General features: G+C 39.7%; 2 protein-coding genes across 6 annotated transcripts; one reads left to right on the top strand and one right to left on the bottom strand.

Annotated features, from left to right (window-relative positions):
• The first annotated feature begins 2,732 nt into the window (after positions 1-2,732).
• On the top strand, positions 2,733-59,233 carry LOC148031083 (nuclear poly(A) polymerase 4-like). Of its 5 annotated transcripts, none has more exons than XM_087684611.1 (13): positions 2,734-2,976; positions 3,458-3,890; positions 4,021-4,082; positions 4,308-4,415; positions 56,074-56,136; positions 56,221-56,382; positions 56,575-56,688; positions 56,777-56,839; positions 56,935-57,264; positions 57,378-57,548; positions 57,667-58,401; positions 58,501-58,607; positions 58,756-59,233. In XM_087684611.1, exons 4-13 carry the CDS (start codon positions 4,338-4,340, stop codon positions 58,784-58,786), a joined length of 1,854 nt encoding a protein of 617 aa, XP_087540737.1. In that variant the 5' UTR covers positions 2,734-2,976; positions 3,458-3,890; positions 4,021-4,082; positions 4,308-4,337; the 3' UTR covers positions 58,787-59,233. The 5 variants fall into 5 exon arrangements, with proteins under 5 accessions (XP_087540736.1, XP_087540737.1, XP_087540735.1 ...); XM_087684609.1 differs by having other exon boundaries at positions 4,005-4,082; positions 57,384-57,548; XM_087684607.1 differs by having other exon boundaries at positions 4,005-4,082.
• A 39,557-nt stretch (positions 59,234-98,790) lies between these two features.
• On the bottom strand, positions 98,791-101,118 carry TFIIS (transcript elongation factor IIS). The gene is made up of 2 exons (XM_087684606.1): positions 100,643-101,118; positions 98,791-100,066 (listed from the first exon to the last, which is right to left on the bottom strand). The coding sequence occupies exons 1-2, from the start codon at positions 100,808-100,810 to the stop codon at positions 99,176-99,178; spliced, it is 1,059 nt and encodes a 352-aa protein (XP_087540732.1). The 5' UTR covers positions 100,811-101,118; the 3' UTR covers positions 98,791-99,175.
• Positions 101,119-105,455: the final 4,337 nt, after the last annotated feature.

Genomic DNA, 105,455 nt, shown 5'->3' with positions numbered 1-105,455 from the left:
TCTTACAAACTTACAACTTTGTTATTGCCAAGGGTATGACGATGGCTACATGCACAAAGCAAGCAAAACAACCCACCAAATGATTTGAGATAATTATTTTTCTTATTATATCGAGTGTGCTTGTTCATCAAGTTTTGTTGCCAATCTCGAGGGCTCTTGGTCTCATAGAAGAATGCAAAAGCTACTTCACACAATGGTCACAAAAGCAACTAAAATTTTGAAGTGACATTTGGGCAATGAGTCCAAGGGGGTGCATATGGATGCAAACTAAGTACGGTGTCAAATATATGCATTATGAAGATTAATGGAATTTAGTTTTGCATTATGGCTTTGAAGAACTTAGGGTCCAAGTTGAGTCTTATTGCCCCCTTAGTGCTAGCTTGGTAGCAATGAGATATATATTGCCAAATGACTTAGTAGTTGCACCCTAAGCCCTCGTGTGGCCATAGACGCATGCATGGGGTGTTGGGGGTTATGGAGATGTACATGCCATCCATTGTGGGCATTACGTTCTTCATGGCCTCTTACATGATGTAGACATTGTTCTTTTATGTATCATTGAGCTGCATGTTCAATGTGGACCAAGGGTTGATATATCTTGCATCACCTCATTGCATGATTGTGTTAGGGCCAACATATGATGCCATTCGAAATGTGATTTGCCACTCCTTGAATTTTCATAATTGGGATGAAGTCATTCAATCCTTCCATGGTAGGTATTTGTGGTCAACGTAAACCAATGCTTTGATATCAAGCACAATTTGTGGCCCTCACAAGCTCCACATTCTTGAACTTTGTGTTTAGTAAGTCTTTTTCGTATAGATTATAGTTGCCCTCAAAGGAGCATCACACCTCGAGCATTGGAGGCACACTAGTGTAGATGGGACCCATCCCCTTCTAGACATCCTAGGTGCAGTGGACTTGCTATGCCCTATGGGGGCATTCCATTTGTAGAGACCTTGGCTTGCACAATAGATTGTGTCTTAGATCATGGCTAGGTTATGACATGGGAATTTTCTTGGATTGACATTGAGGGCGAGAATGGCAAATGGGGGGTGCAACACGTTGCATTGGGGTCTCGTAGGCCCTTTGTAGCTTGTGTAATAGCACATATCATGCTTGTTAGGAAGGGAGATGTTAGAGGAGATAGCTTTGCTTCTTCTTCATCTTCACACAATAGGTTAGTTTGTAACGATGCATTAAATGAAGAGCATATGCATCATGATCGCTTCTACATAGAGAGAGAGAGAGAGAGAGAGAGAGAGAGAGAGAGAGAGAGAGAGAGAGAGAGAGAGAGAGAGAGAGAGAGAGAGAGAGAGAGAGAGAGAGAGAGAGAGAGAGAGAGAGAGAGAGAGAGAGAGAGAGAGAGAGAGAGAGAGAGAGAGAGAGAGAGAGAGAGAGAGAGAGAGAGATGAACACGAAGTTGGGAGCTCATCACAAAAAGCGAAGAAAGGATTTTCCTTTCTTTTCAAACTATTTTTATACAAATTTTAGGTTTGTGACATGTAAGATTGGTTTGCTATTTCTAGGCTTTGTGTTAGGCTTGGTAGATCTCCCAATAAGAGACAACAAGAGATTATGGTAGTATACAAATGTGTTCACATCATATTAAAGTTCTTAATTTTTCACTTTAAAGTTTGATTGTAAAGCTTTTGGTATCAAAGCTTCAGATTTTTATTGCTTTGATGTATAAACTAGTCTACTAGCTTCATTAAGGAATTATAAACTCATAAACTTTGGTTTTACATTGGATATTATAATATCATAAGTTTTACTATGACAAGGTTTAAGAAATTGCAATGCCTCAAAGAAATGAAGCTTACAAGTTATCCAACCTTATATTAGCATTAAGGTTTAAGGTGGCCTTTTAAAGTTGATCTTGTAAGGTGTAGAGTATAGATTTTTGTTTAGTGAGGTTTTGGTCACAATTTATAAGGCTTTTTGACCTCAATTTGTGTTGATTTCAGTCTTTTAGATATTAGTAATCATAAGAATGATTGCAACAATATTATTATGTGTAGAAAGCACCATTTGTTGTGCATGAAGCACATTGCCCATTGTTTTTTGTGAGCAAAGGGAGGTAGCTTGTGAGCTTCAACCTTGCAAGCTATGCGTTGGGCAGTTAATATGTTTGGTTGGCCAATACATCTACTAGTACATCGACAACATTAATGAAAAACTCATTGGCAAGTTTACAAATGCAAATAGGATAGCCTATCACATGTGAAGTCGGTCAAGGGTAAGGGACTCGTAGAGTGATAGCCCCTAAAATAGTGACATTTTTTGGTCATAGCTCTTCCGCCAATTTAAGAACGTTGAAAGATGCTCTTTTGGGAAGAAAAGACAATGTGCCCAACAATGATTGGAAGGAGATGTAACTTAGATAGACCACGACCATGGATACCTTCTTTTCTTTTCAAGGCTCCTCACTATCACGATTTTGCAAGACTATTTTACAAGAAGTAAAATGACTTTAGCAGGCATTGTGAAGTATGCAAAGCAAGACTAGGATGCAAAATCTCCATCAAACAAGATTGTAGTGAGATTAAAGGGAGAGAGAGTTAGTGGCTGCCATGGAACCAGCCCCCTTACCCTAATAAGAAACGTGAAAATTAGGAAGGGCATGGCATGGTGAGTGGCTTGTGTCCCATTTGTTGGTGATGCGAGTAAATATTATTTCCTTAGAAATACAAGCTTACTCTTTATTTTACCGGGAGCCCAGGCAAGTTTGTGAAGGTTTTGGTTAAATTTTTGCACACGTGGAGGTAGCGGTGCCTGGACACGCTCACTCGTCGCCTGTCTCGGAGTTCATTGCAGGTGGACGCACAACACAGAAGCAGCAGCACTCTGAAGCAAGAAAACACGCAGCAGCAAAGGAGAAGCACCCACCACCTGCCATTCCACCTCCCCGCCTTCTTCCTCTCGACGTAGACGAGAGCAGAAAACGGACGCGCCTTGCCTCCCTCTCTTGTCCAGGTCTGATTCTTATTCCCCCCTCTAAACTCTCATATTCCCCCATTCCTTCATGTTCGACTGTGTACAACCCTAGAAATCACTTATTCGTCAATCGGAGCTCTGGGCCAACGTCGCCCAAAGACTGCATGGCGCTTCGTATTGGGAGCTGATTCTCACATTGTGGAACTTTACGCACTCGATTGGTTGACGGATTGTCACATGGAAAGGACAAGAAATGAACATTAGTTTGCGTTATACGGATTGATGAAGAGCTTAAGGTGCACTGCTTATTGTAAACGCGTCTGATAAATATCACACCTGTCTCAATTTCTCAGAACTTTATCATCCAGGAAACTGGTCCTTAACTGGGGAATTCGCTTATCCTTCTTGTCCTGAACACTTGTTTTGTTGTTATCGTATCAGTTATATGTCGATGGATGCATTGCTTGTGCTGTTTGCGTTTTCCATCATGTTAACTTCATCTTATCATGTATGTGTCCAGATTGTCATGCGAGAGCGTCCTGTAGTTGCAACTGGAAGTTCTTCCTGATTTTTTGATTGGAGATGGAAGGTATTATAGAGAGTATCTCCTCTGGCAGATTGATTTGGAGAACTTGTATTCTCCAGTTCCTCAGTGATTATTCGTCATGGCTGGTTGGGTACTGATCAGTTTGTTTGATGCAAAAAGGGCTCCATTACAGTCACAGGGACAGCTTACTTCTGGAAATCATCATTCTGATTCAGAACACATGTCTATAAGTTGCAGCTTTCACTAAAGCAGATCAGGAGAATGTCAATTCCAAACTGAGACGTGCAAAGGCAGTCACCTGTGTGACTCCATGGCATTAGAGAGACGCCAATTTGGTGTTACAGAGCCTTTATCAACTGCAGGGCCAACTGAAGTTGATCTCATAAGAAACCGAGAACTTGAGAAGGTGGTTTACAAAATCCATAGTTTGCTCCCATTCATTCACCCTATTTCTGTTTTCTTTGAAGGCTTGATTCTGAGCCAGAAGAACATTTCTATTCTGTCTTCTGGACTCTTTCAGTTTTTAGTTAGTGCAGGGTTGTACGAAAGTCAAGAAGAGTCAGTGCTTCGGGAGGAAGTACTGGGACGCCTTGATGAGGTATCATCTTTATTTGAAGTTCAATAAGGAATTAAAGCAACATGTTGCCATATGTTGGGCGTGTCTTTAGCAGCTTTTCAGTCAACAGTTAAATGCAACTCTGCCAAAGCACAGTTGATCAAAGAGCTTATTGTCTGCTGCTACAATTGTGTATCTTAGAAATGCAACTGACATTTGTTATTTTCTTTCTTCATTGGTTAACGTTGTCAGTTTTTGGTTCCATAGATCGTCAAAGCTTGGGTCAAGAAAGTGAGCATGAACAGGGGGTACAGTGATCAGATTGTGCAAGAGGCGAATGCAAAGATTTTCACATTTGGTTCTTATCGCCTTGGGGTAAGTAGATCTTGAGTAGTCTTGTTGATGGGATTTTGTTCCTGTTTTTATGATGTTTACAGGGGTGTTGAAGGTGCCTGTAAGAGTAGTCATCTCATAGCTATGAATTTTTTTGAGCTCAAGGGTTATTATCTATCATAGATTATGAGAGGTTAATGTGAATCTGCCACTCTTTAAAATAGAGAACAAACTAACTGCGTCATTGAATCATGCCTATGTGCATTAAACATGCGAGTAAGAGAGCTTGTTTTACCAGGGTTGTCTCCTGGTCAAAAGATGCAGATCTGGATTCTATAGGTGGATGTACTTGGCCAAAATGCAGAATAGAGCTGTCCTGAGATAGGTTGGATACTAGATGTGGGGTTTGGATAGAGAGCTGGTTCACATAGGGTGGGGTCAATAAGCTGTCTTATACGTGTTAGCATGCTATCTGACAGTTCTTGATTTGGCAAGTGTGCGAAGAGTTATTCTGATGATGGGAAGCAAACTCTTGAGCTGTGACATATCATTTCAAACAGCTTTAACGGCGAGTAATGTGCCAAATAATTGCACCAAGGAAGGAAAGCTGTCCGATATTCTAAAAATGTGAAGCTTGTTGAGGTGAATGTTGGGAAAGGGAAATTGCAAAATTGGAAAAAGCTAGGATCGAAGCATCAAACATGAAGGTTCATTTTTTTAAAAAAGTGCCATGAATTTAGGTTGGAACTTGGAAGCCATTCCTTTCTAGTTAGGGAAATTTAGGTTTTATGAACCATGATCTATGATGATGTCTTTACTTTAGTTTGGAACATGGAAGATGCTATTGCTACCTTTTTGGCTATGTGTGTTAAGGGAGTAGCTCTAGTGAAATGGGTATTTATAATTGGGATTCTTTATCTAGCTTGGTTAGGGATAGTCCTAGTAGATGATGTAGATTTTTAGACGAGTCAGTATTTCAATATGCATCTCCACTTTGGTGTCAATTAATTGATTGACATCCAAGGTAAAGCCATTGTAACTCAAAGTAAGTGGGTAAAGTTAATGCTATCTGCAACTAGACACTACACATATTTGTTTGCTTAATAGAGAATGATTGTGCAATACACGTTCTTTGTGCTTGGAGTTTGCATGTCTGTGTGGGGCTTATTAGGGCTACAAGGCTCTTAGTAGGGTCTAAGGTTGGTAGCACATTATTAATGCGGGCATAATGCTTGGGATAGGATTGCCAAGGGATAGCTAAGGACCAAGTGTCATAGATCTTAAGGTTGGGTGAGACCTAGAGCACAAGCAAAGCCTAGAGTGGTAACATTGTCCAAGGTAATGTGTGAAGAGGCATTTGCCAATGAGAGATGGTACTTTAGACTTTTATTTATAAGATAACTCACATTTTGAATGATACCATTGGGAAGTTTTTGACTCTCCTTGAAACTTGATCATTAGATATATTGTCTTCTATCAATTCAATTTGCATCGACATCATTAGTAGAATGTAGTCTCATTTGCTAAAAAGAGATGATAATTTAGGTTTATTAATTAAAATGACCCACATTTAGAGGGATACCATGGACTACAAATACTTAGCTTGCTTGGAGAAGCATAATACACCATTTGTTCTGTTTATTGAGAAGGTATTCACAGTAGCCACAAAATTATGTAAGTGTGATGACATTAGGCATTCCGTGTTTTTATGTGGTCTTGGTTACTAAATTTAGTGGATAGAGTTGAGTTGTCTCATTATGAGTGCCTCATTAGAGGAATACTAGAAGCACTCTATAGAGTAGCATACATCTTAAACTACCCTTGTGAAGACAAGCTAGGGTTTGCATTGAGGAAGCATGACATGTACGACCAAGATTGAAACACAAAGACTCAGATAGAGATGAGTAAAACTCAAACCCTAAACGCAAAATGCAAAAACTCAAAATTCAAACATAGAGACAAACACACAGACTAGAAACTTTGAAGTGAACGAATGTTGTAAATGAATGTAAGAGTGTGTAGAATGCCCAAGGGTAGAACAATGCAGTGTCAAAGTGACGTCCACAGGATGGTCCTTGAGGAGTGGGGACCGCAGGATGGTCCGCGGCGCTCCCGGAGGCGCCAGGCACATTCTATGGAGCTTGTTATCTCTAACTATTGTTTGATGACCCGTGTTATACAGGAGCGAGAGCCCACCTCCGTGAAGGAGGCTTTACAGTCCGCACCATGGAAGAAAGCTATGGAAGTTGAGTTGGAGGCTATTGAGAGGAATGGCACTTGGTACCTCGTGCCTCGTCCCTCTCATAAGAAGGTGATTGGCGTCAAATGGGTCTTCAAGACCAAGTACCTTAGCGATGGTTCTTTGGACAAGCACAAGGCTCGCCTTGTTGCTAAAGGTTTTGCACAGCGCCCTAGGATTGACTGTTATGATACTTTTGCCCCCACTGCTCGTATGGCGACTAATTCGAGCTGTTCTTGCTTTGGCTGGCCATAGGAGATGGCCTATCTACCAGTTGGATGTGAAGTCGGCCTTCCTCAATGGTGATTTGAAGGAGGAGATCTATGTAGAGCAGCCTCCTCGCTTTGGATCTTCAGATGGGCAAGTCTACAGGTTAAAGAAGGCCTTGTATGGCCTCAAGCAGGCTTCGTGTGCATGGAACGAGAAGATTGACTCGTTTCTTCAGTCACAGTTGGAATATCGGCGCTCCAAGGCCGATCCGCAGCTTTATGTACACACTTCCGAGGCTGGTTATGTGCTTTTTGTGTTGTATGTTGACGATTTGATTGTCACAGGTGATCATGCACAGAAGGTCAACAAGACGAAGGCAGCTTTACATCAGACGTTCGAGATGACAGACTTGGGTCTACTCCACTTCTTCTTGGGCCATGAGATTTATCAGTCTCAGAGGGGGATTTTCATGTCTCAGCAGAGATATGTACAGGAGCTCTTGGTTTCTTTGCGATGGAGGATTGTCGGACCATTTCTACTCCTATGGATCCGAACTGGAAGGCCACTTCACATTTCGATTCTCCCTTGGCGGATGCTTCCCGCTACCGTTAGTCGATTGGATCATTGATTTGGCTCCTCAACACTCGTGTTGATCTTTGTTTTGCTGTAGGTCTCTTGGCGGGGTTCATGAGTGAACCTCAGACGGTGCATTGGCAGGCTGCCCAGAGGATACTTCGGTATTTGAGGGGGACCTCTGACTTAGGGATTCATTATCCAGCAGGCACAGGTGGTTCAGATCTTGTACTTGCAGGTTGGAGCGACTCGGATTGGACTGGCGATGTGGACCATAGGCGGTCTACTACAGGCTACTATTTTACCTTGGGTGTAGGTGTTATCTCATGGAGTAGCAAGAAGCAGCCCACGGTAGCCATTTCTTTTACTGAGGCGGAGTATCGGGCTGCGTCTTCCACCACATGTGAGGTTGTGTGGCTTTGGAGATTGTTGGAGGAGCTTGGATGCCCCCAGACTCGTCCTACTTTTTTGCGATGCGACAATGAGAGTTGCATTGCCTTGGCTCGGAATCCTGTTTTCCATGGCCGGCCGAAGCACATAGAGATCCAGTACCACTTCATCAGGGAGAAGCTTCTGGATGAGACCATAGTTGTGGAGTACTGCAAGATAGAGGACAATCTTGCAGATTTGTTTACAAAGGCGCTTCCCCAGGCTCTACTTTGGAGACATGCCATATCCCTCAGGCTTTTGCCCTGTCCAGGCACTGAGAGGGGGTGTTAGCGATTGTCATCTCCTGGCAGAGCAGGCAGCCACGTCACCAGTGCCAGTGCCACATGCTACGTGGCAGCCTGGTGCAGGTGGGACAGATTTGTACCAAATGCAGTCGACTTGCCATATTTTATTGCCTATTCCCAAGCTATTTATAGCCGGCAGTTAGCACATTATTCCCCACTTGTGATTGCAGATTTCAGGTAGGAGATCGTGCAGATTGCAACGTACTTTGAGGTGAACAGCAGGTTGCATCATCGAGGTGGAGACACGCAGTCACGCGCATTGCGCCTGTGTATATATCTGCATATCTTTGTATACAGCACACCTTATACAGCAGATCTTCATTTTCCACTGTCTCTCTCCTCTCTGTGTTCACTCTCTCTCTTATAAGAGTCTTGGTCCCACACTTCCGCATCGCTGCACTCTGACACATGTAGACGGTTTGTTGGATAGCAAAAACGTAGGCACTGCAGTTGTCGCCTGGTTGGAGAGATGGCAACAGCCTGTCACCTAGCACTAGATATTGAAAATGCAAGCTAATTAGGTGGTATGATGACATAGAAAATGGAGACCTCCAAATAGCAGGGCGATGTTTGAAAAGAGGCCGCCTAGGGCTCGATAGTGATGGGCTACAGCTAGTGATGGTTGGACAGTAGATGGTAGGTAGGGTTCTGGGGGACCATTGAAACTCACTTGAATTGTGCACCAAATTTGCATTTTTCATCAATTAAGCGCATTTTGGGGCTGTTTAAAAATGCAAATCAGCTATAAAGCATGTTCTAGCTCAATATCCCCCCTCAGCCCCAAAATTGAGCCTAATAGGAAAGGTTTGCAATGCTTACCCCAAGGTGTCCCACCCCAAAGTAGCCAGGGCATCAGACAAAGGGTGCATATTGACTGCCTAGTGGCCTATCAAGACTATAGAGGCAATGGTTATCTTACCAAGGGAGTCCAAGTAGTCACCCCAAAGAGGAATGGGCATTGGACAAATGGTGCTCATCGGTTGCCCAATGGCGTACCGAGCCTTACAAAGGCTAATGGAACCACATTGAATCTTTTTTTTTTTTGGGTAATAGTCACCCAGAAGATGGGAGTAGGGATGGTATACCCAACACATCACAAAATGGTACAAGCTTACCCAACCACTCAAGGATGTCGAAGAGAGGGAAAGGTGATGAAGTATCATGAGAAGAAGAATAGTGGTGGAATCTGCTGGTGGAAGCAGCTTAGGATCCATCCAATGGTGCTCTACACAATGGGATGGATAGTATGCTATATGCTGAAGAATGCTCATGGAGTAAGTGCCGCTTGGATAGTGTCCCTCGTGGGAAAATTTTTCACTTGCCCAAGCGCCCTAGTACAAAGATGATGAATTCATGCAAAGCATAGGAGAAGGTACAATAGGGGGGGGAAGGCTGATGTCGAGGACAAGTGCTGAAACCTATAGAATACCAAGAAGGGTAGGAACCCTCTCTTAGCGTGGATGTTGATGCTGAAGAAGGAAGAAGAGCCTGAGGATGGCAATCTTCATGTGGTGCTAAGATCTACGTGGATGAAGATGATGAAGCATCCCTATTGAAAGAGTAAGTATAGAAGTCATCGCTATGATAGCATCAAGAGAGATGTTGTATGATCTGCCTCAGGAGAGGAAGCCTCCATGCTGGTAGAAGAGCAATGCTCGAAGGAGATGGAACCATGAAAGGAATAGAGCGCAACTCCTTTCTCAAACTCAAAAAGGATAAGTGCAAGGTTGCATGTGAGCCCTAAACCGAAATACAAAACCTTGCAAAAGAGATCAAAATCTACAAGCACAAAGGTGAATGGTGAGATGCTCTAAAAACAAAATTGGAAATGAAAGAAACCAAAGCTAAGTGCAATGCAATGAGTATGCAAATATGTAGTAGAAGTCTAAAAAGGGAAAGGCTAAGTGTGTGGTCACCATCGCGTATGGCAAGGTGGGAAAGTGGTCCTAGTAGGTACAATGCATGTCCTAGGAATGGATATGTAAAGTGCAATAGGTGAGTTACTAGCATACCAGTCAGTCAATCCTTCAGGAGTAGTGAAGGAGATTAGTTGTAGAGGTTGTTGGTGTGCCACATATCCAATAGCCATAGGGACAGATTGAGCAGATGGTGCAACAACGGGAGGTGTAGCCCCACTAGACTTGTTAGTTGGAGTGGAGGCAGTTGTAGTAGATTGCTGTGGTTTTCTAGGTGGAAGACCTTGGGCCTTGGTATGACACTCCTCGTTCACATGGCCAACCTATTTTTCTTAGGTATTTGTTGCCAAAGGAGTCGTGTTTCTTTGGTTTCATCGAAGTAAGTGGTGTCACCCTTGTTTGGGCTTGCCTTCTTATCTTGTGAGTTCTTGCCATTGGTGGTTTTTCTACCCAAAGAAGAGGCACTCAACCCTCGTCCCTTTGAATGGATGTGTGTGGAGGACCTTCTTGTGGACTTGATCGTGCAACCTTGCGTAATGTAAGAATTGGCACTCAAACTCGAAGGTTGGAAATCTAGGTAGTGAGATAATGTGTTGGTAAAATGGAAGTTTTTGTCGAGCAACTTGTTCAAGAAGAATGTGACTTGATCGTTGTTTGACTTTGGGGAGCTGGTAGTGGCAAACTTGGCAAGCAACCGCCTATATTGTGAGAGTGTGCAACGGACGAAGGAACACGCACACACACACACATCTCCTAGAAGGTATTTGTTTACATTGTAAAAAGCCCATTGAAAATACTAGTGTTTCCTTAGTAAATGCCATACAAGAAATTGAAAATGAGAGTAATCTTTGTAAGGCTGCCCCATATCTACAGCCCCAAGGCTTTGCTCAATTGCGTGTTGAGACTCAATCTCTCAATTAGGCTCATTTAGCTTTGACAGGGTTAATAGAGAAATTGGATAGATTATACGAGCAAGTTGAATCTCTGATTCAACTTGTTTAGAAGCTTGACTTGAAAGCCAAACCTACAGTCTCTTTAGTCACTCAAGGTTCTTCATTTGCAACAACCTCTTAGTCCCTCATATTGATAGTATCTAATGTAGATTGGACTGTTTTCTCCGATAGAAGGTTGAAAAAAGGATGGGCAACACTCTTTTCTTTTCCATGACATGGCACTTTGAATGTGCACTCAATTATTGAAAATAATCTAAAGGGCAAAGCCATACTAGACGAACAAGAAGAACAAACTATGGACTCTATCCTCTATGATATTCAAAAGATCTATGCGCCATTGATGTTTCATGAAGAAGAAAATGTGTGGAAACCGTAGTTTGCTTAGACTTTCATTGGACATGAAGCAGGCCCAAGTACTTCCTAGGCAAGTCCATCACAAGCAGCTGAACTTTTGACCGCACCAACCCAACAACCACTAACTTGACTCTTGAGTTAGCTGAATATTTAGAAATGCTCTTCCCTGAATGGTCAGACAAAGAGTATGCTGCTGCATTTGATGAAATTGATTAAATGGTTTTTGACAGAATTCATCGTCAACAAGAAGCCCAAAAGGTTTTGGATCAAATGCCTCTGTGTATTCATACAAAAGAATAACAAAATGATGATCTCACTAGATACATTCATAATAAATATACTTCAAGAGTTATGGATGAGATTATGGAACAAAATCAATCGGATTATCTTCTTGCGTGGTATATAATTGATACTTATGCTTAGCATCAGTTGATTTACAATATTTCTTCCTCAGATGAGGACGGAGATAGTGTAATTGATGAGACCTTTGTACCCATCAATCCACACCAAACTAGTCTTGCTCATGAAGAATACTTGAATGCTCATGACACTCACAAGGATACCTCTTTACATAGAAAATTCTATAGTAAAATAGGTGTCCCAGAAAAGGTTGGGAGATTCCCAATTTGGTCCATAGATGGGAAAACCCCTAAAGAAATAAAAAAGCTAATCTATATGATGTAAGCCTACGTAGGACATAATATGTTGGAAAAACTTACTACTAATAGGGTTGATATCTTAAATGTCATGACTTACGGTTTTGTCGGTGGGCTTTGACAATGGTGGATCTCCATACATCCCTAGGTAAAGTTAGCTATGTTGAGCTAAAACATGCATTACTTGTTGATTAGCCTCTTAAACAGCCCCAAAACACACTAAAAAATACTCTTTTAGAGTAAAACCCTAAAACGGGAAGTGGTTAGAGAGAGTTCAGTGGAAACCCTAAAACGGGGAGCGGTTCGAGAGAGTTTAGTGGAAACCCTAATTTTTGGGGCGTCCTTCCACATCTATAAATAGAGGGGCTGCCCCCATTCAGCCTCATTCTGTCTGTGCAGGTTTCACACTCTCCAATGCAGATTTCAGCCATCAGTCTACCTCCATTTGGCTGTCCAGCCCTCGCGACTGCTGCCACCTCTTCCTCCAGCCTTGTAGTGCCATGGCGCCTTCTTCCAGCTGTCGCCCACTATTAGGCGCCATATCCCAGGCTGTGTTTGGCCTCCAACTGCCATCGCCAGCATCTCCAACATCAAGTGACATCCTACAGCTTGCGTTTGCATCCTTCTGAAATTGCCTAGTGTCATCTCCCCACTTTGCAGCTGTCGCCTTTGTCTCTGGCAGCCCTTGGTGTCAGCGTTTTGCAGTTTCCTCTCTCTTCACTCTGCGACTGGTGGTCATAGACTTGGGATCTGTCTCCAGTGGACGTCACACTCTGACATTGCTTTGCCCATGAGCACACTGTAGACTCTTACATTCATTTACAGCATTCATTCACTTTAGAGTTGTGTTCTTTCTCTCCCTTCTGTTTGTATTTGAGTTTCTGTGTTTGAGTTTTAAGTTTTGCGTTTAGGGTTTGAGTTTTGCCCTCTGTGTTTGTGTGTCTCTTTGTGTTTCTGTCATGGTCGTACACTCTATGTGTCCTCAGTGCAAAACCTAGTAGTTTTCTTCACATTTGCACAATGACGTGACTGAGTATAAATTTTCTTTGAATTCTTACTAGGAGAATCAATAAGTAAGAAGTTGGACGATGTGGTTGAAGCCAGAGAAGCCTTTTTTAAGTCCAAATTATGTGATCCTAGAAAGTACAGAGAATACTTAATCTACATGCGTGACCTCCTTTATGAAGGTCTGGGAGCACATGATAACATCATGAAAGACACTCAGTTTGTTCTTTCCCTAAGCCTATTCCCTTCTATTGCAAACAGAAAATGAAGCAAGAAAAAAGGGATTTCATTGAAAGTGTAGGGTGCATGATGCAAACTATTGAACAAATTGTGAAGGAAGTTTGCCAATAGCAAAAACTGTGTCTTACAAAAGAAATTTCCTACTACTATATGTAAAGCTACTACCAAATATGAAGAAGATTTTGGATGTGAGAAATGCCAGTGCAGTCCAAATAATGCTAATATGGAGATCTTCCTTCTACAGATCTCTGAATCATAGATCACACAGAAATCACCACTGCCAACACAAAGATTGCAAGGAGTACATGCGCTCTAAACAACATCATCTACACTCCAAGTATCAATGGTCGCACGGCAAGTCTTCTCGCTTTGACAAAAGCAATAAAAATGGCTTAAAATGTTATATTTATGGAAGCTCAAGGCATCTAGCCAATAAATGTCCAAAAAAGGGTAAAGGCCAGCCAGCCAACAATGCTGGCAAAGAGAAAGCTAAAGCCAATGTTCACTATTTACTGATTGAGGACTCTCTTTCTGAGTCTGATAGTCATAGTTCATATACTACAGAGACTGACTCAGAAATCAGAGTGGTTTCTTCTTCTCACTATTCTAGTTCTGAAGAATCTACTGCTACTTCAAGCTCTCTGTCAGATTGGAATGACTTGTGATTCTGATGAGGAAAGTTTTCATAGTTCATCAGACCTTGCTGATTTTGATTATGAAACTATCCTAGAAGAAGCAGAAACACCAACAATATTCACTCCTGTGAATGCTCATTTAATTCCACCCTATTATTCTCATAAAGGAAAGGAGAAATATATGCCTTTCACTTCTTTCTATTCCAAATATAAAGGCAAAAAGAAATAATCTCCCTTCGAAGATGTAGATCAACATTCTGAGAAAAGTGCAAGTTCAAGTATCGATACATCTTCTAACAAGAAGAACAAGAAGGAGAAGATTTGAGAAGAATCTTTTAAAAATCCACATGACTTGCCAAAACAAGGTATGCTCAGTTCTGAAATCATGAAAAAAGAAAATTTATTTGTTCCCTATAATTTGGAACAAATTCATTGTCCTAGGACGGTGACATAGTTCTTACAAGAATTGTACAAGACTTCTGAAGATACACACACTGAAAGTGATGCTATGACATATGCTTTTCACCAAATGCAACTGGAGTTATACACATTGTGTAAAACTCTCAAAAGAACCCTCCGTGCTTAAAAGTAGATAGCTACTACTATGACAACCATCTTAGCCAAGCTATATTCTACACTACCAATATCACCCAAAGAAAGTCTCCCAAAACCTATCAACCAAATCAGGATGAGTACAAGCAAGCATAAAGTCAATGCTGTGACTTCTGATGGACCCATTCCAACTATATGGGTCAAGATAAAAAATACAAAACACTTTAATATGTAGGCTACTAATCCAATTGTAGTGGAACTCTCCAACAACAAAAGCGTGACTTTAATACATTTAGTACAAGCATAGTTATATCTTGGTCAAATCAAGGTGACCATTGAAATACAGTTAATGAAAGAGATGCGGTATGGGGATGGGTATTCTCCAATATCTAGTACCCTATACTTTTTGGCAAGATTAGTTTACAACATCTTATCTAGGAGTCAAAGCTAATATACCTATGCTAACTCAAATCGGCTGAAGTATCTATTTAGTGATGGAAACAGATCCACATCAAAAGAATCAAGACACAAACCTCTCGCTCAATCAAGAGATGACAAAGCATGTTGGTTAGATTGTCCAAGTCAAAGCCAAACTTCATGCCTTTATGCATGAGGATCCCCTCATGTTCAAGAAGAAGCGTACTCAATTTGCCATTGGTTTACCTTTAAAAGATGATGCAATCTCAACAAAGGCAGTACATACTAGAATGAGAGAGGATGACATGGAATTAAAGCAAGAGATTTAATCTTTATTAGAAAAAGGCCTCATTGAAATTTCTTCACACAAGAGAACACCCCAGCCAGTGTTAGAGGCATTGGTCAAAAGGACCAGAGGTAGATCAGTAGGAAGATGTAAAGGTAGCAAATGCTGAATAAGGTTTTTAATTTATTGGAGTGCAAGGTTATGCAATGGTTTCCAAGTAAATTGTCCTTTTCGGAGGAGAGGGTAAAGGTCTTTGGTGTACATAGCCAAATTGGGTGTTGATGAGTTAATCCAATTTAGGCAGTGCGACAATTGTTGTAATTGGTGTTGAGGAGTTAATTCGGAAGGAAATTTCATAATTTTCTTGAGAACATAATCTTGAAGATCAATCATAGCACGATGAATTTTAAGACCAAGGAATTCCACTTTAGTAGTGAAGAGGATAGATTTTGTTGGGGAGAGTACCATACTTGCTTGCTTTACTGCTTCAGCAAATTGATAAAGATGAGAAATATGTTCCATGATTGTTTCAGAGAAGACAAGAATGCCATCAATATAGACAAGGTAGAAAGGAAATTTGGCTAAGACCAAATCAGTCCATCCTTCGATGTAGGTAGGGGCTGTTTAGATACTGAAAGGTAGTACAATCCATTGATAATGTCCATGAGATACACAAAAAGTAGACTTGTAGCGATCTTCTAGCTTTAGAGGGAGTTGCTAGAAACCAAACTTGAGATCAAACTTGCTAAAGATTTTAGCTTTTTTAATGCATTTGATCAACACATCTATGAGAGGAATGGGATGTCCATGCCCAATAAGATATTTATTTAAGGGCTTATAATTAATGACTAATCTTTTTTTATCACGCTTTTGCTTGGAATGCTTGTTGACATAGAAAGCTTGGCATGACCAAGGAGAGGTGGTAGGTTCAATGAGGCCTTTTTCTAACAAAGACGGAATCTCTTGCTTGCATAATTCCTTGTCATCCTCTCTCATTCCAGTATGTATTGCCTTTGTGGGGGCTACATTATCTTTTAAAGGTAAATAAATGGCATATTGAGTTCGCTTCTTCTTGAACATGAGGGGATCCTCATGCATAAAGGCTTGAAGTTTGGCTTTGACTTGGACAACCTGATTAGCATGCTTTGTCATCTCTTGTTTGAGTGAGGTGTTTGTTTGGGCGTGTTTCCATCACAAAATAGATACTTCTGCCGATTTGAGTTAGTAGAGGTATATCAGCTTTGACTCCTAGATAAGATGTTGTGAAATGATCTTGCCAAAAAGTATAGGGTACTAGATGTTGGAGAATATCCGTCCCCAATAAAAGATCATACCGCATCTGTTTCATTAAGTGTATTTCAATGGGCACCTTAGTTTGACCAAGATATAAATATGCTTGCATTAAATGTATTAAAGTCACGCTTTTGTTGTTGGAGAGTTCCACCACAATTGGATTGGTAGCCTGCATACAATCTGGGGCAAATAATGTTAGAGTGTAGCAATGCGGAAGCGTAGGACAAAGACCGAGAGAGTGAATGCAGAGAGGAGAGAGAGAGAGGAGACAGGGAAACACAGAAAGTTTGTAGTGTAGTATGCTGTATAGAAGTGCAGAAATATACACGGGTGCAGAGAAAATATCTACGTTTGTCTCCGCCTTGAGGACCTCGATCTCCGTCAGCCCAAGTGCTGTCAGTCCCAGCAGGCTGTCTTTGTCAGATCCAGGATCCAAGATATGTCCAATTGCTGGACCAGTTTGCTATAAATAGCAGAAAATAACATGAAAAAATAGGCAGAATCAGGTCGGATGCATTTAATGCAGCCAGCTGCATATAAAAACTGGCCGACTGCTGCTGTGCCACGTGGCACCTGTCCGACTACTGCTGACGTGGCTCCTCCTGCTGTCCGTACTGCTGATGTGGCACTCTGCTGTCCAGGAAATGACTTGCTAACACCCCCTCTTAGATCCTGGACAGGGCAAAAGGCTGAGGGATTTGGCATGTCTCTGAAGAAGAACCTGGGGAAGCGCCTTCGTGAACAAATTTGCAAGATTATCCTCTGTCTTGCAATACTCCACATCAATGGTCCTATCCAAAAGCTTCTCCCAAATGAAGTGATACTGGATCTCAATGTGCTCGTTTGAGCATGGAATACAGGATTCCGTACCAAGGCAATGCAACCCTCATTGTAGCATCACAGAAGAGTAAGACGAGGCTTGGGGTAGCCAAGCTCCTCCCATAATCTCTGAAGCCACACAACCTCACACGGTGGAAGACGCAGCCTAATACTCCGTCTCAGTAGAAGAAAGGGCTACCGTGGGTTGCTTCTTGCTACTCCAAGAGATAACACCTGTACCCAAGGTAAAACAATAGCCTGTAGTAGAGTGCCAGTGGTCCACATCGCCAGCCCAATCTGAGTTGCTCCAACCTGTAAGAACAAGATCTGAAGTATCTGTACTTGCTGGATAAGAAATCCCTAAGTCAGAGACCCCCCTCAAATACAGAAGAATCCATAGGGTAGCCTGCCAATGCACCTGTTTGGGTTCACTCATGAACCTTGCCAAAAGACCCACATTAAAACAAAGATCAACACGAGTGTTGAGGAGCCAAATCAATGATCCAATCAATTGACGGTAGTGGGAAAGATCCATCAAGGGAGAATTTGAGTGTGAAGTGGCCTTCCAGTTCGGATCAATAGGAGTAGAAATGGTCCAACAAGTCTCCATCTCAAAAGTCACCAAGAGCTCCTGAATGTATCTTTGCTGAGAGATGAAAATCCCTCTCTGAGATTGACAAATCTCGTAATCCAAGAAGAAATGAAGAAGCCTCAAATCCATCATCTCGAATGTTTGATGTAAAGTTGTCTTGGTCTCTTGGACCTTCTGTGTATGATCCCTTGTCAGAATCAAATCATCAACATACAACACAAACAACACACGACCAGCCTTGGAAGTGTGCACATAAAGTTGCGGATCGGCCTTGGAGCGCCGATATCCCAACTTTGACTGAAGAAACGAGTTAATCTTCTTGTTTCATGCACGAAGAGCCTGCTTGAGGGCATATAAGGCCTTCTTCAACCTGTAAACTTTCCCATCCGAGGATCCAAAGCCAGGAGGCTGCTCTACATAGATCTCCTCCTGCAAGTCACCATTGAGAAAGGCGGACTTTACATCCAATTGATAGACAGGCCATCTCCTATGGCCAGCCAAGGCAAGAACAGCTCGAATAGTCGCCATACGATCAGTGGGGGAAAAAGTATCATGGAAGTCAATGCTTGAGCGCTGAGCAAAACCTTTAGCAACAAGGCGAGCCTTGTGTTTGTCCAAAGAACCATCGCTAAGGTACTTGGTCTTGAAGACCCACTTGACACAAATCACCTTCTTGTGAGAGAGACGAGGCACAAGGTACCAAATGCCATTCCTCTCAATAGCCTCCAACTCGGCTTCCATAGCCTTTCGCCAATGGTCAAACTGCAAAGCCTCCTTTACTGAAGTGGGCTCTCAGTTTTGCAAAACATGGGTCATCAAATAATAGTTAGAGCAAACAAGCTTTGTAGAATGTGCCTGATACCTCCATAATCTCCGTGGGCCATCTTGCGGTGCCCACTCCTTAGGGATCCCCTCGATCCTTGAATCTTGGAGTGTGTCACGGGCCCAGCAAGGAGGAGGCCAGACCTCTCCATGTCACTTCCCATCTGTTGAAGACTCGGGTACATCCACCGGCGGAAGCTCCACTAGGGTGGCCAGTGGAAGGAAAAAATCTGAATCAGAAGAAGAAACTCCATCAAGGGGCTCTGGCTCCAAAGGAACTGTCTCGAGAGCCCAACTCTCCCCGAGATCTCCAAGGGCGGGGTGCTCCTCACTCCCCTCTGTGGCCGGAACTTCCAAGAACCGCACATCTCAGCTTGTGTAGACATCTCGCTTGACGGGATCAAACATATGATAACCTTGGGATTGGGAGTTGTAGCCAACAAAAACCTGTCGTCGGGAAGCCGCCTCGAACGTGTCATGTTGCGTCTTCGGGATGTGCACATAGGCGTCACACCCAAAGATCTTGAAATAAGAGACATTAAGCTAGTCCCAAAGGATGCCTCAAAAGGTGTCATCTTGTCAATGGCCGAAGTGGGAGATCGATTGAGGATGTGAATTGTGGTAGCCACTGCCTCGGCCCACAAAAACTGAGGTGTCTGTCGGTGCTCCATCATGGTGCGCGCCATCTTGATCACACTTCGATTCTTTCGTTCCAAAATGCCATTCTCTTGAGGAGTGTTGGTGTTAGCAAACTCCTGGTGAATGCCTCTATTTGCATAAAAACGAGCAAACTCATTAGACACAAATTCACCACCCTTGTCTGAGTGCAAGGTCTTCAGTCGCCGGCTAGATCGGTTCACCTCAAAGAGAAGCCAATCCGTGAAGTGGGAGAAAGCCTCCGACTTCAATGTCAAGAAATAGGCCCATGTTATCTTGTTGTAGTCATCTACGATCAACATGAAGTACAAGCGCCCCTTCAAGGACTCGGTCCTTATTGGGCCACAAAGATCCGTAGATACAAGCTCCATAGGTGAAGTAGACCGCTTCAAAGCCTTGTTGGAAATCGCATCCCGATGTAGTTTCCCATGAATGCAGGAGAGAAATGGCTGATGGCTCACCACTATGTATGGTAAACCTCGGACAAACGATCCTCACGATGTCTTCCTTAGGTACGCATAGTTCAGGTGGCCAAACCGAGCATGCTATAGTTCAGACTGTGTCTGAGAGGTAAGAAGGAGAGAGATAAGAGTTGTAGAAGACTTCAATTTGTAGATGCCATTCTCCTCATATCTTGCAGAGAGAACCTTCCTCGATCCACGATCAAGGGCTCGAACAACATCATTGTCAAACTCCACCAAGAGGCCAAGAGAACAAATCTTATGGACTGAAAGCAAATGATATCCCAAGCTTGGCACATGCAACACCTTAGAAGTGTGGGTACCACGACGTCTATCTGGAATCGGCTGCATCTCACCCCGCACAACAATAGACACAGAAGAGCTGTCTCCAATGAGAATCCGCCCACGCGAAGGCCGCAAATGGGCAACATCAACAGGAGGAGTCGTCGTGTGCCGTGAGGTACCACACTCCATGATCCACTCTTGAGCGGGGGGAGCTGTCATCGCAGCATCAGAAGTCTTCGGTGTAGGGTCCTCAATGACTGCTAAACGTAGAAAAGCAGCTGATGAGGGTGCAGCCATTGCTCTGGAATCCTTTGGGTCCTTCTTCTTGGTGTCCTTTTGTCTTTGTTGGAGCAATCCTTCTTCTAATGACCGGTCTTACCACAAATATGGCAATTCAATTCCTTCTCCTTGTCCTTCTTGGATTTGTTGTTCTCCTTTTTCTTCTTTTGGTTCTTTCCCTTATTTTGAGAGGCTTGACCAACCAAAGCCTCCGATTTGGAAGCATTTTGTCCCTTCAGTTGTTCTTCTTGATCCAAGACCATAGGAACCAACTCTTGCCACGGAAGAGTCGACTCCTGCCATGATGCAATAATAGCGGAATAAAAGGTACCGAATCGTGGCGGCAATTGGGACAATAAAGTGATCGCCATGTCTTTGGAGGAAATAGGCTTCTCCGCATTTTGAACTTGAATCTAAAGCTGCCGAAGCTTGTTAATGTGTTCCTGAAGCGAAGAAGACTTATTCATAGACAAGGTCTACATCTGCACCTCCAAAGAAACCCTCTTCATCAGGGTCATCCGATTATACATCTGGTTGAGCTCTAGCCATATCTCTTGAGCCATCGTCAAGTGCTCGATGTGAGCTATCACGGCTGTAGTATAAGACAGAAAAAGAAAATAACGAATCCTGGCATTCAGTTTGTCCTAATGAGATTGGGCCTTGGTCAACTTTGCTCGAGCATTGGAAGAGAGTTTAGACTCATCTCTCAACGAGGGTTGTTAATCTCCTCCATCACAAGCTCCGCCAAATCATAAGACTCCAAAATGGCCAACATCATCACCCATCTAATGCGGTAATTGTCACCATCAAGCTTCTGATTTGATGGAAGAGCCGGTAGGACATGTACCTTCCTGTCTATGATCGCCTGGAACTCCAAATCAGTCTCTCTAGATACGTTCTCTGCAATGCTTGCACAAATGCAAAATCAGCCCCCTCTGACTGCATAAATGCAGCCTGTTAGGGCTCTTTCCGCCGCTTCCCAAATCTTCTTCAGCCGTCAAAGGCAATGAAAAGGCAAAATCTGTAGTGGAAGGCCTAAAACACAGCCTTCCTCCCCTTCAAACAGCAATAACCTACAGCAAATTCACCAGTTGGATTCCTTTCCCGCACGCCCACACTCGCTTCAGCCTTGTTCCGATGCGCAGCCCTCCCCGCTCGCCCTCGAATGCTGAAAATGCAGCCTTGTGTCACTGTTGGGAATAAAGACCCTCGTGTCTTTAAATGTGCTCGGGTGTGAGCACACCCTTAGCACTTGTACTTACACATATATATCTATCTAAAAACCTAAAGGCACACACTCTTCATTGTACCTAAAAATGTGCACACACTCTGCTCTGCTCTCTCTCACTCTCTTTGTCTCTCCGCGCCTAAGGAACACTTGTTGTCTCGATCTTCGTGTCAGACCCATCACTACAAACTGGTATTAGAGCGGGCAAGAGACAGCTTGTGTTACAGGAGTCGCAGGTGGACTCAATGAGCGTCAGTAGTAGAAAGTCGGGTACGAGCGGCAGTCCCTGGCAGGCAACAGTCGCAGGCAGTGAGAACAGTCGACAGCTGCAGGCATCGTGGGTAGTTGCAGGCAGTGAGGACAATCGACAGGCGCCACGTGAGACTCCAACGAGGAGACAGGATAAGCAAAGCATAGGTCGCGTAAGGTGACAGGCAGCAGCTGATGGGCGACCAGTGGGCGGCCGTTTGGCTGGCGCAATAGGTCACGGACCTAAATGGCCGTTGACCCGTAATTCTTCTTTTTCCTTTTTTCAAAAATTTTGAGTTTGCTTTTGCCTTCTCTCCTCTGAGTGTTTGCGGGTGCAAGCACAGTGTGCAAAACTGTGCAGATTTAGGCCCAGAAATTTGGGGATCTTAACGCAGAACTGGACAATCTGACTCAAAAATTTGCAAAGTCGATGCACATTTGCCCGGGAATTTTGGGGTTTTTCACATTTTAGAGGAATTTTTTCAATTTCACTGAAATTAGTGTACGCAGGACTTGGAAAATTTGGGGATTTGTCCAGATTTGGTGCAAGCAAGATGCAACAGTGATATCTGTCTCGGAAATTGCAGGAATTTGTGACATTTTGTCCCCGACATTTGGGGCTTTTCATGTACATGCACAAATTGGGCTGAAATTTACCCAATTTCTCGACATTGATACACATTGGACTCCGTGCAATTTGGGGCTTTTACTGTTTGGGCAAAATTTGTGCAGCATTTGGTCATTTTATGTACATGTAGGTTGAATTCCATGCAATTTGGTCATCAACACTTGGTAAAATTTGGGGGTTTTGCGGAAATTGCTCTATTTTGGCAAAATTGGCCTGTTCTATGCATGACAGAGAAAATGCTGATGTGTGGTTGATGCTTTGAGCACAAAATTTTGGGGCTTTTGATTGTGTGTGTCAAATTTTATGCCCGTAGGTACATGTACAACAGAAATTGTAGCTAAAATTTTGGGATTTCTCATGTAATGTGATGTATATGCCCTTGGAATAGCTGTAATCAGTTGTGGAATGCTGTAGCACATGGTTTGGTGCTTCTGAAAATTTAATTACAGATCTGAAATCTGTGCTTCTACGTGGTCATTTATTGCTGGTTGGTACTTTTTTGTACCTCGGTCACTTGGGTGACAGTTTGGGCCTGCTTTTGCTGATTTTTTGGTCACATTTGGGCTGAAAATCATGGCTGACAGCAGTGACAACAGTAATCTCATGCACATAAAGAAGCTTGAAGGAGCACATAACTTTGCAGTTTGGCAAAAGCAGTGCTACAATATCTTGTTGCAAAAGAAGCAGGCAAAGCCGATCAAAACACAAGGGGCAAAGCTCGTAGATATGGAATAGGACGATTGGGATGAGTTAAATGAGCTTGCATGCTCAACCATCGAGCTATCGATTTCTGATGCCTTGCTATTTAACATTGAAGGTTTGGATTCTGCATATGCTATATGGAATTGACTGGAAGAACTGTATGCACAGAAGAGTACTGCAAGCAAAGTGTATTGATTGAAAAAGCTTATGGATTTGCGTATGAAAGAGGGTAGAGCAATGTCTATTCACTTGAGTGAGTTTAACTCCATTTTCAGCCAGCTGGTTGCCTTGAAGTTTATGATTGATGAGGAATTTAAGGCTACTTTCTTGCTTTGCACTTTACCCCAAGAAGCGTGGTCAGAAAAGCCACCTTTATATGCTCACCTGAAAGTGTTTGGTTGCGAGGCTTTTGTGCACATTCGTAAAGAAAAACGTAGCAAACTTGAGCCAAAGTCTTGTAAATGCATTTTCCTAGGATATGGTGACGAGGGTGAAATGGGGTATAGATTGTGGGATCCCGAGAAAAGGAAAGTAGTACGCAACAATGATGCTATCTTCTGGGAAGATCGCATGCATAAACAGTCCGAAGAGACTGAGGAGGTCCGTAGCGGTGTATTCTGAGAAGAAATACCTTTTGGACAACAAAATGTGCCCACTGTACAACAACAAATACGTGTTGTAAATGAACCTGTAAATGCAAAAAATAATGTTGGAAATGATCAGCCAACTATTGCCCATGATAATGAGCTACTACATGTGCAGGAACAGCCAGGACAACAAGCTGTTAATGTTGATTTGCAGGCTAAAATGCCAGGATAGCAAGCTAAAAATGCTCAACAACCAGCAAACAATGATCATTGGGTTAGGAGATCGTCTAGGGCTACTAGACAACCTGACAGATTTGTTCGTGGTGCAAACAATATGGCTGATTATGTCATGTTGACAAACTGTGCTGAACCATCTTGCTTCAAGAAAGTAATGGACAGACAGGACAACAAGAAATGGTATAAAGCCATGTTGTCAGAAATGGAATCTCTTGAGAAAAATGGCACTTGGGACTTGGTGCAGCTGCTTAAAGGGAAAAGAACACTTCTATGCTAATGGGTTTACAAGATGAAGGTCACTTTTGGTTCCCCACCAAAGTACAAAGCAAGATTGGTTGCAAAGGGGTACAAGCTGTAGCATGGAATCGACTTTGATGAGATTTTCTCTCCTGTAGTTAAGATGACTACATTGAGAACCATTTTGGGCTTGGTTGCAGGCGAAGATATGGAGCTAATACAGATGGATGTAAAGACTGCGTTTTTACATGGTGATTTGCATGAAGACATATATATGTAGCAACCTGAAGGGTTTGTGGAAAAAGGGAAAGAAAAGATGGTATGTAAACTCAAAAGGAGTCTGTATAGGTTGAAACAAGCACCAAGAGAATGGTATCATAAGTTTGATACATTCATGCAGTCTCAAGGTTTTCATAGAAGTCAAGTGGATCACTGCTTGTACACTAAGAAGGCAGCAGATGGTAGCGTGATTATCTTGGTTCTGTATGTGGATGATATGCTAATTGCTGGCAGGGATACTCATGCCTTGGATTCACTGAACCAAAGTCTTCATGGCAGCTTTGACATGAAGGATCTTGGTGATGCAAATCACATTCTTGGCATGTGAATACTCAGAGATAGATCAAAAGGCTTACTCTATCTAATTCAGTAGGAGTATATCTCCAAGGTTTTGCAACGTTTCAATATAGAGGGGGGGAAAAATGATTGGGGTTCCATTGTTGAGATATCGAGCTTCACTCGTGATATGCTAGGGTGACCGTTGTGCATTTATGTCACCGACTTGCAGTTGCAGATGCGGTTGGTACACCGCCCATGAATAATAGCTAGATGACAGCTATCCTTATCTACTCTAGTTCGTGGCTTAGTTAGTATGCCACTTTAGTTAGTTGAGTTTGGTTTGAGACCCATATATAGGGTTCTTCTATTTTCTATGTACTTGAGTTTTTTTGGCTTACACAACTAAGAAGAGGAAAACTGTTTTCAGCCTCCACCTGTGTGTGTATTCCCCCATTGTGCAAGCACGAAAGCTACAAGTGAGACTCCTTCCTTCTCTCCCACAATCTTGACATCCATTGCCTCCATATGTGAAACTCAGTGCAGAGGACAGCCCTATATTTGATGATGAGAAGGTTGAAATAGCCAAGATACCATATGCTTTAGTTGTTGGCAGTTTGATGTATACTATGGTTGTTACATGTCCTGACATTGCCTTTGCAGTGGGAGTGGTTAGCAAATACATGGAAAACCCTGGCAAGAAGCATTTGGATGCAGTGAAAGGTATTATGAGATACCTCAAAGGTACAAAGGAGTTGTGCATCTGCTTTGGAAAGCAGAATGCATTTGTTGTTGACTTTACGGACGCTGACTATGCTGGTCATGTGGACTGCAGAAAGTTCACTTCTAGGTATGTGTTTACTTTCACACGAGGAGCAGTCTCTTGGATCTCCAGGCTACAAAAGTGTGTTGTATTGTCTACTACAGAGGCAGAGTATGTGGCTGCCGCTGAGGCATGCAAGGAGGCTTTATGGCTTTCATGTCTGGTGGGAGAGCTTGGCATCACAGAGTTACCTGTTCTCCATTGTGATAGTTAGAGTGCTATCATGCTAGCATAGAATCCTGTCTTTCATGCAAAGATAGCACATACAGGTGAAGTACCACTTTATTAGAGATGTACTTGACAACAAGAGCATTGAGCTTGTCAAAGTGCATATAGATGATAATCTTGCAGACCTTCTCATGACCTTCTCACGAAGGGTCTTCTAGCAGAGCGGTTTGCTCATTGCCGATAGATGATGGGAGTTGGATAGATATATGTATTTCAGCTTTGTACTTACCTAGACTTAGTTGATTCTTTTCTCCTCTTAAGGCACATTGCCTTAGGTGGGAGGTTGTTGGGAATAAAGGCTCTCGTGCCTTTAGATGTGCTCGGGTGTGAACACACCCTTAGCACTTGTACTTACACATATATATCTATCTAAAAATCTAAAGGGACACACTCGTCATTGTACCTAAAAATGTGCACTCTTTTTGCTCTGCTCTCTCTTACTCTCTCTGTCTCTCCGCGCCTAAGGAACACTACTTGTCTCGATCTTCATGCGGAACCCGTCACTATAGTCGCGCTGAAATATCCTCTTCAAGTGGGTTCTTCAATCAGCCAGTCTGATTTCACCACTGTGATACCATGCCAGAGTGCAGCGATGTGGAAGCGTAGGACAAAGATTGAGAGCAAGTGAACACAGAGAGGAGAATCAGGTCAGCTGCATTTAATGCAGTTGACTGCACAGAAAAACTGGCCGACTGTTGCTGTGCCACGTGGCACCTGTCTCACCTGTCCAATTGCTTTTGACGTGTGGCTCCTCCTGCTGTCCGTACTGCTGATGTGGCACTCTGCTGTCCAGGAAATGACTCGCTAATAAATAATTCATAGGGTACAATGGTGAGGCTTGAACAAGTATCAATCAGTGCATCAAGATATATATTAAAGTGTTTTGCATTTTTTATCTAGACACATAGTTACTAGATGCTGGAATATATCCGTCTCCAGTAAAAGATCATATCGCATCTGTTTCATTAAGTGTATTTCAATGGGCACCTTAGTTTGATCAAGATATAAATATGCTTGCACTAAATGTATTAAAGTCATGCTTTTGTTGTTGAAGAGCTCACCACAATTGGATTGGTAGCCTACATAAAATCTGGGGCAAATAATTCATAGGGTGCAATGGTGAGGCTTGAACAATTGGAACTGTTGAAATTCTTAGAGTGATGCTTAGCTTCCTCTTCATTTGAACTATTCTTCTTAGATTTTCATTTGTGTTTGCCATAAGATTTGGAAGAATATTTGGAGTTTTGGAAGAACATTTGGAAGACGAGGGCATGTATTTCTCCTTACCCTTTTGAGAGAAATGGGGAGGAATGGAATGTGCATTAACAGGTGTAAACACAATTGGAGACTCAGACTCTGCATGCTCAAAACCTTTTGAAGGAATTGAATTATCAAAACTATGAAAACTTTCTTCATCTGAGTCACACGAATCAGTCTAATTAGATAGGATACTCTCAGTGTCAGAACTAGAGGAGTCCTCAAAGAAAGAGAGAGAAGAAATAGAAGAACTGTCCTCAGAATAGACATCACTTTCACTAGTGTAAGAGCTGAGAGAACTTGCACTTTCAGTGTCAATGGAATCATTTGAGAGAAGGTGATGTGCATTGGCCTTAGCTTTATCTTTTCCTGTATTTGCTTGTTGATCTTTGCCTTTCTTTGGACATTTGTTTGCGAGATGTCCAGTACTACCACATATATAACATTTTAACCCTTTTTTTATTTCTCCCAACAAACTTAGATGACTCAGCTTTGTGAGAGTTGTGGTGTCGGGATCTTTTGTGACGATGCCTTTTGGAATGCTTGTAGGGATCTTTGGAATTTCTTTTGTAGTCTTTGTAATTTGTGTGAGACCTATGCGTGGAAGAAGACTTGGAAGAAGTTCTCCATTTTGGCCAATTAGGATTACATTGACATTTTTCACAGCCAAAGTCTTCATCATATTTGTTTACTGTTTTATAGACCTCACTTGGAAACTTTGTTGTAGCATTGCCAATTTTTGCTGTTGACAAACTTCTTTGATAGTTTGCTCAATTGTCTGAATTATTTGGCCTACAATTTCTGTGATGTCACGTTTTTCTTGCTTCATTCTTTGTTTGCAAAAAAACAGTTTTGTCTCAGGGAAAGAACATACTAGATGTTCCTTCATACTGTTGTTATGCGCTCCTAGCCCTTTATACAACAGGTCACACAAGTAGATCAAGTACTCCTTGTACTTGCGTGGGTCACAAAGCTTGGACTTAAAGAATGCTTCTCTTGCTTCCAAAACATCATCTAATTTATTTCCAACCTGTTCACCTAATAATAGTTCAAAGAATAATTGAATAGGATTTGATTGTTGTGCGATAGCTAGTTTGACTTGGGTGAATAGAAAGCCATCATTGCCTTAATTCACCGACAAAGCCATGTGTCATGGCATTGAGAATGTCAATTCTATTCGAAGTAGGCTTTTCAAGCATTTTTTGACCTACATAAGCATACATCATATTAATAATTTGATTTCCTTTGGAGACTTACCATCTATGGACCAGATTGGGAAGCTCCCAATTGACTCCGGAACACCTATCTTGCTGTAGAATTTTGTATGGGATTTTTCTGTATCAATACCATGAGCATTGATAAAATTTTCTTGGGATGAAGTGCCATTCAGTGTGGATTGATAGGAACAAAAGTGTCATTAATTACACTGTCGCTATCCTCATCAGTGGAGGAGATGCTGTAGATGAGCTGGTTTTGTGCATTGGTATCTATAATATACCATGCTGGGATCTAATCTTCCTGGTTTTGTTCTAGGATTTCTCCCATGACCCTAGAATCATACTTGTTGTACACATATCCTTTTGACTGTCTTCAGGGTCACTACATAAAGGCCTTTGTTGCAAAACTCTGTTAGGTTCCTGCTGTCTCTAAATCTTCTGAAAGACAAGTCTATTGATATCTTCAAAAGCAGCAGCATAGTCTTTTATCAGATCATTCAGGAAACTACATTTCAAGATATCCAGCTAGCTCCAGTTACACAGTCACTGTCTGCACAGATGCCTGTGCTGGAGTGTCAGCTACAGCTTGCTGTGAAGAACTAATGTCAGGGCACTGAGATGTACTTGCTTCATTCTGGGGCATAGCAGATTTCCAGACCTATCCGTTTTCCTTCATTCAACAACTGTGGAACATATATGCATTGTATGTCATGCAGACCATGTAGCGAAACCTTGTGGAAGAAGATAAGGTGCAGCTTTATAGACATTATTGTCATATTCAAATTCTTGGATTGCATTTACCAATCTTTACATTGTTTATATGATCTTCAAGTACCACTTTGATCGAGGCCTTGGAGGTTGGCTGCGACTTGGTGATGAGGCCTTTAAAGTCCTTCCAGCATGGAGTTATGGAGCTAGTGGCTTCTCTCCCGAGGTGGAGTCAGGTTCTCCAATTCATCCTGTCTACTATTCCTTACTACAAGTTACCTTTCAGATGGAAATCTTGGATCTCTGGAATCCTTTACATCTTCTTCTCTCTCTTCGCTCCAAAAGCTCACTAGCTCACTTAGGAAAATCTCTTCGTCAAAAATCATACTTTGTCATTAGTTACTTTATCAAATATCATATCAGAGGGATTAGGGAGGCTTCCCTTGGCTCCAATGAAGAGCACCATATCTTTAAGATTCCAACAAAATGTGTAAGAGTCAAGGTTCGTTTCCATGGAACCTTCCACTAGTGTGATCATGTTATTGGACATCACCATACAAGAACTTTCTATGGAACAATGGCAATGACCCAAGAGCCAATTTGAACTCATGAATTAATTTGCACTCAAAGTTGATTCCCCAGCTAGCAATGACATGCTAACTCATGCCGCACTCAGCAAACCCCTTTGTAACTTATATATATACTTCTTACAAGCCTCATTCGAGGCATGCATTCATTAAGCAATACATCTCTTGGCATTCTCTACTCTTTGGCTTTCTACTCTCTTGTTCTCTAAGCCTATTGCTCCTTGGCTTTCTACTCTCTTTTTTTCTAAGCCTATCACTACGTTCTCTAAGCTTGTGTCATCATCCACTATGCTATCACCCTTCAATATAAAATAGATCCGATGGTCACACACACACACACACACACACACACACACACACACACGGATCTATTCCATTTCTTCTTCCAATGAAGGGTGATAGCATAGTGGATGATGACATAAGCTTAGAGAATGTAACGATAGGCTTAGAGAAAAAAAAACTAGAAAGCCAAGGAGCAATAGGCCCAAAGAACAAGAGAGTAGAAAGCCAAAGAGTAGAGAATGCCAAGAGATGTATTGCTTAATGAATGCTTGCCTCAAATGAGGCTTGTAAGAAGTATATATAGAAGTTACAAAGGGGTCCGCAAAGTGTGGCCTGAGTTAGCATGCCATTGCTAACTAGGGAATCAACTTTGAGTGTAGTGCAAGGTGCATGTGCACCGAATAAAGGTACTTATATGAGTAGCTATAGTGTCTTAGTGGCTACAAGAATGTACAATAAGATGCTTTTCTTTTCGAGGTGGTTGATGTGTTCGAAAGAGCAAGTCGGCAAGGACATTATCTTTTCCAGGGACATGCTCAAATTTGGTGTCTAGCTCATCAAAGAATAAAGACTATCTTAACAATCTTTTATTCCCCATCTTTGTTGGGGATTTTTTGGTGAGGTAGCCATACACATGCTGTAGGTCAGTGTGTACTGTAAAGACTTCAAATTCCAGAAAAATCCAAAAAGCTTTGATAGCTTTGATAATGCCTAATATTTCTCTTTGATATGAAGGGCAATTCTTCTAAGTGGTGGAAAAAACATTTAAAGCAAAGCGGCAAATCTGAAGATCTTTGACTTGTATAGTTGCTTTAGGGACATTGGCAATGTTTTCATAGAGGATCGCATCCCATCCATTGTCAGAGGCATCTGTGTAGATGACAAGTGGGTGTCTTGTCGGTAGGTGTAGAGGGGGTAGCTTTTGGATTAGGCCTTTGATTTGTTGAAGAGTAGTGGTGTGAAGAGGTTTCCACTGAAATCCATTTTTGCGGAGCAAAGGATATAAATCCTAGGTATATAAGGTCTAATTAGGAGTTGAAGTATTAATCCAATTAAGGCATCCCAAGTGTTGTTTCAACATTTTCACATTGGGCAACTCATCTGGGAAATTTAAAATATTTTTTAAAACATGTTCTTGCAACTCTATCATGACATGATGAATATTTAGACCTAAAAAATTCACCTATGTGACAAATAAAATAGACTTAGTGGGAGTTAGCACCATCCCAACAGTTTCCACAGCTAACATGAACTGTGTTAGGAGATCCATATGTTATTTGATGGTTTTAGAGAAGACCAGAATATCATCAATATAGACAAGACGAAATGGAAATTTTGCAAACAATGAGTCAGTCCATCCTTGAAAGTATGTTGGGGTAGTTTTGATTCTGAAAGGGAGCACTATCCATTGGTATTGGCCTTGGGGGACACAGAAAGCAGTTTTGGATCTATCTTTTGGTTTAATAGGGAGTTGCCAAAATCCTGATTTGAGATTAAACTTGCTGAAAATCTTACATTTTTTGATGCATTTGATCAGCACATCTTTTAAGGGAATATGATGACCATGGTCGAGAAGATATTTATTTAATGGCTTATAGTTAATCACTAGCTGTTTTTTACCCCGTTTTTGTTCTGAGTGTTTGTTGACATAAAGTGCTTGACAAGCCCATTATGATGTCATAGGTTTAATAAGCTTTTTTTGGAGAAGCTGTGCTATTTTGTCCTTGCATAGGAATAGGTCTTCTTCCTTCATTCCTTTATGGACAACCTTTGTGGGAGTGACATTTTCCTTTAGAGGCAAGCCAATAGAGAATCTTTGGTGGTTCTCCTAAAACATAAAGGATCATCATACATGAAAGTTTTAAGCTTGGTAGTTAGCTCTTGCGTTTCTTGTTGATATTTCTTCATTTCTTGTTGGATCTAGTCTTCTGTTTCTTGAATCTTGTGGGAAGGAGGAGAAGGGGAAATAGAATAGATACTTCTCCCAACTTTTTCTAATAAGAGAACATGGGTTTTTTGCCCTTGATATGAAAAGATTAAATGATCTCGCCAAAAAGTATAAGGGATAAGATGTTGTAAGATATTAGTTCCAATAAGCAAATCATAGCACATTTGGTGCATTAATTGTATCTCAATGGGCAGTTTGATTTCCCTGAGATAGAGAAAGGCTTTGACAATTTTAGTTAAGGTCAACCTTTTGTTATTAGAGACCTCCACAATAATGGTACTACTATCTTGAATAAGATCAGGATCGAATAACTCATATGGAGCTATTGTAAGACTAGAGTTGGTGTCAATCAAAGCATCAAGGAAAAATTGGAATTTACTAGTGGACTGGAGCTTGACACATACTGTTGGAATGGGTCCACCACCTTCTAGCAGATTCAATACTTGAGCATTAAGAGCGTGTTTGGATCTTGTAGCACGAATAGGATTGATGGGATTGATTGGTCTTGAAGAGGAATCCATGTTGGTGAAGTAGGTAATGATGTGGCTAGTTCTTTTAGCACATCAGTTGTAGCCTGTGCTATGTGCTTTTGGGCTCTTATTGTGTGCTTCAGGCATTTGCACAGGGAGTATAATTGTATGGAACACATTAACCATTTCAACCATTTTCCTTGTAGTAGATTCTGTAGTTTTAGTTAATTCATCAACAAATTGTTGTACTGTCCGGGGATTATGAATCTTTTCCAGCTTATGGGGCACAAAGATGTTGGCTTTCTTCAATGTATCAGTATTGAGTGTTCCATGACAAGGAAAGTCATGGGTGTTAGGGAAAAACTCAGCCTTGATTTTATCCTTTTGTTTTTTGTTGTTACGAGAAGAGGAGTTTCTGAGTCAGAAGACGAGGACTGACCTTGAGATTCTTCATCTTCGGAAGAACCTTTTTTGTGCTTACTTTTGCCTTTATGGGAGACATGTCTTGAAGTAGGAGTAGGAAAATATTTCTCTTTCCCTTTCAGAGAGAAGTGAGATGGGATAGAATGAGCATTAACTGTCTGAACTTGAGACATAGTCATTAGAGTTTACTTTGATTGGATCATCAATCACAGTATCAGTATTTGAGGAATGTGTAAAGGAATAATCATCTGTAGAGAGTGAGTGTTACCAATCACTCAGACTAGTTGCATTGGCTGAGGATATCTCTGAATCGGAGTCAGAGAAGTCAAACTTTGTAGAAGTCAAAGATTCAGCTTCACTTTCTGAGGTATATGACTTAGTTGTAGTAAACTCAGAATCATAAGAATCATAAGAAGTATCTTCATCTTCAGATAAATAATGATGAAGATTAGATACTTTGGGTTTGTTTTCCTTCTTTGACTGTTGTTTGTCTTTTTATGGGCATTTATTTGCTAAATGACCTGTTCTTCCACAAATATAGCATTTTAGCACTCTTGTGAAAAGAAGATTTCTGAGCATACCTTCGAGACTGATATTGGTTTTTGGTTCTGATTGTCTCGATAACCATGTCTATAGGAGTGACCATGCGATCTTCTATATGAACTGTGGTGAGATTTATGGTGGTGCCGATGTTGGGAAGAGAATTTAGAAGATGTCCACCAGCTAGGCTAAGAACTATTCTAGGGGGAACAGTTACATTTCTCACATGGCTGTAACTGTTACATTATTTTGGTGCAACTTCTTTCGAATCTGGGCTTAAACCTACATCACTATCTTTTTGATGCTACTTCTTTTGAATCTGGATATCCTTTTGCTACTTTTGACGACTGCATTCCTTTCGACTCATACACCTCTGACTCCTATATAGCTCTAGCTTATTCTCTGATGACTATTCTGATACAAATATTGAGTCCCTATCTCATACAGACTCAACTCACACTCAGTGATTGGAATGAGACATGCAAGACCTCTACTTATGATTCTACTACAAATGATGAAGATTAAGATGAATAATCTTTGGTACATCTTCAAACTCTCAATGCTCATGCAATTACCCGTCTTTTCTCCAAAAGGAAAGGAAAAATATTTCCCTTCTACTTCTTACTCTAGAAACTCACAACACCATAAATCACATCACAAGGGGAAAAAACAAACAAGAATCCTCAGATGAAGAATCCTCAAAGGTACAGTTCTCATCAGATCCATCCGATACTACTACTTCAAAGCAAAAGAAGCAAAAGAAAAAAAATAAGATAAAAGTAGAATTATTCTCAAATCCTCATGATTTTCCCACACATAGTACATTACGCACAGATACATTGAAAGAAGCTAATATTTTTATACCACATAAGCTGGAGAAAATCCACAAACTTCGAACTCTAGAAGAGTTTGTAGATGATATCTTTAAAACTATTGCAGAAACTTTTGTTGAAATGAATGAGATGGTTGTCCTTTTCAAACCATGCAGTTGGAACTATATAATTTGTGCAAATGTTTCAAAAGGTCAATCAGGTCTCAAAAGCAACTTGCACAAGCAAGAACAAAAAACTCCAAGATCTGTCTACTTTGATACCTTCTTTTTCTATACCAAAATCTTCTCCTAAACCAATCAATCAGATTCATGCTTCCTCTTTTGAGCTACTTAATATTCTGGAAGGTAGAGGATTAATTTCCACAATTTGTCTAAAGCTATATTCCTCTGGTAAATTTACATTGTTTTTTGATGCATTGCTTGACACCAAGCTCAAGTTTAACTATCGCCCCTTATGAGCTCTTTGCAGCTGATTGCATCCAAGACAGTAGTCCAATCATAGTAGAACTCTCCAATAATAAAAGGATAACCTTCTCCAAAATCGTCAAAGCCTTTTTGTATCTTGGAAAATTAAACTTCCAATTGAGATCCGATTCATGCGCCAAATGCGCTATGATCTTCTGATAGATAGTGGTATTCTTCAACATTTCACCCCTCATACTTTTTGGAATGATCATGTCATATTTTCTTACCAAGGGCAAAAAACATAGATTTCATTATTGGAAAAGGTTGGTTGAAGTATCTATTCGATCTCCCAGGTACCTCTTTCAGAAAAGATGTACCAAATTGAACAATGGTTACTACAAGAATTGCAAAAACACCATGAAGAAATCAAGCAAATGGAACTAAGCTCAAAGCTTATATTGCTGATGACCCACTAATGTTTTAGGAGAAAAGACAAAAATATGCTATGGCCTTGCCGTTGAAGGACAATGCTGTTCCTTCCAAAGCTATCCATAAGGGTACGAAAGAAGAAGATCTGGTTTTATTCAAAGCAGAAATTGCTGCCCTATTACAGAAAAACCACTTTTGCTTGCTCTTCCCAAGCTTTTTATGTCAAAAAGCATTTTGAGCAAACGCATGGCAAAAAAGTTTGGTGATCAACAACAAATCTTTCAACAAGTATCTAATTGGACATGGACATCCTATACCTCTCAAGGATGTGTTGATCAAGAGAATTAGGAAAGCAAAAATCTTGAGTAAATTTGACTTGAAATTTGGGTTTTGGCAATCACCAATCAAAAGTGAAGGATCGACATAAAATTGCATTTTGTCTCTCTCAAGGGCACTACCAATGGATTGTTGTCCCTTTTGGTATCAAGATTGCCCCCACATAGCTCCAAGGATGGATAGACTCAGTGTTCTCCCAGTTTCCTTTTTGCTTGGTCTACATTGATGATATTTTCGTTTTCTCAAAGACCATTCAAGAACACCTAAATCATCTGACACAATTTATATTGGCAGTGGAGGAAGCAGGGATGGTTTTATCCCCTACTAAGTCTATCATGTTTGTTACACAGGTGGATTTCTTGGGCTTGAGGCTCCATCGTGGTATGGTGGAATTACAGGATCATGTTTTAAAAACCATTTTAAATTTCCCAGCCAAATTACCAAATGTAGAAATGTTAAAATAACCGTTAGGATGTTTAAATTGGTTTAACTCATCTATCTCCAATCTTGCCTTATATACCCAAGACCTTTACCCTTTGCTAAGAAAAAATAATTTTCATCGGAAATCTATCCATACAACTGCTCTGCAGCAAATTAAAGCTCTTGTACAAAACCTTCCACCATTACATCTTCATACTGGATATCCATTGGTCATTTAGATAGATGCTTTTGACACTGGCCTTGGCATTGTCCTATGTGAAGATATTTCCCAATCTCACCTTTCACATCCTACTTTACATCTTAAAATCTCCACTGAAATTGATGGCCTCTAGATTTGTCGCTATATATTTGGCATATTCTCTCTAACCTAGAGGAACTATCCCTTCTACCAAAGAGATATTCTTGGCATCATCAAAGCTATTAAAGCTTTTTGTATCTTTGTTGAATTTGTCACTTTCACAGTTTAGATAGACTTACAACATGTATGGGGTTACCTCACCAAAAAAGCCCCTACAGAAATAGGGAATAAAAGATTACTCTGGTGGTCTTTATTCTTTGATGAGCTAGACATCAACTTTGAACATGTACTTGGAAAAGACAATGTCCTTGTGGATTTGCTTTCTCGCACTCAAGAGCACAAACCCCCATGAAAAGATACCCACTACACTGTAGCCACTAACCATTGTAGCCGTTAAGAGTGTACTGTAGCCACTACAAACAGCGGATTTTATTCGGGTGCTTTATCCGTCCTCATTTTCAAATATGATAATCTCCACTTTGTTAGTGGATTGTTGACTTAGTCTGCATCTCAGATACTTTGTAACTCTATAAATATCTTTTGTAAATCATAACACGATGGAGGCAATACAACTTTCATTTTATAGCTCTCATTTGCACTTGCTCTCCTTTGGTCTTCTTCTCCATCCGTTGCTCTTCTTTCGCTAGTTTGCTATGCGCGTTGTCTGTGGTATGTGTGTGTGTGTGTGTGTGTGTGTGAGAGAGAGAGAGAGAGAGAGAGAGAGAGAGAGAGAGAGAGAGAGAGAGAGAGAGAGAGAGAGAGAGAGAGAGAGAGAGAGAGAGAGAGAGAGAGAGAGAGAGAGAGAGAGAGAGAGAGAGAGAGAGAGAGAGAAAGCTATATTAACGTCTTCTAAAGACCAAAGCTGGCCTATGAGACAAACTGTGATACAACTGATGAGGTCCAGCTATCCAAAATAAAAGTGCTGAACGAAAAGCTAAAAACTGGAAACTGAAAATACAGTGCTGTGAGTGTGATAAGTGTCATGTATGTGTATGTGCGTATGTAGCTCTGGTACTCCAGATAATGGCTACAAAAGGGGAATAAATGTCGGTTGTGATAGGGGAACAACTGTCGGTTGTGATAAAGTGGTGCGATGTGTATATGTAACAGATGCAGGGAGATATACTATCCTGGGATATAGTAGCAGTCGTCGAAGTCGCTAATAGCAGGTGATCCCTCCTGGATGCAGGATGTGGTACATCGGCGGTGGAGAAAGAGCAAACTGGAGATCTGAGATCCAATGTGTGGAGTGTCGTCGGATCTCAGTCTGCTGTCTATGTAGATCAAGAATCCTCCGGATCTCCTGTCGGTGTGGCTGTGGGGTCCGAAACCCACGGATCCTCGTGCGGCGTTGGGTACGCTGGTCCTTAGTCTGCTGTAGTGTGAGCTCGGAGGTCTGGCTGGAGGCTGGTACAGTAGCTCTCACTCTGTCTGTTTGAAGGAATTGTGTAATAGTCGTCTGGGTGAGCCCCTCTTTGACAGGAACCCGCTGTGTGCTTTGCTCTCTGATGTGCCATGCCTCTCTCAGAAAATGGCCAAATGATCTCTGATCCATATCAGTCATACATCCTTGAAGTGAGTTGCTCAATGTGTATCTAGATCTCAACTCTGAGTATGCCGGGCATCTGAGAACAAAATGCTCCTCACTCTCCACCTCTGATCTGCAAAGGGGGCATATCCTCTCCTCCCGCGGGATGCCACTGGCTCTGCCACTCTCAATCATAAGCTGATGTGATGATACCCTGAGCTGTCCAATAAGAACTCTCAATCGATGTGGCATATAGATCTGCATATATCTCAGAATCTCTATGAATCCTTGCTCTGATATCCTCAAGAACTGTGTATAATAATGTGCCATCTTCGATGGCAGTGGCTGTACAGGGCCCCATGTCCTCTGTATATAAATATGCCATATCTCCTGTCTGATGACTCTGTTCCTCTCAGAGAGAGAGAGGGTGTAAGTGGGAGCCTGAGTATCATATAGAAGAGGTGGGAGTCTATCAATGTCCAGCCCATGTCTGTCAAACCAAGCTCTAGTCTGTGCATACCATGATGTGGTATCCCCCGCTCGAGTCATCTCCTGAGATGCCATATATGCTCTATATGCAATGCGATCTCTGTCCATATCCTGAAATCTGTGTAGGAAGCAGACTGTCTGAAATAATGCCTCGACTAGCATGGGCGGTGTGGCAAGCTCTGCTCGCACAATGTCATGTGGGACCGAGGCCTTGCTGCGAATCAATCTAGATATCATGATCACCTGAAGTCTCTCCATCAATGTCCATACATAATCGGCAAGGCCTGGTCCCCATATAGCTGCTCCATACATCAGTGCTGGAGTGACTAGAGTATCAAAGAGCCATCCCTTGGTGCGGGGCTCCTGGAAATGTGCCTGATGACACTGTCGCTTCATAAGAGCCAATGCTGAGTATCCTCTAGTGAGGCGGTCACGAGCTGCCTGTGTCATCGAGAAAGTCCCTGAAGCTGCTGTAAAGGTGACTCCCAAATATACATATGATCCAGTGACCTCAATACTCCCTCCTGCTGCCATGAAAATACTCTGTCTGCGTATCTGAGCTGATGTATGGAATATAAGAACCTTGGTTTTACCAAGGTTCACTGTCATGCATCTCTGTATGCAAAAATCATCCAATGCTAATAACTGTTACTGTAATCCCTGAGCTGAGTCTGAGACCAACACAATGTCATCTGCATATAGTAAGATATGAACTGTGGCTCCACTGAGGTCTATACCTCCACCGACTCGCTGTTGAATAAACTCTGCTATCTCATCAATGTATAGCCCAAATAGAGTCGGTGAGAGTGGGCATCCTTGCTTCACACCAATGGTGCTCACAAGGGGATCTGATATACCTCCCGGACATCTGACTCTGCCAGTAACCCGCTCATATAGTGCATAAATACCCCACATCATGTCATCATCCACCCCCAGTTCAAGTAGGCGTGTGAAAAGCCTCTCTCTCGGAACCGTGTCAAAGGCTTTGCGGAAATCCACAAAGCAACAGTACAATCTTTGTTTCTTCACTCGTGTCTGGGCGATCAGACAACGGAGAGTGAAGATGTGGTCTATGGTAGAAAATGCCCGTTTGAACCCTGCCTGTCCGGGTGTGCGCATGCACTCTCTCTCTGCCAGCGTGCTGAGCTTCTCCTCCATCACCGTGCCATAAAGTTTGGACAAAACTGGCCCAATCATGATGGTTCTATATGTGTTAGGATCCATAGGATCCCCTGACTTGTGGATAGGTACAATGGTGTGCTCTGTCCACGAGTCAGGAAACCCCTCAGACAATGCACGGTTGAAGAGGTGAGCAATGAGTGGAGCCAATGTGTCTTTGCCATATATAATATGCTCTGCTTGAAGATCAAACTGGTCTCGAGCGCGGCCATGCTGTAACCGTGAGATAGCATGTTTCACCATACTAGTGGTGAAAAAGGATGAAATACCTGGTCTCGGTGTACATGGTGTGGGTATCAGCGGTTGTGCGGGTACATGATATAAACTCTGTGCGTATCATGCCATACTGCACGGTCATGTATCGGTGTGGGTGAGCGTGGTTCTTTGATCTGCCTCCATGCCTCTGCACAATCTCTACTTATAAGAAGGTGGTATATATCCCAATATCTTTCCTCCTCCCATTCCCGCTTTTTACGGTGGGTCAAGCGGTGCATGCGTCTCTGCGCCTGTCTGTGTGTGATCTCTCCTCTGGCCTCCAAATCGCGTAACTGTCGACGTAGATCTTTGCACTCATCATCATACCACCTGTTCTGTGGCATGGTACCGGTCTGAGGGGGGTGCGTGTATGTGTGATGTGGAAAACTGAGTGTAGCAGAATCATGCAGAATGCGTGTGATATCAGTGGTCAGTGTATCAAGGGGTGTGTATGGATCAAGTGACGTCATGTGCTCCTCTAGATGCTGTGAGTAAACATGTGAGAGCTCATGAGTGAAGTGTATGGTAGTATGCATGTGGGGTATGATATCTGCAGGTGGTGATGGTAATGAGGTGAGGAGGAGAAACTGAGAAAGGTGTGATCGGCACCGAGTGGAAGTCTCCCAAGGCCGAAGGACTCGATAGTATGCATCCCATTGATCGGTCCGAGCAGATAATCTACAGTACTCTCGTCCCCCCCATGTGGGAAGCATGTAAGACCTCCTGAATATGGCCATCGTGCTATCCCGTTATAAATAACGAGATGATGTCTACTACCAAGCTCAAGTAAATGCCCTCCATACCCTGTGGCGTCTGGCCCAGTATCTGCTGACTCCCTACTGATCCCCAACTCCTCAGGGTCTAATGCTCTCATGATCTCTGGCTGCTCCATATCAAAACTCTCACATTGTCGGCTCTGTGTGCGCCCGTTGAAGTCCCCCATAAGGAAGACCTCACCCAAACTAGAATACAGAATAATGTCCTCTGAGAGCTGTGAATAAGGGGAGGGGGAATCTTTGGCCTGAATATCACCCTGTGTAGTAGCATATCTGGACCCTCGTGGTGAAAAGTAGCATACTGCCATATAGATCCATCTCTCATCTGATATCTGCACTCTGATCCATATGTAACTGGCCTCCTCATCTCGTCTCACTAATTGGATATGTCTCTGTATCCCCTGACGGAATAGAACTGCCACCCCTCCTGAGCCCCTAGATGTGCTCAGCCTAGTAGTAGCCCGGTATGCAGATACCCACTCAAATCCTGTAATGCGTGGGAGCCCTCTCTCTGGGCTCTCATGTGTCTCTGTGAGGCATATAACATCATGGTCGGGTAAAATCTCCTCAAGTCCGTCCGGTCGTGACCATAGGGAGCTGTTGCAGTTCCAAACTGCCACATGTATCGGGGTCTCCTGTACAGTCCTCTGCGCCGTCTCATAGGCCACGCCCCCCTATTTGGTGGGGTGTCCATCTTTAAAAATCCGGCCATCTCGATAGAAGGCCTTACGGCCTTCTCTACGTGCTTGGACTATCTGTGGCATGCATGCTCATCTGTGTGCAATTTGCATCTGAGTCAGGTCCTCATCCATGAAGATGGGAGCCCCAGTCATCCCTCGGAGCGAAATCCGCTTCCGAAAGAAAGCGGCTCTGTCCTCCGGTGTGCTCATATGTAATATGAGAGCTCTGACCCTGGTAGTATCTCGTCCTGCACGCCATGCTTGAGTAAAGGGCATGCTCGTCTACCCTAGTCGGGTGCATAGCCCGCGTGCGTCCTCCTCCGGAGAGGCCTCTTCGGGGAGCCCGGTAATACGCACGTTCAATCTACGCGCGTTCCTGAGCCTCTCCTTCTCTAAGGTCTCCTGAACCCGGACTACCTCCTTTTTATTTTCTTCTTGGACCTCCTTCTTAATGTTCTTCTTCACTACCTCAATCCACCCCTCCTTATTCCCTTCTAATTCTTCCTTCATGTTTGTATTGATTTTTTCCTCCCATCCCTCTCTCGAAGCCTCAACTTCGGTTTTAATGCATACCTGGAGGTCCTCTCGGCATTCCTTCGTGATAGCCTCTCGGAGGTCTGCTTTGAAATCCGCGTCCTCTCTTGCCTCCCGTAGATGTGACACTTCCGTTTGTAGCTTGTCTAGGTCGGTTTTGAGATCCCTCTTCTCTTCCGTGAGTGTCTTCACCATCTCCTCCAGTTGCCGGATCCTCTCATGGAGCCGGCGGGTTTCTTGGTTCAAGGCATTATCCGCATCCTTCTTGAAATCTTTCTTCGCCTCCTTGATAGCTTGGCTGATTAGAAGCTCCACGTTATGGAGCTCGAGCGGCATGTCGCCTCACGGGGAAAGAGCCCCCTCGATAGACCTGTTGAATGTCAGAGAGACCACCTTTAATGAAGAAAGTTTCCCACTTTTCACCTCCTCCTGAAACTGCACATCCACAAATGCTGTCCCAGCTTGCACATTCCAGGAGCCTTCCTTCTGCAATGCCTCTAAGCTTGACAATGTGTAACCCTTTGGAAGAACAGAAAAATCCTGCACACTACGAATCTGAATGTATGTGACCCCAGGCTGGGCAGGCTGTTTTAGAGCATGAAAAGCGAGAGCAGAAATGCCAGATCCTCCAATGCCCAAAGATGTGAAGTCGTATACATGACCTCTTTCTAAAGACAACTCTATTTGCCCAAGAAGTTCAACTTTCACACCCAAGTGCTCCACTCTCTTGCCTGGCAATGGATCTATCCACACCTCCCCTGCTACTGTCTCTCTACTGTGAAAGACAGGAAATGTTGAGGAGAGACCATTTTCTTTACGAATGGAGGCCTGCTTTCGTGTTTCTGCATCTGTAAACTTGATTGAGACTGTACATGGCTGCTTGAAAGCTCCAACAAGATAATTCTGTCAAAAGGCTGTTCGTTCCCGGATCTCGCAGCGGAGTGTTGAGGTCCGTGCTCTTTCAGCGTCGCAGTTGAGGTCCGTGCTCTAGGCTCAGCCAATGTTGTCTACTGCTGATTCCTCCCTAGTTCAGTCTTTAGCTCCAGGCCGTTGTTCCAACCGCCGGTCGATGCTGCTTTCTGTAAAATTATGCCGTGTCAATGCCCGCGATGCTAGTGTGGACAAGACAACAAACATAGACGAGGTGGTGATCGCCGTGCTCTTTCAGCGTCGCAGTTGAGGTCCGTGCTCTTTCAGCGTCGCAGAAGAAGAGAGAGAGAGAGAGAGTGTGTGAATCTAGAAAGAAGGCATTGGACATCTCCCTCTGAGAAAGAGAGAGAGAGAGAGAGAGTTTCTTGGACGACTTGATGGTCTGATGTAACAGAAAGTAAGAGACATAGAGAGATTGCTGACCTGATGGTCTGATGTAAATATTTACTACTTAATTCAATTATCTTCACGAAAAAGAGAGAGAGAGAGAGAGAGTAGAAGACAAAGGAAGAAATACTACACTAATTGAAGAAGAATGCTGAATACAGTGATGAGGATTGATCAGTCCTTGGACGCAATCCTAAGTGTCAGTGAGGGCACCAAATCATGTTGAGATGATGATGGCAGCACCAATGTCAGAGACTGTCGGAGATGGAGACTGTAAAGCTTCCAAAAGACTTGCGATCAACCTAGTGTAGGTTGTGGAAATAGCCAGACTCCTTGAAGGCTAGCTGATTGCTGTCAGGTTCTCTAAATCCTGCCGACTTGCTCCAGGTGCTGGTACGTTTGCAATAAATGTAGTCCGATTGGATAGAAAAAGAATGGAAGAATGATGACAAAATATGCTAGGCAATTGTTGAGCAAATAGACACTGGTAGGGGGGTGGAATCTAATTGATAGACTAGGAAAATGCTCTAGAAAGGTACGTAAAATGTAAGAAATGCATAGAAATGCACACGAAACTGTCAGAGCTCCAGTGTCTCTGTTAGACTTTGACAGGAGCTCATAACTTATGAGATGACAGACTGTCATGACTAAAGAAGGCAGGCTAACATTGCCTCTCAGATCCTAGGAGAGTTCGAAGATCCAACAATTGCATATGATGAAGCATAGAAGTGTGGGGCAAAGGCTTCGTGAAGAGATCCGTCACATTGTTCTCCATGGGACAGTAGGCCACCGCCAGCCCAGAATCCATGATTGGCTCACAAACATAGTGATATTGAACCTTAATGTGCTTCATGCGAGTATGAAACACAGGGTTCTTGGCCAGAACTAGAGCACTCTAGTTGTCCACATGCAACTCCGTAGGTGTTGGTTGAGGAAAGCCAGGCTCTGCCAACATGTGGTGAAGCCAAACTGCCCCCTTAGCTATGGAATATAAGGTACGATACTTTGCCTCTGTAGAAGAAAGGGCCACAGTAGGCTGCTTCTTACTGCTCCACAAGATAACACAAGATCCAAGGGAGAAGGCATAACCTGTAGTGGATCTTTGTGAATCCACATCACCTACCTAGTCAGAATCACTCCAACCATAGAGTTTCATACATGATCCGGTAGGATCGTGTCCCTTGTAAATAACAAAAAACATGCAAGGCTATGGTCAAATGCTCTTGAGTGGGAGTCTTCATGAAAGAAGACAATAGAGCTACAACAAAAGGATTATCTTGTGGATAAGCTAGATGAGAGAGCCAACAAGTCACTTGTAACGATTATCTGTAAGGGCAATATTAGTTGCCAAAAGCTTGGACTTTGGGTCCATGGGGCATGAAATAGGTCAACAATCAGCTATACCAAACTTTGAGAGAAGCTCAGAAATGTACGTGTGTTGCGAAACAAAAATGCCTTGTGCTATGTGATAAATCTTCAATCCAAGGAAGAAGTGAAGGATTCCTAGATTTGTCGTGTCAAACTCTTGTCTTAAAATCTCTCGAGTACGATCATATTCTTGAGTATGGCTCCCTCTAATGATAAGATTATCCATATATAAGATGAGCAAAATACACTTGGTAGTTGTAACTTGGAAGTATAGGTTGGGATCACGAGCTGATCGATGGATGCCACTTTGAAAGAAAGAAGTGATCAATTCTCTAGTACCACGCTTTGGGAGCTTCCTTCAGGCCGTATAGGGCCTTCTACAATATGTAGACATGGTCCTCTTTCCCCTACAACAAGAAAACTAGGAGGATGGGAAATATATATCTGCTCCTCAGAGACACCATTTAAGAAGGCAGACTTTACATCCATCTGATGAACAAGCCAGCAGTGGTGGGATGCAAGAGCCAAAATAACCCGAATAGTAGATATCCAAGCGGTAGGTGCAAAAGTCTCAAAATAGTCCAACCCTATCCTTTGAGCAAAACCCTTGGCAACAAGCCTAGGCTTTGTGCTTGTCCAAGGAACCATTTGCAAGATACTTGGTCTTATAGACCCACTTCACACCTATCACCTTCGGCTTGGGGGGATGTGAGCTGATCTGCGTGGACTTGTAGAAGTAGGAAAGTGAGAAACACTTAAACCCTGCATGAGCTATAGCATCTGTTTAGAGTAGGGACTCCCCCTCACCAAGGAAAGGTATCTCTGCATCTCAAGAAGGCTCCCCTTTTGATGGTGGCTGAGCATCCCTAGAAGACTTCGGATGGAGGTAGAAGGGGTGGAAGTAGGTGATGAAGTAGAAGAAGTAAAGAAGTAGTTGCATCCGGCAGAGGTGGTAGGGAAGCCAGAGTAGAGGATGGAGGAAGAGGGGGAGGAGCCGAAGACGAAGAAGGGGTGCAAAGAGGCAACCTGGAAGGGAGAAGCAAAACTGAGGGTGGGGGAGCATTAGTTGATGACAAAGAATCACCTACAATAGAACCATCAATAGGATCCTCGGAGGCCGAAGCCTCATTGAAGATCACATCCTTGCTCACCACAAGCTTCCTTGTCATTGGATTGTGGAGTTGTTAGCCATTCGTGGTAGTGCTATAGCCCACGAAGATGAGCTTCTTGGACTTGGAGTCAAGCTTCGTCTTCCTCTTCTTCTTGTCCACATGGACAAATGCATCATAATCAAAGATGCAAAAATGAGATATGGAAGACTTTCGACCAAAGAAAGCCTCATAACAAGTCATGTCCTGTAATGTAGAGGTCATTGGGGATGTGAACCACATTAGCCATTGCCACACCCCAAAGGGTATGAGGAAGACCCCGATGCTTTGACATCGATCGAGCCATCTCTAGCATGGTTCTGATTCGCACGCTTGACCACACCATTCTCTGAAGGTATGTTCGGATGTGTATACTCCACCTGAATGCCACGATCCTTGCAAAACTGAGAACAAAGGTTAGAAGTAAACTTGCCACCATGATTTGCTCGTACTCCACGAACTTTGGAAGTAGTCTATGTCTCCACAAACACCTTCCACTCGTAGAAATGGGAGTATGCAGCGCTCTTGTACTCCAAAAAATAAGGCCATATATAATGATTGAAGTCTTCCCGTTGGAGAGAGGAGCTGGTGTGAGTGCCCACGTAGCGAGTGACTCACCGCTTTGCATGACTGTCTCGTGTTTTGTATATGGATTCCATTTCCTAAGCACATTTCCGAGTTCTTTTTTTTTGCAGTGTTCTTCTGTTTTCTTTCTCTTCTGTCTTGTATTCAGCAGTTTATTTCAGCACTTGTCTATGCTTCCATTGCTGCACCACTTTTGACAAGGGGGAGAGAGAAGTGTAGGGTGAGGCTATGCTTGTTCATTTACTTGGTAGGTGAGGTGGATGATGAAGACGGATGGTTTCCTTGGCCACCATGATCAAATAGGTCCCTTAAATAGCACTTTTGACTCTCTGGACTGGCTAACCTCGAGCCTATTCTTTGTCTAAAAACTTTCATACCTCGTATATAATTCTCTATTTTGTATTCTGATACTTGCAGGATGCTCCAACTACAAAGGTAAGGGATTGTGTGGGACCAATGGACTGTTTAACTGTAGGGATTGATCTGACAGATTCCACATCACACCCCATGCTCTGTGCATGTGATGTAATTGGATTGTGCTTGTAGCACTGATACTAGAATTTGGACTTCACAATCTGGAGACTCGGGTTTTGGCATGTGCAAAATTTGTGGTGGTGTGAGACCTTGCACAGCAGCTATCTCATGAGACCTCTGATACATCTGCCAAAAATTCACAATGTATGCTGCTTTGGCCAAAAGTGCTGGACCGTAACACTGAAGCTGAATGCTCCATTTACACAAGCCCTTGGTTAAACTATGCTGTAAAATAATTCAATTTCATGAGAACGCCATTTATCCCCAGTGGGTTCTGCAAAACATAATGTACATTTGACATTCTATGCATGGGGCATTGCCATTTGAAGTCCAACCATAGGCAGGAGGATATTTCTTCCTTTTTACATCACTGTACCTGAATAGAAGTTGGGGCTATAATTCAGAGCAATTTCACATCATGTTTGTGAAGCCATGACAATGTAGTCTCTTCAGTGTATAGCTGCTTGAAAGAGATTCATTTCTCTATATATGCCTTTGTGGTCAGAGATGTAAAACTGCAGAAGCTTATGATAAAGAGCTGTCTAGACTTTGATGAGGAAGGAACAGATATATCTTCTTTGGAAATATGTCTGTCTGTATACTACACTGGTAGCAATGTTAGTGAATTTTCTTATGTGCTGCCGCCTGCATGATGATAGATCAAGTGCAAAGCATGGTAGTCAAAAGAGTGGAAAATTAGGAGAATGGTTGATTTATCTGGGTACATTAACTCAGATCCTTCTATCCTGTTATTTGCAGAAGGCTTATACCTACTAGCCATACCTTTGCATGGAAAGGAAAATACTTGTGTCATTGAACTTGCATACTAAAGTGTGCATAGCCTTCATAGAGAGTTTTTGACATGCAACTAGCTCCCGAGCAGCTATTAACTACTTGAACCCATGTAATTTGATAGTAGAAGGCATGGTTGCATTGCACATGGTACGTTTCGTATGGTACCATACCGTACATTTGTTTCATAGAGTACCATATGGTTTGTGTGAGACCATTTAAAATGTCCATTGGTGCATTTTTTTGAAAATTCGCCCCTTTTTTTTGGCCTGTTACACATTTAAACTTCTCTACTTTCACACTTCCCCCTCTTTCATGCTTCTTCCTCTTTATCTTCTCCCTTTTGTCTTGTGTTCAGCAGTTTATTTCAGCACTGGTCTATGTCTCCATTGCTGCACCAATTGTGACATGGTATCAGATTGCAAGATCTCGGTTCCTGCTACGATTTTTTTGTTGATTAATGGTCTTTTTTCCCCTTGCTGATTAGGCCTGCGTTTTTCAGACAGCAACTTAGGTTTTCAGCCTGCGCTTGGATTCCAGCCTGTAATCATACGTTTGCTGCATTCAATGCTCCATCAACTTGCGTTTTTGGTTTTCTGCCCCTAAGCATGGCGGGGTGACTGTTTGTACAGGCTGTTTTTTGCTGTTTTTGATTGGTTTTTCCTCATTTTGCAATAGTTGGCCTTTGTTTTTTATCAGATTTTTGGTTACAGTGCATGTGAACTCTCATTTTGTGAAGTCTTTGCTATTGGTTTGGCTGTATTTCCTCTCCGTATACCCTCTCTCCTCTATCTTCTCTTCTTTTCCTCTGCAGATGGCTCCTCCGTGCACTTCTATAGATGATAAGTTACATGGATGTGACTATCTTGTATGGAGTGCTGTGATGAAAGCTTGGTTTGTGCAAAAGCGGATTTGGTATATTGTATGTGGAGCTATTCCTTGGCCTAAGTGTCCTTTTTCTTTTCCCGAAGATTTTGATGAGGACAACCATGATGAAGCTATGCTTATGTGGGACATTGTTGAAAGGCATTGAGATTTATTATGACTCTTTTTTATTTTTAGGCACTATTACGATCGAAATTGACCTCAAGTTCTCTTTGAGGCACCTTGGTAGTTGCTTGATCGTCCACTCCTTGGATATCTATGGTTCTACTCTGGTGGTTCTTTGTTGTATATGATTATCCTTGTATCATTTCAAGTTTCATTCATACATACTGCATCCTCTCCTTTTTCCAAATCCCTCTTCCTCTTCCTCTTCTCCTTTCTTCTCATTCTTATCCAGAATGCATAGGCCCCTTTGTGATCTATCTTTAAGTTGCACATTTTATATGTGTAGGTTGATTTTATATAAAATTCTAAATGTATTTTTTAATGAACGTATGAAACAACGTATTATATTCTCAATTTTTTTTTTGTGTACGTTCTATACCATACATATTTGCGTACTGAATGTATCGCACTAAATGTATGAAATCACTATAATAGAAGGTGTTTGTCTGATGATGAGCTTTAATGTTATATCTAGTGGGAATGTTTTCAAGCCTAATATCATGATGCAAATCAAACTTGTTTATTGAAACTAAATAGAGGAAACTTGATTTGAAAGAGCTCTCCTTTGATAAGGATAGATATGAATTGGAACTGGTAAAAAAAAAAAACAGTAGTTCCTTGTGAATGATACTAGCTTGAGTAGTTGTGATTCACCTGAGGAGAGTAATAGCAAAAAAAGGGCACACTGTAAAGATCCTTTTGTGGCTTGGTATAGTTTTTGTTTTTGTTGCTGTCATCAGATTTGCAATGGTTATGGTTTTTATTTGCTTTCCAACTTGAAAACATCTTAGTGATGCCATCATCTTGTAGTGAGTTTATTGGGGAATGACACATACTTGTTAATGAGATGACGTGTAGTAATCATAGGAGAATGACACATAATTCTTGTCAACAAAATGAGAAATGGACTTAAAAATGATTCAATTAAACTTCACTAAGATTTCGAAATTTAATTGTGGTACCTCTAGCTCTTGGCATGGTGGCCATTGCACCGGTCGGTAGCAAACTATTTGACATTTGGCATGGAGTGGGCAAATATACAGGCTGTGTGGTACAAGAGTACGGTAAAGGAAACAAGGTGTAATGTGAAACTTTCATTAAATTGAAACTTTGTACCTTAGAGTTAAGTTACATTGAAACTTTTGCCCAGTAAGTAGTCACTTAAGTTATAAAGTAGGCATACTGCTTAAGCAACTCACTTACCATTAATCACTGAAGCATTAATTTGTTAGCTTGCCTATTTTAGTTTGCCAGTCTGTCATCGCTTGGTTGTGAGCTCTGTTAGAGTTTGATGGAGACATAGAAGCTTTGACTGAGTTTTGTGTGCATTTCTTTCCCTTATGCACATTTTATTGTGTATTTCTTAGGTTTGTTAGGCATTTTAGAGCCTGTGTCATCCTGTCAATCAATTTCCGGCTCCTATAGGCTGCTAATTTGCAACTGCTCTAAGACTTCCACATCAGTATTTTTTGCAACTTTTTATTGGAGTTGGAGTGCATATTTTGCACTCGGCCTAGTTAGGGCCAGGTTGGTGAGATCAGGTTGCCGGTTTTGGAGTTTTTTGGCTATTTATAGCTAACAAACTTGGCTGGGGCAGATCATTCTCTTTTGCAGGTGGTTGGTGCACACCCCGACTTTGATATCCCTCTCCATCTCTGGTGCTGCCAAAACTGATCAGTCCATTCTCTCTCTCCTTCTATATTCAGCATTCATTTTAGATTTAGTGCAGTTTATCACTTCACATTATCTTCTCTTTTTGCTGTCTCTCTCTTTCCCTTTCTCTATGTTTGTGATTCTCTTTCATTGCGCACTCTCACATGGTATGATCACCTAAGTGAGGACACAAAGTTTGCAGCCAAAGAGGACCACTGTTGCTGAAACACATATTTCGGCCTGCTGTTTATTGCTGCAAATGCAAATTTTTTGATGTGGATGGGTGTGTACTACAAAGGTGGGACACCTGCAACCCTTCTATCTTGTAGGTGTAGCTGGTTTTCTTGTGTTCGGGCTCTCCAACAGTAAAATGCAGTAGCCTTTGTATGTTTGCAGGTTGAAAGAAGATGTCTTAACACCGGTTCAATGTCTTTGACGACTCAAACGAGGAGGTTTTTCATTACTCCTTTTAACAGCGGTGTGATTGTTGGAGCTCATCGAGCCCTTTTTGTAGGGCAAGGTTAGGCACGGAGATTGAGGTAGACAGACCTTACGCGCAGTGAGAGACAGAGAGTGCGAGTGAGTAGAGTAGAGGCTGAACACGTTTTTCGGTACAATGATAAGAGTACCACTTTAGGTTTTAGATAGATATATGTATGAAAGTACAATGTGCTAAGGGTGTGTTCACACCGGTGTACATATAAAAGACAGGATGACCCTTTATTCCCAACAATCTTCCACCTAAAGGCAATGTGCCTTAAGAGGAGAAAATAATCAGCTAAGTCTAAGTATGTACAAAGCTGAAATAAATATATCTATCCAACTTCCATTATCTGTCGGCAATGAGCAAACCGCTTTGCTGGAAAACCCTTCCTGAGAAGGTCTGCAGGATTATCATCCGTATGTACTTTGACAAGCTTAATGCTATTGCTGCCAAGTACATCTCTAATGAAGTGATACTTCACCTGTATGTGCTTTGTCTTTGCATGAAAGACAGGATTCCGTGCTAGCATGATAGCACTCTGACTATCACAATAGAGAACAAGTAACTCTGTGATGCCAAGCTCTCCCACCAGATGTGAAAGCCATAAAGCCTCCTTGTATGCCTCAGTGGTAGCTACATATTCTGCCTCTGTAGTAGACAATGCAACACACTTTTGTAGCCTGGAGATCCAAGAGACTGCTCCTCCTGTGAAAGTAAACACATACCCAAAAGTGGACTTCTTGCAGTCCGCATGACCAGCATAGTCAGCATCCGTAAAGCCAACAACAGATGCCTTTTGCTTTCCAAAGCAAATGCACAACTTCTTTGTGCCTTTGAGGTATCTCATAATAACTTTCACTGCCTCCCAGCGCTTCTTGCCAGGGCTTGCCATATGCTAATCACTTCCACTGCAAAAGCAATGTTAGGACGTGTAGCAACCATAGCATACATCAAATTGCCAATAGCTGAAGCATATGGTATCTTGGCCATTTTAGCCTTCTCATCATCAGATGTAGGACTGTTCTCTGCATTGAGTTTTACATATGGAGGCAATGGAATCGCAATTGTTTTTCCCCCCTTCATATTGAAACGTTGCAAAACTTTGGAGATATACTTGTCTGAGATAGATAGAGTAAGCTTTTAGATCTATCTCTGAGTATTCGCATGTCAAGTATGTGATTTGCATCACCCAGATCCTTCATGTCAAAGCTGCTATGAAGACTTTGCTTCAATGAATCCAAAGCATGAGTATCCCTGCCAGCAATCAGAATGTCATCAACATACAAAACCAAGATAATCAGGCTGCCATCTGCTGTCTTCTTGGTGTACAAATAGTGATCCACTTGACTTCTATGAAAGCCTTGGGACTGCATGAATGTATGAAACTTATGACACCATTCTCTTGGTGCTTGTTTCAGCCCATGCAGACTCCTTTTGAGTTTACATACCATTTTTTCTTTCCCTTGTTCAATAAACCCTTCAGGCTGTTGCATATATATGTCTTCATGCAAATCACCATGTAAAAACGCAGTCTTTACATCCATCTACATGAGCTCCATATCCTCAACTGCAACCAAGCCCAAAATGGTTCTCAATGTAGTCATCTTGATTACAGGAGAGAAAATCTCATCAAAGTCAATTCCATACTCCTGCTTGTACCTCTTTGCAACCAATCTTGCTTTGTACTTTGGTGAGGAAGCTGAAGTGACCTTCATTTTGTAAACCCATTTGCATGGAAGGGTTTTCTGTCCTTTAGGCAACTGCTCCAAGTCCCAAGTGCCGTTTTTTTCAAGAGATTCCATCTTTGACAGCATGGCTTTATACCATTTCTTGCTGTCCTGCCTGTCCATTGCTTCCTTGAAGTTAGACGGTTCACCACAGTCTGTCAACATGACATACTCAGCCACATTAATTGCACCAGGAACATATCTGTCAGGTTGTCTAGTAGCCCTAGACAATTCCTAGTTGTTCTTGCACATGTAATTGCTCATTTTCATAGGCAATAGTTGGCTGATCATTTCCAGCATCATTTACAGCAGATATTTGTTGCTGTAGAGCGGGCACATTTTGCTGTCCAAAAGGTATTTCTTCCCGTAATACAACCCTACGGATCTCCTCAATCTTTTCGGGCTGTTTGTGCATGGGATCTTCCCGGAAGATAACATCATTGATGCATACTATTTTTCTTTTCTCGGGATCCCACAATTTATACCCCATTTCACTCTTGTCACCATATCCTAGGAAAATGCATTTACAGGACTTTGGCTCAAGTTTGCTGCATTTTTCTTTACGAATGTGCATAAAAGCCTTGCAGCCAAAAACTTTCAAATGAGCATATGAAGGTGGCTTGCCCGACCACGCTTCTTTGGGAACTCCCCCCCCCCCCCCCCCAAAGGACTTGTTTGGTGACCGAATTAATCAAGTGAATGGCTGTCATAATAGCCTTTGCCCAAAAGCCATGGGGTAATGCAGCATGAGATAGCATCGTACGGACCTTATTCTGTATGGCCCGATTCATACGCTCTACAACTCCATTTTGGGGTGGATTACGAGGGGCAGTGAGCTTGCTCTTTATCCCTTTGTTGTCACAAAATGACTGAAAGGCTTTGGACACATATTTCCTACCATTGTCAGAACGAAGACACTTAAGTGTCTTATCTGTCTGATTTTCAGCCAATGCCAAGAATTTTTTGAACTTGTCAAGCACCTCATCCTTGCTACGAATAGGCTAAACCCAAACTTTCCGTGTAGCATCATCGACAAAGGTGACAAAATATTTTTTTCCCCCTAAAGATAATCTTGGCATTTGACATACATCCGAATGTACTAACTCTAGAGGAGAAGATTTTAAAGAAAGAGCCTTTTTGTGAGAAGTCTGTGTATGTTTGCTATAAATACAATGATCACAGTGCTCAAAATCAACATAACGAAGACAAGGCAAGTAACCCAAACGAGAAAGCACTTTCATTCATTTTTGACTCATGTGTCTCAACCGGCCATGTCACAAAGAAACACTTGGCTGCTCGGTCACGGCAACAACATGATCAAACACACTAGATACATGAAGTGGATACAACGTATCACTCTTGCAACCTTTGGCAATAACGCTAGATCCCTTATAGATCTTCCATTTTCCATCACCAAAGGTGGTATGAAAACCATCATCATCTAGCTGCCCTGTGCTAATCAAGCTCTTCTTGAGCTTAGGTACATGCCGTACTTGCTGAAGTATAAAGACAGAGCCATGTTGAAACTGTAATTGCACACTGTCAATACCTGTAATCTCACATGCATAGTTGTCCCCAACATGGACAACACCATGTCTACCCCCTGTTTAGGCGGAAAACCACTCACGATGAGGGGTGACATGAAAGGAAGCACCTGAATTGAGAATCTAGGTATATAGGTCATCATCTGTATTTGCAAGTAGAGCATGTGCACCAAAATGTGAAGAGACAAAGAGTACATCACTCCCACTATCACTGTCATGAGTGACTACATTGACCTCTTCAATTTTTACACTGCTCTTCTTAGGCTGACTGTCCTTTTTCTCTTCCTTGCAATCATCTGTCTTCTTGCCTTTTCCTTTCTCTTTCTTCCATTTGTAGCAGGCATGTTTAAAGTGACCTTTCTTGCCACAATGATGGCATTCACCATCTTTGCCACGTGATTTACTGCGTCCCTTGCCATCATATTTGCCCTTTTGCTGTGATTTGCCCCTAGTATGCAAAGCACTGGAAGACTTACTGGATGCATTGTTCTGCCGATTCATCTCTTCCATAAGTAGAGCACTCTCTACATCGGCATACAAAAGGATCACATTAGAATTGCTCATAGCAGTCCTGAATGTATCCCAACTCTTTGGTAGAGTGCAAAGCAAGAAAGTAGCCTAAATTCCTCATCACTTCCATAAGTAGAGCACTCTCTACATTAGCATACAAAAGGACCACATTAGAATTGCTCATAGCAGTCCTGAATGTATCCCAACTCTCTGGTAGAGTGCAAAGCAAGAAAGTAGCCTAAATTCCTCATCAATCAAGAACTTCAAGGCAACCAACTGGCTGAAAATGGAGTTAAACTCACTCAAGTGAGTAGACATTGCTGTACCTTCTTTCATACGCAAATCCATAAGTTTTTCAGCTAATACACTTTGCTTGTAGCACTCTTCTGTGCATACAGTTCTTCCAATCTAGTCCATATAGCATATGCAGAATCCAAACCTTCAATGTTGAACAGCAAGGCAGCAGAAATCGATAGCTCTATGGTTGAGCGTGCAAGCTCATTCAACTCATCCCAATCATCTTGATCCATGTCCGCGGGCTTTACCCTTTTAGTTTTGATTGGCTTTGCTTGCTTCTTTTGTAACAGGATATTGTAGCACTGTTTTTGCCACACTGCAAAATTATGTGCGCCTTCAAGCTTCTTTATATGCATCAAATTACTGCTGTCATTGCTGCTAGCCATGGTTTTCAGCCCAAATGTGACCAAAAAACTATTAAATGCAAGCCCAAATTGTCACCCAAGTGACCAAGGTACAAACAAGTACCAATCAGCAATAAATGACCATGCACAAGTACAGATTTCAGATCTGTAATTAAATTTTTAGAAGTGCCAAAACAAGTGCTACAGCATTATCCAACTGATTACAGCTATTCCAAGGGCATGTGCATCACGTTACATGAGAAAACACAAAATTTCAGCTGTAATTTCTGTTGTACATGTATCCACAGGCATAAAATTTGACACAAACGGGCAAAACCCCAAAATTTTGTGCTCAAAAGCGTCAAACACACATCTGCATTTCCTGTGTCATGCATAGGATTGTCCAATTTTGCCAAAATAAAGCAATTTCAGCAAAACTCCCAAATTTTACCAAGTGTTGATGTCCAAATTGCGCGGAATTCAACCTGCATGTACATAAAATGACCAAATGCTGCACAAATGTTGCCCAAATCGCAAAAGCCCTATCTCTATGGGCACATCAATGTTTTGCATTCTTCTCAGGAGTCTAGAATGCGGCATTGTGTCAAAGGCCTTGTGAAAGTCCACAAAACAGTAGTAGATCTTTTTCTTGAATGCCTTGCATCTTCGATGATTGCCCTCAATGTAAAGATATGGTTTAGAGCTGTATATCCCCTCTTGAAGCCTGCCTGGCCTTTTGATCTCAAGCCATGCATCTTAGCCCATTCACTCAATGCTTGTTCCACAATAGCGCCATATATTTTGGCCAGCATGTGTATGTGTGGATTTTTCTTGATGAGTTTGTTGTTACGCTGAGTGAAGTGTTTGCTAAAATATGGTTTACTGGCTGTAAGGTTTCTAAAGGCCAGTTTCACTTCTTAATGAGGTGGTACATTTATTTGGTGGGTCTGAATATTCCTAATATTATGTGAGTTTCTGTTCTCTTTGTGCTAATGATGGGGATTGATTATACACTTAAAAAGTTCCATATTGTGATAGAAAGTTTTTTTGTCACTAAGCATTTTATAGTTGTATGTTATTGAAGAACATTTGAGTTAGTAATTCATGTGGTTATAAAATTTGAACGATTCTTTGGCTAAAGTTCAGTAAATTTCATTCAAGAGTGGACCTCTGCACTATTATTTCAATAGCTGCCGCTTGCCTTTTCATGATTACTCCTTGAAAGCAGATCTTTGATACATTTCTGTGGCTTTTTTTCCATCTCTTTGAACTTGGTTGTAGGTGCATGGTCCTGGGGCTGATATTGACACTCTTTGCATTGGTCCTCGACATGCCACTAGAGAGGTTAATGACTACCTTGTTTTCCTTCCTTTCTGCTTCCTTGTGCCACTTGTTTAGGTCTCATGGTTATCATGTATGATATTGCAGGAAGACTTTTTCATTGTGCTACATGACATGCTCATGGAAATGCCAGAAGTCACAGAGCTTCATCCTGTTCCAGATGCACATGTTCCTGTGTTGAAGTTCAAGTTCAATGGCATTTCTATAGATCTTGTCTATGCTAGGCTTGCCTTGTGGGTTATACCTGAGGTGAATATTCGAAGTGTTATTTGATGTTTCAACGATGGACATCTAGTGTTTGCATATGGTTCTTGTTTATGATCAGCGTAGTTTTCCCCGCTATGACTGACAAGTAAACTTTTGGTCAGCCCTACTCTCCTGCAAGGCAAATCTGCAGGAGGATTTGCACCATTCTGTAACAGAAAATCCTGTCTGGTGTAGGATCTTGATATCTCTCAGGAGTCTATTCTCTTGAATGTGGATGAGCAAAGTGTGCGTAGTTTAAATGGTTGTAGGGTTACCGATCAGATTCTACGGCTTGTACCAAACATACAGGTTGACTTAAGATAGCTTTTGTATGCAAATGACAGTGCCACTTATTCTAATTCAGATGTTATAGCCTGACATTTGATTTTTTGTTCAGCACTTTCGGACTACTCTGAGATGCTTGAAACTTTGGGCTAGAAGACGGGGAGTTTATTCAAATGTATGCTATATATATATATATAATACACAAATACCGAAGTTCAGTTGCAAGTCAAATGACTTCTATGGTCAGCTTGTGTTATGTAAAATTTTCAGGTCACAGGTTTTCTCGGTGGAGTCAATTGGGCTTTGTTAGTGGCTCGTATCTGCCAGCTGTATCCCAATGCTGTTCCCAGTATGCTTATTTCTCGCTTTTTTCGAGTATACACCCAATGGAGATGGCCAAATCCTGTAATGCTGTGTGAAATAGAAGAAGGATCTTTAGGTCTTCCTGTTTGGGACCCTCGAAGGCATCCTCGCGATCGCACACACTTGATGCCAATAATAACACCTGCATATCCATGTATGAATTCTAGCTACAATGTTTCTACTAGCACACTACGAGTTATGACACAGCAATTTGAGATCGGTAATGATGTGTGCAAGGTATCCATGAATGACACTCTTTTTGCTTTTCATCTCATCTCGTGCGTCTTTGGTTTGTGAGTTGGAAGTCTACTTTCTGCACTTTGTGGACTGGTCTTAATTGACTTTCTTAGTGGCAGGCGGTTGAGTTGAGGCAAGCAGAATGGAGTGCCCTCTTTGAGGTCTACCCATTTTTTGAGGCCTACAAAAATTATTTGCAAATTGATATTACAGCTGCAGATGAGGATGACTTGCGGGCATGGAAAGGTTGGGTGGAGTCGCGCCTTAGACAATTGACATTGAAGGTGCCTTCTACACAACTAATTTGCTGGATGCTGGTCATTTACTACTTTATTGGTAACAGTAGTTGCGGTGCTGCAGAAAACACATTGTAGTGACATATGTAAGTGGCTTGCTGACTAGATTGAACGTGACACCTTTGGTATGCTCCTATGCCATCCGTATCCCTGTGAATATGTGGATACGTCTAGGCAAGTTCAGCACACTGCATTTTTTATGGGCTTACAGCGTAAGCAGGGTGTTCCTGTTCGGGAAGGTCAGCAGTTTGACATTCGTGGAACAGTGGAAGAGTTCCGGCATTCTGTGAATTTATATTATAATTGGAAGCCAGGCATGGAGATATCTGTTTCACATGTTCGGCGCAAGCAGATTCCAGCTTTTGTGTTTCCTGGTGGTATTCGTCCTATTAGGCCACAGAGGGTTCCTGGACCAAGCCAGGCAGGAGAGGAAGTAGATGACTCAGTAGGTGATAAGAGTAAAAGAAAATCTGATGGGTCTTTAGAAAACATAAAAAGATGTAAAGTTGAGGCTGCTGTTACTTCAGAAGTGCACTTAAGCAGCGTTGAAGAAACATCCAGGGGGAGCAACCCATCAGAGTCATTGGTGCAACTTACAAATCAAGACATCTGTCCTAAAGGGGTTGCAAATGGGCAATCTTCAACTGCATTTGATCTGTTACAGAAATGTGGAGTAGGAAGTACGGAAAAATACATCCATCACTTGGAAGTCAGGGATTCTAGAAACCCAAAAATCAAAGGTAATGGGTCAGGGTCAGGCAAAGGAGTAAGCACAGGGTCACTTCCCGTATCTTCTCATGCTTCCGATTGGCAAAGTGGATCTATTGTTGAAGAACTAGAGGTGCGCCTTCTATTTCAACTAGTTGCTGTGGTTTGCTGGCAAGAAATGGTTTACAAAAGTGTCATTTTTAAGATGGTTAGAAATTTTGTTTCCAATCAGTTGTATTGGCTTTGTTGGTTGACTATCAAGTCTACAGTGAAATTGGATATTGCCTCGGGAGGCCATGCTGTTGGGAACACTGCTGCTTCTAGGAAGCCACTTATCAGGTTGCTTCTGGTTTCTTTTCATTAGACTTGCAAAACAAGGATCTTAGTTTTTTCAATTGTTCATGTTCTTCTTTTCCAGGGGTGTTGCTTCATGCAAGAAAAACAGACTAGGCTTGGTTGATTGACTGTTTGGGTTTTTTGTTTGCAGATTGAATTTGCCCCTCGACAGCTTGATGTAATGGGTTACTGGTCAAATTGTGATGTCTGTAAGTGGTTATCCTTTGTTGCATTTCGGCTTCCAAATGTGGGCGGCACAAACTTGGTGCAGATGCATGCTTCAAGTTTAGAAATGTGGAGGTTTTCATTCAACAAGGGGACTTTTAGCAGGCTCTTTTATTACAACTACACTGTTTCACATCCACAACAGGGTGATCACCCTACCAGTAATATTTGATTGCATTGTACAATGAGGTTGGCAGCTGAGAATAATGTTGGACTGCTGGAGATGCCAATGCAGGACCTTCAAGCAATTACTTTGTATGAAAAGAGAGGAATGTTCCGAAACGATCTTCTTGAAGTATTTTGTAGGCCAACCTGTGGCTGAACTTGTACGTTTATGTGCGGTATACATTCATGCCACTCCATGAGGAAGTCATCTCTCCTTCACGTGTTTGGTTTTTTAAGAATTCCTTTGTTGTTAAGTAACAAACATGAAGTAAATGCCTACTAGTCTTAAGTTAGATTGCTACTTTGGACAGTTACACCGGAATAAATCAGAGTGCAGCATATCTAAATTTATTTCAACTGTTAGCTTTTGAGTGGTTATTCAAGTTGCCAATTTTTTGTGAAACCAATATTTGACTAAGCTTATGCACAAAGAGCGTCACCAAGAATGCTTGAAACACTAGGAAAACACATGGAATAGTGTTAGCATTAGCAAGGGAAGTACAATGACGAAGATTGTAGTACGGTCTTGCAAAGAAGGAAATGAAGTGGTTACAAATGCTCTTGTACTTCTAGCTACGTTAGGGTTAAAAATGCTTCAAAAAATGCACTTTTATTAATCACGGGATGCCAAAAAAACCCAAAGAGAATTTGCCACGCGTGTAAGAATATGGTATTTTTGTGTGCTCTCTTTTGTAGATAGTAGAGTTCAGTTCGTGATTCTTTCTTTCTTTTTAGTCAAAATCTCCAAAGTTTGACATGTTTTGGTAGTCTTGGTTTTTATTTCCTTATAAAATTTAACAAAACATGATAAAGATATTGTGAAGTTAATAATGATTTTTTGAAAGTTCATATTTTTGGTGCTCAATATATTTTCATTATTTTTTTAAATATTCATTTACTTCATTCATCTATCTCGGTGAGCTTTTTTCTTTGCGAATTTAATCTGAGTATGATATCTAGAAGATGTCATTGTTTAGTAAACTCTTGTATCCTCTCTAGCTAGGGAGTTGACGCAAAGTGAGAGCACAAAATCTTTAGCATAAATGATTAGATTACCATGTTGTCCTTTTGTAAAGGCTCTCATAAGGTGAAAAAAAAAAACGAGAGATTATAAATCATCATTTGGATTTATCATTGCTTTCAAAATTATGTTTGAAGGGTGGTTTGTAAAAGTGTAACAAGTTTTTCATAGTCAAGGATATGTATTTTTATCTAAAACAAAGGTGTTTTTCATCAAACACATTGTAATTCGAGTTGACAATGTATGTAATATTTTTATATTTAAGCAAGTATCAATAACAAATTCTTGGTTGTAGATATATTTTTGTCAATGAGTATTGAATGACAATTTGTAAGAAGCTCAAGTGAAATGTTTCATTCAATTTATTAGGTATTCGTAGATATTATTTATGTTGATGAGGGTTTTTTTAGTGAGTAAAGGGTTTTTATATATTATGCATGCTATATGGTTTCCTTTAAAGAAGATATATATGGATATATTGAGGATTTATCATTATCAATTTGAATTTGTATTTTTAAATTGAGAGGTTTTTGATAAGATAACGATTGACATTTTTAAATTTAAAATATGTTAGGATATTAAAAAAATTCTTGATAGTTAGAAGGATCTCTAGAAGATTTTTTGTTATTATGGTTTATATCCTTGCATTTCTTTGTGGTGTACTTTAAAATAATACATTTACAAAGGACAAATGTATCTTGGCTAGGTAGAAATTTTGCAAAAGAGGAATTGGATAACTTTATAAAAAGACTGGAAATTTAGAGAGTATGATTATAAGAGCAAGACTATGAGGTATATTGTATGCTTTCAATCCTTGCATTTGCCTTACAACATTGAATGACAAACTCTCACTTTGGGCTTCGATTATATAAGATATAATTTAGGTATTCGTATATTTTTGGATTTTGATACAGATTGTATGTCCTTTAACCTTAAGATGCAAGTTATAGCACATGAAAAAAAAGGAGGCAAATGTCACTTTTGATTAGAGTCTAAAGGACGTAAGGGATATCTTGGAGTTGTTAGGCAGTATATATATCTTGGATATAAATTCAAAGTCTGATAAAATAATTAAAAAATGAGTTGAACGCTATTTCTTTTGTATGAGTTTGTCTCTTGTAATTGTATGTTTTGAGGTATAAGTATGAAAATAATTACTATATTTATATTAAAAAAGATTTTTATTAAATTAAGAGTTATAAAATTGAAGTGAAAATCTACGAGGATGCAAATTAACAAAGGAGATTTTTTCAAGTTTTTATTTGCATCCATTTATCTTTTTTTGTATTTAGTAATTTCTCAATCTTTGTTAGTAGTGTTTTTTTTTTTTTTTTGCTTTCTACAAAGATTTTGTCTCCTCAATGGCTTTTTTTGTTGTTGAAAGAATTTGACTTTGACAGGGATTCTTTTCTCTTCAGACTGAAGAGATGGATGAAACTTTAGAAGGAAAAGTGTCGTCATTTTTTTTTGAAGTTTACGTTGCTAGTCTTTACAAATAACTTGCCATTGCTCTTGCCCTCACTCTTAGTTGAAGATTTTTGTGGAGGAGAGTTGAGATAGATTGGTGTGATTGTCCTCTATACGTTGCTCTCTTATCTACTGCATATATGAGTTAGGGTAATTTTGACACTATGAGAAAATATATTAAGTTGGTGAATTGAAAAAGGGTTCTTAAAAGAATAAACAAAATGAAAGAGAGTTATATTCAATTTATCTATCTTGAGTATCTTTGAATCTAGTCTTGCAGATATTTGAAATCACTCTCTATCCACAAGTATACATATCACTTTACAACGGTGCTTCTTATTAGAGAAAGTTATATGGTTTTTAAAGGTAAAAAATATCCTTATATGTGGTGTCCAAGAAGGTAGTAAATAATTAATCAAAAAGTAAAAAGTATTTTATTTCACACATTTTTACTTGGCCATAGATATCACTTAAGAGAGTTCGTAAGGATAATTTCTTTGGTGAATATATCGATACATATAAGACTCCAATGTCCTCTGCAATGCGATATAATTTCTTTAGTGAGTATATCGATATATATAAGACTCCAATATTCTCTGTAAGTTGAAATATTAGTATGAAATAAATATAATAAAGAAGTATATATTGATTATTTTAAAACATTGCATATTCTTTAATGTAAGGTGAAATATTAGTACAAAATAAATATAATAAAGAAGTATATATTGATTATGTTAAAAAATTGCATATTCTTTAATGTAAGGAAAAAAAATATAGTAGTTTGTGATGGAATCAAAAGCTTTGAAAAATGTTACTTTGTTTGAAATAGATCTCGAAAAGAATTCCATTGATAATAGTTTATCAGCAATAAATATACTTAGAGATTTCTCGGTTAAGAGAAGCAATCAATGTCCCAAAGCTAGTAGCAAAAATAAACGAGTGTTATTTGCAATCAATAGCATAATCATTTTATATACTAAAAATTTTGAGAGTCAAAATGTCTTATCTTATGTAATAATAAACTATAGAATCTGACCATTTAATATTTTTTAAAACTAGTATGTACTTATCCTTAGGAGATATGTTAAGATAGTCCTCTTTCTCAAAAGTGCAAGAAACATTGACAACCATTTGTCTATGTATCTCTTCCATCCTCTTATAATTAAAAGAGCAAAGTACAATGATTTTTCTCTTGTGAGCATCATCCTCACTTTCTATGACCTCTTGTGTCTTTTCTTTATAGTCAAACTCTTGTTGAAATGTGGTTCTTGTTAGGTATAGCTATATCATATCCTCGATCTTTAGCCCTTTTACTTTTCTGGATAATTTTGGGAGAATATAAAGGATTTCAAAGGCTTTTTTATTAGTAGCATGCAAGGGCCTCAATACCTTGTTGAACTTGCATTTGATTTTGTTGACCATCCTAACATCTTTGTTCATCAAGGTGATCCTATGAGCATGAGTAGCAACAATGTTAGCATCATTCATTAAATCAATAATAAAGTCTTCAGCTGCCTCCTGAAGACAAAGAATCACTGCAAACTATCATTTCTTTTGCAGGACAGTTTCAGTCAATACCCTTGATAATCTATTAAAAATATCATTGACAACTTTGATAAAAGTTGTCTTTGAAATAATATGCTGTGTAGCTCTCTAGGCTTTTCTCATCTTACCAAAACACTTTGCATATAGTAAAACCTAGACATTCTCTTTCTCCTTGGCTCGAAAGGCTTACTTGAGCAAAAGAGCGCTTAGGTTGATCCGTTGGCCGATTAGGTGCTTTAGGGGAGGTTGGAACCTTGGCAGTTGTAAGAGAGGACCATCTAGTAAGATCATAGGGTTGGTTATTAATCACATAAATCTTGCCTTAGATAGGAGGAGAAAAAATAATCTCTATACTTGATTTCTTTGATTGCATGGTAGGAGACTGGGGAAAACCAGGGATATGAGGGATCTCAAGGGAGATAGCTTGTGAAATCTCTGATGGCCTTGCCTCTTGTTCACTATCCTTGCTCTTTATATAAGCTTTGATTGCTGTTGCTTTATCCTTGCTATCACTACCTAATAGAAAATGACAGGAAGAGCAATAAAAAACTATTTGCTGGAGGTATCCTCGATACTGTGTGTAAAGGATAAGTTGATACAGCCCAAGAACAGTGAAGCCAAATTTTTGTAGGGTTCTATTCGTGTTGTATTGTGGAGTAGCTAATATGACGTTAGCGCGTAAAGCATAATCTTGACATAATCTTTTTTGCTTTATATCGTGGAGCAGTTGATATGGCATGAGTACAACAAAGCGTTATCTCGGCAATATCCTTTTCGCTCCGTATCGTGGAGGAGCTGATAGGGCGTGACAGTGGCAAAGCGAAATCTCTATAGTGATTCGCGCTCTGTATCATGGAGGAGCAAACAAGCACGTTCAAAGGAGAGCCGATATGACGCGAGAGGCAAGAAGCACGAAGTTGCGAAGGGATCTTCCTCACATCGTATCGTGGATAATCAAGAAGCTCCAGCTTTGTTAGATGACTAAAATGAGTCATGTAAGCTAGGGCCCATCTTATATACTTGGTGTGGCCCATGATACGTGGCATTGTATAATTTACTAGGGTTTTCCACGGCTATCCACGTGGTTGCCACGTGGCAAGACACCCTGGTTTTGTATAAATACAAGTGATAAGGCTTTTGTTTGTTTTTTAACCAAATCTTGCACTCTAATTATTCTAGGATTTTGAAGCTATTTTCCAATTCCTTCTGTTGTTTTAGGTGCTATTTCCTTTCACTTGTTGTTGAAAGGATGATATGAAGTGAGGAGTGCAGTTCGTTAGGGCGTGCGAGTTTGTTTTCGCACATTATTGACATTTTATGATACAAAGCGAGGACACATTTTTTGTGTGGTTGGGTTCTTCTACTCGCACTATATCATGGACTCTGTGATGTTTGATGCAAAAGATATTCAAGGCTCCCCAAGATGTGGTCACTCCAAGGAGAAAAAGAAGAAGGTTGTCTTCAGGGTCAAGGGGTTTAGGTTGTGCTACCTTTTCTCCTAAAATGACCTCTACTTCTTCTCCTTGCTCATGTTTTAGCAAGTGTGGGAATTGACTAAGAAATCTCCAAGAAATGGTAAGTCAACATCGAGGATTCTTAGATTGTCTCAAATCACAGAGGTTTCTCCCTCAGAAAGGCTCCTAGGCTTTCTTCTTTAGGATGGCATGGAGTTATCTTACTATGCCATTACAAATGATATTTTCAGCCCTAATTGGGATATTGACCATGTGGTGAATTTTTGCAAAAGAAATTTTGTGGAGAAGTTTGCAAAGTTTGAGAGTTTAGCATTGCATGTGGTTGAAAAGGATACAAAAAGGAGCATGTTCATATTCCTATTGGGACCTCACCTTCAGAGAAGTAACTATTCACAAGGAAGTGTGAAGCTCATTCTCTTGATAGGTTTTGTTCACCACATGTGTTTTGTTCAGCTCGTTCTAGGAAATGCAGGCTTATGTTAAAAGTGACTGCATTCATTGTATATACTCTTGTTAAATATCTTATCAGATATGACAAACAACAATTGGAGGTAGAAAAATCTTCTAGCTTCTACCTTTTGGATGAGGTGGCAAATGAGAAGGATGTAGAGGAATGTTTGGACCCTCAGCAAGAAGCATATATTGCTGACAAACTAGATGTTGCCCAATTCAAAGTTGAGACCATTATTGAAAAAATCCACGTAAATGTAGATATTGTCTGACTCTCCTTCTTTCTATACTCTTCCTTCTCTTTCAACTTTTCCTATTAGCGACAAGGAATACATACTACTATCATACATCCAAAAGCTCTTTAATGTTAGGGAGGATTATTGTTTAGCAATCATTGTAGAGGCTTATGATGCTGCAAATGGCATAGTTGATGCCGAAAAGGAATTGAAAGAAGAGTTACTTAAAATGGACACTGAAATTGTAGACAACAAATTTATTGATGTAAGGGATGCCCTTTCTCTTTGCTTCAACAAGGTAAAGGATGCTAAGAAAGAGTTGGGGATTATTGATGAGGAGTTCAACTGTCTTCAAAACCGACTTGGAATTTCTAATTTTAGAAGAGAGCAGTTTAAGTATGTTAAAGAATTGCAAGATACCAATGAGACATCATCATTAATTAATATATGGAATCCACTAAGCTGGAACATAATGAAAATCAATCGGTACTATTATCTCCAATTTTGTAAGATACGCTAATATGTTTAATTTCGACTTTTATTTGATATTCATCTTTTTTAAAGTTGGAGATTGAAGATTTTGATAACTTCTTGGGATGGGGGAAAGGGTCGAGAGAGCTGGTGGTAGTTCATTGAAAGATGTTGCACCTGGCCATTACTTGGCAAGGATTGATCCTCATGTTTTCTTAGCATTTCATAACATCTTCTTAGAGGAAGCAACATGGCCTATACTATATATTAAGACACTTACAAGGCTACTTGGTTTCTCTGGGTTGCAGTATAAAATGCACAAGCTGATATTTTTGGAGAAGACAACAACAATTAGGATTTTTGGTTACCGTATTGGTTTCTTTGCTTCTAGAGCAAGATACTTTTTGGTCCTCTCATCTTATGCTTTGGTAGCAAATCAAATTGATATAAAATCCATAATTAGCTACAAGAGAATAAAATTTCTACATTATAGAGGAAAGATCCTTGAGGAGAAGGAAGATGTAAAGGCTATTGAGAGCTAGCTTTATAATTTTCTATCTTGAAAAATACTAGAAATTCTCAAGTTTCATTGTCATCTTTAGTTTTCATTCTTTGAAGCTATTGTAGAAAAAACCAAATGAGTAACTTCTCAAGAGCATTGCTTTTTGTAACTCCTCCTCCATGTCTTGTACCTCTTCGGAAAAAACTTGTACATGCTTGATAATGAGATTTTTCCATGCCTTGGCTACCATAAGCTGATAGGGGGGCCTTGCTCCTCCATAAAGTAAGAACCATGGATATGAAGGATATATTGCAAATACAAGAGATCAATAATTAGTTTACACCATTGGAAACTTTGTCAAAGAGAACTTGGATTGAATATTCTCTCTTACCAAATAAAACGTGATTCTCTTTTCTCCCCATGCCTCCTTTATTGCTTGAAAAAGATTTCTATCTGAACATTTGAACTCTTTTGGATATGTATATATTGTCTTTTGTTACTTTAGAAAGACATCGAGGTGTCTCCAAACCTCCATCCTTGGAAATACAAGTCGCAGTGGTGTGCTTGCAACGTTTGTCGCTATCCCACATAGCTCTCTCTAATACTCCCAAGTAATGTTTTTCTGTATGGTTTTCTTAAAAATGTTTGGCTTTTGAGCCTCCCATTGAGACATCATCCAAGATATCTCTTGTTTTCCCTGAAAGTGTTGGATCTTTGCTTAAGTGAGCTTGACCTCCATGAAAATCCATTTTTGAGAGTAATGCCTCACATTTGTCAATACACTCATATGATAAAGACAAGGGCTTAATCAACTATGCATAGTCGAGATGTAACTTGAGAAGTTTGTCAATTAATCTAATCTTTGCGTGCAAAGAATAACTATGAACATTTCTAAAAGGAATTGAAAGAATGGAATCCCATATGTCTTCTTTGTTTTTAAATTTACTCAAATCTATAGAGTCTCTAGTTGGGGCTCTTCTTGCAAAGCACAAGTTACTTCAATATTTAGACCAAACACTTTCCATGCAATAAACACAATGATATTTTGTGTTTTTCCATTACATATTCAAAGCATACATTTGATAGTTTTGAAGTCAACGCTCATATGCCATTCCACATTAAAATTACCAACCCCATTAACCAGCAACATTTCTCCTTCACTTTGAGATTTAATAATGTTTGAAATACATGTATGAGTAAACAACCATTTTAATGTTTGATGATTCTCAATTGGTACCTGAGGTGCACCAACCACCAAATCTCGATCTCAGACTCGAACTTATGTATTGATGCTTGACTCCCACCATTGCTGTAGTCCAATACCCTGTTCATGATGTAGATGCTGACTCTTTCTATCTTTTGTCCTTTTTGAATTTGTGCTTCATCTAACTTCAAGGAAACTTCAAAGCACCGTGAAATTCATCTATTGTGAGTCTATACATGTGAACCATTGCAATTTGCACTTTTCTTAGATCAATCCATATATTGTTAAGCACATTGTATTCAAAACTAGATTTTCTCGTTGTCTTTTTGTATGGCATAGACCCTTCAATATGAATGCATTCTCCAAAAACATGTGGAATCTTACGATTTATAGTAATCCTTGCAATCGATATTGCAAGGGTCAAAGGTAACCCAAATGCACTTATTCTATTACATTTAAGATTTTTAAACCATAATCTAGAGATAGCATGATAACCTTTTCGGCTAATACCCACAATATCACATGTCTCTATAATTTCATTTGGTTTTACTGTGTCCTTTAAGTCCTTTACGAAATCTTTGAGAGTTGGGCCAATCAAAACCACATTTTGAGGTGACTTAAGAATCCTCAAAATATATATTTTATTCATGGTTTCTTTTAAAAGATTGATTCTTTCCTCACTCTCTTGGATATTAATGCTCAATATGTTAGAGATATATTTCTTTGCAATATTTAGTCTTCTTTTCTTTACTCTCTCATACACGCTAGTTATATTTTTTAATGGTCTCTTTCTCTCTTTGAATCCTATTGGAGTTTCCTTCACGCATGCTAGCTTGTCTTGTAATGACTTATTAGCATTTTCTAGAATGTCAATCTTATTTGTTAGCTTAGAAATGCTTGTCCATGCAATAAATAATGCCTTTCTCATTTCATACATTTGAGCTATGTATGTGCAAGATGTAGAGCATAACCTTGTACAATAGCCAAGCATCCCATTTTAACCTTCCCCAACATATCTTACGTAGTCCTGAATATGTTAAAAAAATTAGGAGGTTTATCTATGGAGGGATCCTTGGGATAAATATTTCCATCCACCCACAAATCTATATATTTCTTTCCTTGTATATTCACAATCTATTAGTCTCTATCTCATCTATTTGTACCACTCAATGATGTATACTTCTCTAAGATGTATAAATTGGATCTAGTTGAATGGTAAGTTTGTACTTGCATGTGCTCACATCTGTATTACTTGAAGAGGTATTGCTAAAGATTTTAGCATATCAATCACAAATGAATCTCATAGTGATAAGAAAGTGAGCGTAAAGAAGAGAATGGCGAAAGAGAATGGTGAAGTAGTAATTGGTGTGTGAAAAGAAGACGCAGGAGTAGACGAACGTGATTTTGGTACATATATCTCAAAAATACAAAATCTCCTAAGTTTCAAGACAAAAACGATAAAAAAGAGACCCTGACATAAATTAAAAGATGAGGGCAGTTAATGACTGACCTCTTCAATGAACCAAATATTCTCTCATTAATCACATTTGAGCAACCAAATTTGGCGGTTTTATTCTTTTGAAGTCTTAACTAATTAGCAACTTAATCATTTTCTTACAAGTGTCTTTTTTGAAGCATTTTTGGCCCTAATGATTTGTAGCCCCAAAACTCTGTTGAGGCATGGAAGCAAGAGAGAGATGAAGCTTGCTTGACAAATCTACTAAAAAGAAGTTGCCACCTATTTTAGTTGTTTGCTTTGTGTCTTGGTCTTTTGTAGCAAACTATGATGTGATTGTGTAGTATTTCATGGTAGTTAGAAGTACTTTTGTTGAGAAAAAGTTGAACTAGGTTGACACGTGCAACCATGTGGTTTGTTTTGGAATTGTAAATCTTCTATAAAAATAACATGAAATCAAGAGAAGGTATTTTACTCATGGATATTGGAAAACATGTAATTTTTATTGAATGCTATTGAATGTGATTAGAGTTCGAGGAACGATGAAGGTAATAAAAAATAAGTTTTTTAAAAGGTAGATATGATGTATAAATTGGAGTAATTGTATTTATTTAGTGTCGAGAAGCATGGAATAGATAGTGTACAATATATTGCTATGTTAAATCAAGTTTTTTCTCTTCAAAAAGGGATATTTTTTACATTGCATTGGGTGACCGTATAGGTGGTTGTAGCTAAAAGTAGTTGCATTCTTTTTGATAAATGTGTCTTACTCCAAGTTCTTAGCATTCTCATGTTATTTAACTTATTTTCTTCAAATAATTGGTAGTTTTTTATGCATTTTTCATGTTTTTGATGGATTCTCTTTTGTGTTGTTGGAGTCTTTTTCGAATGTTCATTGTGTGGCTTACGTAGACCTTTCCATTTTGTTTACGTTTGATGCTATATATAAAAGTGCTTAGTTTGGTTTCTTTCTATTGGTTTTGAATTGACTAGTAGATGTTGCTTGGAGTTGGTATTAGATGATGATACTATGCTTAAGTTGGTAGTAGCATTCATAGTGGCTGGTGTTTTGGTGTTGTTAGAACTTTAATTTCTTATTGTTTTATGGGACTTTGATGTTCTACAAGGAATGTTGCTATTGCTAGAGATAGCTTTTTGTTTTGAGTTAAATATATTATGAGTTTTAAAAAAATTATATTTTAAGTATTTGCTTGGGAGGTATATGATAGCATTTAATAGATTGCTTTGGGTACCATGGATTAGGTTGTAGGCATCTTTGTTGAGTAAGTATGTGACCTTTTCAATGGTAATGGTAGACCTTTTACCGCAATAAGTTTTTGCATTCTTTGCTATGTATGTTTTTAGTATCTTTGCCAAGGCTTCAAGTGAGATATTGAATTCATAATGTAAGATCTCAATTGTGTATATGTGAAGATATTGTTTATTTTGGTGTGCAGTAATTCTTGAGATGACACTTGTTTATAGTGGATCGTTATGCACATTTTTATAGTGGAGTTTAAATATGTGAAATATGTGTTTTAAAAGTCTCACATATGAGATGTGTTTGTGTTTGTAGGGCTAGATTCTAAATTTAAAAAATATCAAAGTTAATAGTAAGGTTTCTATGGTTTGCAATTTTGTTTTGTTCTCAAGGCAAGTTCTTGTTGAGTGTATGCTTGAATGTGCCCAAGTTTTGGAGATTGTTTTAGTTTGTGAAGTCCTCAATATATGTCGATGGTCTTTGGCCAATGACATTTTCCATTTTTATTTGGTTTGTTGTTAGACATCTATGTCATGCGTTACTAGGACAGTACTCGACTTGTTGTTGGGTGTTCTTGTGGTTTTGAATGTATACCTTGAACATTTGCATGCATAGTTCAATGTGATTAGATGAATTTATATTGTTGGTTTTTGAATAGATTCTAGGTAGTATTGTTTGTATTTATTTATTATTTAGAGCTATCTTTGCATTTGCGAATGTTGTTTATTTGTAAAAAAGTGAAAAGTAATTGTGTTAGTATATTCAAAAGAGTTTTAACATAAGTGATAATCTTTGAAAAAAAGTAATCAAATATTTTTCATACTTGTTAGTAGTCTAGGTAATGTTTTTAGAATATATCACGTTATTGTTGGTCTATGTTGAATTTTGATGTAACGTGTCATCTATTGTATGTGTGTGTGTTTGTGAGTATTGTGTATGGTATTGGTGCATGTTGGGGTAAAGGTGCTTGTGCCTAGCTGCTTGCATATTAGTTACACTGACAGTACCGACACACCTATACACTATAGGTCGTGGGCACCCATCACTGTCACTTTATTCTTTATTCTTTCAATCGATAACATTTGAATAAAGGAAATGCTGGTCACACATTGTGACGGTTGGAGTTCCGAAATCTTGTGTCTTTCTCTTTCTTACTCTTGCTCCTTCCACCATAGCTCTTGCTTTCACTCTGTGTTTCCACTTCAAGGCTCACTCCCTTAAACTGGTATTAGAGTCATTGCATTGACATTAAGTAGCTCTTCCCCTTGAGTTTTCTTTAGCGCTAGAAAAGCTTCAGCTTGAAGGTTCTATGATAGTTCAACCCTCTTCTTCTCAAGGTATGAATCTTGCTTCCACTTCTTTCTCGGGTGCTCCCTCCACTTAAGGCTTATTTCCGGAGCTTCAAGACCATTGCCCAAGCTTTAGTAAGTGCTTAGTAGCACTTAGTACCATTAGCAAAGGCAATAGAAGTGGCCAACAATTCAACATGAATTACAATGGAATCTTCCTTGACATCAAAATGTCGTCTTACACCTCATTTGGCACTCTTGAGATCAGTCACCATTGATTCATAATTTGTAATAGTTTGTTGTCATACAGTTCAGGACAACCATTCACTCATTGTTTGGAGGCCACTTATGCTTTCTAAGAGATGACTATTTGATGTTGGATCATCTGGGGATGTTATGCCAATGTATTAGAATGCTATGGGATTGATTTGAGCACTCTTTTATTGAGTTTTATAGATGTTTTTTTACTGTTGTAATCAACATGGCTGAATGCTATTTTATCATTGAAAGCACATGCCTATTGCTCCAAGGTGCTTACCAATTATTCAGGGTGATACACTGATGCTTATCGTTCATGTTACATGCTTTGTCATGCTTCCTGATTTCTTTTTGAGCTAAGATTGGAGCTTTGAATCTTGACATTGATTGTCATTCACTGTTATGTATGGTTATTTGATGCTCTAGTAAGTGCTTTGCAAGTTACTTGGGTTAGATGCTCTCGGATATATGCTACTTGGAACTTGGATGTATGGATGCCTTCCACATAATGTTTTGAGCTTTGTTTGCTCATTTGGCATTCAACTTTTGTTCCAATGGGAGCCACTACTTACTTAACACTTGGATATTACATTTGGCCATACAATTGAGCTTGAGGGTCTTATAGTGAAAATATGGTACTTGGTAACATGTACGTGCTCTTGTTATGCTTTATGTATGCAGTTGATGCTTAATGGGCTGATCTTACATTACTTTTGGGTTGGCACCCCTATCATGATGTTGTCAGTGATGTATGCATCTTGGTTGGTTATGTACTAAGCTTTGGTTACATTGTTCAATCTGTTTTGTGCCTCTCTTCTCTTACCCGTGAGACCCACTCCATGCATGATGGCTACGCCTATGGGATGTGTCTTAGTTTGACACATTGATTCCTTGACTGTTCTTGGTGCCAGTCACATATTCACTCATTGCTAGTTGGAGCTATTCCCTACCAGTTGCAATTTGTGTTATATCAGTGATTACCCATCTTTGGCATTGATTTCTTATTGTTATACTTCATTTTCAACATGTTGTAAACTGCACTATTTATGTGAGCAATCACCTTTAGTTGACAATTCTTTGCATTGATTTTGCAGATAGTTCATTACTTGGTTAGTATCCCTTGTTTTTAAGCCTTATTTAGTAGTGATTTTAGGGTTGTTTGTAGTCATTAGAGCAACTTGCTTTGATAGCTTGTGCACTTATTTGCCTTCATTATGGCTAATGGATAGAGTGATAGTGCTATCTTTAATATTGACAAGTTGGATGGCACCAACTACAGCTACTGGAAGGCTTAAATTTGGCAAGTCTTAGTGCAGAAAATGCAAGTTAGGCCTTTGAAACATAAGGGTGTTAAGGCCAAACTTACTGATGCAGAGGATTGGGATGAATTAGATAAGCTATGTAAATCCACATCATATTATCCCTCTTTAAGAAGGTGTTCTATAATGTCTCTGATGGGTAGTCCACATGGAAATTATGGAAAAGATTCGCAATGTCTATGACAGGCAGAGCCCTGCTTCTCAAATGTATTGGCTGAAGCAACTCATGGACCTTTGCATGAAGGATGACACTTCTATGTCAGCTCACTTAAATGAGTTTCATTCCATTAGCACTCATTTGTCTTCGCAAGGGATTGAATTCATTTGCACTCTTCTTTCCTTGTTTCTCTTAGTTACACTATCTCAATCATGGGATATTTATTTTTTGTATTGCTATGTGTGCCAACATACCTTGATGGGTTACAGTTCCAAGATGTAGAGGGTGCACTCTTGACTGAAGAGGTTAATAAAAAGAATATTGATGCTTCCTGTACCACTTATGCTTTGACAATTAGAGGCAATAATGGTAAGAGCAGTAATGATCGCTGTGGGAGAGACTCTCACCTTCTAAATGTACTCCTTTCGACAAGTAAAGGAGCCCCTTAGAGCGATCACGTATAATGTGCATCCCAAGAATATGTGAGGAATGTTCCATATCTTTCATCTCAAAGCTCCTCTCTTGAGGTGACCTTTCAAGGCATCCAGCTCATCATGAGCACTCCCAACAATCAACATATCATCTACATAGAGTGCCAAAATCATAAGGCTTCCATCATGGGTTGTGTATAAACATAAATCTATAGCACTATGAGAATATCCCTATAAATGCATAAAAGTATCCAACTTGTAATACCATTCCCTAAGTGCATGCTTATTAAGGCCATAAAGGCTCTTTCCCAATCTGCACACTAGTGTTCCCTACTAGGGTCTAATGGGCAAAACTATTGATTTTCGTAAATCGCATCATTTTAATCCATCTTTTATCTTGGACAACTTATTCCCTTCCTTGGCCTACTGTTCTTGTAATTGCACACACTTTCAGCACACATGTCCTCTTTTTCTTCAAGAGATACTCACTGACAATGTAAAACTTACGACCTTTTCCTTTGGAATCCTTGATCTAGGTGGCATCTTCTTCAGGGAAGTCCTTCCATTGTACAAGGTACTCAGGAAGAGTATAATTTTTGAGAGGCTTCTCTCTAACCTCTAGAATTCTCTTAGGCTGGGCTTCTAAGATTCCTTGAGTTGGCATTACAATTTGTCCATCATCTAAGACATGATCAGGACTTGGGACATACTATTTTAGAAGATTTACACGGAAAACATTATGAACTTTGAGATGAGGGTAAAGTTCTAATTTGTGGGCACAGTCTCGTAGTAAAGTCTCGTGGTTGTAAGTCCTCATTGACTCGTCATTATTGTGAGAAAGTAGGGAATATTCAACCATTGTGTCATAAGATGCACAAGGACAAGTGCAAAGAAAAGGGCAATGGTAAAGTACTGGACAAAAATGATGATCGTAGCATTGTCTCTAGTAAGTCCAATGTTAAGGTTGAAGAGATTAATGTTGTATAGATTGATTTTGATGATGATTTCATACTTGTATCTTTTTCTCTTGATACTTCACAACTGATGATGCTTTATCAGGGTATATTCAGTGTTGATTGATAGTTTCAGGGGCTTCCTTTCATGTGATGCCTCATAAAGAGTGGTTTTACTCCTTGACCTGGTCTTGGAGATAGTTGGTATTGGTGATGTCGAGCTATAATTTTGTTCAGGTTGCATGTTTGCTCTTTATGATGCACATCATATACTGGCTCTCATGAAGAGCCTTATCTTTGCTGGCACTTTGGATGATATAGGTTATGTAGTTTTTTTTTGTGATTCCTCATGGAAGATTACCCATGGAAATTTTATCATTGCATGTGATGCTAAGTCCAATACTCTCTATCCCTCGTTTATATCTAGGTCAATTGATCATATTTTAGTAGTGGATGCAGTTCCACATGTATCTCTTTAACATCATTGCCTTGGGTACATATCCTTGAAAGGAATGAAAATGCTTATCTGTTTGTAGTATCTTCTGTCCCTTGACTATAAGTACTTTGAGTCTTGTGATCATTATTTGTATGGTAGGCATACACATAATCTGCATAAAAAGTCTGGTATGACACGCACGGGTGAGCCATTGGCTCTTGTTCATTTGGATGTATGTGGTCCCATGCCTTGCAAGTTTTTAGGTGGTGAGAAGTATTTTTTTTTACTTTCATTGATGACTATACACATGAGGTTTGGGCATTTCCTATTAAGTGGAAATCAGAAGTATTGGCTACATTTTAGTGTTGGCTTGCTTTGGTTGAGAATCACTCTGGGTATAGGCTGAAATGCCTAAGGTTAGATAATGGGATTGAGTATATCTCAATCCTTTTAGAAGTTTTATGATGAGAGGAATATTAAGTGTTAGTTGACCGCCTAGTACACCCCACCCTAGAATGGTATGGCTAAGCACATGAATAGGATAATTTAGGAGTGAGTTTGCAATATGCTTAGCCAAATAGGCTTACCATAACATTTTTGGGCTAAGGGAGTTACTACTATCGTACACACTTGATAAATCAGTCCCATGTATTGCTCTTGACTATCAGGTTGTAGAGAAGGTATAGTCTAGAAAACGTTCCTCATATGCTCATTTACGTGTCTTTGGTTGTGAGGCTTTCTACGATGTACGCAAGGACAAGCACAATAAGCAAAATCCTAAGTCTAGGAAAAGCATCTTTCTTAGTTATGGGGATGCAGGTCAGATGGGCTATCACCTATGGGATTCATAGGCTCAAAATGTTATCTACAGCCATGATGTTGTTTTCCATGAAGAGAAAATGCATAAGTAGCATGAGCATATCGTTGAGGTACATAGGGTGATATTTTAGGGTGATGAACCTTTTGCTATTGTACAGCCAGCTAGACAGCCTACAATAGTAGCTAATACCCCAATGGCCCATGCCCATGATGCTCCATAGGATGTTTAGATTCCACATCCAATTTCAAGACAATATGCTAGAGATAGATGCCAGCTTGCACAGTTTGAGCCCTCTATGGATTGTTATGGTGATAGATGCTAGTGAGTCTCTTACTTATGATGAGGCCATGTGTAGAGGTGATAGTCACTCTTGGTAGAGGGCTATGCAGTTAGAGTATGACTCATTGTAGAAAAATCATATGTGGGATTTGGTTCCTCTGCCTAGTGGCAAGTATGCTTTGCCATGCAAGTGGGTGTATGAGTTGAAAAGTACCCCTGGATGCCCTAAGTTGGGATAAAAGGCTTGATTGGTTGCTAATAACTTCAAGCATAAACATGGTGTGGAGTTTGAGGAAGTCATGGCAGAGAACACCTAGTGTGCAAATTGGAAAAGAGTATTTATGGCCTTAAACAGGCACCTAGGGAATGGTATCACAAGTTTGATACCTTTATGCATTCACAGGGATATTCCTGCAGTGGTATGGATCCTTGTTTATATACAAAGAAGGCTCGTGATGGCAACCTTATGCTTTTGATCCTCTATGTGGATGATATGTTAACTGTTGTTGTTTGGAGTGTTCGTGATGAGTTGGATGCCTTGAAAGGTTAGCTCAAGAAGAGATTTGAGATGAAGGGCATGGGACAAGCCACAAATATTCTTGGGATGCACCTTACGTGTGATCACTCTAAGGGGCTCCTCTACTTATCATAAAAGAAGTACCTCTAAACAGTCATTGAGTAGTTTCATTTGTTGCAGGATAAGCCTATTGGCTGTTGTCCTTTACCTTCTTACGTGAAGATTAGTTAGGCCGATTGTCCATCGTCTGTCCATAGTCCAATGAGAAGAAGGCTAAGATGGCCAAGATACCTTATGCATCCCACAATGGGTAGTTTGATATTAGTATGCCACGATAGCCACTCATCTTGACATAGCATTTGTAGTGGGAATTGTGGCACACTATATGGTTACATATGTGGTACACGACATTGGGATACTATCAAGGGTATTATGAGGTACCTGAAGGGCACAACAACTATATGCATCTATTATGGTGGCTAGGACACAAGAGTCATGGGATACACTGACTTTGATTATGCAGGACATGTAGATAGTAGGAAGTCTACCTGGCTATGTCTTCACCTTTGTTGGAGGTGTTGTTTCTTAGATGTCCAGAGCACAGGCCCTATCTACTACAGAGGGAGAGTATGTTGCATCCACTGAGGCTTATAAGAAGGCTCTCTAGTTAGTCCATTTGGTGGCAGACCTTGGCATTATTGATGTGGTTCCCATATTGCATTTTGGTTAGGCCGTGTGATGGCAGACCTTGGCATTATTGATGTGGTTTCCATATTTCATTCAGATTCAATGAGTGCTATTTAGTTGGCCAAGAATCTACTCTTCCATATGAAGATGAAGCACATTGAGGTGCATTACCAATTTATTCAAGAGGTCGTTTGGACAATTCCATTAATCTTGTTAGGATCTGAACTGATCGAAATCCTATAAATCTGCTAACTAAAAGTTTCTCATTGGAGCATTTTGCCTTCTTTAGGAAGTTGATGGGTGTTGGATGGGATGACATCTTTCCTCATCCTATTGTACTTATATATATTTGTACTTTGTCACATTTTTACTTTTCTATCCTCACTAGGCACACATTCGCATCTAAGTGGGAGGTTGTTGGGGGTAAAGGTGCTTGCCTAACCGCCTGTGTATTAGTTACACTGACAGTACCTGCATACCCACATGCCTATACATTGCAGGTGGTGGTGTCCATCACTATCACTTCATTCTTAATTTTTTTAGTGACATTTAAATAAAGGGAAAGCCGATCACACATTGTGATAGTTGGAGCTCCCACATCTTGTGTCTCTCTCCTCTTGCTCTTGCTCGTTCCACCATAGCACTTGCTTCTACTCCATGCTTCCACTTCAAGGCTCGCTCCCTTCAATGAAAGGACAGATGGATCTAAAAGTTTAACTATATGTAAGTTTTTTCTATCTATTATGTGAGAAAGCATCACATAGACTAGTTCATGCATGAACATGCTCCTTATGCTGCATAGAAGTGTTTTTTTGAGGATTATAGCTCCTTGAGATTTGTGATTGGTGATTTCATACTTAAGTGTTAGTGAGAATGTTGATGTGTGGCATCATTTGTTGCTTAATGCATGGCGTTGGTGCTTTCTAGATCGTAGTGTATGTTGGTTGGTAGATTTGGATCAAGACAGATTTTAAAGATCATGTTATCATTTTTCCTATTGATTCAATCAATTTTACATGTGGCATTGTTTGCGGAACCTATAGTAAGATCGATGTTCTTTGATATCACTACAATCACTCTGATTGCTCTCTCTTTCATTTCACGAAACTTTTTGTCTTGTAACTAGTTCTACAGTGTGGATATCTTCAAATGTGTTGTATTTATGTAGAAGTTGCTTGTACTTTTGAATGTTTTCCTTGTGTGTACATGTAATTGTTATTCTTTGGTTTATGAAATGTATAATCTTCTTGTCAATGATGTACTTGTGTGAGCATTGTTGTATCTCTTCCTTGGTTGGATACCAGTGTCTAATCACTTGCAAGAATTGCAAATCACGAGGAATGTGGAATTGAAGTGTGGAGGGTGTACTATTGTGCATGTATCTAATATGTTGATTAGATGATGTAAAATTGTTGGCAAATCTATTCGATCGTTTCATATTGGAAGCAATTGTACAAGATCATCAAACAAGTAAGAAAAGTAATACACCTCTAAGTTTGCACTTTTGAGGATGAGTGCTCTCTCTCCTTTGTAGTATACTTCCCAACTCATCATGCACCCATGAAGGATGTATCTTTGATTCCCATTTAGTAGATAGTGTTTGTTGCATCTCCTATAAAACCTTCCTCCTCTTGCCATCACATCCCATGTGCATACAATGTTGTTATCATTTATTCTATTGTCACTTCTAGTGCGGTGTTTATAAATGCATCTTTGCTTGATAGGGCCCTTCATTGCTTCAATCAATTTTGAGTTTTCTTTCTCTTCTTGATATTTCTTTACTATTGTTGGCCATGTGTTGAGAATCCATTCTCCATCTGTGTTTTAAGTTCATTGATTAGTTCACTCTCTCACACATGATTTGTGCGGTTTACTCTTCCTCACTTGAGGACTTAAACTTGGTTTCTAGTTGGCAACTTCATTCCTTAATTCCTTGATGACCATGGACATCTTTCAAGAAACCTCCCATGTGCTCTTTAGCACTCATTGTGATTGCAAGGGGGTCTTTACCTTCATTGAGTAACAAAACAAAGGTAGCCATCTAGGAGAGAGAGTTGGTCTCGATCAATGCTATATTCCTTGGCCTACTGAGGAGTGAGGTGCTTGAAGTAGGCATGGGTGAGATTTGCATAGAAACAACTGAGTTGTTTGCAAAAGGTGTTTGTGTCATTGATGTACTTCAAGAGATTGTAGGCCACTCACTCCTCAATATGGAATCCTCAAAGTTGACGATAAACTCTTGAAGGTATGTATTCATGTATTGGACAATGCCATAATACTGTATCATAATATTTAATATTGGGACAAAAGACCTAGCTGAGCTCCAACAAAGTCCGTGCTGTGAAGGAATTGCATGAATTTAGCAAAACTATGATCCATTGTCGGAGGAGGAATATAGGAGGCAAGTGCAAGGGTGCTTGGGAGAGGAGAAGTGGCTAGAGAGTTAGGAAATGAAAATACCATGAATGGTCTCAAATTTTAGTTTTTTAAAAATCCATTAATTTTTTTAAAATAGATTTCTGAAAAGTATAAATAACAAAATCACAAAGCAACCCAAAATATACAATGTTAGATGATCTAGAATACGTATAAAGAATCAAATAACAAAATCCCTCAATCTATTCATTGTGGATTTTTGATACATCATTTATCTCCACACAAGTTCTAACTTGTTACAAAGTAGTCGATACTATGTAATTCTTATCCATTTTTTTGGCCATCTACAAGGGAAACAAATTAATAAGTTTTGAGATATGATGTTCCAACTGAACAAAACAATGTCAATATAAAACAAGCTCATCTTTCGATCACCAATATGGAAGTTAAAGCTCTTTGTACAAATGCTTCCCATCAATACAAGATGCTCCCGTAGATTTAGGAGACTCCAACAGTTGCTCACTATGACTAAATCATTCCACCTAGCATATGAATTTGAATATCAAATGCTTGTCCCATGTCTTCAATGGACTCCAAGGGAATCCGTTGGCCTACATTCTTTATCCAACACGTCAATAATAGACATGCATATACAATGATGAACATATAATCAAGTAACAAAAGGTAACACTAGGACCATGTGTACATAGATATCATATATGGAATCATGGAGTTGCCTTTGTTGACATGTAGATGTCATTGGAATTTAGATAAGAAGGATACTTCTTAGAAGGAGAGGAATGCGGGTAAGAATACTTTAGAATGGTGGTAGATATGAAGTTGGAAGAAAGAGAGAAACTAGGTGATGTATGACTGGGAGAAGCTAGGGGTTGTGTGGCTATGGTTGTGCGAGCATAGAAAGATGAGAAGATTTGTGAAATGAAAGAAAGAGAATGACCGTGAAAGAAAGAGAAAAGATAAGTGTTGTGAGGCTATGGCTGGGAGAAGCTGGGGGCTATGCAGCTATGTTTGTGTTAGCATAGAAAGATGAGAAGATTTGTGTATTAGAGGTAAGAGAATGATCATGGAAGAAAGAGAGAAGCTGGGTGATGTGTGGCTATGGCTGGGAGAGAAGTTGGGGGTTATGTGGCTATGGTTGTGTGAGAATAGAAAGTTAAGAAGATTTCTAGAATGGAGGTAAGAGAATGACTAAAATAGCATCATCTCTTGCAAAAAGACATCCAAAATTGATTTTTTTGACTATATGTGACATAAAAAGAGGTTTTATGGGGAAAGAAACCCTTTTTTGGAGGGGGGATTTTCAAACATTGGGCCACCTTTTTGGACACCCAATGAGATCCACTTGACATGGAGTGGTAAAAGTAAGGGGGAGGGGATAAAGCAGACATAGGGGACAAGCCTATAAGTAGTAGGGACAAGGGAAAAAATAGAGTGTATAAGATGCGCACACCAATCCCTCTACTATTGGTCCACCTCAAATCTTGTCATTAGGAGAGTCACTAGCTCTTAAGCTAAAGGGCCCTTTTTGAGTCCATATTCTCCCTAATGGCTTGTGGAACCGCAAGATTGTGATTTGCTACTAGAAAGAGGAACCTTTAAGGTTTTAAGGAGGTATACCTCACATGTGGTATTAGAGAAAAAACGATCGAGTAACACAATTGGTAAGCGAAGGGATGGTTTGAATTATAGGGTTAGAAAAATCAAGAATTAGCTTGAGCCTATTGGTTGTTTGAAGTTTTGATTTTACCTTCCAATGGATCATCGTGATGCTTGCTGAGCACTAAAAAATCTTAGTGTTCATAGTCATGCTTTGGACTACTTATTGTTCCTTTAATTATGACTTTAGGGAGATGAGAAGGATGATCATGGGAAAAAATAATATTGCCCATCTGCATTACATGAGATGCAATTGGTTTTTGAGCATACTAGATGGATACTCCATCCATGTTTGATAGATTGTAAGGAACTCAACCTTAGAAGGATTAAATGGGTTGAGGAATTATGCCTTGTGCCAGTGGATATATTTTAGAGAGATCTTTCCAAACAAAACAATAGATAGTTGAAGATATTGTGAGAAAAATCCACATCTATAAATAAGCAAGGTAGACTTGAGTTAATAGTTCACTTTGTAGCAAGTATCCATCAAACCACTCACTAGATTAAGGATTTGAGAATTGTTGTGAATAGAGGTGATGCCAAATCCCTTATTTGGTTTGAGAATATAACTCTTTTAGAAAAACATGAATGAGGATGCTTCCATTCTAGGGAAGAAAATAAGAGAAACTAAGTTGGGAAATGAGTTATGATGGTACTCTACATGAGACCAAGCTTCCTTTAGTTAAGCGTACTAGGCTAACTATACAAGAGAGGAATAAAAATTTGCTTATAAAGAACATGAGATTGTTATGATGGTACTTCACATGAGATCAAGCTTCCCTTTTGGTCAAGCATCCTAGGGGCTAACCACACAAGAGAGGAATAACAATTGACTTATGGAGAACATGAGATTGTTATGTGTGCTTACTAGATATATGGTATGACAAATGAATTGTGATGGTTCTATTAGATGATAGATGTCTTATAGCTTGCTATGCAAGTGTATTATGAGTCCCGTAACAATCAAAAGTGTACTTTCTAAAGTTGAGAGATGTTCTCTTATACATTCAATTTTTTTTTTCTCATTAGACCAATGGCTTATGTATATAGAGGCCAAGGAGAAGAAGATGCTCCTCAAACAAATGGAGTTGCAATCTTTTAATGGAGAAGGATATAAAATTGAGAAGGGCATAGAAGTATGGATAAAAGCCATGGATGATAAATTTTCCATTATACAAACTACTTAGCCAATAATTCCATGCTTGCTCAATTCTATCTTACGAGTTTTTGGGTGATGCAAAGCTCTAGTGGAAGAGATATTGCAAGCACCTTGGTGTAATGGAAGATTCACAAACTTGGGAGGATATAAAGGAAGCTATGAAGGAATGTTTCCTTCTCTTATCACACTAATTGATAAAGATGAATGAAAATTTAAAGAAAGTTTTCTAGAACCTGATAGAAATCCCCCACCTATGTGGTTGAATTGTGGTGAAGCAAGGCACCTCAAGAATAACCTCAATCAAGGAAACTCAAATGAAAGAGCATGTGGAAATGGAGGCCACCAAAACATTAAGAGTGGAGGAAGATGTGGGTGAGGTCATATAGTTGTTTCTTATGAGAGAGCAAAAAAACTTTCCTTTGAGAATAGGATGAATGTGATCACCTCTATGTAGCCCATAAGTCCTAAGAACTTCAAGGATAATTCTTGTACTAACAACCCTCAAATCTTATTCTTATAATAACTTGGAACAATTTAAGTGAGTCTTCACTTAAATTTTGGTATAACTTGTGGTCTTTGGACAAATGGTACATGTGTTGCCTTGGGAGTGGTGCAATGATCCAAACGAAAAATTGTCAAGGAAGTTTGTGGGTTTTTGGGATTATCATGCTAGTACAAAATCTGCATCCAAGGCTATGCTTTTATAGTTGCATCCTTGACCACGCTTCTCAAAAAGCATAGCAAGATGATATAAATGCTAGTACTATATACGATTTTTCTTTGAGTACAACCTAAGAAGAGTTCAATACTACTTGGGAAGTATAACTAGTCAAGTCCTTAATTTTGTGGGCCTTACAGGATTGTAAAATATCCAGGCACCTATGATTATAAGTTGAAATTCCCATCCCATGTAAAGTTACTTGATGTATTCCATGTAAGTCTATTGAAGAAATATGTACCTATCCCTAATCATCTCCTAAATGATAAAAAAGTTGTAATACCCAAATAAGGAGCCCTTAGTTGTAATCCAATAGGATCCCAGACTCTAAGACCAAACATTGTTGTAGCCATACCATCACAGAACACTTGGTACAATGGAAGGACTACCCAGGATAAGATGCCACATGGGTTGATAAAGAATCTCTTATAAAAGAATACCCCTAGGTCATATTGAGGTGAGGACATCTTGAGTTCTTCAAGGGCTAGTGGATGTCATGTACCCACATTTCTATTTTAGATGTTTGTTGCAAGATTTGTTGCACAAGCCTTGTATTTCTTCAATTTGGTGGTAAAGTTAGGAGATTCTATTTTGGTTCTTTCAAAAATATTCAAAAACTTAATATGTAGTGACAACATAGAATAGGCCACTAATATTCCAACACTTTTGAGCAATTTTGAATTTAGAGTTTTGGATAAAAAGTTATGTCCATTTGAAGTTGCAACTTCCCAATTTTCATGCATGAAAATATGAAAAAATATATTTCTTTTTTGTGTTTCTAGATTGCCCTTCAATGTGAGCAATCATAATGAGTTGGTAGGTGCAACAATTGGAGGTGCTTGAGTGTCTTGAGCCATCTTTTTTTTTTCCCCTTTATTGGAACTTTATGCTACAATAGCCTTGGACATCCCCTCATCATGTAGTCATTTACCCAAAGATTCCATTTGTCTTTTCATGTCCTCTTCAAAAGACATCTTTAGTGATGCTAAGGTGTCTATGTGCTTCTTGGCACGACTTGCTTCTCTAGCTTCAAATTCCTTTCCTAATTGTTTGATTGTAGCTGTGTACTTTGCTTCCCCCAAGGATCACTTGTTGTGGTAGAGTTCAACCTTCTATCATGCCTCTTCTTGTTCATTGTTCTTTATTCCTAAACTAGGTAAGTCATTTCTCATCCTAGCCAATATTTTCTTTTTCTTTCTTTCTTGTTTACTCCTTTCACCTTCATTTTTTGTCGTGGATATAGGAATCTCCTTCAAACATGCTTTTCTCTCCTTTGCTAGAAGAAAGATTTCTATTAGAGCACTAGTACAAGTAAGTACAACTCATCTTGCCTTATTTCCTATCATCTTAGTCATCATGCTTTTGGGCCCCCGTCATAGCTTCATGAGCCACATCAATCCATAGATCATTTGAGGTTTTTCCTAACAACCCTCTAGTTACGAGGACTTCCAAAAAGCATTTTAGAATTCATGACACATAGGAGCTAGGCCTTACGTAAGCGAAAATAGTACTAAAAAACAAGGGTGGTGAGGTGCAAGTCTTCATGCAATATCACGCTAAGTAGCAACCCATACTAAATATTTGGTTTATTCCATGCGTCTAGGACAGCCTTGGCCCTTCTCCTCTTGTGATAATTGGCACGTCCTTATCAAATCTCATCCAGTGTGAGTATAATGCTACACCACACACTACACTAGGGGTGTGCACTTAGACAAATCCAATTTAGGTCCTATTGATAGGTCTTAATGAACTCGTGACATGCAATGTGGTTGACTAGTCTTCCAAGTAATATTTCATGTGTGGTTTGGACACATAGCTCTATCATCATTTTAGTTTTGTCCTTGCTTGCAATCTCCACTTCAAGATTGTGCATTTAGTGGTTCCTTAACTCTCCAAATCTCTATATCTAGAGTAATAACTTCAAGCTTATATATTTGGTGGTTCTTCAACTCTTCAAATCTTTAAATCTATAGTCATAACTTGACTTAAGTTTCTTACATCTTGGATGGGGAGAATTAGCCGGTATCCTACTACCTTGCAAGGCAAAGTAATAGAAGTTGGCCAAATTGGAAAAATAAAAATAAGAAAATTTGAGTTTAATAAGGTTTCTCATTAAATGACTCAAGCAGAAGCTCAGACTACGAGCTACCACCATTATTCTTTGATGAATGTTAGGATTGTCAAAGTTGTGATGGCATGGCTCCATCTACAAGCATTACTTCTCCTGTCATATTGCTTGAAACTACTATAAAGGATATCATGGACAACAAGTTTTCCCATTGTTCTCATCCATTCTTCCCCACAACCATCTATTCCCTTGCAGACATTACTCATGGGTTACCCCTTGAGTGAGACCTACCTACTATTATAGACCTTGTGTTCACTCCCTCAGTTGTAAAGCTTATTTTTTTAAAAAAATGTGAAACATAAAAAAAGAGAGATTAAAATCGCCATTGTAGAATAGATGCACCCACAACCATTGCAACTAGAGGTTCTTAAGTTAGAGATGCCCAATGGCTTGATTGGCTGATTCCATCTCTAACTGCCTAGCCCAGATTTTTCTCCACGTCATAAATTTAGGGTGTATCAAGAGCAAGACATCTTGGGCTTTCTCAACAAACTTCTCATCCAAAATATCATCACACCATCCATCCATTTCAACAACTAAATCCTCAAGTGTGTGGCACACCCAACGAGCTTTGACCTCCTTGCATTAGCCTCATCTAAGTTGCACTTTCACTTTCACCACTTCCTTTGGATAGTTAGATAGGAACCCCCTAAAGAGAGTAGACTATTTTGTGCATGTACGTGAGATGTCTAATTGTGCAAGCTGTCAACTTCAATGTCCCTTACATTCCTTGTCAGCACAACCACATTCCACACATTATCCTTCCATCCATTTAGTTCCATGCACCTCCAAGATTTGGATCTTCATACCATCAGATCACTACATTGACATAGTGTTCCATGGATTGGCACTTGGCTAGCAAGGGGGTAAATATTAACCTTTAGAGAAGGAAAGTTATGGAAGGATAGGATATGAAGAGCAATAAAGGCCATTCAAGGGTACCACCTTTAAATATGCAAAGGCATGTAAATTTTGGAGGATTCATTGTGTTGTTTTAGACACCATTCATCTATGAGGTGCATGTGTGATTTTTCCAATATATTACTTACAAGTGAAAATGCATTATATTTTTTGTAAAGACAAAGTGAGAGATGGCCCACTCCCTTACAAGTTGAAATATCACCCATGGTTAAACTAGAAGACCTGCAATAAATGAGGATACTTTGAGAAATGTATTCACTTTTACTTAAACAATGTTCAAAAAGCCCAAACTTTAATGTAAAAGGAGGACAAGTCATGAGAGAAATAGGGTAAATGGTGCCCTAACCCTAAGAAAACCCTAAGTTAATGTTTAATAGTCAAGGGAGAGTTTATTCTTGTGTGCACACCTTTTGAGTCTCCATATTTTTCACCTTCTTGTCTATAAGATTCTATCCTCCATAGCTTGAGAGTGAAGGAGAGGATTGAGTGTAAGACTAGCGGGGGGTGAAGCTCTATCTTCACTCCTTGCTTCCATCTCTTCTTTCCCTTGCTTCCATAGCTTGAGAGAGTAAGAGGTTGAGTGAGAGGGAGCATGAGTACGAGAGAGAGGTACTAGTTGGGAAGAAACTCTACTCTGTTTTACTCCTTTTGTCATCTTCTTCTCTTGGATTCATGGTGGTGGCTTGGGCCGGGATCTAAAACAGGCCAGCAACATTGGCTCTAATGGCTCAAGCCGAGCTCCTAAACATACCAAACAACCCCACATAGCCTCACGACCATGAGCATCTAGGTACTATAAATAATTCTTCTAATTATTGCATTTGTAGATATAATTTTGAATTATAGTCCAACAAATTACCCCTTCCAACTCCAAGCAAAGGAGTTTCCCCCATGTAGGTGACTATCTCGCCTCGAATCACACACATAAAGGGCACCCCCTAGCTAACTACAATGGCCTCTATACCTCTCTTCCTACACCCTAGGGATTAGCCCCAAGATGCACCATCTAAAACATATAACATATCATAGCATGCTCCTCTCTTGATATTTATCATTCCAAGAAATTATTTATAACCTCATATAATTTTTTTCCTGAGAATAAATGCTCTAATCTATGGCTAGGGATCCTCTTTCACTCTACGTGGGTCAATGGGTTTGCAGACAATTGCTATGCCTCTAGGAGATATATTCTAATACCATGCATATGTGCATATGCAACGTGTCATGCCACATGGTGGTAAAAAAAGTCTAACTAATAAAACACCAACATGACATGCAAACCATTCTTTTCATGATTTATTCTAGCATAGTGTGGCATTGAAGAGATGGAACCAGGCTAACTCGTGCTTCCACTCCTTTAAATATTCACTAAAACCCTAAATACCTTACTACAACGTACAACCATTTGGTTCTTCATTGAAAATATGTAAAATTTTAGCATTCATTTTACGTATGTGTCTTGTATATATCAATTTTTTATATCTTATGTATCATTATACATAGAATCTACCCTTACCCAGCTACTTTAACAAAAAAGTGGGCATAGAATGAGGCTAAACCTCATGCCCTAATGCTCACTACACATTCGTCAATGTTTTCTTTTTTTTTTCTTTTCTTAAGCTCAAAATTCCATTTTAATTTTTTTTTCTTAATTTCTCATTATTTTTCTCAATTATTACTCTTATAATTACTGGTAATTCTATAAATTGCTATCATAAAAACACAGAAACATAGCCATGATAACCAATATGCATTATTATTTCCCATATGTACCATTGCTTTCATCAATTTGATCAATTATCATTATATTTTTAAATTTTATGATTTTGCATGACTTGAATAATTAATTTATGCATTATAATAACCACAAATTCTGAAATTTTGAAATTGTGGCACTTGAACACAATACATATTACTTTCGTATCAAATTTTAATCCATATGTGTTTCAATTCTATGATGAAAACAAAATTAGAATCAAATTTCCCTTGAAACTGAGACTTACTATGAAATATTCTATAAAACCATTTAATTTTCTATGATATTGGAGTCACTCAAGCAGCCCATTGATGGTCCACATGAACGCTAATAGCTACCTTCATGTTCCTTCGCTCCATTTCTTGCATCATACCACGTTTCGACACCCATTCCCTCTGATCCTCTCAGCTGCCCTACTAATAGCCACCTTCATGTTCCTTCGTTCCATTTCTCGCATCATACCACGTTTTGACACCCATTCCCCCTCATCCTCTCAACCCATATGAACAACAATTATGGTGAGAGAGAAAGACTAAAAACCAAACTTTTAATAGAATGTATCATTTTCAACAATTTCTGCAGCGATTTGAAGAGAAGAAATTGAGCATCTCTCATGGCCAAGGCTGCTCCTTACATCTTTGCTGATTGCGAAATGCCATTTCATGGGGATTGAGGGGGTACACTAAAAAATGTGCCTCTCCCTCCAAATCATGAGTTTTTTTGGCTCTTAAACCTCTTAAGCTTAATTAACCACTTAGCTAGTTTATGTCCCTTTGTGTTCACACTGCCAAGGCAAGTGGTTTGGCTAAAGTCAAAGGCCCAAACGAACTCAAATTCAAGATCTAAATACATAGCCACGTTCTTGGCATTGTTTTCTACTAAGTTGGTCTCCTAGATGCTATTTCTGGCTTCTAGATTAGGTAGTTGCTTTGTAACACGAAAGTTGCACCTCTTTAAATGGGCAGTCTACCAAACTTTGATTAATGAATAGATGCTTCCAATGTGTTTTAGTTTGCTCGCTTTTGCTGAGAAAACTTTGATGCCTCTTCATTTTTATTACAATTTCTTCTTTCTTTGCTTCAATTTTGGCACTTGGTTGCACCTTTCATTGGTGACCATGGAATAGGGCGACTCAGGCAGTTAAACAACCCATAAATTGATTTGCACATAAATAAAACATAACAAGCATCAAGCTGCTTCAAATAAAATACACAACATAACACAGAACACGGCTCTCACACTATCACTTGACAAAGATCAAGGTATGAATTCCACAAGGGATAGGCCAAGCATAATCTAACAAAGAGATTAAGAGCGAGTTGCTAACCAATTTCTCCAACATAGTAAAGAGCTATTAAAGATGTCATCCTAAGTAGTGGTCTAACTTGCCTACCTACCTAGGACAACTATATCAGGAACTGCTACTAGGCAAGTACTCCTATAGCCTGGTCTACAAATGAGAATTACTCCCTTGATCTTTAAGATTAGCATACTACACACCACTAGATCAAGGAGTCAAGCCACTTAGGCCCCTAACTAACTGTACTTCCAAAGATAGTCTTTTCCACCTTCTGAACACTAACCAAACCAAGCCTTAGTATTGTCATAGCGCTAAGCAACCCCACTATGTCTTTGATAGTGTCACAATGAATTGGACTGGCATCATCGAGGGTGTCTTTTCTAATTATCTCTCCCTCTTTTTGATTACCATCCCTTAATACCCTAGCACCACTTGTAAAATCTCATTTTCGGACATAAGTCCCCCCCAGAGTCATTCTCTTTATTTAACTTATTTGGCATACTGCCCTCATTATTTGGCAGTAACACTTTACCTAGTGAACTATTATCATCATTATAGGATTTGGGATTCCAAATCCATTGTCTTTTAATGTTTGCATCGCCAGATTGGATGCTACCACTCCTATTTTTAGATTATTCCATGATTGATCTATTTCGGCTCACTTGTTGCCTATTACTATCTCTAAGTCAGATCATTTTACTATATCTAGCCTTAGGTGGATGTTTCCTATCATAAACCCTGGATTTCTTATCGCCACAAGCTTCCAATAATTGAGATAGCCTCCACACGATAACATGCATTAGCTATGCTTTGGGGAGTCATCTCATGGACATAATCTTTCTTCGCATTTGGACCATTCAGAGGTTGCTTAACCACTTCGCTTCTCCCGTCAAGTCTAAGCCAATTTCCATTTAGCTCATAGCTTTGGAACATAAGATTGGTTGCACTAGGATGCAAGGGTTCGTGACCTTGGGATCTTCATAGTTCATGTCGGGATTCTCCCCAGTATACCTTTGCATTTGCACCTCTAACATTGTTAATATTCAACAAATACTACCAATCCTTATGAAATTCAAGAGTGCGGGGAAAACTCCATTAGTTCTCACAACACCTTTGAATATAGCTCTCATAAACATCTACTTGAAACATTGCCTCCTTTAGTGATTTAGGGTTTCTCATCCTAACTTGAAACCATGTGTTTATTTCCAAATCATTGACAAAGAGCTCACAAAGGACATCTTCTAGCAATTGATTGGCCAAAGCTTTAGAATGTCATCAAAAGCTCTTGGGTACTCTTTGAGGGAGATATATGACTCTTGCTAAATTTGTGCAAGTTGTCCCAAGACCTGTCATGGGAACCTTCTTCACACACTCATCCAAGAATTCGTCACATAGTTCCTCAAAAGTTCTAATTGACCCTCTTGGGAAGCTTTAATACCATTTTATGGCCTCTCCAACAGTTCTCACAACACCTTTGAATATAGCTCTCATAAACATCTGCTTAAAACATTTCCTCCTTTAGTGATTTAGGGTTTCTCATCCTAACTTAAAACCACATGTTTATTTCCAAGTCATTGACAAAGAGCTCACAAAGGACATCTTCTAGCAATTGGCTGGCTTTCATTGGCCAAAGCTTCACAATGTCATCAAAAGTTATTGGGTACTCTTTGAGGGAGATATATGACTCTTGTTGAATTTGTGCAAGTTGTCCCAAGACCTAAGTCATGGGAACCTTCTTCACATACTCATCTAGGAATTCATCACATAGTTCCTCAAAAAGTTCTAATTGACCCTCTTGGGAAGCTTCAATACCATTTTATGGCCTCTCCCTTTAGGGTACTTGAAAATGCAAGCATCCGATGTATATCATCAAACCCACTTACAAGGCAAGTTAGGCCATATTTTTTCAAATGCACCACTAGATCCTCATCTAGCCCATAAAACACTAGGAGATCCCTAAGGAGGAGGGCATTTAGTCCTCTTCTTTGGGATCAACACTCGCTCATCTAGATCTTCATACTTGTCTTGGCGTAGTTCTAGTGTCTTAGAGATTCCGCTCTCTTTTGTTTCCACCTCTAACAGTGTAGGAAAGTTACTTGTTCCATTTACTTCCCTTTCTGCCAACTCAAAAGCAATTTAGGGAGTCCAATATTATGCAACAAGGGCTCTACCCCATCACTTACTAATGGTGCTTTAGCAAGTATATTCTCATTTGCCACTACTTTACTAGAATCAAGGATAAGTCCCAATAGAACCTTCCTTGTTAACAATGGTTTTCCACACACATAGACATTGTCCAATGCTTTATGGATATGGTAGCTAATTGTGTCAAGCACTAGCATTGAATGTATCCTTGAGTCATAATCATGTTTTGCTATGTGCATATTGATCATTGTTGTCATAGTCTTTTCTTCTACAAAATTATAATCATTAGTGGTCATAGATGACTATATTGGCTTAACATTACTTTTACTTTCTCTTTTCTCTAACTCCCATGGGCTATTAATCTCGTAGGTAGCTCAATGAGTACTTTCCCATAGTGGCCCAAACTCAAGTATGATATCACTTATGGAGCAAAGGATGAAATAGTTAGCCACATGACCACAGCCAAAGATCCCACTAAACCATTCAAGATTGACAAATGATCTTTTGGATTATGGGCATTCTTTAGAGTAATTGTCATGCTAATGTCAAAGGCTTTAATTAGCCCCAATTTGAAATCCACCGCTTCAAGGCGGCTCCTAGTAGAAACTTAAAAAAAAAAACAAGTCCTTTATAGCCAAGGTTTGGAAACTACCACTTATTTTAGGAGTTCTTGGCAAATGCATCACTTTTCAGGATCTAAAATGGGGCCAACACATTGGCTCTGTGTAGGTACTATAAATAATTCTTCTAGCTGTTGCATTTGTAGATATAATTTTGGATTGTAGTCCAACTAGTTACCCCTCTTGACTCCAAGCAAAGGAGTTTCCTCCACGCAGGTGGCTATCTCACCTTGAATCACACACATAAAGGGCACCCTCCATCCAATTTTTGTGGTCCCTACAGCTCTCTTACACCCCAAGGAGGATTGGGCCTGAGATGCACCGTCACATCGTAACATAGTCCTCTCTTGACATTTATCATTTTAGGAAACTGTTTATAACCTCACATAATCTTTTTCCCAAGGATAGACGCTCTAATCTTCTACAGCTAGGGATCCTCTTTCACTCCATGTGGATCAACGGTTTTGCTGACAATTGCTATGTATTTAGGAGATTTATTCCAATACCATGCTTATATCCATACGCAACGGGTCATGCTACATGGTTGTCAAACAATTCTAATGATTAAAACAATCATGCAACATGTGAAACCATTCTCTCCATGATTTATTCTAGCGTAGTATGGCATTGAAGAGATAGAACTAAGCTAGCCTGTGCTTCCACTTCTTTAAATATTTGCTAAAACCCTAAATGCCTTACTATGATATACAATCATTTGGTTCTTCATTGAAAAGGTGTAAAAATTCAGCATTCATTTCATGTCTATGCCTTGTATATATCAATTTTTTATATTTTATGTATAATTTTACATAGAACATATCCTTACTTGATCACTTTAACACAAAAGCAAGCATAGACTGAGGCTAAACCCCATGCCCTATTGCTCACTATACATTCATCTATGTTTTCCTAAATTTTCCTATTTTTCTAAGCCCAGAATCCCATTTTTAACAATTTCTTAATTTTTACTATTTTTCTCAATTATTACTATCATAGTTACCAATAATTCTATAATTTCTAATCATAAAACAAAGAAACATAGCCATGGTAACCAATATGCATTATTTTTTCCCATATGCACCATTACTCATCAATTTTATCAATCATTATCATATTTCTTAATTTTATGGATTTTTCATGACTCTAATAATTAATTTCTACATTATAATAACCAAAAACTTTGAAATTTTGATATTTTAGCACTTGAACACAGTACATATTATTTCCATATCAAATTTCAACCCATATGCACCTCAAATCCATGATTAAAATTGAAATAGAATCAAATTTTCTTTGAGATCGAGATTTATCATGAAATATTCTATAAAATTGATTGATTTCTTATGATTTCAAAGTTGCTCAGGCGGTCCATTGATGCCCCAAATAGCCCTTACAGCCGTCTTCACATCCGTTCGCTCCATTTCTCGCATCATACCATGTTTTGGCATCCATTCCCCCTCATACTCTCAACCCATATGAACAATGATTATGACGCGAGAGAGAAAGACTAAAAACTAAACTTTTGATATAATGCATCATTTTTCAGCGATTTCTATGGCGATTTGAGAAGCGAAGAAATTGAGCATCTCATTATTGAGGCTGCTCTCCTTGCATCTCTACTAGTTGCAAAATGCCATTTAGTGGGGATTGAGGGGATGCGCTAAAAATGCACCCCCCTCCAAATCATAAATATTTTGGCTCTTAAGCCTTTTAAGCTTAATTAACCACTTATCTAGTTCATGTCCCTTTGTGTTCACACAACCAGCTAAAATTGGAGGCCCAAACTAACTCGAATTTGAGATGTGAAAACAAATCCGCATTCCTAGTGTCGTTTTCTAGTGACTTGACCCCCTTGATGCTAATTTTGACTTTTGGATTAGGTAGCTACTTTGTAACGTGAAAGTTGCACCTCTTTAAATGGGCCATCTAACTAACTCGGATTGATGAATGGATGCTTTCAATGCATTCTCTGCCATGCACTTTTGCTTAGAGAACTCCAGTGCCTCTTCATTTTTACTGCAAATGCTTCATTTTTCACTTCACTTTTAGCACCTAGTTGCAGCTCTCATTAGGGGTAGAAGAAGGTGAGGTAGCAATTTGAGGGGCATCACTTGGATCATGAGGCCACCAACAAGCCACTCTTTCTTTTTGAACTACAACAAGCGAGAGAGGTAAGTACTACACACTCATGAACTTCTTTGCTTGCTTGCTTTTACGAGGAGTGAGAGAGGAGAGCATCAATGGTTCAGAGCCAGAGTACGAACTAACTATGTGAGAGGTAGTTTGAGGCATTAATTATTTGAACTCTTGAATGAATGAGTCTATTAATGTCCCATTGTTGATCTCCACATTGAGCCTAACACTTAAATATATGCTTGAAGATAGCACTTGAACCTACTTTTTCCTTGTTTTTTATTGGAGCAAATCTATAAATAATATATGAAGAGTTAGCTACAAAAAATAAGGTTATTAAATTAAAAAACCACAAGTTGCTTCCAAACAAAGATTTCATATAAAAGGAGGACCATATAAGAATTACATAATGATTATATGTTACATATAAATTTTTGAATCAATACATGCATTTGCAATAATGTTTAATTAGGTACTTCAAAAATAACCTTCAACAATTCTATAAAATAAGGATAACCTTCAACTCTTTCAATGGCCGCAACAAAAATGTCAAACTACTATAAAGGGAAAATGAAAATAACAATTAAGTAATAAGACTTAATGGAAACTGATTATTGAGAACCTTCCTACAAAAGACACAATTGTAATGTAAAAATTTTGCTCTTAGCTATCTACCTATGTATTGCTTTTTATTTGATCACGAGGAAAAAAATTTACGAGAATGTGAGGAAAAACTTTACTTTGTGATGGAAGTAGTAACTCTCACTTTATGGGAATCAATAGTCAAGACCCCCTACAAAAAATAGTACTAAGGATAAGACCAACCTCATTATAAGGAAAAAGTCATTTAAATTCCTTTGATGGTTGGCCACATATTAATATATGTCAAATGTTTTGACAATGAGAACCACATCTTTCTAAAATTCAAATGAAAAAATGGTTATTTTTAATTGCTTGAAGATATGGCTCATATTTTGCCTTTGATAGACAAAGGTAAGAAGAGCATTGTAGGACTAGTAGATGTTAGGCACCCACTTTGGAGGGGAGATATTTGGCAACAATGATAGCTAGAGCAACAAAATTAGTTGTTTAACTAGGCCACTGGAAAAGTTGCCACTAGCAATATTTTCTAAGAAAAGGGAGAATTGACAAGGGTACATAAGGTATATGAAGCATTTCTTGTTTGAGGTTTTTATTTTCAAGTCTCAGGTGTGCTTGGGAATGTGCAACAAAGCTTTCTTAGTAGTAAAAAACAATGGTGCATCTTGTGTATCTAAGTCTGCGATCCAATAAGAAGATAAACATTAAATTTCATGGTGATGTCAATTTACATTAAAGCCACATATCACCAAGTGCATTCTAGTGATCATAGCCAAAGCCATCTAATATTGTTTTTTTGCATGCATGTCATTATACAAAATTTGCCCCTTCAAACATAAATAGGTATGAGTCATGATTGCTCAAATTATGTGTGTAGGATTTAGGTTGTAATGAATTTTTGTATGAATAGATATATTTATGTGATGTTGCTTAATTTGCTTGAGCTATGGTCATAAGAACTTTGATGATTTCACACAATTTTTTAAACAATATTTTCTACCACATGTATAACTAGTGATCATACATGATCGAAATCCAAAGGTGTCTCATAATACCATATCAAGAGAACCCTGTGTCTTATCTCAAGAGATCAAACATACAATCCCATGACAACGATATCACTATACACCCAACGCAACGTATGACATGTCAAACTATCCGAAGGAAGTTGAATCAACCATTCCATATTCCTAGGTGATGTTTACTATTAGACATGTTGTAGCTTGTTGAGATTTTCCTATCAATGCACAAGAATCTCAAGTAGCCATAGCCTAAAATGCCTTCTCTCAAGATAAATGATGTAGGGTGGCATCCCCCAAAAGCAACATGCACCACCCCACCCCACCCCCCCCCCCCCCCCCCCCCCCCCCCCAACACCAATTTAGTAACAAATTTGCATAAAGATGCAACCATTTTAACCACTAAAGAGTTGTAGCATAACATGTTATTTATTATATAAGTTTAATGTGAATCGAGCAATCAAGCCTTACGCATTCTTTAACATTTTGGATTTAACCTTCAAACAAATGTGTCCTTAAGAGAGTGACTTTATTGGCCCCTCATTATCACTCTATGTAAACCCTTGGTTTCTAAATAGGCCCTTTGATAAACATAGTAAATGCCCCAAATTTCTTTAATTGATCATATATATAGCTCAATTATAACAAAAACATTATGTAACTCAATTGGAAAAAAAGATCAAATGGGGGATGGTTAGATGTCACTCTATTGGCCTCTTTATCCAACATTTTTTTCTCTTTTAGTGATGTATGATATTTGATGTCATCACAAGTTCAGCTTGCATAGCTTCAAAAAGGGAATTCAAGCCATGTTGCTTATGTAGTCTACGGGCCATTGCTATATTTACTCACACCTACAATCTACAATGTCACAATAACCATTTGAAAAACATATTCCCTTATAATAGTGTTAACAAAGAAGCCATTAGAGAGAAAATTGCATACAAAGTTATCTAGAAGTAACGTTGAAACCCATAATCTGTCACAAGAACAGCATAGTCCCTTATGATGATTCTACCAAATAAGCTATTAGAAAGTACATACTGATGACTCTTTAATCAAGCTTACAATTACAAAAATTTATGGAAAGAAAGGACATGGACAACTTCAACTTCATCATTGATATGAAGAAATTTAGCTAGAACTTTGGGCTTAATGTTATGTAGAAACTCCTCTAAGAGGACTGAAACAAAGCACAAACTTTTTGGCATTTCTGCACTATCCATTGCTTCATTATCTATAAAATCACGCATTAATTCAAAGTTTACTGAATTCAAGAAGTCAAACATGCGGTCGTACATGTAATGGCAATTGGATTGCCTTTTGAGATACGTTGCTAGCACATCTTGTAAAAATGCATCAAAGAGCTCTCAGCTATTGTGCAATTGTGGGGGTAAAACTTTCAAACAAAATTTCATAATGGAGATGCACCTAGCTTTGGTGGATGATGGAGAGTTCCTTAAGTATTTCATCTGACTAAATTGACTTTTTTGCAAAGGCAATCTAACATAACCTTCTGGGTCTGTATTAGCCTTCAATATGAGTCTTGTATAGCTTCCTACAAAAGCTAGGTACCAAACCCCCTGAAGATACATTTGATTATGTTCAACTTCTTGCCAGCAGCCAAACAGCTATTCCAACCAGTTGCTCAATTGTTGGCTGCAATACATCTCTAACAATTTGAGATTCTTTGCAAGAAGAATAGCTTCTAGCTACAAATCATTTGACTTTTTTGTGAGAAAATAGTGTTCTTAAACACAATATGTTTCTAATTACTTCTTTCATCTGTAATACCAAAAGTGTGCACCTCAAACTTCGAGCTTGAAAATCTGCCATTGCTGTCAATGGTTGCTATTATGTTTGCCCCTCCATGCTTTATCTTTGATAATATAGTCAAATCTTGTACAGATAATGTTTTTCTCCTGCAGGTTGCAAAGAGCCTGATCCTCTTTCAGTGGCTTCATATCATAGATCTGCAGATTGACAATCTCAAGATTCATTGTGCAGAATTGTTGGAGCAGGAAGAGCAAATAGGCCCAAGTTCAGACCAATCAAGCAATCAAATTGTTGATTAAACAGCATGATTTCAATATGCAGAAGTCCTGAAATAGGAGTAGCATTCAATGAGGTCTGCAGAAGTGTACCCTCACCCATTTGTCAAATCAGTTGTAGAATTTATTCTCAAGTAATGAACCAGTTTGTTGTTCCATATGCTTCTCATGTTATTCCTTCCCAAAGGAGACTGATATATGTAAGGTCCTAATGAAAGCATTCCTACTATCAAAATGAAGAGTGGCTTGCGATGGACAAGCCTTCAGGCAACCTTGAACCAATCGGACAGCAACCTCCATGCTGTCAATATAAGAATGCTGACCTCAACTTTTTGAAGACAGGCGGCTCAAGTGATAGCACATCCTAATACAATACCCTAGAAAATGCACTAATTATTCATCTTTCTACACAATGGCATTCTGTTACGATACCCTACAAGTGCAGTATTTATTCACCTTTTTGCATGAAAGATATTCAAGTACAACACCCTAGAAACTGCAGTATATATTCATCATTCTACACTGACATTATAACCATGACTATTGGCAATCTCAAAAAACCGTAATCACAAAGAAGGCATTTAAATACATTGTTTTCAATTAATTAGAGGTTATACACCAAGACTGTAACAGGGATAGTGAAGCAACAAACTCTGTCAAAATGATATAGACATAAGTTATCAATAGCATTAAAAAAGGAGCTATTGCTAACTTGCTGGATTCTCTGTATAAAAAAAACTACTATATCTGGCCTGAGCCAAATGATTCACCAGCTACTACATTGCAACCTAATGGCATACAGTAGCTATGGTTTGAAGCTTAAATCATGAGACTGATTAGCTTAGACCATTAAACTTTACATGACTTGCAGATTTAATCTGACTTCCTAACTACCCATGAACTGTTCAAAACTACTGTAAAACTGTGACTATTGAAGTCCCCTAGGCTCTGAGACATCAAATGCAAGCTCTTGCCTTCAGAATTTGCTAAATTGACAAGAACAACGGAGTATATTAAATTTCATACACTCCATATCATAAAATATGAGCCAGTTTGTCCCATACATGCTTCTCCTCACATGAGTATCAAGGGAGCTCTTTAACCACAAATCTACGCCTATGAAGGAATTTGAATCAGGTGAGCTCATTGGCCACAAATCTATGAAGGAATATGAATGACCTGACCAAATGCTGGCCTTCATACATCAACTGATGTAGCTTGGAATGCACTAGTGACAACATGTCATGTATCTTGCATCTTACAGGATAGCGATCTTTCAGATACAGTCGTTCAAGCCAGTAGGAGATATGTCCCCACAGGGGCATAGAAATGGGACAATCCAAACTAACAAAACTTCCACCTATTCTGACAATTCACACACGTGACAAAAGTAGTCATGGGTTCATCTGCACTGCGTGTCTGCATCTGATAGTAAGTGCATTTCCGCTGCCCACACTTCCCACACTTGAACTGATCGGTTGAAGCTTGCCGAGCCTGCCCCCTTTCACATTCGAAAAGAGCCTTCTTTTTTATTTCCTCATTCTCAAGTTTCCGCTGGTCACTAGCCATATCCTCTGGTGTCATATTGATCATATCTGCAGGGGTAATGTCCCCCAGAAGAACCTTCCTCCTGAAGTCAGGATTGTTGGTATCCCTAATATTGAACATGATGGATCGATACTTATTCTTGTTTGCTCCTTTCGAAAGCCCCAGTGTCTGAAACATTATTGTCTCAACTGATACTGCAACCCCAATTGGATCACAACTTCTGGCTCGTGTAAGATCATGTCCATGTGCCTCAGTGCCAACCCTGTGTAAAGCTTCAGCTAAAAGCTCACGAATCTTGTCTCTGGTTGACTCCTTAGTCTTTGGAATTAGGGCTAGATTCAATGGTTTGATATCCTTCTTTTCATTCCCAGGTGAAGAGACTTTGGCATTCAATGCCTTCACTGTCTCGGTGTGCATGGTATCCACCTTTGTTTTGGATACAGAGATGGAGGAGTTATTGGACACTGTCTCTACTTTGACTTTAGTTTCCACTTTCACATCGACTGTTTTTTGAGTCTTTCCCACAGGAGATTGCTTCGATAATCCTTCACCAGAGGAAGGAGCTTCAATTGACCCATTCTTAGCCTCTGTTGCCACAGTTTTCTTCCAAGCATCCAATAAATCTGCTGCAGCTTTTTGAATCTTTGGTCTAGTGTGCTTCGCGAGGCGTCTCAGTCGTTTCCCAACCTGCACATTTCCATAGCCAGTCGTTGTATACAAACAGTAACAGTGTGGAACAAGGTTGGGGAGGATGAGAAAAGACTGTGCATGCTTTTCTCACCGAATTGCACATCTGTGTCCTCTAATTGTCGGCATGTGATAATGATTGAGCATGTGAAATTGGATCATCAAACACATCTATCCCTTGTAATAGAGACACATACTACGCAGGAATAATGCAATGATGTGCAGAATGTTACTATCTTCACTTATACCCTATGCAAAAGACTAATTTCTTGATGTCGCTTTCATAATTAGGAAGCCCAGACTCCCTAAAAGAAACGCAAAAAAAAAAAATCTGTAGTCACCTTTTCCTGGCATTAGTCCCAGATAAGACAACGTATGAAAAATACGGTAATCAAATTCACACAACTGGAACAAAAAAATTGCTAATTCAGTAGAAATCATCCACTCAATTGCGCTATAACTACCCTGTGTTCAATGAAATGTCCATGGATTAAGTGATGCAAGCGTGCAGTAAGCCTCTGATGCTGTGGTTTTATGGCTGCACTTTAAAAAGAAGAGGAAAAAATCGAGGGATGCCTGAGTGGAGATCAAGAGGGCCGTTGTAACAGGAAAGGAATGCATAGCTCTGATGGCCTCGACACAGCGGGACTCCTCGGGCCCGCCGCTGGAGCCATCCGAGGAGGCATTCTCTGCGGCCTTGTTGGCCTTCTCGAAGAGACGGACCAGCTCCTCATCCACGCCCATGGCTGCCTTCTCACGGCTTCGCGCTCAGCACTGGGGCTGGATCTCTTGCACAGAGGGGGGGAACTGATGAGGGGCTAGGGTTTCGAGAGGGGCGGGGGTCTCTGCAGCAGGCCCCTGTCTCTCCCTTTAACTCAGTGTGTATGTCTGGCTCTCTGTGTCCGTGCCCTGCTGGTTTCCTTCTCTTCTTTATTTGGGTGTGTGGGTTTGCTTGCCCTTCCTTAACTGTGTGTATTGGGAGCAAACGCAAAGAAAGAAAAGGAAGGGGGAACGCATTGGGAGATCCCTCCCCTAGTTTTTCCAAGGGACCAGATTCTCTCCTTTCCTAATATCTATATAACTACCACACCTTACTCCTCTTATCCATCATCATGCTTAAACAATTGAGGATCCAAGAGGAGAAGAGAATAACCCCGAACACAATAGACTTTCTTTATTGGACGAAAAGGCACTGCGGAAAGAGATTAGGGGAGCACGAGAGACAGAGGAGAGAGGAGAGAATAGGAAGCTGACTCGTGGTGTGGTGGCTAAAGACTCTATCTGTCTCTGCACTCCTACAAGCTTCAATGGTTTGATCTAGAAAAATGGTGGATGGACGATGATGACCATAAAAGGTGTGAGTGCTCAAATAACTATAAATATGCTAGAGAGTAGCATTCATTTTGTGTGTATACAGTTTCAGAGGTTGGCCAATCATACACACATGTGGATGGCTTCACCTTGGCTTACTGAACTCATGGTCCCTCGACCAACCTATTGGCCACCACCCACACGGTCATGTCTATTCTCCATTACCTTCATTAAGTCTTTCCCACTTAACCAAATGGTCAATTCCACAGATGCCAATCTCATAACCATCCAATCTACAACTCTAGACTCCTTCTAGTGTTAGGGATCATAATGACATGATTAAATTTTTGTGATCTCATAATAATAACACACTAACTCATTGATTTTATATTAATAACATGAAAATTAACATTAATCGCATGGAGTTGGCTATGCATGTCAACCCTTCAAGCTTTTTCCTTACCTTGATGAGCTTGCCAATCCTTAATTATTTGCTAGTTGTTGGTTCTTGTTTTTGAAAAAACATTGGGGCAATCACAAAGTGCTTTATATCTTAGGTACTTGGTCCTCTTATAGGTTGTAGTTATCTCAAAGAGATGATGCATTGGGTGAGATAGTAGCAATTAAATATATATTATCCTTTTTCCATGGACTAACATCCTAGCTTGGGCAATGTTAATTCATGGTATGGTTGTTGTTTGATACTAATTGGACTTTGTTGTCCCTAACTAGGCAAAATTAATTTATTAGCATATGCCGATTATTAATTTAAACATGTGCTTTAATCTCATGCTTATTGCTTGCAAGTTGCATTTAATTTCATCACTGGGTTTGTAAAATTCCAAGCCTTGAATTACATTATGTTCAAAGCTTATATGCATATTCATATAGTTATTTATGCTCAAAGTGTGAATTGCATTATGTCCAAAGCTTGTGTGCATGTAGATATAGCTACTCATTATTGTATGTTTACTTACTTGTGTATTTCACAATCCTTTCATGTCACATTCATCAAGTGTTCATTAAAATTAGATAAAAGATTCAAAATCAAGTCACGCTACATCTACAAAGCATTAATTGATCACAAATTTTCACTTCAATGCAAAAATAAGCAATGTGTATACAACTATTGAAATGATATAGTAATAGCATTCACATGTGAATGTATGTATTTCGATTTTTAATTGCACTTAATTTCGTATGTTTATTGTTAAAGTTTAAATGATTGATTGTTTCATGAATTATTGTATTGCTTGTTTGTTCGTTTTGTACTATTACGTACATTTGATGTCTGGTAGTATTATGCATTGGTGATTATTGATCATCTACTTGTTAGCTCCATGTACATTGCAATATTTGAGAATATGAGGGCATTGATTACCAAGCTTTCAAAGACGATTGATGATTCTTTCTCTATTCATTATAATGCAAAGTCATGTCCTAGCTATAAAAAGAGTTGCTAGGGATAGAGTAGCAATTTGTCAAAAACTTACTAGGTAGATATATGCATTGGAAATGTAATTTTTGTCACATTGTGAAGTCCGATTACACACTTCACATCAAGGATCACTTCCTTGGTAGTGTGAAGAAGTCCATACATGCGTGTCACTACCTAGCTACCAAACAAGTAGTCAAAACCATTTGAGAGCATTATGAATGCAAGAGAGATTCTCTTGTTAGAGTATCATGTAGGTAGGTTGAGTTGCTTAACTCACACTATGACATCATCAACCAAGAAAATGCCTCTCAGTCTCAGGCACCCCTTGCTTCTAACTCTAGAGAGATTCAATTATTGCCCGATGGGGAAAGCTGCCAAGGCAAACTGAGCAATCCAACAAACCTCTCTCTCTCCATGAGAGTTTTTGTGTGACACTTTTAGAATAAGCACAAACGACCTTCACCAAGGCAATCTTTTTTCTAGCCATGCAATGACAATTGTGGAAAATACTTGTACAAGGCTTTGAGAATAGGGTGTTGCAAGTGGGACACTTATTAGAAATAATCATATGTCGAACTAGGAAAGCAAGGTGTGTGTGATACTCGCACGACAAAAAGAATGAGCACATTGCCTTATCAAATGGCTTAAAGAAACCCATATAAATATTGCTTGAGTATGCGGAGCATCTAGAATGTCCATGATGGAGTGGGGATGGAGTACGAGGCACATGGGGTGGTCCCACATTAACATCCCTTAAGAAGCACCCTCCACCATGTGATATGGTGCACATTCAACAATGTGTGAGCATCTCAATCTGTTGTTCAATGTGTGCATGTACCTATGGCAATGTTTGGGATTCCAAAACCATCTTCCTTTAGGTTAGCATGTTCTTCAAGTCCTCTTCCCTTACATGCAGTTCTAATGTTGCACATTATAGTGCCAATTGCAAATTATCCCTCATGATGGTCATACTTTTTACCTGCATGTCCTCAATAGAATGGTGGGTCTCCTTGGATGAGAAGTCCACTAGCTAACCCATCATGTAGTGCATGTATAACATCTTGGCTAGGTACAAAGGGGGTTTGTGTTGTGAACAGATTGGCCGAAGACCTCAAGAGCTATGTGCTAAATGTTTTCCTTGATACCCTTGAGGAGACACTTCCCCACATTCTCTTCTTTATCTCTGCATTTGAGTATGGCCACACTGTCTTGACCATGTTAGTGGTCACCACCTTGGTAACTTCTTTCCACTACATGTGAGCTGGATTAGCCCATTGTGAGAGTTGTTAGGCTGTGCATTGGACCTCTCTTCAATCCAATGCCACCACCCAAAATTTAAGGCACTTGTATGTTTTTCGAGTGCACTTGCTGTGTATGCTCTCTCTTCATTGTCATCACTCTTTTCCCTTGCTTGTTAGTAGTCTTTTCCCTCAACCATGTTATATTGTTATTTAAGAGACAAAGGTACTCATTGTTTACAAATGAGATAGGAAGATGAAGAGGCTACAAGGAACTACATCCATAACACAATGGGAGACAACTTAGCACAATGAGGGATAAATTAAGTATATTCAAGTATATAATACATTTTATAAGACATAGGATTCAAACCAATCAAACAAAGTTAAATGCACAAGATAACACAATATCTTAAATTTAAACCAATCAGGTGCACACACAATGTGCACACCTTAGTATGTATGACTTCCTAGTTTCAATAAACAAAGTCCCAAAGGCAATAATAAATTCATAAGGATACAAATTATGCCATAAAGTCACCAAATTCACAATCTAATTACACACCATTGGACTCATAGAGACGATGAAAGTTACTAAGTTGTATTCCATAGTGTATTATTTTACAAAAGAGTGGGGCTCATTACAAGGCACCATTGGACTCATAGAGACTATGAAAGTTACTAAGTTGTTTTGCAAAAAGTCAGGGCTCTTTACAAAGGGTATGGGCCAAGCTCTACTAGAGGTCCTTGTGCCTTTGCAAGGTTAATGCCATATCCAACCTCAAAAAATCATCTAAATTTGTTAAGGGATGGTCGTAGGGACCTATAATTTGCTAGCATGCACTCCCTAGCCTTAAAAAACTATCCAGTGCATTATCATCTACTTGCATGTGCTCCCTAGCCTTAAATACTATCAAGTGCAATATCATTTTATTTGGCATTTGTTAGCTCCCTTTGTAGCCAAAGGTGTTGACCTAACCACTAAAACTCAATGAGACACATTATGAGCCAGCTTGCAATGTATACATTAGACTCATTGTATGTGGATTGGTTTAGGGAAGTTGTAAATATCTTGTGCATTCCATGGTCTCTCTCTTCTTTCCCAGTTGCCTTTCCTTTGACACTCACCGATGACATGCATGGGCTCATCTAGTGCATCACATTGCCAATTGAGGGCTATGCTTATCATGCCAAATATAAGCATTAGACCCTAATTGATTATGCCACTCTAGGGTTTTTTTTTTTTGGTGAATTCTAGCACCATATTATTCATATTATCAATTACATCCAGGATTCTAGCCCTCTCCTCCATGTTGGGTACTATGTCATGTTGAAGCCCATTCCTAGCTTGTGTATGTGCTCAATTATTCTTCTATACTTACACTCATGAAATGGGTCCCAC

The sequence above is a fragment of the Lygodium microphyllum genome, chromosome 9 (genome assembly GCF_053477565.2).
Source record: "Lygodium microphyllum isolate KBCC chromosome 9, Lygodium_microphyllum_v1.1.10, whole genome shotgun sequence".
In the NCBI taxonomy this organism is placed as follows: domain Eukaryota; kingdom Viridiplantae; phylum Streptophyta; class Polypodiopsida; order Schizaeales; family Lygodiaceae; genus Lygodium; species Lygodium microphyllum.
Note: the sequence above shows the minus strand (reverse complement) of the source record. Positions and strands in the feature narration are given on the sequence as shown.

What these genes read in the sequence shown, in the direction of transcription:
- LOC148031083 (XM_087684607.1), top strand. Translation starts at nt 3,795, where the DNA reads ATGGCATTAGAGAGACGCCAATTTGGTGTTACAGAGCCTTTATCAACT. An exon ending in GAAACCGAGAACTTGAGAAG is followed by an intron (nt 3,891 to 4,004) that starts GTGGTTTACAAA and finishes GGACTCTTTCAG; the next exon opens with TTTTTAGTTAGTGCAGGGTT. An exon ending in CTATTGTTGAAGAACTAGAG is followed by an intron (nt 58,402 to 58,500) that starts GTGCGCCTTCTA and finishes GTTTCCAATCAG; the next exon opens with TTGTATTGGCTTTGTTGGTT.
- TFIIS (XM_087684606.1), bottom strand. Translation starts at nt 100,810, where the DNA reads ATGGGCGTGGATGAGGAGCTGGTCCGTCTCTTCGAGAAGGCCAACAAG. An exon ending in CCCTCTTGATCTCCACTCAG is followed by an intron (nt 100,067 to 100,642) that starts GCATCCCTCGAT and finishes GGAAATGTGCAG; the next exon opens with GTTGGGAAACGACTGAGACG.